The sequence below is a fragment of the Natator depressus genome, chromosome 5 (assembly GCF_965152275.1).
Source record: "Natator depressus isolate rNatDep1 chromosome 5, rNatDep2.hap1, whole genome shotgun sequence".
NCBI classification, from domain to species: Eukaryota; Metazoa; Chordata; order Testudines; family Cheloniidae; genus Natator; species Natator depressus.
In genome coordinates this window covers 99,846,138-99,963,975 of record NC_134238.1, presented here as the reverse complement: position 1 = coordinate 99,963,975, position 117,838 = coordinate 99,846,138, and the positions used below count along the sequence as shown (strand labels likewise).

The 117,838-nt window shown below is 42.5% G+C and overlaps 1 protein-coding gene and 2 long non-coding RNA genes across 4 annotated transcripts; 2 read left to right on the top strand and 1 right to left on the bottom strand.

The window, feature by feature from the left end:
- Positions 1-56,475: 56,475 nt before the first annotated feature.
- VLDLR (very low density lipoprotein receptor) lies at positions 56,476-78,593 on the bottom strand. 2 transcript variants are annotated; one of them, XM_074953301.1, is made up of 19 exons: positions 78,292-78,593; positions 71,105-71,224; positions 68,903-69,025; positions 67,646-67,768; positions 66,012-66,383; positions 65,725-65,847; positions 65,510-65,632; positions 64,887-65,006; positions 64,678-64,803; positions 63,871-64,042; positions 63,164-63,388; positions 62,753-62,871; positions 61,964-62,103; positions 61,436-61,577; positions 60,891-61,037; positions 59,342-59,431; positions 58,682-58,759; positions 57,951-58,123; positions 56,476-57,080 (listed from the first exon to the last, which is right to left on the bottom strand). In XM_074953301.1, exons 1-19 carry the CDS (start codon positions 78,368-78,370, stop codon positions 57,045-57,047), a joined length of 2,631 nt encoding a protein of 876 aa, XP_074809402.1. In that variant the 5' UTR covers positions 78,371-78,593; the 3' UTR covers positions 56,476-57,044. The 2 variants fall into 2 exon arrangements, with proteins under 2 accessions (XP_074809402.1, XP_074809403.1); XM_074953302.1 differs by lacking the exon at positions 59,342-59,431.
- LOC141987702 (uncharacterized) lies at positions 78,185-84,039 on the top strand. The gene is made up of 2 exons (XR_012639606.1): positions 78,185-78,809; positions 81,881-84,039. It is a non-coding gene; the product is annotated as an uncharacterized LOC141987702 (long non-coding RNA).
- Positions 84,040-85,828: 1,789 nt separating this feature from the next.
- LOC141987703 (uncharacterized) lies at positions 85,829-112,941 on the top strand. Its single transcript, XR_012639607.1, has 3 exons — positions 85,829-86,552; positions 87,139-87,348; positions 112,847-112,941. It is a non-coding gene; the product is annotated as an uncharacterized LOC141987703 (long non-coding RNA).
- The last annotated feature ends 4,897 nt before the right edge of the window (positions 112,942-117,838 follow it).

The following is a 117,838-nucleotide window of genomic DNA, read 5'->3' as shown; positions in this document are numbered from 1 at the left end:
GAGGGGGAGGAAAACTTTTTGAATGTCCCCTACAGGAGTTTCCTCTGAATTCTACCACCACTGAGGTGGAGTTTGCCCCACTTCCTCTGCTCCCTAGGCAGGGTTCATACTGTAGCCATACTGCCAGGACTTCCCCCACTGGGATATGCAGGGGGATTTATCCCCCCTCCGCTGTGGTGTTTATGCTCTACAAAAGTAGGTGGGCTAGATCCTCAGCGGGTGCAAATCATCAGAGACTCATTTGCTTCAAAAGAGCTGACATAATTTATACCTGGTGAGGATCTGGCCTGGTGCCTTAAAGGCAAGTATTCCTTCTTTTCACCTGACCGAGGAACTGCATCAACTTAAACACACAGTGTTAAATATCAGGAGCCAGGCAAATAGCATCAGGGAGGATAAGAATTAACATGGAGTTTTCATCCTTCATTATGCATTTCCTTGCCTTTGGCTTCTTTTAAATATTTTATTCAAATACGTTGAAATCAGAATAAAATCAAGAAAGTATACCAGCTGTCTGCAAAACGAGGGTCATGTGAGAATTCTTAGTAGAATACAAAGCTGCTAGGTACAATATTGGCACATGATATGTTGCTTCCTGGACACTGGGATAAAGGATGTCAAAATCAGGGTTCCAGATACCCTAAACATGCTGGAAATCTGCCACTGCTTGTAGTTCTAGGGGGAATAAATGGTATCAGAGAAAGTTGATTTAATATACATCAATATAATCAAGAATTACTTCAGGAGCCTGGGAGAGAAGTAAAGACAAGACAAGCCCAGATGATCTTCTCAGAGAACCTTCTGGTGCCAAGTACAGAGTGAAGAGAAGAGAAAACTGACACTAGAGAGCAACTGATGGATGTTCAGATGGTGCAAAGATGAGGGTTATGGATTCACACAGCACTGGAATGCATTTTGTGATGGGACATGATTGCTAGGACTAGACAGTCTCCACTTAAGCAGATGGGGTGCTATCCTTCAGGGTTCAAAACTGGTAGGGCATATTAGGTGGTCTTAAAACTAAGTAGGAAGGGAGGAGGGGGAAATCTTTTGCTTAACTCAAATGATCTGGCATGTACTGCCCACACAGAAAATGAAACAGAGGATGGAGTTGTTCTGAAACAGCAAATGAAGAATAACAGCAGCAGTAAGGTACCAACATGTGCAAGTTATTCACAAATATAAGAGGGATCTGGGGGAAAACAAGCCAGGCATACTAACAGTGTCAATAAATGATAAGGACGACTGTATAATCAATTAGGCATAACTGAAAAAGAGAAATTATTCTCCTAACTAGAATGTCACCATGCAATCTGCATCAGGAGATAGAAAGGGAAGAAAAGTATAATTATTATTTATTTGTAGAGATCATGGTATATTCAGCACTTTACAGAACATATTTATAAACATTCCCTGCCTTGAAGACCTTACCAGTCTGTGACACATGGCCAGAAAGGGTTCAGCAGCTTGCAGGCTAATTGATTCAGATTCAACTTTTAGAGACATGTCAGAAAAGTATGTAGATGGTAATTAGGGCCATTCCATGTTAGATAGGCTAGAACTTTGAAATGCAAACTTGTACTGTTAGAAAATTAGAGGTGATGCATAGGCCATGTCTACACTACCCACCGGATCGGCAGGTAGTGATCAATCTATCAGGGATCAATTTATTGCATCTAGTGTAGACGCGATAAATTAATCCCCGATCGCTCTGCTGTCGACTCCAGATCTCCACCACAGTGAGAGGCGGAAGTGGAGTCGACGGGGGAGTGGCGGCCGTCGATCCTGCACTGCGAGGATGCGAAGTAAGTGATTTTTAAGTCTATCTAAGATACGTCGACTTCAGCTACGCTATTCTCGTAGCTGAAGTTGCGTATCTTAGACTGATCCCCCCCCACCCCAGTGTAGACCAGGCCGAAGGCTAGGTCTACACTACGCACCTTTTAGCGACACAGCTGTGCCGTTACAGCCGTGCTGCTAAAAGTTGTGCAGTGTAGCCATTCTTTATTGGCAGGAGAGAGCTCTCCCACTGACAAAGTGCTGTTCACACTGGTGCTTTTCATTGGTAAAACTTTTGTCATTTGGGGGCATGGGGTTGGTGTTTTTTTCACACCCCTGAACAACAAAACTTTTACTGGGTATGTCTATACTATGAAATTAGGTCGCTTTTATAGAAGTCGATTTTTAGAAACCAATTTTATACAGTCGATTGCGTATGTCCATACTAAGCGCATTAAGTCAGCGGAGTGCGTCCTCACTACCATGGCTAGCATCGACTTACAGAGCGGTGCACTGTGGGTAGCTATCCCACAGTTCCCGCAGTCTCCGCTGCCCATTGGAATACCGGGTTAAGCTCCTAATGCCAGATGGGGCAAAAACATTGTCGCGGTGGTTTTGGATACATGTTGTCAGGCCTCCCTCCCTCCCTCTCTCCCTGAAAGCAACGGCAGACAAGCGTTTCACGCCTTTTTTCCTGGGTTACCCTTGCAGACGCCATACCACGGCAAGCATGGAGCCCGCTCAGCTCACCATCACCGTACATCTCCTGGGTGCTGCTGGCAGACGCGGTACTGCATTACTACACAGCAGCAGTTCCTTGCCTTCGCAGCAGATGGTGCAGTAGGACCGATAGCCGTTGTACGTCTCCTGGGTGCTCCTGGCAGACCTCAGTGAGGTCGATCAGGGGCTCTGGACAGACATGGCTATTCTCCTCTTAGAGCACCGAATGGGAGCCAGAGACTCCAGGTCATTCTCTTCTTTAAGTTTCATCTCATGGAGATTCAGTTGCAAAAGGCAACTTTATAATCCCAAAAGTAGAGAACAAAGCCACAAAAGAAACCTTCAATGATCCACTTCCTTCCTGATAGAGACCAACAGGTTACGAAGAAAAGGGAAACTTGGAACCAGTGACTGTGAACTCCTTGTATTCAGTATAGTCAGAAATATGTTTACAAAATACAGGAGTATTAGGTTACAGGAAAGCAGACTTTGAAGAATTAAAGAATTGTTGAATATGGAGCAACGGGAAGATGAATTGAAATCCATCTGTGTCAAAGGAGGCTGCAGGATACTATAAAATAATATAATTAGGCTCCAGCCCAAAAGATATTATCTATGTTTGAGACAGGTTGATATGACAAACAGATGGGCGAAGCACAAGGTGACAATGAAATAATTGTGATCACTCAGATAAGCAGCAGTCAGAGCTCACCAGCTGCCTAAACATTGAGTGTTTTGTAGACAACACAGCAGAGTGGGTTTTAAGGAGAAGGGAACAATTCAAGAAACAATGATATACTATAACAATCTGATCCAAATTTCTACTATCCCATTCCCAGAAATAGAGAATTTATCTCTGGTATCCTCTGAATGTTCTTTATGACCAAAATCTGGGAACCTTTTAAACATATATAGGCTCATTCAACCTATCCTTCTGAGTTTTATCTACTTCATTAGACCACCTTGCATTTGACAGTTGAAGACTGATGATTAAGAGTTCTTATGTTTTTAACCTTACATTTTATTAATTATTGGGACACTGATCATATACATGTGCCTGTGCACGTGAGTGTGTACGTATATGCCAATGGATGTGTAACACTTGGTTGAAAAACCAAAATACAGTAAAAGGTCACTAATGAACAGCTCTCAATTAACATCTGAGCTCACATGATTCTCAGTGCAGGGGCCAGAGTCCATACATGGTTTTCATTGTAAGACTTGTTTTCAAACTGGCAGAATTTTCCTTTCACTACTAATGCTGGGTTGTTGTTTTTTTTTGTTTTTTTTTAAACTTTCTCCATTCTTTCAACTTGCACCACGAAAATAGATCAGTCATTTTCACTTTTGTCCCTAGTCAGTATAATTTTCAGACTGTCCAGCTGTAGCAAAATTCTGCAATGTCTATGTTGCAAAGTGTGTTAGAGGGCTAGGTGCACCTCTGTCCCCTTTCTGGTCCCTCTGAGTGCACTCCTTCGGGTGTCAGGTCCTGTGCTTTTACCTCTCGCAGCGTGGAATTTCACAATGCTCTCACTCTTAGCCCTGGTCTACACTAGGAGTTGAGGTCGAATTTAGCAGCTTTAAATTGATTTAACCCTGCACCCGTCCACACGACGAAGCCCTTTTTTTCGACTTAAAGGGCTCTTAAAATTGATTTCCTTACTCCACCCCCAACAAGGGGATTAGCGCTGAAATCAGCTTTGCCAGGTCGAATTTGGGATACTGTGGATGCAATTAGACAGTATTGGCCTCCAGGAGCTATCCCAGAGTGCTCCATTGTGACCTCTCTGGACAGCGCTCTCAACTCAGATGCACTGGCCAGGTAGACAGGAAAAGGCCCGCGAACTTTTAAATTTCAATTTTCTGTTTGGCCAGCGTGGCAAGCTGCAGGTAAGTGCAGAGCTCATCAGCAGAGGTGAGCATGATGGAGTCCCAGAATCGCAAAAGAGCTCCAGCATGGACCGAATGGGAGGTACGGGATCTGATCGCTGTATGGAGAGAGGAATCCGTGCTATTAGAACTCCGTTCCAGTTTTTGAAATGCCAAAACATTTGTCAAAATCTCCCAGGGCATGAAGGACAGAGGCCATAACAGAGACCCGAAGCAGTGCCGCGTGAAACTTAAGGAGCTGAGGCAAGCCTACCAGAAAACCAGAGAGGCGAACGGCCGCTCCGGGTCAGAGCCCCAAACATGCTGCTTCTATGATGAGCTGCATGCCATTTTAGGAGGTTCAGCCACCACTACCCCAACTGTGTTGTTTGACTCCTTCAATGGAGATGGAGGCAACATGGAACCAGGTTTTGGGGATGAGGAAGATGATGATGATGAGGTTGTAGATAGCTCACAGCAAGCAAGCGGAGAAACCGGTTTTCCCGACAGCCAGGAAATGTTTCTCACCCTGGACCTGGAGCCAGTACCCCCCAAACCCACCCAAGGCTGCCTCCCAGACCCGGCAGGTGGAGGAGGGACCTTTGGTGAGTGTACCTTTTAAAATAGTATACATGGTTTAAAAGCAAGCATGTTTAATGATTAATTTACCCTGGCATTCGCAGCTCTCCTGGATGTACTCCCAAAGCCTTTGCAAAAGGTTTCTGGGGAGGGCAGCATTATTCCGTCCACCATGATAGGACACTTTACCACTCCAGGCCAGTAGCACGTACTCGGGAATCATTGTAGAACAAAGCATTGCAGTGTATGTTTGCTGGCGTTCAAACAACATCCATTCTATATCTCTCTGTGTTATCCTCAGGAGAGTGATATCATTCATGGTCACCAGGGTGCTTTTCTTAAGGGGACATTCAGAGGTGCCCGTTCCTGCTGGGCTGTTTGCCTGTGGCTGAACAGAAATGTTCCCCGCTGTTAGCCACGGGGAGGGGCTAGCCACACGGTGTGGGGAGGCAAAATGCGACCTTGGAACGAAAGCACATGTGCTATGTATGTAATGTTAACTGCAAGGTTTACCGTGAAAGAGTGTACCCATTGTTCTATAAAATGTGTCTTTTTAAATACCACTGTCCATTTTTTTTTCCTCCACCAGTTGCATGTGTTTCAAGGATCACAGCATCTTCTCCTTCCCAGAGGCTAGTGAAGATTAGAAAGAGAAAAAAAACGCACTCACGCTGAAATGTTCTCTGAGCTCATGCTATCCGCCCACACTGACAGAGCACAGACGAATGTGTGGAGGCAGGCAATGTCAGAGTGCAGGAAAGCACAAAATGACCAGGAGGAGAGGTGGCAGGCTGAAGAGAGGTCTGAAGCTGAAAGGTGGCAGCAGCGTGATGAGAGAAGACAGGATTCAATGCTGAGGCTGCTGGAGGATCAAACTAATATGCTCCAGCATATGGTTGAGCTGCAGGAAAGGCAGCTGGAGCACAGACTGCCGCTACAGCCCCTGTATAACCAACCACCCTCCTCCCCAAGTTCCATAGCCTCCTCACCCAGACGCCCAAGAACGCGGTGGGAGGGCCCTCCGGCCCTCCCACCCACTCCACCACAGAGGATTGCCCAAGCAACAGAAGGTTGGCATTCAATAAGTTTTAAACTTTTAAAGTGCTGTGTGGCCTTGTTCTTCCCTCCTCCACTACCCTTCCTGGGCTACCTTGGCAGTTATCCCCCTATTTGTGTGATGAATGAATAAAGAATGCATGAATGTGAAGCAACCATGACTTTATTGCCTCTGCAAGAGGTGATCGAAGGGAGGAGGAGAGGGTGGTTAGCTTACAGGGAAGTAGAGTGAACCAAGGCATGGGGGGTTTCATCAAGGAGAAACAAACAGAACTTTCACACTGTAGCCTGTCCAGTCATGAAACTGGTTTTCAAAGCTTCTCTGATGCGCACCACACCGTCCTGTGCTCTTCTAACTGCCCTGGTGTCTGGCTGCACGTAACCAGCGGCCAGGCGATTTGCCTCAACCTCCCACCCCGTCATAAACGTCTCCCCTTACTGTCACAGATACTGTGGAGCGCACAGCAAGCAGTAATAACAGTGGGAATACTGGTTTCACTGAGGTCTAACTGAGTCAGTAAACTGCACCAGCGTGCTTTTAGATGTCCAAATGCACATTCTACCACCATTCTGCGCTTGCTCAGCTTGTAGTTGAACAGCTCCTGACTACTGTCCAGGCTACCTGTGTATGGCTTCATGAGCCATGGCATTAAGGGGTAGGCTAGGTCCCCAAGGATAAGTACAGGCATTTCAACATCCCCAACGGTTATTTTCTGGTCTGGGAATAAAGTCCCTTCCTGCAGCTTTTGAAACAGACCAGAGTTCCTGAAGATGCGAGCATCATACCTTTCCCGGCCATCCCACATTGATGTTGGTGAAACGTCCCTTGTGATCCACCAGTGCTTGCAGCACTATTGAAAAGTACCCCTTGCGGTTTATGTATTCTCCGGCTTGGTGCTCCGGTGCCAAGATAGGGATATGGGTTCCGTCTATGGCCCCACCACCGTTAGGGAATCCCATTGCAGCAAACCCATCCACTATGACCTGCACATTTCCCAGGGTCACTACCCTTGATATCAGCAGATCTTTGATTGCATTGGCCCGCTCCAAATTGATTCCCGACTGACCGGTAGCTGTCTGGTGTTGCAAGCTTCCACAGAGCTATTGCCACTCGCTTCTCAACTGTGAGGGCTGCTCTCATCTTGGTATTCTTGTGCTTCAGGGCAGGGGAAAGCAACTCACAAAGTTCCATGAAAGTGCCCTTATGCATGCAAAAGTTTTACAGCCCAGACCTGCAACACTATGCGGTCCCACCAGTCTGTGCTTGTTTCCTGGGCCCAAAATTGGCATTCCACCACATGAACCTGCCCAATTAGCACCATGATGCCCACATTGCCAGGGCCCGTGCTTGGAGAGAAGTCTGTGTCCATGTCCTCACTCTTGTCACCGCGCTGACATTGCCTACTTGTCTGGTTTCGCTTTGCCAGGTTCTGGTGCTGCATATACTGCTGGATAATGCGCGTGGTGTTTAATGTGCTCCTAATTGCCAAAGTGATCTGAGCAGGCTCCATGCTTGCTGTGGTATGGCGTCTGCACAGAAAAAAGGTGCGGAAGGATTGTCTGCTGTTGCCCTGACGGAGGGAGGGGCGACTGACCACATGGCTTACAGGGTTGGCTTACAGGGAATTAAAATTAACAAAGGGGGTAGCTTTACATCAAGGAGAAACAAAAACAACTGTCACACAGAATGGCCCTCTCAAGGATTGAACTCAAAACCCTGGGTTTAGCAGGCCAATGCTCAACCCACTAAGCTATCCCTCCCTCTGGTATTTCAGGCAGGACTGAATCTCCATTAAAGTTTTCAAGGTGCCCCTGACAGACCTCACCAAAACAATTGTCAGCCGTTGATTTCATGGAGGGAGGGAGGAGCAAATGAATACAAAACAAATCTGGTCTATTTCTTGTTTTGATCCACTCCATCTATCTTTTACATCTTTGGCTGGCAGCAGACGGTGCAATAGGGCTGCTAGCCTTCCTCATCTCCTGCCTGCTCACCGAAAGATGGTGCAATAGGACTGCCTTCAGGACTAAAGAGAATCACCTGGTTGAGTCACTCCTAATTTAGTACCTGCGCCCATGTCTGCCCAGGCGCTCCTGACCGACCTTACCGAGGCGGCCAGGAGCACCTTGGACACAATGACGATGGTTTTCAGGCCTATTGCACCATCTGCCGCCACAAGGCAATCGGTTGCTGCTGCTGTGTAGCAATGCAGTACCGTGTTTGCCAGCACCCAGGAGACATATGGTGACAGTGAGCTGAGCGGGCTCTATGCTTGCGGTGGTATGGCGTCTGCACAGGTAACTCAGGAAAAAAGGCGTGAAATGATTGCCTGCCATTGCTTTCACAGAGGGAGGGCCTGACGACATGTACCCAGAACCACCCGCGACAATGTTTTTTGCCCCATCAGGCATTGGGATCTCAACCCAGAATTCCAATGGGCGGCAGAGACTGCAGGATAGCTACCCACAGTACAACACTCCGGAAGTCGATGCTAGCCTCGGTACTGTGGAAGCACTCTGCCGAGTTAATGCACTTAGAGCATTTTGTGTGGGGACACACACAATCAACTATATAAAAACGATTTCTAAAAAACCGACTTCTATAAATTCGACTTAATTTCATAGTCGAGACACACGCTTAGACTGGGCCCTGGGCTACAGTACCCTGTGCATCAGTTGTACTTACCCTGCAGGTCTGAGTGCAGGCTTCTGTGGCTTTTCCCTTAGGGAGCCTGCGGCCAGTGGTATCCAGTGATCAGACTGCCTACTTAAAAAAATAAAAACCAGCTTTATATTTTATCAGCAGGAACAAAGTAATTAGAAAAAAAATCTTTAAAGAACAAACCATCCACACACATCTGTCTTACCTAAAGCCTTACCATCCTTTGATGGTGCCCTGGGCAGGACTCGCTTCTCCAGACATCCCTAACAGTTTCCTGAATCTCCTTCTGGTTCTCCCTGAAGGGCTCTCTTGAGGATGTTCCAATTTAAAAGTGGCTATCGTTCTTTGTTCTTCTGTGGTTTTTGGCCTTTTCTGTTCCTGGCCTAAACCAGTTTTGTAGACTGATTTTTTTTTCCTGTCTCCAGCCAAAGCTAATAGTTCTGGCATTGTCTCCTAACAACCCTTACATGTTTGCTGAGAGGTGACTTATCTTGAACCATTTTTTTTTCCCCCCTGCCTGTTTTTCTAGACAGGCTCATATTGAACTAAACCAATATGTTCATATAGTAAACACACCAATAACAGGCCAACAAAAGTATTCAGAAATTGTCACAGAACAGCTCCAATTCCATCACACCAACACTACAGACAAATATTTGTTTATTTCAAATAAATCATAATTATTGGAATTTAATTAAAAGAAACGATTCTATTGACCTTAGATTTTTTTAAAACTATGCTTTTGTAAAAGCTAAGTTTTGATCTTAAATTGCTCTGGCAATGTCAGTTTAACCTAGGAATTTATTTACTTCCATTTCCTTTTTTCACAGCTACCTTTTCAGAAAGTGCAGTAAGAGCAAATAAATATCCATCCCACGAAGGCATGAACACTTACAGACTAAATGGTAATGATTCCTTGAGAGATGTGATAATCTATTGGTAACTGCAGAAGCTTAAAATGTATACTGTTTACTTGACTGCAGTCTAATTTATAAAAGCATAATTGAAGATACATATTCTTTTCTAACACGTCTCCCTCATAGCAACAACAGTACTTAGTACTTTCCAGGCTTGAGTCTCCTCTCATTTAAACTAGTGTAAACCATTATGCTATTATATGTTATAAAATTAGCATGGACTTCAGTGGAGTACAACAGTTTACATCAGTTGAGACTGTGGCCCAATATATTTACATTCCTTTTTTAAAATCAGAATTGAGGCTAGTTTGCATAACAGGTAAGATAAATAATTACAAACCAGATTCCTTTTATTTTTTTTTCCTCAGGCAAAATCCCATGGGAGTTTTGCCCAAGTGAAAATAGAGTAAAGACCCTCAGGATTTGATTCTCGTGTATCATTATTATGGGCCAAATCCTGCTCATTTCAGTCAGAGAGGTAGCCCAGTTGAAGCCATCGGGACTACTGTATTTGGATGGGCAATGCAAGCATGATCTGGCCCTGGAGGTGAAAGATGGTCCTATATATGTAGACAATACATAAAGAGAGGTTTTTGTTGGGACAAGATACCAGGGTGACTGGGTGCAGAAAAAGATAGATGGGTTAACTTGATAGTGGCTTTCTATGGCATAAAGTGTCAGTTCAGCGGAAGGTTTCCCTTTCTCCCTACACTCTACTGAGCACCAGCACAGCACGTCCATCTAGCTGGCAAGACATTGGAATTTTTATTTTTAATCAAATTGTACCTGGCCTCCTGCCGACAAGCCATGCCTGAGGGCTTTCTACAGGCTCTCCACTGAGAATCCTCAATGTCATAGTCCAGATATGTTTTATGAGGGAAAGGGCTCCTAATGAGATCCACAGAAAGGGGAATCTTCCTCTAAGCAATTTGGAAGTGTGTACGGGTTTGGGATTTGCTGATGGAAACTCAGCACTGTGCTGGATGGAAATGTTACACTTGTCAGTTTTCATAAGTAACACCCTGAAGGGAAGTTCTAACTATCAGGCCTGCTCACAGGATAGTTTATGCCCTATCTAATGAACTGAAAAAAATGGATTTGTTTCTGTATTTTAATTTGCAGTGTTGGCTGTAAAGTTAAATTATATTAATGGATTACTGTGTTTCTGAGAGCTGAAGTACTTTAGGTAATTAATCAACCTGGAGTTATACGCTGTGCACAGTGTGATGAGTGTAATATTTAGTATGTTGATGAGACCAGGCAGAGTCTCACTTCTTGCCTGAATGAATATTGTGAGATGTTTAAGGAGAGAGACTTCACAATTTCCCTGTCTGTGAGCAATGTGCTAAGTAGTGAGTATAAATACGGCTACATGTGAGATAGCTGTGTATTAGAATTCCCAGTGAAATACTGGAAATTTCATAGCTCAAAAAGTACAAGGCATAATATTGTCTCAAATGCACAACTGATTGACTACACCTGCGCATCATTCTTCAAAATCAAGAGCTCAAATAACCAAAATTTATCATCTAAAGACAAAAGCAGTATTATATGAAAAGGAGATCGGTATGGCTTTGTCTTACACAGTTGGTGTGCTTCAAAGATACTATGAATGCTACCAGCTGAAATGTGTATGATTTTACAAGTTAAAAAACCTCTTTACGCTTCACTAAAATCCAACCCACCACTTTGTACCAGTTCCTTAACTTGTTGTTTCGTTCTGTATCTTGTCCTATGAGCACAATTTACCACAGTTACGGCACCTTTCACCAACTGCATCAATTGCTCCCAAGATGCACAAAAACATGTGTATGGTTAAATATAACATCTGCATATATGTAAAACTTAAGCCACCCAACAGTCCAGAAAAATGAATCACAGTGTCTTGCAAAGTCAGAGTGCCATGTCAATTACTACAGGTACTATAGAATCAACATCCAAGATAAAATATTCTCAAAGGAGCATTCTGTCATGAGACACCATATGGTTCTGTCTCCCTCTTGCAGCACATAACCTAACTACATAACAACTCGTTCACCAAAGTACTGAAGAGATGTTGCTGGAATGGCAAGAGGAGAAGAAGTAGTGCTGGAGAAACTGGAAAACAAAAGACAGTCCTGGACCCTTCACAAAATGGTCCCTGTCACACTATCTAGAGTGGCTCATGACTGAGTACCTGCCCCAGGGCAGACTGTCAGAAAACAGGGCAGACACTTTCCTTGTTTTCTCTTTCATTAGGGTCCGTCTTCCCCTTTTCTATCTTGCCTTCTCCTAAGGGGGAAATGCCTTTTTATAGGGCCCTCCCCAAGGCACCAAAAGCAAACTCTTTGCCTTGTCTTGGCCATGGGCCTCCCATTGTCCTTCTCTTGCTCAGCCCCTTCCCCTAGGCTAGCCTTGACACCATAACTCATGCATTGGCATTCTCTCTGCAGATGCCCCTGTTGCCTGCGGGCCTAACATAATCATCCCTTCCCTGTTCTCTTCACAGGTTGGACTCTCTTGGGCTCTCTCTTCTTCCCATTCTCTGGGTGAGGCTTCTGTCCCCCATCCTGGTTGGGGCACTCCCTCCTCAAGGGTTGCTGTTGCCCACAGGTGTAACAGTCCTATTCCGGCCGACAGCCTCCTGGCCCTGGTACCTTGCAGGCCCTCTTGCTCTCTGCTGCTTCTAGTGGCCTCTTCCTGTGGGAGCTTGAATATATACAGCTGCTGCTCAGTTAGCTGTGCCAAATAGGCCTGTTGGTACTCCTGTGACTCCCACTGTCTCTGCTGGATTTTGAGTGCCTGCAGCAGCAGGGCCTGGAGCCACCCTTGCTGCTTGTCAGCCTCTTTCCACAGGGGCACCAACTCTGGAGTCCAGCCTGGGAAGGTTTATGAGCCCTCAGCAAAACATGCTTCCCCGTATTGCAGCTCCATGGTCTCTTTCCCTGCCTTTTGCAGTTTTTTCCACAGTCCCTCTAAGTCTTGCTACCGCCTGTTGTATTGGGGCACTCATCTCCACAGTCTTTCACTGTCCCCTTGTGTCAGGGTGATCGTATGCCTGCGTTCTCCACCACAATGTCACGGGGTGTGTCACTCACTGCTGGTCCGGCGACTCCTCTTGGTTACGCTGGGGATTAGCTTGAGGCCAACACCCTTCCATCCATGGTTTCCACGCCATTGCCCTGTCCCTGTTGTCTGCCTGCAGGCCCCTCTCGCAGCCTCAGGAACCGCAGCATCCTCTTCATGACTCAACCCTCTGGGTTCATCACCATCTGTGTTCCCCCCTTCCAGGGGTTAGTGTCTCAGTCTAATAATCATACCACTTTCCCAGTGGCGAGTGGGGCCGGGCCCAGCCCAGGAACCCTGTGGATAGCAGCCTCCTGCTGTGCGTCTAGTTCCTCTCACTGCTGTTATGATCTCCTGGGCTACTTCCCTATGTCCCCAGCACCTTCTTTGCCCTTGCCTTAGGGCACTCAGCTGGTCAATCACTGCAGCCCAATAGGAGCTCTCTCTTGCTCCCCCTCCCTGCCAGCAACTGACCTGTCCATGGTGCTAGCTTTCTTTCAGCCTACCAAGGACACAGTCCTCACCCCTTGGGCTCCCAGCAGCAACTGGCCTTAGTGCTTCCCTGCAGGTCCTTTTATGTAAGCCTGCTGGGCCCTGATTGGATGGTTGTTGCAGCCTCTCTCCTATTGGCTGCACCTCATGCAGTCTCTCTGGGCTGCTCAGAGGACTCACCTTCACTGCCCCCTGCTGAGGTTAACCCTTTCTGCACTTGTGTGGGACAAACACCACATCACAGGGCAATTAACCAGCCTTTGTATTGCAATGATTCTTGATGGCTCATCTGATTTTGATAGTCCTTCTGGATGGGTGGTGGGAAAGTGGGAAGGAGAAGGGAAGGAATGATTCTCGTGCCTGAGTTCACAAGTTCAGGGCAAATATTTTCAAAGTTATAAAGCAAAACTTACATATTTCCTTATAGCATGGAATACAGACATTACACATGTGATTAATGCATGCAGCAACTTACAAACATTTCAAAGCGTCTAAACATTAAATACATTCTTATAAGACTAATACCTGTTTTGAACAAAACTAACATATAGGGAACCTGGTCTGGTCTCCCGCTATGAGGGTGTCAGTTCTTAGCTAATGTCTGCAGCCTGGGCAAGAGCTGGCATCTGGCCTGCCAGCATCACAGTCCCCCCTGTATTTCAGGCTTTAAAAATACTATTTTATTTAACTAAGACATGTAGCATAAAGTCAATCACTGAAGGTACAGTAAGCATTCATCTGTAGATACTTCAAAAATAACAGCACATGCTACTCAGTGAGATTATTCATAGACAGTGAAATTCAGTCCTCCTTAGAGAGCACCACAAGGCCTATGAACCACGTAAAGTTCCACTTAAAGCCTCAGAGTAGGGTTTAAATGGAGTTTGACTGGTGCATAGGACTTGTGCTGGCTCTCTGCTCAGGGGATGAATTCCACACAGACAGTAAGGGAGTTTGTAATCCAAATTAATTAGTGAATTTGTATAGAGAAAATTGTTTGCTAGGAAGGGATCAGATTTTCAAAAGTGTTTAGGCACTTAAAGCCGCAGATAGGCATCTAGAGGGATTTTGAAAAGCACCTAAGGAGGTTAGGCACCTAAGACCCATTGATTTCAATGGGTGTGAGGCACCTAACTTGCTAATGCACTTTTGAAAGTTCCCTAGGTGCCTCCGTAGGCATCTTTGGGTGCCTAGATACCTTTGAAAATCTGGCTTACGGTGCTTATTAGAGAAGTGTGACAACAAGCTCCCTGGCATGAAAAGTACCCAGAGCTCTGGATAGGCACTGAGAAAAGAAAAGGAAAGAAAAGCTTGCAACCTCAAGTGACAACGAACAGACAAAGGATAGTGGATGGGGCACAAGAGGGACCAAAGTGAGAGAATGGTAGAGTTAGCACAAGACTTGTTAGCTGTGCTGTGATATTTGCTCAGATTTGTTCAGTGTTGTGCTAACACTTCTCTGGCCTAAGGACAAGAGTTTGCTGGCTTTTAGGAAGAAGTGTGTTTTAAGAAGGGACTGGAAGGTGGAAAGGAGGGAGCGTGTTATACCACGTGAAGGAAAGAGTTCTAAGCATGCTGGAGCTCATGAGATGAAGTGAAGTGTGGAGATGTGTTCCAGAGAAGTACATGAAGTGTGCATGTGGGCTAATCCAAATAAAAACTTCCCATAGTTCTAAGTTCAATTTTAGTTTGTTCATAGGAGGAAAATATCCAAGGAAAGAACTAGCAATTAACATAGTGTAGTGATCAGGCTTGCATTTTTACAAACCATTTATATTACTGTTCTTACTACTTAATTACTTCCCACATTCAAAACAAATGGGAAGGAAAGAAAGTGGGTAAAAGTACGTGATCAATGGGTTTGAGTATTTAATTTTTGTCATTTACTCATCAAACATTTGCCATTCTTGCCATTATTTAATTTTTTTAAAAGGCATCAGCCTCAGCTGCAAGATACAGATCTCAGTCTGGATTTTAACCTCCTCAGTGTTAAGGGGCATTCAGATTCATGGCTTTGTTTCAGCTCATTATAAAAGTGGGATACGAGTGTGACCTTTGGATCCACACACCAAACCTGTGGTTCGACGGTAAAGAGAGCATCATGGCCTCCATATTTGTTTTCACTCAGTGATTACTAGAGCAAAGCTGCTTAGTAAAAAGGTGTTTTCTAAACTGCCAGCCTTGCAAACTCATCCTCGGATCTGAAAGCCAAGCTGCTTTTCATAGAATCGTAGAATCATAGAACTGGAAGGGAGGTCATCTAGTCTAGTCCCCTGCAATACCAGTTTTCTCCCCCTTGCATATCATCACCAGTTTCTCCCCCTCTTGCACATCATCACCTGTAATAAAGGTTCTGCAGGTCAAATTATGCCCTCAGTAACACCCAGGACACCTTATTGGTTTAGGATTATGCCTAAAGGGGCAAATCCAGCCTCAGAATTAGGCTTAAACAATCATGGGTAATGCATGGGAGGGCAGGAGTGGGGGAGTTCGATCCTTTAAACCTTCTCACCTGGAAAAATATTGAAGTTTTGAGTATGTTATCCTATTACAAGTACAAAGACGCAAGATGTGTATTATATCACAGGAAGGCGTGATCAGAATTGCACTGGATTTGCTGTATCTGATATGATTGGGAGTCAGTGGTGCTAACAGTATCACTCTGTGCAAAGGTTCAGATTGCTAATGTGAACATCAGTCTGATTTTGGTTATTTTCATGCAGAGAGGATTCAGAAAATAAGAAGGAAAAGAATAATTTTCTCAGCAGTCATCCCATTGTCTAACTGCAGTTATCTGGATGACACCCTGCAAAGTTAGTAATTCTTCAGAAAAATGTTTCCAAATCATTTGCAGAACTGAGAAGGGAGGTGGGTCTGTTCTGGGCACTGTCAAGACAAATAATGAAGGTCATAAAAAAGATGGAAAAGCATGATTATTCCAACAGACTGTAACGGGTCAGGCTGGATAACCCCGCTGACCTCTTTGCCTCAACTACCTTAGGCTCTATGAAACAAAATCATACTTGTATTTAATTAGTGCTATAGAAGGCTCTCAGATATGCAGGTATCTCAGTTCTCCTGGGGATGCAGTGAAGGTTCAAAAAGTGAGATTGCTAAACTCAGTTCAGTTCCTGTATCAAACTTTAAACCTAGAGCTTCAGAGATGAAAGACCACTGCACACCTGGACACCTTTTTCTTTACAAAATGGCTAAACTACTGCAAACAGTGCAAGCTTGTTATCTGTAAGTCCTGTGGTGTGGTAAGCATACAATGTACAATGGAATTAGAATCACTGATCTAATTAATGTTATCCAAACTCCACTATACCCACCTAGCCAGATTCCCCAGCTGGAGTAGATCAGCATAGCTGATTAACTCTAATGGAGTTGCACTGGTTTACACCAACTGAGGCTATGATCCAGTCAATTTAGACCCCCACACTGCTACAGAAAGTCATACAAACTATGTAAATCGATTGCTTCACCCTCAGTGAGTCACGACTGCTTCCAGGTGGCTGAGAGCACGTAATCAGCTATTTAAGAGTGGACAGTAAGTCTACACAAATGTGGAGGGTAGGACATGACAAAAGAATACAATATCCCTTTGGCACTGCACAAAGCCTTTTTTTCTTTCCTTAACTTGCAGATACTCTGCAAGGAAGAACCTGCAATGGGAGAAAAACAGCATGTTGCCAACACCGCTGCTAGCTCTTCCTCTGTCTGTACCCGTGGGCCCCCCGCCAGCCAGACCAGCATCCTGACCCTGGAGGCTTCCATTCAGGCCCTGGTCTTGAATGAGGGATGGCCTACATGCTCCCATTGACGAAAGTCAGGTGGAGGAAACCACCCTGTGTGAGAGGTGTCTGTTGTTGGAGTGCTTCAGGAAGCAGGTAAGAGAGCTGAAAGAGGAGATGGCTCATCTGCGTAGCATCTGGCAGCACAAGGGCATCATAACAGAATGAATATCGAAACATCTGGGATGCACAGGATGCTAGCCAACTTCAGATAACAACCGTGGCATCAGAGGAGGAACCAACTGCTTTATGGGGAAGAAACTGGCTGTTGGCCACCTAGGTGCTCCACCTCTCACCCAGGCCCCCTGTTCTTTGCAGTCAAGAACTGATATGCTGTATGGGCAATTGGAGGTGAAGAGCAGATCCCAATGGCTCAGAAGGAGGAGCCACCTGTCCCCAAGGCTGGGAGGATCACGACCACCACAGCCAAGAGGAGAAGGCGTAGGGTGCTGGTGGTTGGGGTCTCCCTTGTTAGGGGGATGGAGGCATTCATCTGCTGACCTGACATAGTGTCCCAGAGGTACGCTGCCTGACTGCAGCCTCCATCTGAGATGTTACAGAAAGGTTGACAAGGCTCATCCATCCTCTGACCACTACCCCATGTTGCTCATCCATGTGGGCACTAATGATGGGTGGGCACAAATTGTGGGCACATATGACCCTCAACAGATCATCAGTGACTACAGGGCTCTGGGAGAAAGGATGAAGGAGTTGGGGGGTGCAGAATGTGTTCACGTACATCCTCCTACTTGAAGGTATCAGTCAGTGACATGTACATCTTGGCAATGAATTCATGGCTGCACAGATAGTGATGATGGAGGACTTCAGTTTCCCTGACCATGGGAAGCTGTTCCAGGAAGGAGGACTGCTGTGAAGAGATGGGGTCTACCAGACCAAGAAGGAGAAGAGCACCTTTGTGTACTGACTTACCAGCCTAGTGAGCAAGGCTTTTACTACCTACAAAGGGGGCATGTGACAAATGCCCACAGGTAAGCATAAAAAAGTTGACCTTAACAGACAACTAAATGTTGGGTGGGGACATGGAAAATTATAATAGGGTCATAGGAGCAATAAGAGGGAAATTAGTGGGAGGAATTGGCTCAGCATCTTAGATGTCTACGCACAAATGCAAGGAGTATGGAGCATAAACAACAAGAACTGGTAGTATTAGCACCAAAGCTAAATTATGACTTAATTGGTATCACAGAGACTTGGTGGGATAAATCTTATGACTGAAATATTGGTATAGAGGGGTATAGCTTGCTCAGCAAGGACAGACAAGGAAAAAAGGGAGGAGGTGTTGCATGATACGTCAAGAATATATACACTTGTTTGGAGGTCCAGAAGGAGGTGAGAGGCATACCATAGAAAGTCTCTGGGTAAAGATAAAAGAGGGGAGGAGGGAAATAGCATAATGTCATAGTGAGGGTCTACTACAGACAGCCAAACCAGGGAGAGGAGGTGGATGAGGCATTTCTAGAACAAATAACAGAAATATCTAAAACACAAAACTTGGTAGTAATGTGGGACTTTAACTATCCAGTCATCTGTTGGATGTTCTTGGAATGTATTGGGTACAACACTTTGTTTCAGAAAATAGCGGAAGTAACCAGGGGGACAGCCATTTTAGCTTTGATTCTGATGAACAGGGAGGAGTTGGTTGCAAAATCTGAAGGTGGAAGGCAATTTGAGTGAAAGTGATCATGAAATGATAGATTTCCTGATTCTAAGGAAAGGAAGCAGAATAAGGAAAATGGCCTTTAAAAAAGCAGACTTTAACAAACTCAGAGAACTGATAGGCAGTGGCATGCTGGCTATGTATGCAAAGAATGCACTGCATATCCTGTGTGCCATACCAGCTGTGCGCACCATATGTGAAAGGTCATGCCACATAGAGGATGCCATTTTGGACCACGTAAGGCATGCCTTACTAAAACTGTCACAGCACTCTATTGCTGATAGGTAAGGTCCCATGGGAGGAAAATCTAAAGGATAAAGGAGTTCAGGAGAGCTGGCATTTTCTCAAGGAGACAATATGGAAGGCACAACTGAAAACTATCCCACTGAGAAGGAAAGATAGGACAAATAGTTAGAGGCCAATATGGCTCCATCAGGAGCTCTTTAATGATCTGAAAATCAAAAAGGAATCCTACAAAAAGTGGAAACATGGATGAATTGTTAAGGAGGAATACAAATGAATAGCAGATGCATGCAGGAACAAAATCAGAAAGGTTAAGGCACAAAATGAGTTATACCTAGCAAGGGACATAAAAGGCAATAAGAAGACATTCTTCAAATACATTAGGAGCAAGCAAAAGATGAAGGAAAATGTAGGTCCTTTACTTTGCAGGAAAGGAGAGCAAATAACTGACGACATGAAGAAAGTTTAGGTGTTTAATGCCTATTTTGCTTCAGTCTTCCCTAAAAGAATTAATTGTGACTGAATGCTTAACATAATTAATATTAACAAGGAGGAAGGAACACAAGCCAAAATAGGGAAAGAACAGGTTAAAGAATAGTTAGATAAGTTAGATGTATTCAAGTCAGCAGGGCCTGATGGAAATTCAGGATACTTAAGGCACTAGCTGAAGCAATCTTGGAAACATTATTGATTATCTTCAAGAACTCATGGAGGACGGGTGAGGTCCCAGAGAACTGGAGAAGAGCAAACACAGTACTTGTCTTTAAAAAGGGGGAAAAGAGGACCTGAGGAGTTATAAATTAGTCAACCTAACTTCATTACCTGGAAAGATACTGGAATAAATTATTAAATAATAAATCTGCAAGTACCGAGAAGACAATAGGATGATAAGGAATAGCCTAGCATGGATTTGTCAAGAACAAATCATGCCAGACCAACCTAATTTCCTTCTTTGACAGGGTTATTTGTCTAGTAGATAGGGCGGAAGTAGTAGACATGATATATCTTGATTTCAGTAAGACTTTTGACACAATCCCAGACGACAGTCTCATAAGCAAATGAGAAATATGGTCTAGATCAGGGGTCGGCAACCTATGGCACGCATGCCAAACACGGCACGTGAACCAATTTTTAATGGCACCCTGCTGTCTGTTGGACCCGGGCAGAGAGCAGCGTGCCACTAAAAATCCTGCCCGGCCTGGCCCGCTCTTTTCCGCCCCCCACCCACCGCTCTCTACTTGCACGGCAGGCAAGCTTCCCCCTCCCCCCGCCTCTTCCCCCAGCGTGCTGGGTTCCTGCCCCTCCTTCTCTCCCTCCCTGCGGCCGATCAGTTGACGGCCCTTGCTACGAGCGGGAGAGGTAAAAATGGAGCTGCAGGGCACTCTCTGCTCTGGGGGCCTTGGGGAAGGGGGTGGAATCAGGGTATATCCCCTCCAGCCCCCTGCTGTGAGCCGCTCAGGGCAGGGGGCTGGGAGCACCTCCACAACCCGAGCCCACACCCCCAGCCCTCTGCCCTGACCCCTGAACCCTCCTCACACACCCCCAGCCGCCTGCCCTGACTCCTGCACTCCACACACATACCCAGCCCCCCCACACCCCATGCCCTGACTCTTGCCCCCACCGCATCCCCACTCCCACCCTGAGCACCAAATGGGAGCTCCTGCACACACACACCCACATTCCCACCTGCACCCCTTGCACCAAATGGGAGCTGCCCAGGTAAGTGCTCCACACTCAAACCTCCTGCCCCAACCCTGAGCCCCCTCCCTCATTCTAGCTCCTGGACAGACCCTGCACCCCAACCCCCAGCCTGCTCCTTCACCCCCAGCCCTGTTCTCAGTGCACTCCCACCCTCAGCTCAGTGCAGAGAGAGGAAGAGAATGGCTAGAACGAGGGAGAAGGTAGGTACCTACTCTATGTGGACAGGGCCGGGACCCCAGACCGGCAGTGGGCTGAGCGGGGCTGGCAGCCGGAACCCTGGCTGGCAGGAGCCGGTGGACGGAACCCCAGACTGACAGCGGGCTGAGCGGCAGCGGGCTGAGCCGCTCAGTCCACTGCCAGTCTGGGGTCCCGGCCACCGGCCCCTCTCAGCCCACTGCTGGTCTGGGGTTCTGGCTGCCGGTCCCTTGCCAGCCGCAGGCCCCACTCAGCCCGGTGCCAGCCTAGGTGAACGGAACCCCAGGCCGGCAACGGGCTGAGCGGGCCGGCGGCATAAGATCAGCATTTTAATTTAATTTTAAATGAAGCTTCTTAAACATTTTGAAAACCTTGTTTACATACGACAATAGTTTAGTTATATATTATGTAGACTTATAGAGAGAGACCTTCTAAAAAACGTTAAAATGTATTATTGGCACGTGAAACCTTAAATTAAAGTGAATAAGTGAAGACTCGGCACACCACTTCTAAAAGGTTGCCGACCCCTGGTCTAGATTAAATTATTATAAGATGGGTGCACAATTGATTGAAAAAACATACTCAAAGGTAGCCTGAAGGTGTCTACTATGAAGGAAATAGTAATGGTGGCGTGGAAGAGGTGAACCTCTCAATGACCCTCGGACGTATGCAGTGCCAGCAGATCAAGGAGCTGTGCACTAGCTTCGTGCCGATGTTCTCAGCCACCCCAGGATGGAACGAATGGGCATACCACTCCATTGACACAGGTAATGCTCACCCAATTAGAGCCCAACCTTAGCAGGTGTCTCCTCAAGCTAAAACTGCTATAGAACGGGAGATCCAGGATATGCTACAGATGGGTGTAATCCACCCCTCTGACAGTGCCTGGGCATCTTCAGTGGTTCTAGTTCCCAAACCAGATGGGAAGATATGCTTTCGCATGGACTACCATAAGCTAAATGCTGTAACTCGGCCAGCTATCCAATGCCACGCACAGATGAACTATTGGAGAAACTGGGGTGTGCCCAGTTCATCTCTACCTTAGACTTAACCAAGGGGTATTGGCAAGCTTTCACTTCTCGTTCTCCATCCACTCCAGGTGAAAAGGGAAACTCTACCATCAGCTTCTCCTCCACTAGCCAGAGTCCAAAGGAAACAGATTCCTCTCTCCTCCTGATACCTCATAGTGGGATGTATGTTTGGGGAGTATATTAGGGAGCACAAGCTTTATTCCCTATGTAGTTCCAGACTCTACACTTGCATGTCCATGCACAAATGCATCCCCCACCCCACAACGCAAGCACACACCCTTGTTTGGCTGGCTACTGACCTGCTTGAAAACATGGACTCCTTTCAGATATGATTATTCTCTTGAGCACATTCTTCTACCTGTACTGCAGCCCATCACACAAGATAATGCAATGTCACTGAACCAAATGACATCCACACCCAAGATGTTACAAAACCACCAGAATGGTACTCCCATTCCTAATTTTAAAGTGACAGCATCATATACTGTATATGGACTTTGCAACATGTGTCTCTGAACTTTCTGGGAATGAACAGACTTTTCATGGTGCACAGCTTTGTATTCATTGTTATAAGTTTATAAAATATACAATAACAAAGTTTTTAATATATAACTCTACATGAAAATCAAGTAGATTTTTTGACCACTACAGTGATTAGCTATTGACATTCATAGTTATACAAGTATACTGTATCCGGCAGAGCACCTTATAAAATAAAGAAATACCAGGGCAGTATAAATATTTGTTTATTTTTCTTGGCAGCCACAGACTATGGCCTTTAAACTGATTGATGGTTAACTGTAGAACTGTAAGACTAGGTTGCAGGATTATCTGAGGATAAACAATGTTCACACCTGTCATTGTATTTGTCTCATGCTGAATTACAGGTACTATTATAACCTTCTGAAGGTGGGTCATGTGGGCTACCTCTGGGAAAGTATGTTTGTGGTGTTCAGTGATCACTCAGTGGCTAAGGCGCTTGCGAGAGATCTCTTTATTTTATGTCCGGTTCCAACTGGCTCAGCATAACGACTTCACAGTGCCTTGTTCAGACTCTCTGTCGTTCCATTAAAGGCACAGCCCCTCACACCATAATATGCATGTCTGTGAATTTTGCAAGCCTATTTAGCATTTTAGCTCATTTCCATCTATATTTTCATGCTCTTTGGAGTAAAGTTATCAGTATTAACATCTTAAAAGACTTTGCAGCTGATGCACGCATAAAACAATATTTGAAGGGTTGCAAAAGCATTATAATTATTACTCATTCTGGATCAGGGCCCACAGGGATAGGTACTGTACAAAGTTGTCTTAAAATTAATATTTCTCTAACCAGAGATGAATCAATAAATTTGGGGGCAACTTCCACTTGTGGATCTCTGTAGGATTATAACCTATAGGAAACTGAATAGTTAAGAGGAATTCAGTACCTTCTGCCAGGTGATGACCAAAGTCATTACTATTTGCTGGCTGTTTGGTGATCTATGTGAAATTAGTTGGTGCCTCAGTCTGTGTTCTAGAGAGCTGGTCTCTATATTTAAAAAGGCACTAGTTGGTACTGTCAGTAGAGTTGACAAAGGCTGAGTGGTCATGGAGACCAAACAACCGTATTGCTAACGGGATGAAGCATAAGGGCATGTGGGTATATAAAGGACTTTAGGGTTACCAGGTCAGCAACTTTCACCCGCACAAAATCCACTTTAAAAAAAAAGTTGAATACAATCTCCCTAAATTATAAGTATAGCCTATAGACAGTGTCTGATAATGAGTTGCTTAATTAAAGATTGGATTCCCGGAAAGCAACTCTTATATCAGTCAAGCTAAAAATGAGAGAATATGGAGAAGAGGTTGCCTGAGAGAGAAAAGTGTTTCCCGACAGGAGATGACAATGGAGGGACATTATATGCTCATTACAGAGATAATTAATAACAATAAAAGTCTGCAAAATAACTTGGAACTTATAGACAAAAGTGAATTTAAAAACCAGAGGGTAATCAGAGTTTCAGTATTCCTAATAATTTCACCAAGCACAATCATTTTCATAAAGAAATAAATATTTTTAAAATTGCCCGGGGCCCACCCCCCAGTAATTTATCACATTTGCTACATTTTTTCTCCACTAGATTACCTGCCAGGCAGGACAATGGACGGCCACATGGCCACCAACATATCACTTGCATATGCATTGCCTGCAATATCCCTTTGTTCTGATCAAAAGACAAAGCAGAGATGTTAAACCATGCACTCTGCACTCTCACAGTCGCTCCAGGGGGCCAGATCCTTGCCTGATTTGCCTTAGCAGTGGTGTGTGGAACAGCCTTAAACCTGGCTTAGCCAGCTCCAGGAGGATTTCCTCTGAAAGGGTGTCTCTGGGTGCTGTGGAGACACTACAGTAGCTCTTAAACCTTCCCATCCCCCTCAGTTGTTGGCATGGGGAATGGCTAAGGGGATGGTGATGGTCGCAGGGGCATCCCGGTGAACCCCAGGCCAGTCCTAGCACCTGCTAGCAGCATGTGCAAAGTCTGCTCTAATTCATGCCCAGTGGAGAGTTGCCGTACAGCTGCAAAATGCAAAAGGCGCCTTTGGATCATCCAGCCCCTCAGCTGTGCTGAGATCTGCTCTTCTGTAGCTGAGGGTATGGCCCAGTGTTTCATCTCAGACTCGGGAGTGGATCAATAGCATTTATTTTGGCCCTCATCACCCTGTAATATCTGGGCATTGCTCATATACTAATCCTTCAAGGGAACTGAGGCCATTCAGCATGCAGAGAAATTTGCTCTCGGAACAGTCCAGAATTCTGGGGCTCCTTCCCTCCTGGCACCCACAGTTATGTTTTGCCTCCATTACTCTCCTGGCCAACTTACGAAAAAGGCTTTGGTGGATATTACAAATTCATCTGAAATTCCTCCAGCTGTGTTAAGTTAGTCATGGGGGATGTGTGTTATTAAAAAGTCACACTGCTGAAGCTAACTCTAACACAGCCAGCATCTCCCTTCCCCCTTGTTTGCATGTCTTTATAAGAATGTTTGTGTGATGATTTGTTAATCGCTTCTCTGATCATTTTACACAGCCAGCAGTATTCATAATTTGGAAATAATTACACTGGAAGAATGGATAGCTTGTGGCACCAGTAATGCGTATGAGACTTTCACTTCAACATTACCAATGAAAATCTGTCCCAGCCTGACGATGAAAAGAAAGCGTTACTATTGGTGGAGGAGGAATCCTGGCCCTGGAGAGGTTGGGCTGCAGTCATGTGAGGAAGTTCTCATACAAGTCTAAGCATTCCCTCTACTCCTTTCCTGTTGCTGGCTCTGTCTATTTTGCCCATGTGACGGTTAGTGTAGTGCAGGAAATGGACATGCCGGGAGGAAATGGGGTGGTGGGGGGAAATGCTGGTAAATAGCTATCTACATTCTATACTGCAAGAAATGAAAGCTGCCCCATTACAGATAGGATGAGGGGACCTGCAGGAGGCCCTTGCAGAGCTGAGAGAAGTATGTGGTGTTGTGTTGGGAAGCTGTCATGTGGCTGGGAACAAGGAGCAGTTGGCCTGCAGGAAGCTCCCAAGACAGATCAGAATTCAAAGAACAAATAAAATTTTCCTTCAAAATTGAATCTCATCACTGAAGGTGTAACAGGTGCAGGGAGTTTATCAAACCCTTGGAGGAACAGAGTGAAGTACGTGTCTGAGAGTAAAGCAGAGCCTGAAGAAGGGCTTGTCCATGTGCAGAATTGTGTTGGTTTAACTAAAGGTGTGTGTAGCCATTACTACTATGCTCTTCTCACTCATTTTGATGTATTAGGGCAGGATTTTGCTTGGAGTTGCTAGTCTTACAATCAGCTTAATGGAATACAACATAATCTTAGTTATCAATCGTAACAAGACTAGAAATGAATCTTGAAAGCAAGTAAAACCAGAGTCAAGTTACGTAATCCTGTCTCAGGGAGTATGATCAAAACACAATTGCAAGAGAATTGTGCCATTGCAGAACTAGCAATTAGATAAAATCTACAAAAGTGGGAGGCAATATTCCTACTCTGTGTAGATAAAACAATCACTTACCGCCTTGAAAGCATAGTCTATAAATAAAATACAGTAGAAAGTATAGATTCTAAAGCCAGAAGGGACCGTTGTGATCATCTAGTCTGACTTCCTGTATAAGACAGGTCCTAAAACTTCCCAAAATAATTCCAAGGGCAGATCTTTTAGAAAAACGTCCAATCTTGATTTAAAAATTGTCACTGATGAAGAATCCACCATGACCCTTGGTAAATTGTTCCATTGGTTAATTTCTCTCACAGTTAAAAATTTACACCTTATTTCCAGTTGGAATTTATCTAGCTTCAGCTTCCAGCCATTGAATCATGTTATACATTTGGCTGCTTGAAGAGCCCATTATTAAATATGTGTTCCCCATGTAGATACTTATAAACTAGTCAAGTCACCCGTTAACCTTCTCTTTCTTAAGATAAACAGATTGAGCTTCTTGAGTCTATCACCATAAGGTGTGTTTTCTAATCCTTTCATCATTCTCATGGCTCCTCTCTGAACCCTCTCCAATTTATCAACATCCTTCTTAAACTGTGAACACCAGACGTGGACCCATTCCAGCAGTTGTTGCACCAGTGCCAAATATAGAGGTAAAATAACCTCCCTGTTGCTTCTCAACATTCTCCTTTGTATGCATCCCCTAGAACCGAATTAGTCCTTTTGGCCACAGCATCACACTGGGATCTCATGTTCAGCTGATTATCCACCATAACCCCGAAATCTTTTTCAGAGTCACTGCTTCCCAGGACAGATTCCCTCATCATGTAAGTATGGCTTACATTCTTTGTTCCTAGATGCATACATTTATATTTAGCCATATTAAAGCACATATTGTTTGATTGCATCTAGCTACCAAGTGAACTAGATTGCTCTGTATCAGTGACCTGATATTATTTACCACTCTCCCAATTATTGTATCATCTGCAAACTTTATCAGTGATGATTTTATGTTTACTTCCAGGTCAATAATAAAAATTTTAAATAGCGTAGGGGCCAAGAACTGATCTCTGTGGGACCCGACTAGAAACACACCGATTCGATGATGATTCCCGGCTTACAATTACATTTCGAGACCTATCAGTTAACCAGCTTTTAATCCATTTAATGTGTGCCATGTTCATTTTATGTCTTTCTATTTTTTTAATCGAAATATCATGCAGTACCAAGTCAAATGCCTTACAGAAGTCTAAGTATATTACATCAACACTTTTTCCTTTGTCAACCAAACGTATAATCTCATCAAAAAAGTTAGTTTGACGGGATCTATTTTACATAAACCCATATTGATTTGCATTAATTATATTACCCTTCTTTAAATGTTTATTAATTGAGTCCACTATCAGCTGCTTCATTATGTTGCCTGGGATTGATGTCAGACTGACAGGCCTGTAATTATCCCGGGCCATCCAATTTACCCTTTTAAACAATGGCAGAACATTAGCTTTCATCTAGTCTTCTAGAATTCCCCAGTGTTCCAAAATTTATTGAAAATCAATTTTAATGGTCCAGCAAGCTTATCAGTCAGGTCTTTTAAAACTCTTGGATGCAAGTTATTTGGGCCTGCTGGTTTAAAAATGACTAACTTTACTAGCTGCTGTTTAACATCCTCCTGAGATATTAGTGAGGTCCTTTTGGTATTGAAACCAGATGTGAGGGATTCATACTGAAGCATAAAAACCAAAAGAAATCTTTATTTCAGTCAGAGAGATAACACACTATTTATTTGAGTATATCCAAATTATATTAATAGGGCAAAATATTCCTTCGGAGGTACAGAGTCCATGGGGTAAAAAATGCCTGTTGGAACACAGTCTGGCAAGAACACCCCTCCAAAGGAAGTTTAAGCCAAAAACCTAATAATCTGGCATGATAGCTAGTTGCTCAGTGCAGTCAGCATATCTAATTAGTATGGGTGAGTTTGAGCCTTTAAAGATTAGACACAACCTTGAGCTTGTGGTTGTGGCACCAGGAGGCACTGTGACTCAGAAATATACCCCTAAGTCACAATTTCTACACTTACAGTATTTCTCCTTGCTCCTGGTGTGGTAGGAACTTGTTGCAGGGTACACTGCTGGTGGCCAGTGAGTAGAGGATTGAGCCAAGGCTTTACCTATTCCCTGCCTCCTCCCTTCTCCCCTGCTCCATATAGGGAGTAAACAGGCACGTGACACCTGCCTTCTTCTGCCTTCCCAGAGCCAAGATCTTGGTAACCCACACAATGGCATAAGGCAAATTCTTACCTCCTTCTGCAGGCATGTAGTTCAAGTCACAATCTAGTCTGGAAAGCAAACAGAATACCATTATCAGGGAAAAATAAGTATCCCTGTGGTGGTTTCAGTGCTATTTGCAAGATTATAATCACAAAGACATTCAGTTGCACAATACAATCATGATATGAAATCTTAAAATCTTAAATTGAAAGTTCAAGATAAGTTCTATGGTTTAATTCCATGTGAAGATAAACCAAAATAAAATTAGCACCCTCCATTCCAACAATCTCTTCCTCTTCTGGAAATTCCCTATACTTAAAAATGACCACTCAGCCCAATTAAACCCAAGCCTCATTGCTTACAAGAGAGAAAAGCATTCAAATTAAGAGTACAAATTTTCTGAAAATATTGTTCTGTACCTAACCAAGACTTCATTGAGACCAAGAAAACGTGATGAAGTCTGGTATCTGTAACCTGGCTTATCCCTGATAGGTGACAATTTCTTATTTCTAGTAGACCAGAGCTGGAGCACCCAACAGGGAAAAAATGGTGGGTGCTGAGTATCCACCAGCAGCCCTCCATTTGCTTTCTCCCACCTTCCCAGTGCCTCCTGCCTGCCAGCATGCCCCGCAGATCAGCGCCTCTCCCTTCCTCCCAGCGCCTCCTGCCTGCCACTAACAGCCGTTTCGTGGCATGCAGGAGGCTGGGAGGGAGGAGCGAGGACACAATGTGCTCGGGGGGAAAGGGGTGGAACTGGACAGGAAGAGGTGGGGTGGGAAGAGGCAGGGCATTGGTGGGGCCTTGGAGAAGAGGTGGAGTGGGGGGCGGGGCCTGGGGCAGAGTTGGGGGTCGAGCACCCCCTGGCACTTTGGAAAGTCGGTGCCTGTGTAGTAGACAGTAATTCACAGGTCACGAGAATGTCAGTGGCATTGGTGTTGTAGAAGTTTTCATATTTGGCAGGCTCCATGTAAAAAACAATGTGGTGCCACTCATTATCACAGGATCTAATCCAAGCAGCCAGTGAAGCAAATAATATCTTCCTGTATCACTCATTCAAAAATATTAATCAGTCTCAGATGTTTCGTATACTGTACACCAGTATTTTCCAGCTCATCAATTCTTGAGATACTTTTCAATTTCTTATTCATTACAAGAATCCCTATGTGTTCCAAGGTTGGGCTAGAGTTCTCCAAACCTGCTACATAACCTCCATCTGTTACATCAAAACAATTGAAATATTGCTGTCTGTCTTTCAAAACCATAAAAGGACAACATAGGAACAGCCATGGATTACACCCACAGTCCATCTAGTCCAGTATTTTACCTCTGTCAGGGGCCAGCAACAGATAATGATGAGGAAGGTGCATGAAACCCAACAGTAGGATAAGAGATAATCTGTCCCCCATGAAAGTCTCATCCAAACTCCTAATAGTTAGCAACTTGTTGGGTGAGATTTTATGTCCTTTCCAAAACTTTATTTAGCATCAACTATTATAACTTTGGAGAACCTTGTTGTTCATATAAATGTCCAATCCTTCCTTGAATCCTGCTAAGTTTTTGGCCTCAGTGACATTCCATGGTAACGAGTTCCATAGTTTAACTAAAATTATATGAAAATATATTATTGTTGTGTTTCTTTCCATCTAGTAAATAGAAGCACTTGGTAGCACGTGTTAGACTCTAACTAAGTTTGCAAAAGAGATTCCATTACAGCCCCTCACCTTACATTATTCTGAAAATATTTCAAAACATTCCCCTTTTTGGGTTGAGATTTTCCGGTTTTGGTGGCTGCCAGAAGGTGACTATTTCTAAACAATTTGAGCAAAACCTCTTCTGCCATATATGAGTTTAGCAAGGGTGAAATAAGTACCATAAGTAAAATTCTATTTAAAAAGGACTAAGAAGCTGACATTTGAAACTTGCCTGGTCATCGGGTAATATCTGAAAAATGAATCATGTGCAGTAGAATATTTCCACCAAGTGGGCACCAGAGCCAGAGTTTGTCAACTTGGCTCCCATAGTTAACTTCTAAATAAAAGTGACTTTCAGAAATGTAGTGCACCCACAAATTCAGTTGAAGTCAATGGATGTGGCAGGTGGTCACCACTTTTGAAAATCAGGCCACCTGAATTTCAGTGTCCAAATATGGAGCTTAACTGTAGGCAGCCAAGTTTGAAACTGTTGGCTTTAAGCACAGATACACTGAGTATCTGTGCATAGTTGGTCAGGTGCACACTTGTTTCAGAGAACTTACCAGCTCTGTGGGTCAAACCAGTGAACTTGAAAATTGTACAAGTGGACATTTGTGGAGAAAGGAACTTAGAAGCACTGCATGTAAGTCTGTAAGGTGCACAAGTGGAATAGGCAAAGATCAAAGAATTTAGGAGTTTGGTAGCAAAGGTAATGGAGCTTGTAAACTGTGCAAGGTGATTACTTCCAGATTTTCTTTTCCCAGCCTCTCTGTTTCTCCTAAGGGACAACAAGGACGTTAATGCTGTGTAAAGGTGCAATATAAAGGTTCCAAGATCAAGAAAAACACAAGTATGGTTACTCTAGTAACATTAACTCTAGTAACATTAACATCAGTCACATTGCATTTATTTTTGATTCCCCATTTCTTTGTTAAATGTAAATATTTGTTATTACTATATACTATGACATATACAGGATGTACAAAGGAGAGGCATTAACATTTTGGAAGTAGCATTAAAGTAGCATTAACATTTGTGATGAGGAGAGATTAATAAGACTGGGACTTTTCAGTTTGGAAAAGAGATGACCAAGGTCATCTATAGATGATAGAGGTCTATAAAATCGTGACTGGTGTGGAGAAAGTGACTAAGGAAGAGTTGTTTACTCCTTCACATAATACAAGAACCAGGGGTCACCCAATGAAATTAATAGACAGAAGGTTTAAAACAAACAAAAGGAAGTGCTTCTTCATGGAATGGACAGTCAACCTGTGGAACTCATTGCCAGCGGACGTTGTGAAGGCCAAAACGACATCAGGGTTCAGAAAATAACTAGATAATGTAATGGAAGATAGGTCCATCAATGGCTATTAGCTAAGATGATCAGTGATGTAACCCCATGCTCTAAGTGTCCCTAGCTGCTGATTGTTAGAAACTGAGAGTGGACAAGAGGGGATGCCTGTTCTGTTCATTCCTTCTGATGCACCTGGCACTGGCCATTGTCAGAAGACAGAATTCTGGGCTAGATGGACCGCTGGTCTGAATCAGTATGACTGTTTTTATGTTCATATGTCCTCATTTTTTGAGTGCCTGATCCTCTAGTCTTAGCATTGCATTAACATAGTATTTTGCATTTAATTTTCTAGGTATTTCCTAGGCAAAAGGTGGAGGAAAACCAGAAAGGATACAATCATCATGGAACTAGTTTTTGGACTTTCCTTTTTCTGTGAATAGCACTGTCCTGTTTTGGATGAACGCCAAGGGTTACTTTATTGTGTGTTATTTTGTTGCCCTCTAGTGGCTGAATACAAGGAACAGTATTTTCATCTTCAAAGTGTATGTGCATCGTCATTTCAAACTCTCGTGGCTGCAGCCTGCAGAAGATAAAAGCCTTAATACTACTTTGCAAGTGTGACAGCTTCTAGGTTACTGCTAGTAAGTTGTTATTATTTTTATTATTTTTCTCCACTAGTTGTTTATAATACCATTTAGCCAGATAAAAAATAAGGTGTTTTTTTTTACCATTATGCTTTTTTATTTCACAATAAATCTGTGTGTGTGTGTGTGTGTGTATTCGTGTGTGTGTGTTGCGTATTCTGTGGAGCTGAAATGAAGATGGCGCGTTTGGTTTGTTTCCTACTTTTTTCAGCCAACATCCTCCACGTCAGCTATGCCAGAAGGAGCATATGAACACAAAAAGTTTCTTTTAGTGGGGTCAGTTTATCTTTAAAAAAATGTGATAAAGGTGAATAACTTTCGGCAGATATTTAAAAACTTGAAGATATACCCTGTCGTACTAATAATTCAAAGGAAGGTTGACTTTTGCAATGGCACCATTTGACTGTTCTGAATCCTTTATAAGAGGATTTTATTACCAGAAACTCAAGCACGGGATCCCCTATGCAGCAGAATGTCAATGAAACACAGTACGCTACTAATAGATTGCGAAACCCATTAAACCAGACCGCACCTTTTTTTCTTAAAGGCAGATGGAAATTTCCCTCCTATCGGAGGCATATTCAATCTCACAGAGCATGACTTTAAAGCTTCAATAGTCTCCTATTCTCATTCCATTGTTACAACACCTATCAAATCAAGCAGATTAAATTGTTACACAGTAAGTATGTGCTCCAGACCTTTACTGTATCATAAAAAGTTCCCTGTTGTACAAAGTTGCATTGTATCCCACACAGAACATTCAACTCAATACCTCATAATTAAACAAAATGGCAAACTTTTTTTTGAGAATTTAACTGACACATTTTAATAAGTGTATGGTGGTGTTGTAGCGGTGTTGGTCCCAGGATGTTTTAGAGACAAGGTGGGTGAGATAATATCTTTTATTGGGCCAATTTCTGTTGGTGAGAGAAACAAGCTTTCAAGCTTACACAAAGATATTACCTCACCCACCTTGTCTCTCACATTTTTAATAATTCACTTAATTAGCAAAGGCACGACTCAAGCAATTCTGTGTGTCCTGGAGATTCAATGTATGTAAAATGTGTCCCCTTGGACTTAATTTGTTATTAAACAGTGATTGTTCCTGTTGTTGTTAAGCAGTCATATTGAGATAGCACCTAGAAGCTTCAACAAAGTTGTGACCCCATTGTTCCAGGCACTATACAAACATACAAGAAATGACAGTCCCTGCCCCAAGGAGATATATGATTGACTTAGTCTCATATATGTTGTAACAAACACATATGCCCCATTGTGAAGGAATGCACCTCTGTATTTACACCCTACATACTATTGTAATAATCTTTCTACAGAATATGCCTTGTGAGGCATTGTTTGAAAATTAATAACTCATAGGTCAATAGAATCATGGTGAAATGCATGTAATAAGACTGTGTGTAAATTTATGAAATCTCCCATGTATGACGTTAAAGGCACATGCTCAAACTCACGTAGCCCCACTTAGGTAGAACTGGTCAAGCAAGCCTGTCTTAAACAAAGGAAAGTGTGTTTACCTCATTTTGCATATAAGCTATAAAAGAGTCCTCAGACAGTGAGAGGGAGCGAAGAAAGAAGACAAAGACAATTTCAGCAAACACAGGTGAAAAGCAACAGCATATCACCTTGTTCCTCTCAGACTACATGTATCCTTGCTCTCAGCTGGGAAGAACTTTATCTAGGAGTCACTCTCAGGAAACTGCATTTCAAAGGGTGACTGAACTATAAAAATAAGGGGCAAAAACACCCCAAGTTATCGCTCCCTGACCATCTCTTTTTTTCCACCTAAGATGACAAAAGAAACAGCCTATGGACTTTGGGTGCAGATCCTAGCCTGAAACTTGGTCAGCAATGATACTGGGAACCTGTGGTAAGAACTTCACTTTAAACCAAGTCTAGTTTGTTACGTTTAGTACTAGGAAGCATTTTATCTTAATTTTTCTTGTAACCATTTCTGATTTTAATACCTTAATACTTGTACTCACTTAAAATCTCTCTCTTTGTAGTTAAATACACTTTTGTTGTTCTTTAATCAAAATTAATCCAGTGCTGTGAACTGTGTAGGAACTACATTTAAGGTGGCAAGCTGTTATATATTGTTCCCTTACAAGGACAATGGACCTAAAAATATCTGACCTGTCCAGGAAAGGGCTGGACAGTACAGAACACACATTTGGGGGTGGGGGGATTCAGGACTGGGGGCATTTTGGAGTCACCCTGAAAGTAATAATCAAGGCTGGTGGGAGCCAGAGTGTAGCTGATGTTTGCTGATGGACTGTTGGCATCAGAGTTGCTGAACCAGAACTGTGGCCATACACAGATACTCAGGGTGTGACCTGGATGCTGGCAGGATGTGGGAGCTACAACAGCAAAGCACTGCGAGGCATCCAGTGTTGCAGGGCAGGGGTGACACATCCCCTCACTGGTCTGGATTGCAACCTGGAATGTCATACCCATATGTACAGTTTCTTACTATTTTTCTCTCATAATCAAGTCAAGTGTGTGTCATTCTACCCACCTATTCATGCAAGGCAAGTAATTTTTTGAGGATGAGTGAGGGAAGTAGTTTTTTTGTTATCTTGGCCATATGTGGTGAGTAGGTTTTGTCTCTGGGCTGAGAAATTTTTCTAACAATTTTGCAAGACTTTTGTCAAAAATACATCTGTCTATCCATGAATTTTGAAGCTGATTTTTCTCTGCGGTGGTGGCAGTGCTGGAAATATGGATACTGATCTTTAAACATCACAGTTAAGTACCTAGCTCAGTCATGAAGCCATGGGGAATGTGAATTTCCCTATATTCCATTACTTTAAAAAATGATACCATGTGGCTAGTTGTTTTTGTTTTTTGTCTCTCTCCATTGACTCCAGACAGGAGTGAGTTCAGGTTAGTTCTCTTCTCAAAAGTGGGATGGGAGCTTGAAATGGGGACAGATTAAGTTGCTACTAGGTGTTGGGAGAGATAAGACATGAGACTCCTGCCTTTTTATCATGGCAAACGTGTGGATTTTAGGGTTTTGAATTGTGACCTTACTTATGCTTAGGGCCCTACCAAATTCTCGGTCCATTTTGGCCAATTTCATGGTCATAGGATTTTAAAAATTTTAATTTTCATGATTTCAGCTATTTAAATCAAATTTCACAGTGTTGTAATTGAAGGGAGCCTGACCCAAAAAGGAGTTATAAGGTTATTGTGGGGCGGGGAATGCAGTACTGCTACCCTTACTTCTGCGTTGCTGCTGGTGTTGCCTTCAGAGCTGGGCAGCTGGAGAGCAGCGGCTGCTGGCTGGGAGCCCCGCTCTGAAGGCAGAACTGCCATCAGTAGCAGCGTAGAAGTAAGGAGGGCATGGTATAGTTTTGCCACCCTTACTTCTGTGCTGCTGCTGGCAGGGCACTGCCTTCAGAGCTGGGCGCCTGGCCAACAGTCGCTGCTCTCTGTCTGCCCAGCTCTGAAGGCAGTGCAGAAGTGAGGGTGACAGTACCACAACCCTCCTAAAATAACCTTGGGACCCCCTGTGCAACTCTCTCTTGGGTCAGGACCTCCAGTTGGAGAAACGCTGGTCTCCACTGTGAAATCTGTATAGCATAGAGTAAAAGCACACAAAAGACCAGATTTCACAGTGGGAGACCAGATTTCACAGTCCGTGACACGTTTTTCATGGCCGTGAATTTGGTAGGCTACATAAAAATCAAAGCAACACACACATACTTGTGTAATTTGGTATCTACATTTTAAAATGTGCCTTCTAAGATGACTGAAAATTGAATATTTTGAAATTATTAATTAAATGTTTTTCAGGCAGACCATGTGCTGTGACCTCTCCACCCCCTTTAGATTTTTCCTAGGTAGGTCTGATAAAAAATTATCCATTGAAACTTTTTTAAACAAAAAAGTCCTTTTTTTTACCATATGAAATTTTTCATGGAAAAATTTTGCTTACTTCAAAATTTTCCAGGTTTTCCAAGAAAAACCCAAACCTAACATTTTTCATTTAAAAAACCCTAAAATTTTTCAATGTTTCAAAAACCCAAAATGTATGTTTTCAGTAATTGTTTGTTTGTTCAAAACAAAGACACAAAATTTTTACTAAAAACCAAAAAATATTTCAGATTTTGAACAGCAACAAATATTCAGATTGCTCCTTTTTAAAAAATGAAAAATGTGGGTTTTTTCATGAAAATGTGCAGGAAATTTTTTTATATTGCTTCCTCCCCCCCAAATATACCTTGAAAATACCATTTTCTGACCGCCCCTACAGGAGGTGCTCCTCACTCTGTTCTGTCTAGGCACAACTCTGCAAAGACTGTATACACGAGAAAACTAGAAATGTGCCTCTTTATTTCTCTCAATTATTGGAGGCTATGCTTTGCAGTAATTTTCAGTATTAGTTTTTCAAAAAATATTTCCCCTTGAAATAATTATTTACTTACTAGATTGGAATATGGATGGCTTTGGAGCAATTGTGACATTGTATATCAGGCACCCAGGCCTTTATACACCATGCTAGGATACACTTCCCCCTTTTTGGACCTGATTCCATCTTGCCTTGTGCACCATTTATTGTCACTTACTCCTGTACAAAGCAAATGCAAAAGGTGAATTCTGGTTTGGTAGTGTTTTACCCACATTTTCCACTCTCTTTATTAAATGACTGCTCAAAATGCAAAACAGTGGAGAATCAGGCCCCCAATTCCGTATTTTGGCTGCATAAGTGAGTCTCCAAATTTAAAAACAACCAAACAAAACCCACTGAGTTATCTGGATTCCTGGGGAATGAGAATGCGCAGCCCCAGTACAGAGAGAATGAACACAGTGGCTTTGATCCTTGGGTCTAGCCAGGCTGTGCTTGGCATGTGACCCAACTGTGGGGAAAGGGTCAAAGCAAACATGACCTTTGTGCTCCACTGATGCCTGGGGGCCAGTTAATCCTCCAGCATAAATCAGGGCAGCTCTATCTAAACTGGTGATGCCCCAAAGGGCCATTATGTTGGCCAGGGATTGCCAAAGTGCAGCCGTGCTTTGGCCAAATGCTATCCTTAGCCACACAATCCTCTACATATGCCTCCAATTCTGTGGGACTTCTCAGCTGCCCTGTGAGAGCAGATTTATATCTCTTTTGCACAACTGGAGCAGAGCAAAGGGGATAGATATAAGCCAGGACCTGGCTCATTGTCTGCAAAGGGGCAGCTAATTGTAAACCTTCCATTTCCAGAATATGATTTAACCAAAAATATTATCAAAACAACTAAAAAGTCCATGGTTGTTTACTAGTTTCAGCAATTTTTGGCTATTTTAAGCAATTCATGCTTGACCTAACCTCTGATAGGAGGTTGCCTTCTGTTTCATAAATCATTAATTATCCCAGAATGTTCACTGCTGTTAATGATCTAAGAGGCCTGTTGAGAGGTGAAGTGACATTTGGGAAATTAAATATGAAAGAGCCATGAAGGCAATGCAAACACAAGAGCAAACAAATTTAAAAGGAAACCATTCCATTGTGCTTGTCTTAAAGATTAACAAAAAGAAAAAAGAAAAGGAGTACTTGTGGCACCTTAGAGACTAACCAGTTTATTTGAGCATGAGCTTTCGTGAGCTACAGCTCACTTCATCGGATGCATAGCATATCGTGGAAACTGCAGAAGACATTATATACACACAGAGACCATGAAACAAAACTTCCTCCCACCCCACTCTCCTGCTGGTAACAGCTTATCTAAAGTGATCATCAAGGAGGGCCATTTCCAGCACAACAATTAGTGCCCAAATCCTGCTTCACCTTAATGGAACTCTAATTGTCTGAGTAACTTAATGCTAGATTTGGCCCGTGACTGGCAAAGTGAAAGTTACGGCTTTCTTGAATCAGGAAGCCAGGCATGTACAGTATTCAATAGTGCAGCATTAGCCAGGGTCTAGCAAATTGCTGCTGGTTTTTAAATACTGTACCATCAAACAGTTTTCTGACAGCAGATTTTACTCTACTTGCCACTTTTAATATAGCAACAGATGGTGAGGTGGGTACAGTTCATCCAGCTTCAGTGCCAATGCCCTTTGTTAATAAGAAAAATGGTTCAGTAATGCAAACCATAATCATTTGATTTCACTAGCTGGTGAATGAGCTGATTAGCCCATCACACATTTCCTTTTTCCATCATCCCCTACACTTTTGCAAAGTTCCTTCTCTCTGTTGCCAGACTTGGACTCTCCATCTCTATTCCTTAAGGACAAGAGGTTTTTGCAAGGTGATCAGTTAGAGTCATGACCCCAGGAATACTATGTGCATCTTTATATTTTGGAAGGATTGTTAATGTTTTCCAAGGGCTGTATTGCTTTGCTGTTTTAAATTTTCCTCTCTCAGATAGCCCCGCAGAATAGAATATGAATACCCAGAGATCAGCAGCTTTACTGTTTTATGCCATTCTTGGCTGGCTGCTTTGGGAACTGCTCTGAAGCTGTAAGAGGTCAATCTATAATAAATCAAGTGGGTATGTATGAGTGACTTTCAGACAACACAAGGAAAGTCTGTGTTATTTTTGAGCCTCCTACTTATCCTGAGCATATTTAACAACTCATTCCTTGAAACTATTGACAATGGCCCTGATTCAGCAAAGCACCCAAGTCAATGGGACTTAAGCATGTGCTAAAGTAGTTTACTGAATAGCAGTGGACTTAAGCACATACTTAAGAACTTTGGTCCTGAAGTTTTATTTACAAGGTTAGAAGCCTAAAGTCAGCAGCCAGAATCAAGAGACTTCCCCATTTTAATTAATGACTGGCCACTCTACACAGGTCCTACACTTTGAAAATGATGATTAAAAACTAATTTAAAAAGCATAATCCTATGCTTTTTATGGCACTTTAAATATACAGAGAATACTAATATTCACTCATTGGGAAAAGATTTTCATTTGAGTTTAAAAGTAGAAGGCAGATTAAAAATCACATACTCAAAAATATTTCTTTCAGACACAAACCCAGTAACACATTCCATACAAGAAGATTTTGTTTTTCTGTAATCAAAAGATTCTCTTAAAAATAAGCTGCTATAGTATGAGGTAATAAAGCAATAGACTGTAGCTATTTGTAAGCTATAAAGTATTGAGATAGAACCACAGAAGTATAATTATGTTTAAGGAAATATATGCAACTTTTTGTACAGATGTTTTTAGATTACCAGAGAGCATTGTGCACCAGAAGTCCTCATTCACCAGAATTCTTGTAAATTTCAGTTTTCTCCAGTTCACCTCTTAGTTTAGAGACTAACCAATTTATCTGAGCATAAGCTGTAGCTCACGAAAGCTTATGCTCTGATAAATTGGTTAGTCTTTAAGGTGCCACAAGTACTCCTTTTCTTTTTGCGAATACAGACTAACACGGCTGTTACTCTGAAACCTCTTAGTTTGCATCTCAGAGTGGTGAAATGCCATTTCTGAGGAGCCAAGAGGCAAAAAAACTAATTTTAGAAGTTATAATGTAACTACAAAGTACAGAGTTTTGTTTTTTGCCATACAGCTTTCCAGAAAGCACCTATTTTAAACATGTATGATTAATAGAGAAGAAAACGTCCAGATGGTGCACATCAAATACACCACTGCTGGGGAGGAGCAGAGCTAAATGCTAAAAGAACTCATTTAACCCTTTCCCCGAAACCATTCAATGAGAGCAAAAAGTCATTTGTTAATACTATATATATAGTACTGCACAGTGTGTATACAGGCACAGGCATATGCAAACACACTATACTATACTGTATTATATAAGGAGAACAGATCATATATCCACATATATCTATACAGTTATCTATATATCTAAGGATCGTATATTCCACCTGAAGAGCTCAAAGTGCTTTACAGACTCTAATTAATGCTTACAATGCTCAATTATCTTCAATTTACAGATGTGGAAACTGAGGCACGGCAAAGTTAAGTGATTTGCCTAAGATTACATGGGAGTTCTGTGGCAGAATCAGGCGTAGAACACAAATCACAGGACCCACCCTCCTTTAACCATCAGAGCAATCTATTGCTCCTTCCCATTTTCGAGTCTAGAAACCCGAAATAATCTTAAATGACAGGTTTAAACTGAGAAAATCCAGACTGCCACTCCATCCTTAATATTTCTTTCCTCCAAAAGTATTGCAGCTCATAAAATAACACTCAATACTGAGAGGAATCTCTATGTTACAATGCAAAAGCTTGGGGAGAAATGAGTTAACAATTCTGTGGTGGCCTCTCCTCAGATTTTAATAGATTTTATGGAAACCAGATTTATTCTGCATTACAAGTTTCATTATGCACATTCTAAAGCTGTAAATAACGTACAGGACCTCCCCTTCCCATCTAGCTCCAGGTCACTTTGTGTCAACTGAGATGGAAGGATGCGGAACTGCTGGCACTGTACTGCGCACTCATGAAGAGGGTGGGAGCCCAGGCCTTGTTCTCAAGGGCCTGCCTCTCTGGAATTTTCTCTCCCTCAGTACACACCAAAGCACATCACCGGCAGGCAGCATGGAAACCTTCCAGAAGCTGATTTCCTTTTCTTAGTTATCATGTTGTTTTCATAGTCTGTGTTGCATAGTTTTGTGTGGCTACTTCAGCAGTTGAATGTCAGGGTTTTCCATGCCTTGCTCGTGCTCTAGCTTTTCCAGACAGTGGCTTTGGGTCACTGCCGATGAAGGTTGAATTTGTATGTGAGTTCTATGGTGGACATGAAAAGCATATCTACCTTACTTAAAAGTGTCACAAGTCTAAAGACCCCTGTGGTAGTGAATCAATTGACTCGGGCTCATGCTACAGGCGTAAACATAGATAGCAGTGTAGTTGTTCCTGCTCGGGCTGGAGCCCACTCTTTGAAACCTGTCGAGCAGAGTGGTTCTCAAAGCCCAAGCTCCAGCCTGAGCAGGAACGTCTATCCTGATATTTTTAGCCCCATAGCATGAGCCCCATGAGCTCAGGTCAGTTGCCTTGGGCTCTGAGACTCACCACACATTTTATATTTGCAGTGTGGACGTACCCTCAGAATTCATGGAGGGAGTTAGAGGTAAAAAGCAAGTCACTGGGAAGTCCTGGATACCGAGTCCCAGCGCTGGGATATAATAACCCAGGCCTTCTCAACTAGTGAATTTCTCTCCTCTTCCAAAAAAAAAAAAAAAGCATTGAACAGTCTCTATCTGCTCCCCTCTTCTGAACCCACACCATCTCATCCCAGAAGCAGACAGAACTAGCCCCCTCAAAACTTCAGGCCTGCCTAGGACCTGTCCTTTCTCCCCAAAAAGCAAATGAAACTGACCACCAGTCACCGTCTTCTGAATTTGCCAACAACAGAGACAGCCAGGTCCTTCTCCAAATCAAGCTTTGGAATGGCTAAAAAAGTCAATGTAAGACCCAATCGCTGCAAAAATTGGAGGGAATGATGGTATCTGTGTCGCCCAGAGACAATGACAGAGTAAATTTGTATCCTTATATGACTGCCAATCTTTTAAACCATCCAGGTGCCACAAAATACTTTGGGCCTCATTCTCATTTTCATAAAGGCCAGTTTACGCCACACTGGCAGTATAAAGGGCCTTAAAGTAGGTAAGGCCCCTTACAATGTTGAAGCGGTATAAAGTACACCGTAGTGTAAATAAGAATTAGGACATCTTTTTTTGATTGAATGTGACTGTGATTTGTAAAAAAGATACAAACGAAAAGAAAAAAGTTCTATTGCTTTAAGTCCAAACTGATTTATACAAACTATGATGAATTCAGCTCTTTATAGACCCGTTAACATGATTATAAAATTCTCAGTGACCTAGACTGTCTGCCTGACTTCCTTCCATTCTGGAATAATGATTTAAATGCACATTCCTTTTCTAAGCTGTCCCTACTGTACCCGCATAATGAAAAATGCAGCATATTGCAATAGCAAACAGTAGAAACATTCTTTGTGGAAATCACAAAATGTTAAATGAAAAAACTGTATTAATGTAACATCAGTGTTACACAGTTGAAACAAAGAGAAAGACTAGCCATGCCACAGCTAAAGGGCTAGAGGCACAAAGAAACGTAGATGCGGTGAGGCCGAGCATCATTGCATCTACCTTTTCGGTGCCTAGAAAATCACTGGGATTCACAAAGTCTGAGCTGGGTGCCGAGGCTCCCTATGCAACGAGTGGGGAGAGAGAGGTGCCTTAGAATGGGATTCACAAAAGCCAGTATGCAAGGAGGCTCCTCACCAATACTGGCCGAAGGGAGGTGCCTAGGCAAGGGACAGGTGCGAAGTTCTGCCGCTCTCTCAGAGACAGGTGCCTAAGTCCGGGTTGCACGGAGGGGCTTCGCTCCTTTTCGGTTTCTCAACGGCAAAGCTTCTCATGGCATTGGGCACTCACGCCGTTTCTTTGGGGTGGAAAAACACCAGAGGATGGGGTACTCAGCTGGGATGTGGGAGACCCCCTGATTTGAGTCCCCCTATGCCAGAGGAGGAGAAGAGATTTGAACAGAGCTCTGCCACCTCTCAGGTGAGTTCCCTAGTCACTGGGCTATAGGATAGTCTGATGTGGGGCTCCCTCAGTCTGTTCAAGCTGATGTGCTGTGGATATACAACCAAAAAATGCACTGGAACAGGGTCCTGGGTCTCCCACCTCCCAGGGGAGTGCTCTAACCATCAGGCTATAGAGTCACTCTCATGCTTGCTTTCTCTCTCTCTCTTGGGCCCAATGTAGAAGCTGTTCCACTGTGGATAAATAATGAAAGAATCATTGAGCCAGAAAGAGAGCAAGAGCATGAGATGATGTTGTCTTGTAGTTAGCACACTCAGCTGAGGGGTGGCAAATCCCTTCTCCCCCTCACGCAAAGGGGGGATTTGACATAGGTGTCTCCCACATCCCAGATGAGTGCTGTAATCACTGGGCTAAAAGTTATGAAAGTCCTCATCCTACTTCTCCCCTCTGAGCCCCCCTCCAGCCATTTTGTGTAAGCTCATCTATAGAGGCTTGATCCAGGAGGTGAGCTCTGAGCACTCTTATCAGATCAGGCCCTGCAGGCGAGCAAGAGGGAGGAATGCCTAACTTTCTCCCCCTGCCCCGGTTTGTGCACAAAGGCACCCAGACACCTAGTGTAGGGCTGCTGTGTGCATGCCTAAAGGTAGAAATTTAGGAGCCTAAGGAATTTCTACTGCAAAAATGTAGCTGTGAAGTGAGATTAGGAGACAACTAGATTTAGCAACAGCTGAGTGGGAGCTTTGTGAATTCTACTAGGGCCGGATTTAGGGAGTTATAGTGGCAGTGAGGCACCTAAGTCCTTTTGTGAATCTAGCCCAAAGTTCCTATCGATTGATGTTGCATGTATGGAGTATTTTCCTCTTCTTGTTAAATTTGGAATTTAGTATGCTAATTTCTTGTTTAAAATCTTTAGTACAAAGTGCCCAGGATAGGCTCAATATGACCAAGCTCATGACGAGGAGTTAGTAGCCTCAACTTTAAAATGTACTGATCAATAACATGAAAATAATTGTGTTATCTTAAAATTCTGTATTAAAGATTTTGCTGTTGCTGCTGCTGCTCTGTCTGTAAACAGTTTTTTATTTTTTTTTATTTTTTTTTGTGCTAAGCTGTATTGCTCACATTTTGACAATGGAAAAAGATGGAAACTATCCAGTCCAACACCACAAAACAGAGCATTCCCTCAGCTTGGGGGAACATTAGATTGAGGAGAAGGAGGCATTGCACTGTGGCAATCCCTAGCTGTTGGAAAGGCCCCCTGGGGACTACGGCAGCTGGTAAAAATTAACTGTAGCCCTAAAACTGCTCTCACAAAGTATCAAGATCTGGGAGCTGCCAAAGTGGCTTTGAGACACCTTTTGTCCCAATCCACTGAGCATTTCCACTGACCCCAATGTTTTTTATGCAAAGGCTCAAAGTCTGCATAACATTGAACAGGACAGCAAAAATTCACCGATTCATAGATTCATAGACATTTAGGTCAGAAGGGACCATTATGATCATCTAGTCTGACCTCCTGCACAATGCAGGCCACAGAATTTCACCCACCACTCCTGCAAAAAAAACCTCACACCTATATCTGTGCTATTGAAGTCCTCAAATCGTAGTTTAAAGACTTCAAGGAGCAGAGAATCCTCCAGCAAGTGACCTGTGCCCCATGCTACAGAGGAAGGCAAAAAACCTCCAGGGCCTCTTCCAATCTGCCCTGGAGGAAAATTCCTTCCCGACCCCAAATATAGCGATCAGCTAAACCCTGAGCAAATTGCAAAAGTGACTCTAAAATCCTGGGTCTGCTGTTTCTTTTTCTGGTTGTGTGCAAACATGGTGGGTGGATAAACAGAAATCTGAGACTGGCAGTGTTTGTTAGGTTAGCTAACTGCAGCTGAAGAGTCAGACAATGAAGAGCAGAATAAATTAAACATTGTTTATGCTCATATTCTAGCTACAGTAGCTCCCAGAAGCCCCTATCTGGACTAAGGTCTCACAGTGCTGGGTGCTGTACAAACATGCTGGTATAGGTTCCTAAATAAACTAATATTAAGATAAGCTCCATTTGTACCTAAAGTGCTTAACAATTTCCTTTTAAAGATTCTGGCAAGTCAACAAGAGGCCTCCATTTGGTATCATACAACTGTAGGTGCCTATAGCTTGCAGATTAGCCAGTGATAGTCAAAACTGGTACATAAATGCTAGTCTTTGTCAGTAGGTGGCTATTTTCACTTGGTACCTGAGGCAGTGAGAGCTGTGTATTTTGGGTACTGTTCTTTCTCTTTGAAGTGGAAGCAGTATATCAAATATTTTAAAAAGCAGTTCTCATGACACCATTATGGGCTATGTGTAAATAAACAGCTAAAAAGCTGTTCCTTCTCAACGCTCATTTAACATAAGTTACACAGGCGCTGGAGGCTGGTGAAAAGAAAAAGGGGTTAGGAATTACGAACTATTCCCCTATGGCTGATTATTCCATAAATGTCAACTATGCACTTCCTTTGAAGCATCCAGTACTAGCCACCCGTTCTCCTATTGTCAGACAAGATATTGGCTATCTTATGTTCATAGTTTTGCCAGTGTCACGTGGTGACAGGAATGTCGCATTAAGAATGCACCACATCCTATGCCTTGGGGGTCAGTTTGTCAGAACATGTCTTATTTACTCCATCTGTTCTTTAGCATAAGAAGATTGTGGTTTCTTTGACACTTGTTTAATTAAGAACAATCAGCCTCTTAGGAGAACATTCTGGGAACAAAGGTGCTCCAGGATCACAGTAAATCAGCACAATCTTAATGCCTAGACAGAAAGATTACCCAGTCTCTGGTTCTGAGAAAGAGGCCTGGTGGATCTCCATCTCTTCGTTAAAGGAGAGGAGGAAAAGTCAGACGCTTTTTTTTTACCTTTTCTAGGTATAGGAAAACTCCTAGAGAGAATGTCTGATTCCTCTGAGGTTTGAGCTACAGTGAACCTTCTTTAGGCTACAAGCTTCAGTTTAACCTGGAGACTGCAGCAGCCTTAAGGCTTGGCTACAGTTGCGAGTTACAGCGCAATAATGGAGCCCTGGGTGCACTAGCTCACGACCCGTCCACACTGGCAAGGCACGTAGAGCACTTTGACTCCACGGCTACAGCGCTGCTGGTACTCCACCTCGGCGAGTGGAATAACGTTTGGTGCATCCCTGCGGGAGCGCCGCAGCACCAGTGTGGACAAGGTGTTGCATTACTGCGCTCTGATTGACCTCTGGAAACGTCCCATAATCCCCTTAAGTCAAGTGGCCACTCTTGTCATTGTTTTGAACTTGCTGTAGGAATGCGGATATGCCCTTTCAAAGCTCCATTTCTGACAGCTGCCTGCTTATCTGCTCCGGGACAAAGGAACCATTACTGAGGAATGCTGCTTGCTTTGAGTGAGTGAGAGAGAGGCGGTGGGGGAGGGGGGGGAGGGAGGCCTGCCACTGAACTTACAAAACAGCATGCTGACATGCTCTCAGGCCCCCAAAAACCCACTCTTTCTCCCTCCACATACACACAACACCCTCCCTGTCACACTCCACTCCACCCCCCGCATTTGAAAAGCAAGTTGCAACCACTTGCATGCTGGGATAGCTATCACAATGCACTGCTCTTTGTAGCATTGTAAGAGCTGCTAATGTGGCCACGCCAGTGCACTTCCCGCTGAGAGTGTAAACACTCGGCAGCGTTTTCCCTGCTGCGGTCTCCGAAGGCTGGTTTAACTCCCAGCGCTCTACAACTGCAAGTGTAGCTACGCCCTTAGACAAGAATATACATCTAAATACAAAGGTTCTAACCAACCATTTCAGCTGAGCTAAGATCTTCTATTATCCACCTGACCCGCATATTCCTCTGCAGGGAGTGAGGTCTCCAGTGAATATACTCCTGTCGGTTGTGCGTGCGCTGCAAAGGTTTGAACAAGTTACTGCCTCTGGTGCAACACCAGGCCACGTTACAGAACTGGGTTTATTTCCAGACGACAGTGACGCTGCGAAGCACACGGGTGAGCACTTCCCTGAAGTCAGTGGGATTACTGTAACTGCTCCCCAAGGCGCATAAAGAGGGCAAGTATTGGAGACTTCTAAAGTACTGCTGCAAACAGTGCACCTACAGCACCTTTCTAAACAAAGAGAGCTCTTTACCAGCTAAGCAATGTGCTTTCTGGATTAATGAGAGAGGCATGAAAAACAGGAACGTCATCTGTAGACTTGCACTGCAAGAAATAAGTACAACACTAACTGTCACTCAAGGGAATGCGAAGGAGCTGCCACAGGCTAAACTGAACCAGTGACAGCCAGGAAAACAACTGAGAAGTGGGGGAATAAAACAACAACGTGGGAAAGCATGCTTTGGGCTTGGCTACCCCGCCCTGGATTGAGTGCCAGAACGGAGGCTAAACCAGTCCTGCAAAATTGCCATGAAAATTTGCCAGCCCAGTAACAGAGTCAGGTCATCCATTCCGATAATATTTTACACACTCGTGAAAAAAGGCAGTCGTTGCATTCAGTGAGTAGAACAGATTTTTGCAAAGCTGGATCAAACCCTTGTGGGCCCAATTTTGAAGTTCAGGTGACTGAATATGACGATCAAATCTCACCTTGAATGCTTAAATCAGCCCTTTGGAACTTGCAGGGGGAACTTAAGTTGCTAAGTGCCAGTGTGAGTGTGCATAGATATGGGCCTCCTACTTAGGCTGAGGTTTTCAATCCTCCTGAAGGGATATGGATGCCGTTCCCATTAAAATTAATGGGAATCAGCTGTCCAAATCCCCTAAATGGCTTTGAAAATCTCATCCACAGCATGTAAATGATGGCTGCTAAATCACAAGATAACTTTCTGTATTAGAAAAGAAACTTACTGAGGACATACAAGAACTCACCTGTCTTAATAATACATAAGCATGAAAACAGAGTAATGAGCAACAAATTTGCACTGTCTGTTCATGTTCATACAATTTGCAGTGATAGTTCGTGTATTCAAGGGATCGGAACTTGGCCTGCCTGCACTCTGCCTTTGATTGTTACAGTGTTCTCAACATAACCATACATTTTATAGGGCAGTTTCAACAAAAAATACTGTACACTGGAAAAAATGCTGTTCTGAATTTTAAATGAATCCTTTCTCAAGTTCCCTTCCAACTGTGGAAGTGTTAAAACTCATAAGATTAAACCTATCCACTGACAGTAGAGTAAAACATTTCCATTCCCACACCCCTGAAAGGTAAGCCCAACAAACCATGCACAGGGTAAAAAAACCCTCAGGTAGATATATTTTATTAAACCTTGTGAGCAATATTCCATGAAGACTCTTCTAATGAGGCCTTGGTTCTGTCAACCATTTGCCTTGCGCTATTGCTATACTTCCACAACATACATGCGACATCGATAAATACCATTGAGTTTAATTCAGACTTTTGGATTTAGGGTAACCTGGGTTCTGTGGGCCTTACTCCCCACCCCTTATAACTATACATTTTACACCCACTATGCACTGGTATAAATGACAACGAAAGATGCAAGGCAATGAAGAATCAGGCCTACTAGAAAATATGCTTTCTTAGCTACATCTGGGGTAAGTCTAAAGAAAACTATTAACCTCCATTGTTTGTCTTCATTGTGATAAAATTATCTTTAAACAACGATCCTTATTCCTAAGTGTGATAAACAGATGTTTTGGGGTTTGGGATGGGACCTCATGATTCACAGCACATGAGATGGAATGGTGTAACTGTCTGGTGCTATCATACTGCAAACACATTTCTGTCTGTCCCTCTAGGGATCGGGTTGTGGGAGGGGAAGAAGGCCAGATTGGTACTATCATTCTGCAAACACATTTCTGACAGCTACACCAACTCCCATCGCCCATCCCCAACCCCAGGTTCAGAAATAGCTGAAGTCCTCAGGATACATGGGAGGAATGGGGGGAAAGGCAATAAGTGTTATGTGCTTAAAGCATGATTCATTTTCAATGGAGAAGAGCTCTACAACACAAAAAATAAGTAGACAAATGTCTTTATGGCTTAGCGCACATGCAGAAAAACAAAACATGATTCCAGTAACAATACAGGCACAGACAGCACCTGCCACTATCCTGTGATTAAATGGGCTGTTCTTCAACCCTTGCTCTCCCACAACCCGAAACCTTGACCAGTTTCAACCTGAGGGATTGGCACTCCATAAACAGCCTTCCAGTGCAGTTAGCACCCCTGACAATGACTGGTAAAAGAAAAGAATGGCTGCATCCTTCCCCCATCCTCCAAAGCAAATGCTGATGTGGTCTTTCAGAGATTGATAGCTCCCAATAGCAGAGGTTTGTAAACAAGCTTGAATCATGAAGACAAAAGCATTGCACAATGACCACATTACAACTGGGCTGCCATCCTCCACAGCACAAACCCAACTCTGAGGTGATAACCCAGTGAAGGCACAATATGTGCAATGTCTCACGAACAATTGGCTAATGACCTTCAGCTGCCGGGAAGCAAAACCCCCACACTGCTATGTAGCCCCACAAATATGTGCCAATGTTCCCTCGTGCTTTTCATGTGCCCATTTGACAGCCCTGATTTCCTTTGCCCACTGAGAACCAGGACCGTGTGCACTTGGATGGAATCCAGCTGCCTATAGAGAGTTTGTAAGACAGACTTTCCTGTTCCCACATGGGACAGAAACATTCCCCTTTACCCTCACAAACATTATGGAGTGTGCAGCAAGTGCTGATTATACAACCGCATTTGCCACATTGGCATCCAGATGGGTGCACAGGCAGCCCAAATGACATTTCAACCTGCCAAATGCACACTCCACGAACAATCTGCAGTACTGAATTTGTAACTGAATTCCCTTTTTCCAGGGCCATTGATGTCAGGGTATGGTTTCATGAGTCAAGTTATTAACAGGAAAGCAAGGTACCCCAAAATAACAGTTGGCCCAAACATACCAGAAAGCACAATATCATTTCTGGGGAATAAGAAAAGGAGTACTTGTGGCACCTTAGAGACTAACCAATTTATTTGAGCATAAGCTTTCGTGAGCTACAGCTCACTTCATCGGATGCATCTGGGGAATAAAGTCCCTTCTTCCCCCTTCAAGTACAATTTAGATCTTCTCAGCATTCTCAGCAAACAATCTCAGCATTGTTTATATTCATGTATCTGTCTCTGTGGTCCACCAAGCCTTGTACAATGAACAAATAAGTAGCCTTTTTGGATCACACTCTCACTTGTCCCTTGTGATAAGCAAAGTATTGGGATATAGGTACCACAGATGGCCTCTGCACAGTTCAGATGTTATACCAATAAATTAAAAACCAGCAGGATCTTATTAAAAGGGAAAAAGGCAAAATGCCACATTTATTGTGAATACAGAAAGAATCATAGTAAGCAGTTAGTTATAGCTATAACATTCCATTCAATCTCACATTTATTCACACATTCATTCATACACACACACACACACACACACACACACACACACACACACACACACACATACGCAGGTTCTGCAAGGTTGTTATCATAGTTACCAGCCTTGGAGTTGCTCATGCCAAGCCACTGCCCAGGTAGCCTGGACATGAGGAGGGAGCAGGGCCTTGTCAGATGCTCATCGATATGCTCCTGGAAGTTGGTTTGCAGAATCAGACCCCAAAGTTCTCACTTTCTAGAGTCCATTTTTATAGGAATTTCTTCCTATGCCAGTCTATGGGAATTGCTTCATCATGCTGTTGCTGAATCAATCAGCAGATGGCACATTCCTGACGGCTCTGTGCTGCCAGATGTTATCTTGTTCTTTGGTTCTCCCATTCTTGAGGCTGTTGGGTGGATTCCAGTCTGCCTTCCGGGGGTCCTCTGGTTATTTCCACTTGACGCCTTCTTCAGCCGATGGACACTGGATTCTTAGGCTGGCCTCCCTGATCATTCAGTTATTATCCACACCAAGCATCCATCCACATACATCCTCTATCTCTATTTTAATCACAATTGTTAATACAACAAAAGGGCAGGGAGTCTCTGGGTACTGTTTCTGTTGTTACAGAGTATTGCTTTGAGTCTCTCTCTGTGTGAATTGCTTTGAGAACAGACTCTGTCTTAGAATGTACTAACGCAATTAGCAGCTTGCAAGTTTCACACATAGAGGGAGAGAAACAGTACCAAAAACCAAGAGACCTCTTAATTAGTAATACCCTGGAATTTAAACTATGGGGAATCAAACTCATTTGTGATTTTAATACAGAACTTCTTTAATATGATCCAACACAGAAACCTCATCCTCTCAAATCCAGCTGTTATTTCTGGACCTTTTCTTATAGCAACCACTGATGGGCAGTGTTAATCGCCACGCAAACCTGCACAACCACAAGCCTGGTGGTGCACTTTCCGATCCGAAAGTGGTTTGCAGTGGATGTAGTCTGGTGAGGCCAGCTTCCACAGAGCAATAGCCAAAGCTTCAATAGTTCCCTGGCCTCCCTAAATTGAGTGTTCTGGTGCTGGAGGTTTGGTGCAACCTCCTCACCCAGCTCCATGAATGTCTGTTTCTTCATTTGGAGGTTCTGAAGCCACTGTTAGTAATTCCAGATTTTCAAAATGATGTGATTCCACCACACTGTGCTTGTTCTCTTGCATCAGAAGCAATGATCCACCCAAGGTCATACTGTCATACCTGTGCCATGTGAGCAGAATGAATTTTCAGTGACCCTCAAGATCAGCCATTTTTGACATATCAGAAAATTCTGCTGAAATTCTATCCAGAATCTTCCAGTCCACTTCTTCCATACATAACCATTTATCCCGCAATAAGGAGAAGGAGAAAAACCAGATCATCATTCCATTGCTCCACGTCTTCCATCCAGTTTGGCAGGCAAGAAAGGTGATCAGGAACTGCCATTGGTAATGTGTGATGGTGAGGGACAGTACCAACATCACACAGCAAAGCAGTTCCCAGAGTCTCTCTTTGTGATGCACGGAACCCTGGGATACTGCCCCTGAAATGGTAGCGCTAACGTTGTGTAACAACAGGGCAGTGTGAATGCAGGTAAACACGCATACACAGCGCTATACCCACATTCCAGCACAACATAATGTGGATGCAGGGCACAGTTATGGGGAGCATGCAAGAGGCCCAATAACCATGTGTACATGTCTGTGTGGACACAGCTTCAGGCAAACACCTGATACAGAAAATTTGAGCATAAACTCAGTTTAGTAAAGTTATAAGCAACTGAAAACATCCTTATAACGGGAAGTGCCAGGGAACCTAAATTTTAGGTAGAACTGCCCCACGTCCAATAATTTAAGTCTTCTCTCCCTTCCCCACTAATTTCCCTTGTTTTGCTCTTTCCCAGCTCCACTCCTCCTACTGGAGTAACTAATGATTTAGGCTGCATTGTGTTTCAAAGGGGCATTAGATGGAAGAGAATGGAGTTCTATTATAAACACAAATAAATGTGAGTTATTCTACAAATATACGGAGGGATCTGAGAAAAAGAAAGGAAATTAGTAAAAAAAATCCTTTTACACATTTTACACTTTTTTAAAATTTATTTTCTATTTCAGGTCATTTTAGCAGGTTTTTTGCTTTGGCTTAATCAAGAGAAAAGTAGGAAGCAGCATGTTTGTTGCTGGCAAGCAGCTTGAATACTCTTAGACTGGGGAATTGGAGCAGAGGGATAGAAACCAGAATGGAGAAATTTGCATATTTATAGTATGCTGATAAAATAACCAATGATTATGCAAATATCTGCATTCTCATTGGCTTATAGTTGTTAACCAGCATGCAGGGATTTACAAACAGTACAGTCAGACACAGGAGCAGTGATTATGCAAATAATCATTCAGAACCAGAAAGCTCAGAATGTAAAGGGGGGAAAAAAATTGTCACATGTCACTAATTCTACAGTATCCCTGCCCTGAGTGGCTGAAACCAATCCACTTCAGTATAACAAGCCAAAATGAAATAGTAAGGAAGGGAAAGCAAATATTATTTGAGGAGGTGGTTACTAGATGGGGAGTAACTTCCTGTTGCTCAGGAAACATATGCTGGTAGTAGGGAAAAGGGAAGTCATGAGTTCTGACAACCAGAATGATGCTAAATTCTAGTATTGCAAAATAATTCTTGTGAAAGGGAATTCTCAACAAAGCTGTCTGTACTTCATGTTTTCCGCAATCCTTTCAATCACTGCTGCTAGCAAGAGCATAGAATAGACTTGCTGCCAGTATTTTTAATCAGTGTATCTAAGGCTGCACAGAGGAGGTCAGGATGAGACCGTTGACATCAACATTCTTGCTGTTGGTAGTAGCAGAGCTTCTCTGTGGTAGATTTTCAGGAGGCGGCCTGATGAAGACACAGCACTGAAGCATAGGATTCCAGATGAATGACTAATTTTTCAACCTAGTTATTTACTTCCCAGCCCTCTGAGTACCGAATTTTCATAATGACTACTGTTTTATCAGCTGTATAGAAGGTAGATTTGTCTGTTTTGACTAACTGGCATGGGATTGCAAGGGGTTTATATGAGCATGTTGTTTCTGCAAACTATTGTGAACAATCCTGGCCAATGGGCTCCCTGCATGTATCATTTAAGCTGCTTACCAGCTAAAAACCTGTTCAAGTGCAAGGTGAAATACTGCCAAATTGACATGAAAACAGAAATACCAAAAAAGCAAAGACTAGAAGGCTGTTGGCCTGCACAAAGGAAGCTGTTCAAAAGGAAGCAATACTTGGTTTTGTGTGAAAAATAATGTCATGCTGGTTTTTATAGTAGAGGAAGCCTGGCTACATTCAGGTCTTTTCCAAAACAATGTAAAGAGGAGACATTACAGCTAGATGGAAAGTGCAGAAAGAACCAAAATGGAGTTAAATAGTCCTTTACAGAGCTGGTTAGTCTAGTTTCTTGCCATCTGAATAGAGATGTTTAGTAAGACAAGAGGTTCCTATTGATTAAGGCCAAGCTCATGTTTCTGCTTATGTGGATCTACAACTTCAATGTTCAATATCCATAAACTGGGACAATTCCGTTTGTTAGCACTAGGGAGTTCTGTAGCTGCTGCTATGACATTTAGAGGTAACTCAGGCTTATCCAGACTGGAGTAGTTAATTCTTCCATTCTAATATTGCCCATGCCATTCTTCCCCCCAGATCAGAACTTTCTATTTAAGGTTAGTCAAGGGATTAGATATTTAACTCATTCTCATGATGGGCCCAGGCTTCCTGTGAGATAGGTGAAGTAGGTTTTGGGCTTTTTTTAAACATTCCCTCCCCCCCGAAACAAACCCAAGTGGACAAGGAACCTTACTCATTTACAAGTTTTATGCTTCCTTTGTTACTTCATCCTTGTGTAGTAGACAACTGTATTTGTTTGCTATTATCCAGTTGGGTAGTCCTACTTGTCGTCTAAATGACAAGAGCTGCCTGGTCCCAGCTCTTTCCTGTTGAGGTCTGCATTCTTTAAGCATTTAAACTGAATTAGCTGATATAGTATTCTTATTCTGAATCAAGAGCTAGTGTTGATAGTCATCTGGAAAGGTTAGATAGGAGGAAAGTGGGCCTTTCACTTGGCATAGTGAGATTTGAAGCAATGCATCAGTTGATTTGTGGTAAATTTAGGGGAATTATTTGTTACTAAGGTCAAGTCATACTTGGGGGTGTGAAAAATCTACCCCCAAGCAATACAATCTAGCAACCTTAACCCCTAGGCAGTGCTAGGTCAGTGGGAGAGCTGCTTCCACTGACATAACTCCACCTCTGTGAGAGATGGTAGCTAAGCTGATGGGCAAGTGCTCTCCTGGTGGCTTAGAGCATCTACAGCTGCTGGGCTACTGCAAGTTTGTAGTATAGAGCTGCCCTGAGAACAGTCATTCACCTTTGTTAACCTAACACTAGGCCAGTTTCTGGCATTTCAAAGTGAAGAAAGACACCCCTGCATAGGACTAGTGTTGAGCCCTGCAGGGTGACCGGCCTCCTACGGGGCCTGCTGCTGTAATGGCCGAGGTGGGTAGTGTAGAAGCAGGACTAAAGTAGTTTTATGCTTTAAAGAAAAACTTCAGATTCAATTACCATGGAGATTTGTGCCCAGCAAGTTACTAGATCATAATGCTCCATTTCAGAGCTAGTTACGAATTCATTTTAAATTTTGCTATGAGGATTAAGTGAAACTAGAGTTTTATAGACCAAGTAAGAGGTTTTTGCATAAAGACAGTCTAAAAAAAAAGGTATGGTCTCATTGGATGGAGCCATTTTAGCTTAAGACTGTTACAGGAAGTTTTCCATTCAGCTCTACTCTACATCTGAGTTAGATCAGACACAACAAGGTATGGCAGTAAGGTGCAAATCAGCTAGTAGTTTGCTCTTCTAGAGATTCTTTAAGGGTGCTGGCCCTAGTTCCATGCTGCATTTATATACGCATGCTGGTGCTAGACACCCCTTATGGGCAAGGTTTCCAAGCTTTGTCATCCAGCTACCTTTGCATGGAAGCCAGTTTTAAGGGATGCTATTCAGGGCCTTTTGGAGTTCAGGCTACTTAAGCAGAATTTCAGGTTGACTTTCAACAATTGCACATTACAGATTTGCCCATATTTCCAGCTGCTCTTCTTATGAGCGATTGATATGATCTACCCCCAAACAGCTAAAAATGATCTGCCACATGTCACTTTAGACTAAGTTTGTGCCACAATCTCTTGCTACAGACAAAAAGTGAAGTATTTGAAGCATTTGAATTGCTTTGTCCTGAATCAGAAGTTGTAAGAGGGCAAATTATGCAGAATTAATGGCTTTGCTTACAAAAAAAATTGTTCAGCAGTTTGAGCTTTTGTATCTATATGCAGTAAAGCTTCTACCTATCCTTACCCAAGCCAGGCTACCCAAGCAAATGTGACTTGGCACAAGTCTTGAGTTGTAGGGAGAAAAGCCAGGGAGTGAAATATGAACACATGAATGCAGGGGTGAGCAAAATGTGGCCTGCCAGGCTCCTTGGCTGCCCCCTTACAAATCACTGAGACAAAGTCCTGGGGCAAAGTGGGATGCTCAGTCAGGCTGCCTGCTCCTGGCATGTCTGTGTGCTGGGGGGGGTGGGGGAAGCAGGTCTCAGTATGCTACCCCCAGCCCCATCCTCACAGCTCCCATTGACTGGAAACTGGCCAACAGGAGCTGTGGGGGTGGTGCCTGCAGACACTAGTTGTGCACAGAGACCCACTGCCCCCCTCTCACCAAAGGGGTGTGCAGGTATATGCCAGTGCCAGCAGCTAGCTCCTTCTGGGAGTGGCATGGGGCCACAGCAGGCAGCCTCCCTGAGCAGCCCACTGTGCTCAATGCCTCCTGGCCAAAGCCTACACCTCATACCTCCTCCTGCACCCCAACCCCCTGCTCCAGGTCAGAACCCCTCTTGTACCTAAATTCCCTCCCAGACTCTGTACCCCATCCCCTGCCCCAGCCTGGAGCTCCCTTGTGCACCTAAACTCCCTCCATTAATATAGTGGGGCAAAATTCATGGAGTAGCCCCCCTGCAAAAATTGCCCACCCCTGCACTAGCTGCTATAAGCCAAGTTCGCTGCATGCCAAGAATTTAGATAGCATAAGGTATAGTGCCATCAGCAATGCTAAAACAGCAATGAAAGCCCTCAGTGTGATGGATTTAAGGTAACTAGATTTGACTTCCCCAGAAGTCAGTTCTACAGTTAGCAGCTCCATCTTGAACTGTACCCTTACATTGCAGCATTAGTAGAGTGCATAAATTGCAGAGATCTGGCAGGTGCCTTAGCTCTTTGGGATACTGCCAAAACAGATAAGGTTTCTAATTTTCCAGTATATTTTTAGACTAACTTTCCCAATTTGAGTTTTAGGGTAGAAAGAAGAATATTTCTTCTTGCTTTAGGCCAGAGGTGGGCATACTATGGCCTGCAGGACTGTCCTGTCTGGCCCGGCCCTTGAGCCCCCAGCCCCTCCCCTGCTGTCCCCATAGCCACACCAGCTCTGGTAGGGCTGTGAGCTCCTGCTGCTCTGAGCTGCATGGTAACAGGGCAGGGAGGTTGGATAAGGGGCAGGTCCTAAAGGGCAGTCAGGGACAAGTAGCAGGGTTGTTGGGTTCTGAGGGGGGCAGTGGCCAGGCTGGTTGGGGAGGCACAGCCTTCCCTACCCAGCCCTCCATACAGTTCTACACTCTGATATGGCCCTTGGGCCAAAAAAAAAAATAAAAAAAAGTTTGCCCACCCCTGCTTTAGGCTCAGAAGAAAGGGGCCAAGATTTAAGTGACTTATCTAGCTGAGACCAAGATACTGCTTTAATTCCAGTGTGTATAATAAGGTTCACTGAATATGATGAGTCACTTTGTTTTAATTTTATTTAACTTTACAGTGGTTTTTGATAAAGAGCATTCATCCTCTGTACAGCCCTAAGGTGGCACAGGCAGGAAAGATTCACAATTCACATACAAAATTACTTATGTTTACAAATTTTTGGCAATTTATCTGAATAACCCGTTTTCTCCTATTGCCATTGACCCAACCATTGAAAAAAGAGTTTACAATAATTTACATCTGAAATATTTCAAAGTGCTTAATAGTGATTGTTCAGGAATATTTACAAGTGGCCTATACAAATATGTACAGGTGGTACACTACAGCACAAGTTGTTCCTGGAATATGGCTTTCTATGGAAAGTGCTTTAAATAGTTGGTCAGTGGTAGTACTGACAAATTCAAGGGTTACAGATAAACAGTAACCATCAAAAGTGGATTTGTGGACATATTTACAGAGTTCTGGTAATTCATATAAGATATTTACACAAGCTTGCTCCACACATTCAGAAGGTTTCTTCATTTCTTCCATCTTGGAAGAATCTTCAGCTACTTGCCTGTTACCATCCCAAAGAGTGTAGAACACAAGTAGATCGCCAACTAGGGTATTCAAGCTAGATCATCATCTGTGCTTACAACAGATATCTGTATGGAAGGAGCAAATGTGTGTTAAAAGCAAGTCTTGGGTTGCAAGACAAGTCTACTCATACTGTGCAAGAGTCTGCTCACATCATTTGCAAGATCTGTCCTGTCTAGAGACAGACAATTTGTATCTTTGCAAGATTTAGTTTTAGGTTTATCTTTGGAAAAAGGCAAGCTAGAGCTACATTACAACATAAAACATTGCTTTAAGGTTGACATCTAAAGCATATTGCACTTTAGTTATATATAGCTTTAAGTCTAGTGTTGAGTGTGTTTTTGGTAGCTGAAGTGATGAATCCAGGCTTGCAGCTCTGCATGTTGCTAGAGCCACTAGACCTCCCAATCACCTACCCTCCCAAAATATGTAGGCCTCACTTCACCTGCCAATTAATATTGGTAAGAGGGACATTGTAGAGGGACCCCTGCTTATAGTAACTAACTTGTTGGTAAGCTATTCAAATGTATGGCAAACATCCCTGCTGCAGTCAGCTTTCTCAAGGCTCATTTGAGAGCAAGCCCAATGCCTTACAGCTCTATGTACCAAGTATCTCCCAGGAATTCTACATGCTGCCTGGCCATGCTGGCAATCCTGGTCTCAGCTGCCTAAAAAGTAGTATATCATAACTGCTGTGCATTAGTTTTTGCCATGTTCAGCCCAATGCTCTGGCTATGGGTCTTCCTTTGGTCTCCTACTGAAGTATAAGAAGGAGGCTGTCAGGTCTAAAGTGGAGATCATGCCTTCCAACTGTGTTACAGGAAGGTTGGCCAAGTTTGTCAGGAGTGAACCAAGTCAATCTTTGGCAATTTGCGACTAAAGAATATGATCTCCAGCTGCTATTTTGACTCATTTAGAAGCCACATATCTGTACTTACTGCAGGGTAAGTGTGTCCTACTGAACTGCTGTGTCTCCCAATATCAATAGTGAGGTCTTCTTCAGTGGTTTTCAAGTAGACAGGATTGTCAAAATTCATGCTTTTCATATTCTTGTGTTGCCAGTTACGCCACATGAAGTAGCCACCTGCTGCTGCCGCCAGTGCCAGTAATACTGCAATAAAGGAGACAAATAAATGAGTTGTTTGACATTCAGCTAGAATGATTTCTAGTGAGCTAAGCCAAACCAGTCCTGGGGTAGTCAAGTTTTAGTTCTTTCTATGGGTGCAAGCCATTGCCAGCCAGAAGCTAGTTTTCCCTCAACTGAATTTTTAGAACAGGCTTGTGTTGCTATATTTGTTCTAGTTGCACCCCTACCCTACTGTAAGGCATGTTACCATGCAATGACTGTTTTAGGACTGGCCAAATAGGATAGCAGCAGATTAAGTGATAATGCTCAAGACTAATGACTAAATCTTTACAAGTGCATGGTTCCCTTTTGTATGGGATGTCAAGAACAGGAAGTAGTTGTAGATGGGCTTAGTGTCTAGTTTAGAAACTCTTAAAACTGACAGTGCCCCTAGCATTGACACCACAGAATGTCATGTTCTGCTTTTGAAACCATCTATTTTGATGGATGTTCCCCCCCCAGATGGTCAATCCCTTGGAATGGCCTTGAGTTGTACCCAGCTACTCAAAGTCTTATCAAGAGACTGCACCCAAGTATACTTACCCAGAGGAAGAATAGCCCAGGCAGCTGAAGTGCCTTTGGCAGAACTGACTTCCGACACTGCACTGCTGAAATTATGTCCTGGAAGAGGAATACATACAATCTCATGTATTATTTACTCCTAGGCTGGCAGAATTTAGTCCAAGGCTAGCAGCTTCCTCAGACCATAGCTAAGAGTCCCCTTGTCTATACTCCTGGTTCAGTGAGTGAGAAGTAAAGAATGCATTCTAGAGCAGTACTACTTGAAGTGGTGGTCCATGGACTGGTGCTGGTCTGTGAGCCATCAGCTGCCAGTCTGTGCCCATGTTGGAAAAAATTGCTAGTCCCCCACATCAGATAGCTTGAGAAGCACTGTTCTAGAGATCGTAGCCCACTAAGTACTCTTCCACTTTCTGCAGTTGTATGAATTTGGATTTCCTAGGAAAAGAGTCTCACTGGTAACTTGCATGTCCAACATGAGATGCTGGACATCACAAGAGGACACATGCTAGAACTAGCTTTAACACAGTCTCACTTGCCATTTGAGTGATGTGAAGGCTGACCAACATGTTTCCTGATTGCATGCACAGGTTTAGCATGTTTGTGCTAGCTGTCTGAGACCAGTTTGTGTACCTGCTCAGTCATCATAATGCATGATTGAAAGTGAGTTATTGGGACCAATACCTCCAGGAACTGGTCCAACAGTTGGTGGTTTTTCTGTTGTGCTGGTATCTTTTGTCTCAATGTAAGCCACAGTAGTTCCAGCACCTGAAACTGGTTATAAATCAAGAACCCAGTTAATCCTGAAGTTCTGAAACAGCTTGCTATTAAGTGGTGGTTGTGAGTGCTTAGCAGATGGTAGAATGGTCATGCAGCTTTTAGATTTTACTAGACAAGATCTTGACAGGTTTACTCTGCTAGGAAGTTGGTCTCAGCTGCTAGGGTTTTTTTTGCACTCAAATCTGATGCATTGGGAAGTATGGTAGGACAGTTTTAGAAGCCAATAGCTTGCAGCGGAAGTTTAATACTCCTAGATTTTAGGATCCATCAATTTTCACTGAAAAGAAAGCTTTGAAACAGGTCAGCCAGATTTCTGGTGTTGCTGGTAGTTATCCAAAGCTGTAAAATGTAAGCTAGGTAGCCACTGTGTTTGACAGGCCATTTAGACGTTTTGCTCACTCCTCTGATTACTGCTGAAATCAAGAGTCATACAGGGATGAGTTTTTGGAGTGCTGATCATGAACTCTAGCAGAATGTCACACTAAGTAGCAATGTACACATTGTATACACAGTGTGCTTGAACTAGTTCAAGTTCCTCTGGCCATTTAAGGAGCGCCTACAGGAATTTTATTACTGTACAAGAGCTTTGCCTGCCATGTAACTGCAGTCAGAGGGCCATTCAATGAGTTAGACTAACTGGGCAGGAGATTGTTAACTCCTAACAGAGTACGAGCCTATTCAACTTTAGCACTTACCTGCTGTTTGAAGCATAAATGAATCCTCCAGTTAAAAATGCTAGGACCTCCCCCCAAAGTCTGTACCCATTAATGTTTGATTAGTTAGAGGAGTTACAAGTTAGGCTAGTGGTTCTCAACCAGAAGTACATGTACTCCCTGGAAGACCTCTGCATATTATATCTGTACCCTGTATATACTCTGTACCCCAGGGATATATCAACTCATCTAGATAGTTGCCTAGTTTTACAGGCCACAAAGAGCACTAGGGAAGTCAATACTAACTACAATTTTATACAGACAAGAAAAAAGCAATTTTGTAATAATGTGCAGTGATGCATGTCTTTTTACGTCTGATTTTGTAAGCAAGTAGTTTAAGTGAGGTGAAATATGCAGTATGCAAGAAGACTCTTGAAGGGGGTACAGTAGACTGGAAATGTGGAGAACCACTGAGTTAGGCAAGGTGTGGAAGGCTCTAAAAAGAGCCAGCTATCTAGTAGCTCAGTCAGCTCCCCCCACTCTGATGGAATGCACAAGGTCTGATCATAGTATATGGTGATGAATATGCAAAAGCCAGGCACAGACTTGCAGGTAATACAGTCACTGCAAGAGTTTGCATTTTGTTCGAATGCCACAGTTTAAGTCCCCAAATAAATACTAATCATGTAGCAACAGTGGAGCCTTAAATCCACTGTTAGAGCATTACTGTATGAGTCTTGATTGCACAAGAGTCCCTTATTAGGTACCCCTCTACAGTAATTTCAGTGTTGTCACTATACCTTTACACCTTAGGCCATCATCTTGTAGGTTGTATCCAGTAGGACATGTGCAGGTATACTTTGGAGAGTGCTCGTTTATCTGAGGAGCAGGCAGGCACAGATACTCACAGCCACCATTCTTCATGGTCTCATCACACCAGTTCTTGCCTGTTGACACAAGTCAAATTTAAAGCAGACCAGTGCTTTAGTCTTGCAGACAATTGTTTAGTGTTGTTACATGGCAGAGGATATACTGACTGTCCATACATGACAGGACAGTTTCTAGGCCGTGGAAATCAAGCCATGCAGCAGCACAATATACAGCTTTACTCTTTACAGGGGGCCTTGGAACAGAAGTAGCAGCCCTGGACAGCCCACCTGCACTACCACCTCTACTGTAGTGCTAGTTCTGCTTAGTGTGCTTTTTGGCCAATCAGATTGGAACTCTTCCACCTCACTCCCCTAGAGGGAGATTTTCTAGGCTTCAGTACCTACCTGATTTAATAGCAGCAAGGCAGAGGTTCATAGTATGAAAGTCTAACATTGCCACAGTTTACATCCGTTACCTGTGGGTTGAACAAGCTCGTGATACACAATGATATCCTGAGCATCGTTGAGGTTGTTCACTAGCGTAGCCAATTCAGATCCTGTAAATTTATTGGCACCATAGACTGCTTCATTCTCTCCATCAATCCAGTAGACACGGTCCTAGGAGATAAAGTTATTGCATCCTATTATGGTTGGGACCAGTTTGGTTTGTCCATTACCAGGGATGGTTTAGTTGTCCCCTGTGCATGGTAAATCCGATTTAGTGAGTGCAAGTATTCTGAAGTATTGACGCAGTTCAGCTAGATTAGGATGACTCACATTATTGCTGAGGCAACATGAAATTGTTAAACTTATAACTAGCCTTAGTGTGGAATATATTCAGTTTTGTATTTGCTACTCTATCTCTGCCTCAGTAGAGAGGCTACAGTAATCCCATTGCAGCAGCTTTTCTGCAGTCTTCCATTTATTAGTCTCTTGCTGTACCCTGCCATTCCAAAGGGAGCCTACAGTCAGTTCCCTACTGGATGCCTGAGACTTATTCTCACCTCAAATATTGTTAGAGCAAGAGGATGAGCAAGAAATTCGTGAGATTTTAACACAATCCTACGATCCTGGCCATTCAGATCCACACTGGACAGCATATGTAGCTTTGAATCAAGCCAGTAAAGGCGGCTTTTTATAAGATCTAGAAGGAAAGAAGTTGCATTTTAGTACATTGAATCTGATCACAAGCATGTGTTACCTGGAAAACCTCACCAGTGATATTGCCTTGGGGGGGGTGTGGGGATACTTAACTTTGGTTTAGTAAGTGCTGACGAATGCTATCTAGAGTGCATGTGCACTTGGCTTCCACTAGTAGAAGAAAAAGAGGTACTAATTTACATATTAGAAGGCAGCTGCACCACCACAGTACCACCTGGATTGATGTTCCCTGGGTGAAGAGTGTAGCCCTATGATTAGGGCAAGTGTTTATCAATATAATCCATGCATTGGGGCTACCTCATGAATGGTGTAGCATTTTATCTGACAGCATCTGCTATGGGTCAAGCTGTCATTAATGGGGAGGACACTTGAAACAACTGCCAATGCTTTGACCAAAGCTGGTCATTTTAGACCTGGAAGAAGTTTGAATGCATAGTGCCTAGAAGCCATGGCTGTGTCCTAGTGTGTCCAATGCCTTCTCATTGTTACCATGTTAATGTGAACTTCCACAAGTTTTCCAGGGAATCTTGACTTGCAAACTGAGATTCCTTCTTAAAGAGCTAGTGACTTCAGTATTTCTGAAAGACATTTTGGGCTCACAGGGAAGTTAATTTTGTAAGAACATGAAATACCTAGTGCAATTCCATTAGGCCACTGGATCTCTGTTGTCACCAGCTGCTGTCTACCAAGTCCATTCATTCCTGCCTTTTCTATTTTGGCTGGTTCACCCCAGTCAGACCAGTACATAAAGCTGTAAAGAGACAAGTCATTAGGCATCTGCAGTTTAGCTATATTGTAATATACTTTAACATGTAAGCAGCAATACTAGCTTGTATTTATTATAGCTACAGGAAGGCCTGGAATTAATCCACACACTATGGCTTGATAGAAGCCTGAGCACACTGGAGTATGCTTGGCTCAACTTGTCACCTTCAAAATGGTTATCAGCTTTCAGCTTACTGTTTTGTAGTTTGCTTACAAATCTAGGTTAGTATAGTACCAAGAGGACTTGGCATTAGTTGGTTGTACAGTGTAATGCTCACCCAGAGAGAGGATCCACGGCTATGGAGGCTGGCTCTCTTAGGTCTGTATTAAACAGGATCTTTCTTTTGGCACCATCAAGGCTAGCCACTGAGATACTCTTTAAAGCTGAATCAGTCCAGTAGATGTTCTTATAGACCCAGTCAACAGCAATTGCTGCAGGACTGTGTACATTGCTTATGATTTTTAAGTGTTTGCCCACCTTGTCACGACTATCAAGTGAGGCACTGGAAGAGGAAAAAAGGGATAAAATTTAGTTTCAACCACTGCACACTAGAGATGTGCCAGTTAAGCCAATAGCTGTCTAGAGGTATAATTACAGAATTCTTGTGTTCATGATTTGAAGTAGCTAGCCTCAAAATTGAAAGAGGTTTTTAACCTAGACTTAAGTTGTTTGCTGCCCTTTGATCAAAGTATAGTTCAAAAGGTCAGAACAGTTGGCCTCAGAATGTGCTCATACTTTGGCTGCAACTCCAACTTCAGTAGAGGTACATGCACAGCTTTGAGTAAGAGTATCCCACTGCATAGGTGTTTGACTTCAAGGCTATGGTTACTGAAGTTAGGAATTCTAGAGAGATTTGAGCTGTAGACAGGAGAGAATGCTTGTCCGACTTAAGTCAGAAAGTGACTGGCTAAAGACTAAAAACTAAGAGCTACAACTTCAGGAGGACAAACACTTAGGATGAAAGTTTGAAGCAGGTAGGTTTACCTGAAAATTGCTTTTTGGCTGAAGTCAGCCCAAAAGAGTTTATGCTCAGCAATGTCAGCATCTAGAGCTATAGTGTTTCTTAGCTGCTCTACTAGTTGGAGATATTCTTTCCTTTCCAGGCCAATCTTCCTGATGTCCCGACGATTAGTGAAAATCAGACATGGTTCTTTTCCTGAAAGGGGATTTAGAAATTACTTGCAGTTCTAGGTTGAACCAAGTCATTCTTAGTATACCAGTGTCATCCCAGAAATTTAGAAGCTTTGAGTACAGTGTTAGAACAGGAGTCTAGCGGCCACCACATGCAGAGATATTAGTAGATCTTACAAGCTTCAGCCTCCATTGGCTCCTATGCTTTTACACTAGCAGCACTAAGTGCTTAGAGGGACCTCTCCTGCAGTTTATAGCTCAACATGAAAGATTGCCAACTGTTTTTCCTTTGCCCCCAGTGTCTTCAATATTCAAGATTACTGAAGGATTAAAAAAAAAGAAAAAAAAAAAAAAGAGTACTGTGCTCAATTAAATGCCTCTGAAAGAGAGAATGATGGTACAAATGACTTGTTGCAGTGAGGTCTTCAGCCTCTGTGCTCTTATTAGCAGAGGTGGATTTAGCAAATCCTTGAACCCAATTTGTTAGGCAGAGTTTAATTGGCCCTTTAGTGTATTTGCTATGGGGAGCCATGTACTGTAGACCACCAGCCAGGTGCAGTAACTCTGGTGTACCTTTGTCAGCCTCTTCAGAGGTAACCTTTTCTTATATTTCTAATGCTTTTGGGCTCTTGATAAATTGAGTATGCTAGTTGTACTTACCTACTGCCTTGCACACTCCAGTAGCTAGATCCATTTGATAGCCATGACTACATTCACATTTGTAGCCTCCTTTTAAGTTAATACAGATTTGACTGCAGATCCCAGGATTCTGGCATTCATCAATATCTAAGACAGACTGTAAAGTTAGTCTTGAAACAAGAACAAGACAACTACCTCATTTAGGGGTCAAGATGGTAGTAGATACTTGCCTCCACATGTTTTCCTGTTTATCAGTTCAAACCCAGCTGGGCAGTCACATTCATACCCAATAACTAAGTCTCTGCAGATATGAGAGCATCCACCATTGTTCACCAGGCATTCATTCAAGTCTGGAATAGAGTTAGAGACCCAGAAACAGTTGTGGCAACTTAACTGCAATCTCAGGCAGTGCATGCCTGTCTAAGTTAGATTAGGCCAGAAATTCAAGGATGGCCAAGATTCCCTTTGCAGACACTTGAGAGTCCTATAGGGCATGTTGGTGCTCATGTGGACATGTAGCTAGTTCTGCAAGTACATCAAGTGATCCAATTGCAGATTTCAGCTAAGAGAAGCTCAGTGCTATTTGGAGCTAGAGTTTCTGTACTATGTTTTACAGTTATCTGCAGCCTGGTTCATGACTAAGCATAAAGCAGCACACTAGTCAATTCAGTTGTTAGAAGATGCAGGCAAGTCACTGTTCAGTTCTAACTAAAGCAAGATCCTTTAGTCTTTAACTAGAGTCTCCCAACCATGTAGAGTTACTTACTAAAGGCATTTGCACTCTGATTCTTGCAGACAAGACTCAGTTAATCTCAAGCCTGTGAGTGACATTCCAAGTAGTTGGCTCACTTACTGCATTCCTTGAGGGGTTCGTCACTCCAGTCCTGGCAGTCCTGCTGCTGATTACACACTTTGCTGATGTCTATGCATTCCCCACTTCTGCACTTGAATTTGCTAGGTCCAGAGCACTGATTGACTGTCAAGATAATGGGAGGGAAAGGACCATTAGATAAAAATCGAGAAAGCCCTGTTATAAACAAGAGTTTCATCATTTAGTTCTGTATTTACCATTTTTACAGTTGACTTCATCAGTTCCATCTAGACAGTCTCTTACACCATTGCATTGCCTGCTACCGTGGATACAATTCCCATCTTCACATTTGAACTGGTCTGGTCTACAAGTCCGGGAAGCTGAAGAGAGAAGTGCTGCTGAGTTAGAACCCTGAAGGTCTTGGAGACTAAGTTATAGAAGTCAAAGCCTTAAGGTGTTTTGGAAGAGCCAGTGACTGAACTAGGGAAGAGGTAATGAGTTGGAATTGGTCCCTTTTAACAGGGACTGTACAACAGTTACTTACGGCAGTTTGTTTCATCACTTCCATCCTTGCAGTCTGAGTCTCCATCACACCACCACTTCTTGTGAATACATTCTCCTGAGCCACATTGTACTTCACTAGGAAAACACTTCACAGGATGCGCAGGCTGGCGGCCACATTGCTCTAGAGATTCATCTGACTGGTCTGAACAGTCTGCATCATCATCACATACCCAGCTAATAGGGATACAGCTAGAACTTTTACATTGAAATTCATGTGCTCCACAAGTAGGTGGTGTGCAGTCCAGTTCATCACTACCATCACTGCAGTCATCTTGGCCATTACAGACAAAGTTTTTGGAGATGCATTGCCCGCTGGAGCAAGTGAACTCTGCTGGGCTACAAGTTATATTGCCTGGTAGAGAGAGGGAGTTCAATTAGTGTCAGGATTTTAGAACTATGTCTGCACCATCTACAGCAGGTTCTTAACTTCATTGACCTAACTCAAGTTATTCTACAAAGGGGTAGTGGTGAAGGTCACTTATGCAAGCATTTACTTCAGAAATTCCAGTCAGCCACTGCAGTCATTAAAACTATTGGCATTCTGTTAGGTTTGTGTCCCATATTTGGGAATTCTATTAATGTACGACTTTATAAGCCTTTAAGATTTAGATGCTATGCCCAGCTTCAGAGTAGAGACACTTACAGTATCAACTCAGAGGACTTTTGTTTTAGAAAGTGAGCCTCTGGCACTTGCAGATCCTCTGTGCATTTTGTTGGGTTTAAGAGGCATTCAGTGATGCCAGCATGACAAGTGGGTTGGTTCTTGAACATGTGACTGGAGGGCAGTGGGGAAGAGTGTAGGAGGAAGTTCTGCTCTGCACACTTCCTTTGAAAGTACAGTCTAAGGGAAAGCTAGATTTTAGTATTATCTTTGGTGACATCTATGTTAAGAAAATAAGCTGCTGTCTAAATCTAGGGATAGAGCCCTTTTAGTACATGTTTAGGGGGGGAATTTGTTAGTGTAGCAGCTAAAGCCATCTGCTAAGAGGCTTTACAGAACAGCAGATTTATGAAGTCCAAATGACAGGGGACTGCCACATGAGTATTACAGTACTGAGAGGATCACCACTAAGCAAATTACATTTAGTTTTGCTCTCCAGTGAACTGTATAATAGTTAGGATAGCTCAAGAAGTTTTTGCTTTGAGTCTTGAGAGCTATTGAAGCAATCATTGCTAATTCATTCCATTGCTTGGAGTGTACGCATTTGGAGAGAGAATGGGTTACTACTTAGCCACTGCAGAGAGAATCTGATAGTTTGAGTACCTAACTACAATTCAGATTTCACATTAGGGAGGCAGTGTCCTTGCTTAGAGGCACTTATTTTAGCCTTTTAAATTGGTCTGATATAGATCCATAGTAGCACTTACAAGTGTAGTGCTGACCATATAAACAGAACAAGTTTTAAAATCACTTATAGCAAGTTCAACTGAACAGGACTGGGAAGAGCAGAGAGTTTGATTGTATGATGTGACTACAATCAGACACTACAGTTAAGTTTACAGAAGTTCTAGTTCTAAGAGCACCAGATGGCTACCCTACACAGCTAGTTCACCTTCAGGCCAAGTACATTTGGGAAAAAAGCTACACAGGCTACCATTTGTTTCTTCCCTTACCACAGTTCTCTTCATCTTCACCACTGTCACAGTCATTTTCACCATCACATTTCCAGGACAGAGGGATACACTGAGTTGATTGAGGACCACAGCTGATTTCATTTACCCGGCATGTTCTCATGTCTATTGAGGAGTGGATTGGGGAGAGAGGTCAGTTTCAAGAGCTACTTAGGAGGTCTAGAGTTTAGGTTTTAAAGATTCTACTGAAAGCAGGTTAGGATTCAGACAAGTGCTTAAATCCAGATATTGCTTTTCTGTGAAAGTGTAAAGCTGCAGTAAGTGGACTACATTTCACTTGTCATGGACAATGACAACTGTAGAGTCAGTTCTAATACTTTGACCATTAGAAATGGTCATTCTGAGAAGAGCTTCAGGTCCTTCTAGGAGAGAAAGAACTGTTTTATCTGGGCTATGGAATTAGAGGTTACCATCAGCATAATTCATAAGGTATTTCTGATGTCTATCTGTATGGCACATGTAGTTATTTTAGAGTTACCGTTTCATTCTCAGGGGAGGTGCGATAGAGGGTAGCGTTAAGTTAGTTAAGAAGGCAGTTAAGTCTGCATGTGCAGTCGCATGCAAGTGTTTGAAATTTTTCCTCAGACTTTCCCTTCATTAATACTGTAGCAATGGGTACATGAACTGACTTTCAGGTGCAGCCAGGGCCATGTGGTACCCTTTAGAGTGCTGTATTCACAATCAAGAGGGCTAGAAACTGAGTCAAGGTTCTCTACTCTGGTTCCCATAATGAAATTAGAGTCTACAGAATGCATCAAGGGCAGGAGGACAAGGCAATTCGAGGACATGCTCAAAACATCTTCAGACATTCTATTACAGATAACCCTGTTATATTTCCACATAAAAGGAAATCTTGAGCAGCCTTAATAGCCCATAGGTCTGGCTAGGATTACAGAGAGGTAGTTTACAGGGGGCTTTATGCAGATACATTAATTGATCGGACACTGAAGTTTTTCCCCTGTTCCTGACGAGATATCTGTAACTCTGAAGACTAATTCTTTGAAGGGGCTTGCAAAGAGAGGCTAATACTGTACTAGCCTGAAGTCAAGGGTAACTTGGGGGGCAGGAGAAGAGCTCAAGTAGCAGGTATATGTAACTGATTGCTTGTAATAAGATGCTAGCTTTAAACCTAGAGTTATGACGACATGCTAAAAGATGGACAGTTTTTGGTTGAGAGATTTCAGTTTCCTGCTCAGATTATTTTAATTTGATTGTCAGCACAATGATAGGTTCACTCACGGCACAGTTCAGGGCTTTCATCAGATCCATCTTCACAGTCTGGGTCCCCGTCACACTGCCACCGGTTAGGGACACACTGACCACTGTTGCACACAAAGTCAGATTCAGCGCAGGTCGTCTTCACTGCAAAGAGAGAGTCCCAGTATGTTTAACTGCAAACTAGATCTTGCAAGTACAATTATATTTTAACAGCTAATCTCCTAGGATTATCAAGAACCTTAGTCTTTAGATGCAACAAGTGTTTTTTACTGCAAGCCTAATAGATGTTTAGGATACTTAACTCTTGTGTTATGGAGTGGACTTCTGGAGAATTGTACCAATACATACTTCAGCTATAAGTGGTGAGATATTATGGCTTTTACATCTTTCAAAGAACTGCCACTGAGCATTATCTTCACTCCTCCCCGCAAAGCTGCTTTATAAAGCACTAGTAGTTGGAGTATGTTGGATGCAAAGCAAGTGGTCTTTTCAAAGAGTCCAAGCTATTAAAGTAAGCTTGGGTACAAGCAGATGTCTTGCATTTGTAAGATTATCTTGCCAGTATTTGTGGCCAACAATTCATAAGTGTTGAGTTGATCAGTGGACATCTTAGATTTAAGTCCAAATTTTAGAGTCTAGATTAGGTTGAGATAGTAACAGGCAAGAATTCTAAGTTGCACACACGAGGGACTTCAATAAAGTCTGACTGAATTAGAGTAGTTTTCATCTCTGAATTACAGTTTAAAACAGTATATAAAAGTCACTTGCCAACCAAGCTACTAAGTACTTAGAAAGGAAAAGCTCTTTTGGTCTTTTTTGCACTTCAACTTTACTTTTAAGAGGACAGCCTCAGCCCTGCAAGAGAAGTCTAGTTTGTTAGTGAAGATGTTACCTTTGAATATCAGGTCTCATTTAAAGTTATGGGGAAGGTGAAGGGAGTTGCAGTCATTCATATTTGTTTCAAGTGAGAGATATGGTACTACTGACATTAAGAATAATCTGACCAAGATGTTTGCTGAAAAACAGTAGGTGTAGCAGGGATGTACAGCCACTGTAGGTTACATGTTTGCTGATGGTGAAATGAAATTTCATCTGATGTGGTGCTCTGAGACTTAAACTGTCAACTCTTGCATTTGAAGAGCTAAATCTGCAATAGATTAGAGTATTCCTCTTTTGCACAGGAAATTCAATTCAGCCCTGTAACAAATGCAAGTATTGTATATAGTGATTAGCCAACATATGATTAGACATGGTGGAAATTGGATACCAGGGGAATTTAATACTACCTGATTTGCTAGGGGAAGGAAATGGAGGCTGTAATCCATAACAATTACTTCACTGATTAATATTAATCTGCTATGATTTGTTATTTTAGAAGATAATCCAACTGAGTTAACAGGTTCTTGAAGGCAGAGTTGCACTGCAGTGGTAAACTGGTTTTAAGTAGAACTATGTAGCTAGTTCAGAGGGACACGGCAGGAGAAAGCAAGGAACACAGCATTCTAGCTAGTTCTCCCCCTTTTCAGCTCCATGGGTGTCAAGGGACTGGTGACCAAATGGTCTAGGACTGCACAGGCAGCAGCTGTAAGGAGCTCAGGACAGAAGGAAGCTGAGTAGTTCTTGTCAGTTTCCTTTTACAACCCTTTTCCTCTAATTAGATTGTCCTGGACAAAGCAAGAGCTATGGAACAGTACTGCAGTCAGAGCATATTTGGAAAGAGGGGTACCCCTAAAGGTACTTCATTGGGTGCCCCATGAGGCTACTTTGGGTATTGATATTTTAGCTGTCTAACCATCTAGGTAGGCAGTTCAGTTTTAGTCATATCAGAGACAGACAGCTTTAGTGTCAAATTTGAGCACATCTTAAGTGAGGTCTTTATGGCCATGGGAGGGGTCAATTAACTTTGACTAGACAGAACAGGTTGTTTTGAGGTTCAGCTAGAAGGGCACTATAGCTGCCTGGACTCAGTCCTGCAGAAGCCTGACTGCAAGCTTTAAAGCTACACCTGTGAGAGAATATACAATTCTTGAACACAACTGAGATGCCATTAGATTTGGATGTCCTATAAAACCTTGGTTTGAGCCTGTTGACTCTACTGCCTCCCTCACTCACCACTAGCCAGATATTGGTATTAGTGGAACTCTTCTCCTAAGCTATGCTTTGTTATGCCCCTCCAATGGGGTGCTTACTCAAGGAACACTTTGCAGTTGCACAAGGGCTTACCACAGGAGCTCTCATCACTGCCATCAGAACAGTCTTCATCTCCATCACACTTCCATAACAGGGTTATACAGCGTCCATTACTACACTGGAATTGAGATTCTTCACATTTTGCTCTTGCACCTGGGATTAAGAAAGTCAGTTTAGTCAAGCTACTATAGCTACATTTTACTGATGTGTCAGGTTAGCACTGGAAGCTTTTGATCAGGACAGTGGGACAAGAACTGAATCCCTTGTTTCACAAAGGCTGCAGATGTCAATAAGAATGCTTAGATGTTCATTAGCTTAGATCAGTGGTTCTCAACCAAGGGTACACATACCCCCAGAAGACCTGAGTACTCCCAGGGGCACATCAACTGTAGATATTTGCTTATTTTACAACAGGCTACATAAAAGCACTAGCAAAGTTGTACAAAGATTTCCACATAGACAATGACTTGTTTCTACTGCTCTATATACACGCTCTACACTGAAATGCAAGTACAATATTCATATTCCAATTGACTTTTTATAACTAAATGGTAAAAAAAGCAAGCAATCTGTCAGTAATAGTGTGCTGTGACACTTTTGTATTAAGTCTGATTTTGTAAGCAATAGCTTAAAGGAGGTAAACTTAGAAGTATGCAAGACAGCTACCTGAAAGTGGCACACTAGACTGAAGTTTGAGAGCCACTGGCTTTGATCACTAATAGTGCATCATCATTTGTGTCTGTTGCTGTAGTCATATTTCAGGCCAGTGAAGTGTCACAAGACTGGGTTATTGACACCACATTTGAACTAGGAATTTAGTGGAGAAGTTTCCTGACAGTTACCAAAAGGCCAGAGACTTAAAATGGTGCAGATGCTAAAGGACTGCAGTCATTGTCTTGCAAACTGCAAGACAATACTTGTTTCAGGGATTTTTAGACACAAGATACTTCTGTAGTAGAGCCTGTGTGTTTTACTCAGATGGAAGAAAGCCTCTTTTCATGTGCCTTTTCTACTCAGAAGCAAAATCAGTTAGCGTGTGGGAAAGATTGCCTGCTCTGACCTCAAATGCAAGAGTGTCTCACTCTATCACTGAACTACACAAGAGTTCATTTCTGACAGTTCTGGACGATATTTATTAATCAGACTGTTTGGTAGAGTCAAATTTAGTGGGTTGAAATCCACTAAGCCTAGGAAGTTTCGAGAAGGACTGGTCACATACAGTTATGTTCTCCATGCCAGTATCTCATGTTACCTCACTCTATGGCAGAAATAGACACTGTTTCCAACACAACACATTTGCCCTTGCAATGAGACTGACAGCTGTGGCAATTCATAGACAACCCCATGATGCTTTAGTGAAAGATATGTTACCAGTTTGAGAGGTGAGCTTCTTTACTAGATCCCGATAAGTCACATGAATGTTACATGATCACATCCTTACTATGTGGACAGCACCCCAGCATCAAGTTCAGTTTTAGCATGTGTTGATGACTAAGGAATAGGTGCAAGTCCTTCTCCCCCAAGGATACTCAATGGTTAGGGTGGGGAGGGGACATATGGTCTTAGTATTAAGTTACAGCACTCTTAAGTTTTAATCATTAAGAGTTCAAAATAAGTGTTGTGCCTCATGCAGACCTTGTCCGTACATGGGCAGCTGAGTTTTAGATTTTGTTTGTTTCCCTAATTTTTGGGTTGGTTTTAGTTAGAAGCTTGTAGCATTTGTCAATCCATTTGAAGGCAGTACTTCAAAAGTCAGAGTAAGACACCATTAGTTTTATTTTCTGCACTAGAATTGTTTGCCAAGTGTTTGATTTAGAGAAAGATGGGTACGAATGTTTACAGCTGTGTTATGGTATTTGTTATGATGGATATCTGTTAGATATGTACTCCATTTGCAAGCTGGAATCAGCTACAGCTTTCTGTACGTTTCATAAGTATGTTTTCCCAATACAACTTGTTCAAGTGAAGCTGAATGACCCTATTCCTCATAGGAGGTTCACATCATGCCATACAGACACTGATATCAAATCAGTATCAGCTTCAGTACAGCAGCTGTCTCTTGAGCAGTTGCACAAGCACAAGGTTTGTCTCGTGTGCTTACATGCATTACATTTATGTCTTAAAGTCTAGAGAAGTGACTATAGCATGATGCAAGACTCCTGCTTCCCTCTTGTTTGTTGCATCATTTGATGAGTTGCCTTGATGCCAAGAAAAAGTTAGAAGGCATCTATTTTTAGCTTTTTCAAAAAACCCTACACCATTTGTTGTTTGCAATCTACTTTAGTAAGCAGAAAATGCAAGCCAGCATACCAAGTCTCTTCAATTATACCATAAGAGCACAGTCAACTTGCTGACTTAGTAAGTCCACTGCGTAACAGTGGATGGCCATCAACTTGCCACCAGGTGGTCCCAGAAGTACTGGCAGAACAAATTGGGTGAGGGCAAGTGCAATCTCCCTGCAGAACTTCCAATGTTGTCAATACATGCTGTGCTGCCCAATGCTAGCCTACATTAAGAAGCCATTGTATTTCAAGTTTTGTATGCAAGTTGTCTTTCAGAGTTTCAACATCTGACAAGCAGATGAAACTAGATTAGTGTTTGACTAGATCTGTCAGGACATCTCATTTTATAGGAGTGTTACAGTAGTAAAATACCAATTAAACTGAACTGATTTAATAGGCAGATCTTTTGTTATGATTATCTACTCCAGCCTTGGATGTTGTGCAGAAGTTCAGCCATACAGTGTTCTTCACCATGAGAATGGTGGGTGATGAAGGATTTTTACTCACTTAGATTGCCCTGCCTGGAATTATGAGTTTTGCATAGTGTTGACTTCTAGACTGTGTGTTGCCTTAATTTATGATAGAATAAGTCAACTATCACTTTGGTCAGTCAAATGTGATCTTTAAAGCAAGTTTTCAGATGCTTAGGTGGAGTCCACTGCCAGTAGTCTTGTTTTGTTATGGATTGTAGGTACTTAATTATTGCATAGCATTCCTTACAGAGATTTCAGATTTTGAAAACTTGAAGTTTAAGCCTGGATCAGGCCATTCTTAGTTTGAGGAATATCTTATTTCTTCACTATTGCTTGTTTACATAGGATGTTTTGAGTCTCATTGATGTACAGTTTCCTTGCACTTATGCCTTGTTTACACTTTGGTTTGGCAGTGTAGCAATACTGGCAAGCCTTTAATGTAGAGAGGGGAAAAGAGGTCCTTTTGTTGATGTAGCTTGTTTTGCTAGGGAGAACTGGTATCAGCTGTACTGGCCAAAGGCTCTTATGTGGTTATTACCAAACCTAAGCTGTGCAGGCAAAAGCCCTAGTGATGTCAGACTTTCTTCCTGCATTGTAAAATAGCTATGCTGCCAAGACTTAGGCCTGGCCTAAACTCACATGAGACAGTGATTCAAAGATTAAGGATGCTCACTCCCAAAGAAGTTTAGAAAGATTGCAAGACAGTTTTAGAAGTGGAGTGACTAGTTAAATCTGGATAATAGGACATTCATTTCCTGCCAGAAGTATACAAACTATGAAGCTGCTTTCTAGCTACTGCAGTGTTAATCTTTAATTTTAGTTTGATATTTCTTATTTGATATTTCAGTCTTGAGTCTCAATATCATCTTAAGCGTTAATCACTGAGTAGAGAGGGAAATCAGACGCAAACATGCTATTGTTTGGGGCAGATGAAGATCATGACAGGTCTCTAATCTAGCATGAGAGTTCCAGAGTGTTTTGGGACCTGTCATTCCCATGCCAAAATGGGATCATTCAAGGAAAAAAAAAAAAGCTTAACAGCAAGTTTTAAATACCACATTCAGAAAGCATGCCTAGTTGCTGATGTAACAACTCGTGACATCTGCATTATTCTACATAAGTCTGCATTTCAGCATTTAACTCCAGAGGAAATTTAATCACTTGATATGTCAGTTTGGTAGTACTATTGTTTAAATGATGAACTTACAACCCTGAACTTAATCACTGCAGCAATAGTGATTAAGTTCATCATTTAAGCAATAGTACTACCAATCTGTAGTAGTAAGTTAGTAGTTAACCTTTACTATTTTTAGGAAATGTTTTGTTCCTAGAGACTTCCAGTATTAGGGCTCTGAACCAGCTACACTTCAAACTTAATCTAGTCATTTTGGTGTAGAACAAGAATAGGAATGGCCTACACCCCCAGAGGAGCAGTCAAGTTAAGCACCAGTGTCTGCATTTTGGTCTTTAGACAGAACTACTTGTTCTTAGCTCTGCCACTGTCCCAGTGTGACAATCCTTTTACCTTGGATTTCTTCCTCCACCCTGGATTTGTTGCATACTAGATACTGTTATCTAATGCAGAGAGTTTGCCTAGTACTTTGAGAATGGGTTCTGCAAAGTGCTACAAGTAGTTGGCTAGCAACTGTAACCTGGAAGCAGAAGTTGCCAATTATATTGGGACATAGGTATGAATGTGCAAGATCACATCTTTAGTGTTTTAAGTACTTAGATATTACAGATCAGACTCCAAACCTGGATGCATGAGCCCCTTTACCTTAAGGTTTCAGAGTAGCAGCCATGTTAGTCTGTATTTGCAAAAAGAAAAAAGGAGTACTTGTGGCACCTTAGAGACTAACCAATTTGCACCTAAGCTTTCGTGAGCTACACGAGTACTCCTTTTTTCTTCTAACCTTAAGGGTTATTCATACAGTATGTCTATATCGACCACATTCCCACAAGTGTGCATCCTTGTAGTAGGAAGCTCAAGGAGAAAGGTTACTGTTGATTTGTCTGTTCCTTACAAAGCAGGAAAGGAAGACTTACTTGCACCATGTACCTATTAGAAATCAGTCAAGTCAGACTCTTGGCAATGTCTAGTCCTATACCTCTTCTCAGAGTGCACGTATTACTAGTTCCACAAACAGTAAAGTAGCAGCATACGTTGTTCTGGGCAAATTGCTGCCTCTGTTCCTATTTAAGGGGCTGTATGACCAAGATGTTCAATTTTTCAGAGAGTTTGGAAAAGCAAAGCTTATTTCATCTGAGGCTGTGATATTGCTGTAATGGTCATATATAAAAGAACGTGCTGACACCACTTTGCAGTACATATCACAAAATGCTGTGGAGGAAGCTCAAGCAGGAGTCTAGTTTGTCTTCCCTGAGGGCTGTCAAGTACCACTCTGGAAGAAAAGAGTCTGTTCTTAGAAGTGACAGATATGAGGGCCAAATAACCTGATTACAGCAAGAACCAGAGTTGGGGACCTATCAAAGTAGGCTTTAAAAAAGTAATGGGTAATCCCCTTCAAGGCAGTTCTTATCAAATTGCTTCAGTTGGTTTCAGCCTAAGCCACTTCGGTTGCAGTTTTACATAGCTAAGCCCCTTTATTGTCTGCACAGTGGGCAAGCAAGATGACCCTGGGTGGGAAGCAGGTTCTAGAAACCGTTGCTGCAGTATTTAGGAGGCCCACATGGAGCAGAAGTCTTCCTCAGTTACAATATTGAGTACCCCCTGTGATGGTCAGGCACTCCCCTTTCTGTAGGGGAAACTGACCTCCCCCAAGTCCCCCCCCCACCCAATTGGGAGCCTGCTGTGAGCAGAGGGGCTCAGTGCTTTTGTTAAGGTCATGCTTTGTAACAGCAATATCACTGTTACACCACTCAAGATTAGTAATGAGCATTGTTTCTTTCCACTTTGTATATGGTGGAGGGAATATTATATGCTCTTCCCTTTATCCCTGGGAGCAGTTATAGCTACTTCATGTTTTCTCTCTGGCAAGGAGCTTGAGTGTTGTCCCAAGTGCTGATACTGACTAAGGAGATCAGCTTGGAGGTGTTGACTATGCCCATTTTCTGAAATAAGGAATAGCTACTGCCAGTGTCAGCAAGGCCTCTGATAAGAGTGACGAGTGGCATTTTCTGAAATGCTTTCTCCCCCCACTAACCCACCGTTTCCTGATCCTAAAAATCTCTCTCAAGTTAGCTAGTACATTTCCAGACAAATGCAGGTCAGGGGGAACCCTAATTGATGGTTGTTAGCATCTTGACTGGATATCTAGTTGGCTGACCAATCGCTAAGGTGTCATTTCAAATGTTTTCTTTTTTGGTTTAGGCAACTAGCATATGAGGTTTAGCAGCTATAGGCAGAAGAGTGGTTTTGTGTTTGTTTAAGAGAGAGGAGAGGCTCAACTACATAGCCTGAGTTTGTGACTTTAAACTCAAAGTTCACCCCCGCCCCCACAATGCCAGCCAAAAGAGCATTTACACAAAATTAGAAACTGCAGATGGCCTGAGCTGGGGCCAGTGTCACTAGCTACTAGAGTAGCACAGGAATGACCAGACACCACCTGGGAGATACCCATTCAGTATGTGGCTATATTAGCTAGTTCATAAGTGCACACACCGCTCTTCCCCAGCCCCCCATTATGCAATCCATTCAGCCTCTTTCCCCACACCCAATCATCTTACAGCTGGAGTAACCAGTAATTATCCAAGTATAATTGGCCCCAGTTATTGGGTGATGAGTACTATGAACCCTGTCATGCTTCTTGCAAGGATTGTAAATAGAGTAAAATCCTGTAATGGGCTCTTACAAGTCATTTCCTCAACGCCTATTGTTCAGCTAGCAAGCTAATCAAGCCACAGGGATTGGGGCCCACCTACCACTGATTCACCACAAGTGGGGCAGTCCCTGTTGGCTGGCCCAGGTTTGACAGGGAACCATTCCCCTCCCACGTAGAGGGAGAGGGAGGGATAATCCCCGCCCTAAACTAGTCCTCTGCCTAGGTCTTTAGGCCACAGGGCTCCGACTTTCCCCATGCCCCTGCACGCTCAGGAGCGACAAGATCCGTGTGCTTGTTACTCGGCTACTGAGTTATGGAGGAGGAGCAGCTCCTCCACCACTCCTCTTTCCCTGCGTGGGCCCCCCCACAGCGAGTCACGAGCCTGCCTGAGAGCGCTCGCGCGCTCTGCTCTCCTCCCCTGGGACCCTCTGGAGGCAGCAGCCCAGTAACCTACATGCGGGTGGACTGAAGGCGTGATTCCCCAGCACGCGCCGCGGGTGGGGAAGGGAACTAAATCCCCATTGTCCCCGAAGAGGTGCCTCACGTGAAAACGGGCTCAGTATCAATTCAACAGCATGGTCCCCCCCTTCCTTCTCCCTCCCCCACCCGCAGGGCCAAGGCACACCAGGGAGGGAAAAGGGACACCCAATAAAAGCGCCCCGAGCCCCACCATCGCTACTCACCGCGCACAGCGCCGCGCTCGCCCAGCAGCCAGCAGAGCGCCGCCAGGAGCCAGAGCCCCCGGAGCGAGGACGTGCCCATCGTGTGCACCAGCTGCTGCGCGCACAAGTTAGCAGCCTCCGCGGAGGTGGGGCGACGGGAGCTTCCCGGTTTTCGGCACCTTGCCCGGCCGCCTGCAGGGAAGGCAGCTCCGGCAGGAGAGAGGGGGAGCAGCGAGCTAGAGACATGCACAAGGGGGAGGGTGTCCCCACGACGCTCTTATACGAACCGCCCAGCTCCTGTGTGCGGCGGCGGCGGCCGCCGGTGACTCACGGGGGCCCCCGCCGGCCGCTGGTTGGCTCTCGAGCGCCTCCAATCCCCGCCGCCTGCCCTAATTTCCTGATCCACGCAACCTGCCCAACGCAGCTGTGCGCGCTCCTCCATCCCGCCGGGCGCTGCTGCTGGGCCAGGCAGGGGCACGGCCCCACAGGTGAAGCTGGTGCGAGCTGCTGGCATCACCTGTGCGCGAGCGGCTGCCGCAGTAAGTAGTGACTTCCCGCCAAGGGGCTTCCTGGGGGGCGGGGGGAAAGCGTGGGGGGCACCTGTGCTTCTGCACCTTAACATAGACTTGATGGGAAGTGATTGACGGGGAATGTATGTACGCCCCTTGGGTTATTTGGATATGCCTGTGCCTTGCCCTCTGTGACAGGGAAGGATGTAGAGTTATGATGGTTAATGTCTGTTATGTTATTATTAATAATAAGCATCAGTGGAGATCGCTCATCCAGGTTTCTAGTGGGTATATTTAAAAGCTTGCATATAAACATGTACTCACTCTAGTGAAAACTGAACATTTTCTGAAAATACAATTCCCTTTGATTTTTTGTTGCATGCATGTAGTTTATCCTCTGCAACAGAAAGCCACCCAAAATAACATATTTCAGAGGAAAGTTGCTTCTTCTGCGTTCTCTCATCCACCATTCTAGTTTGCCTATTAATAACAGTGCATGTTGAAATTTACTTTGCAAACTGATTTTTCTCAAAATAACTATCTTTTAGACTTCTATTCATGCATGCATGTATGCATACATACATGTGGTTTTCCTTCTATAATAGAATATGACTTAAAATAACACAGCACTACTATTGAGGAAGAAAATTGCTACTTCTGCATTCTCTCATCAAGGATTATATTTAATTGCTAATTATACAAAATTATATGTTGAGGTCCTAGAATTAAAGACTTAACCTTTTATTTAAGGGGAAGATTTGGTAGTTTTATTCTTCTTTTGTAGACTTTCTAACATTCAATTATAAGTTTTTATGAAAGAAAAGAGATCTGTATAAAACACATTTGTTTTTTATGGTACTTTTAGGATTTATAATTAAGTGTTGGTGCTTCTCTGTTTTCTCATCCACATATTTTAGTAGAGCTGTTATTTTATGTTAATATTATATACCAGGCTATTAATTCCTTGGTGTAGGCAGAAAGCTTCTCAAGCTGCTAAATCCTAAAAACAATGGAAAGAGGTGGTTGCTATTTCAGTCTTTTGACATTAAATGCCATGCTAAATCTTTCTTAGCCTACATTTAAAAAATACATGTTTTTAGAGCTGTGCCTGTGAGTCCATTGATGGAACAGTATCTCTTAGTTTCTAGACTTCTTGGATATTGTAACATTTCTCTGTATGCTGTTTTCAGAGTGATGCTCTTCTTGGATCTTATCAAGTTATGCCATCTTACATGATCCCATGAAAGACATATTGTACTACCACATTGGAATGGACCCTGTTCTTTCAACTGATGTAGTGAATATACCTCCAGGCCCCAAATGGGCAGTAGTCACTGGGCTCGGTACTTGCTATAAGAGACCATATTTAATTTCATATATCTGGAATGAATCGAGGGATCGCATCTTTAATACTAATGTCTGTATGAGGAATGAACATATATTTTCTACCACCCCACACCCATGCTACTGTAACCCCGATGACCAGGGTTGGCAGGCAGGATTGAACCTAGGACCTCTGGAGCTTAGTGCATGAGCCTCTACCGCATGAGCTAAAAGCCAGCTGGCTATTAGCTAAGGCTGCAGAGCAGACTTATTTTCTCTCTCTCTTTCTCTCTAAGTGGTCTCGGTGCCGCTAAATGGGACAGACCACCACACCCAGAAGGTGTGTGGGTTACACTACCTCATGCCTTTTGGGGTTCTGTGCTCCCAACACGGCTCATATGCTGCATCAACAGATGCTACAAAACAGTCTAATCTCTTGGATACATATACATTTTATCTGGGGTTTTCATAAGACTGTACTGGCAAATTCATACCATTTCAAATAAGAAAAAGAGTGTATGTGTGGGAGGCGGGGATTAGGGTTTTCAGGAGGGCTGATTAGTCACTGACAATTTAAGTGGCTATAGTAAAAACATTGCTGCTTCCTGTAGATTTTAAGTATGCAATATTTCCTTGGGTTATATGCATGGTCTGCTTTATTAAAATTGAACAACCATGTAAATATTTTATTCTCTTTATAGACACATCTTATATACTATACACTCAGTGCAGCGACACAATGTTAGACCCTGATCCTGCAAAGACTGAAGAATGTGCATAATTTTATTTATGTGAGTAATCCCTTTGAAGCCAATAGGCCTGCTCATGTGTATGAATTTAAACAGACTTAGAGTCCAAAATGTATCTTCAGTTTAAGCACACAAACAGACAAACAAAACAACAGTAGTTCACCTAGACTAAAACACAGAAAATAATTACAATAATATTAGTCTAGATCATCCCCTTCTGTGCTGATACCCACAGGAAGGAATCTTGGAGAGAGAAAATCTTCATGAGGACATCCTAATGGAGACCCCTCCATCACCTGAACATCATCCTGTTGGGGTTTGCGCTTTATAAAGAAGGTGGTGTGGCCTGCCCCCAAAATTGGGTTCCTTGGAGATCCATGGGAGTCCAGGGCCATCTGCATGGAGTTCTTGCACCTTTGCACCAGCTCTGGTCTCTGTTGACCTCGTTTCATGTGGAAGTGGGGAGATCGACAAGCAAAGGGTCCCCTGTGCATGCAGAACTAGGGGTTATGATCTGAGCCATCTGTCTTCTGCATTAAAATATTAATGTTATATGTAAACCATAAAATATACAGAATGTGTGGAGTGCTGAACTGCTATTTCTTGTAGCATCTGGACATTAACCTTGCGTGGTTTCTGAGATCTCACAAGTTTAGACACCTGGGGAAATGAATTCTAATCCTGGTTCAACCACGGATGCCTTCTGTTTTATTGGATAGGTCACAACTTGAGTGTAGTTACGCCCAGGTATTAATTTGACTCTATGTTTTAGATTCCTCGTTTTTTAAACTGGATCTGAAGATACTTACCTTGCTCATATGGCTGTTGTGATGATTAATTAGTTAATGTGTGCAAAGTCCTTTAAAATCTGAAATGGTATATAGTGTAAAATATGAAATAATAATTAGTACTATAATTTATATATTACTTATTTTTATTATTAGTGAACTCTCCAGGGGAAATTCTGTTTTACATATGTTTTCAGCCTTATAACTGATGGATATTTGGGTTTTTGTCTTGAATGTTTAGTGAAATACTATTGGAGAAGCTGTAAGAGATGGAAGTTCCAAGAAGCAAGATGAACCTATCATCCACAGTCCTTGTCTTGGAAAGTGACTCAGGGAAAAACAAATGGCATCACCAGGGTCGTAGCCTTACCATTAACTTTGCCATCTGGATTTCTGGTGGACCCAGGGCTGAAGAGGCTTTCAGATCACCTCAGACCTGACAATGAGGTTTTTAACAATTTACCTGAACAAAAGTTTAAGACTGTTACTCTTAGAATGTCTGTTTTGGAGGATAAAGTCTCAGCATTAGAGGCTTGATTTCGTATTTACTGAAGTTACAAAAGAAAATAAAGAAGTAAAGAACAGGATGGACCTTTTGGAGTACAAGCAATGCACAAGAAATCTTAGTAGGGTTGGTGTTCCTGAGTTCTTTTGGCTTGAAAGATCCCATAATATCCTTTTCCAAAAAAGGGGTACCGGCAGCACTGGGATTGACTCCCCCTGAGACCTTTCTTCTAGAATCAGTGAGTTTTTTGCTTCTCTTATACCACTGACAGCTTGCTATGAGGATAATTCTCATTACACAGTCTGCGCTTAACACAAGAAGTAGGATTTTGAAAGCCTCCAGGACCTTGGGTGAAGCAAGGTGTCAAGGAAAAAAAGCAAGGTTATATCCATAGCATGCCGCTAATCTAGTAAAGAAAACAAATGTCTTTGTGGCTGTGAAGAAAATCTGCACAGCATGGGATAGCACTTTGCCTTATTGTCACTTGCAAAACTGAGGGGTCCCCATGGTTGCAACAAATGTTTATTTGGACCTGAAGCTGATATTAATCATTTCATAGATCAGTGTATGGCTGAATTAACAGAGTAGGTGAAAGAGGCAGATTCAGTTGCTGTCCATTGAAGATTTAGGGCCATATTCTACTCGGACTTACCCAATGAAATACCATTGACCAGTGGAATTTCACAGCGCATGAGTCAGAACAGAATTTGTCCCTTTAGAATAATTACGTATGTGTGCAACAACTACTGAAGTCAGTGGAATGTATATGTGTATCTGAGGGATGAATTTGCCCCTTAGACCTTTTGCTCTGAAAAATATCTGACTTGCTTTAAAAGCTTCCCCCTTCGGATTGTTTGGAAGTTTCTATAGTTGTTGAAGCATGCAGCATGATTCACACACTCATACTGCCCTAATTTGCTTTCTAGAATCTTTTAATATACAAATAATTAATCATGCGCAGTACACATTCAGCACCTTTCATGTAAGGTTTTCAAAATACTTTACAAACAGTAAATTAAGCCTCACAAAATCTTTGTGGGCCACATGTTATCTTCATTTTACAGATGGAGAAGCTGAGGCAGAGAGAATTGTAAAAGGACATTTTGACCCCACGGAATTCAATGGGAATTTTGTCATTGACTTCAGTGGAGCCAGGATTTCACCCTTTTGTGCATAAATCAGATTGTCATGGTTTCCTCTGTCTAGTCAAAAGAACAAGGAGTACTTGTGGCACCTTGGAGACTAACAAATTTATTTGCCCAAATAAATTTGTTAGTCTCTAAAGTGCCACAAGTACTCCTCATTCTGTTTGCTGATACAGACTAACACGGCTACCACTCTAAAATCTGTCTAGTCAGTTACTTAGGTAGTTTCCACTGTTTGGCTCTCTCTGGTCACTGCTTGAGAGAACCACACAAACATTTTTTTTTTTTTTTAAAAACAGGAAAATATGAAGAAACCACAATAATTGGAAGGGGGACTCCGGGGAAAGTGTAGAACCTGAAAATATTTTTAATTCATATTTTTTTAGCTTAGTAAATTTCAAGTGGATGCTGTGTGTGTCTGTCTCTCATCTCTTGTCCCCCCCCCCGCCCCCCTCACACACACAGCTCTCGAACCAGTGGAAAAGAAGGGACTTTATGTCTCAAATTTTTAAAAGTTCATGGCTGTCTGTGTGCAGATTAGGTCTATGCAAAAGTGCATGGACACACTTTGGAAAATCTGAGACCAGATACCCAAATTGTGTGTATTATAATGTGTTTTATTCCCCTGCAAGAATGTAAGACTTATTTTGTTGTTGAAAAATTATTAATTTAAAATGTTAAAAGGTCAAAGACTAGGCTACTGTGATAGTAGAATACAGGGAGCATGTTGGAGAATAGAGAGAAATGTGGCTGAGAAGTTAGGAAGAGTCCATAAAGTTCCTTATAGATCAGGATGTTGGATCACATTAAAGAAGTTCTGTATTAAAATCACAGAGTTTGATTCCCCATAGTTTAAATTCCAGGGTATTACTAATTAAGAGGTCTCTTGGTTTTTGGTACTGTTTCTCTCCTTCTATGTGTGAAACTTGCAAGCTGCTAATTGCATTAGTACATTCTAAGACAGAGTCTGTTCTCAAAGCAAATCACACAGAGAGAGACTCAAAGCAATACTCTGTAACAACAGAAACAGCGCCCAGAGACTCCCCACCCTTTTGTTGTATTCATCTTGCTTTGTTAACAATTGTGATTAAAATAGAGATAGAGGATGTATGTGGATGGATGCTTGGTGTGGATAATAACTGAATGATCAGGGAGGTGCCAGCCTAAGAATCCAGTGTCCATCAGCCGAAGAAGGTGTCAAGTGGAAACAACCAGAGGACCCCCGGAGGGCAGACTGGAATCCACCCAACAGCCTCAAGAATGGGAGAACCAAAGAACAAGATAACATCTAGCAGCACGGAGCCGTCAGGAATGTGCCATCTGCTGATTGATTCAGCAACAGCATGATGAAGCAATTCCCATAGACTGGCATAGGAAGAAATTCCTATAAAAATGGACTCTAGAAAGTGAGAACTTTGGGGTCTGATTCTGCAAACCAACTTCCAGGAGCATCAGATGAGCATCTGACAAGGCCCTGCTCCCTCCTCATGTCCAGGCCACCTGGCCAGTGGCTTGGCCTGAGCAACTCTAAGGCTGGTAACTATGAGAACAACTTTGCAGAACCTGTGTGTGTGTGTGTGTATGAATGAATGTGTGAATAAATATGAGATTGAATGGAATGTTATAGCTATAACTAACTGCTTACTATGATTCTTTCTGTATTCACAATAAATGTGGTATTTTGCCTTTTTCCCTTTAATAAGATCCTGCTGGTTTTTATTTTATTGGTGTAACAAGGAGAGAGATGTGATATTTCATGCTGAAATGGACAGAGAGCCACTGAAGATTTATGTGAAGAGAGTGGTATGTTCCAGTTAATATGAATGGGTGAGCAGATGAGTTGCAACAGTTACATTAGTTAAGATGCAGAAAATTCTGAATAGCCTGCTGCATCCATGTGAGGCCACAAATGCAGTGGAAAATCATGTTTCTGCTGTGCAGGAGGGCTAAGCAGCAGAGAACCAAGACAGGTGGACTGTGCCCCGTTCTATATGTTCTAGAGCACAGAGGTTTTTGGTGAGTCCATGCATGGTACCAGAGAGTGGTAGAATGTGGTCAAATGGGGTTGTTGCCAGTGGAATTGTGCACAGTCTAGATGTACTGGGCCAACCTGCCATATGAAGAAACAGTGAACTGTGCTTGCTGTGTCCCTCTCCCCCTGCAATAGTGACTGTGGCTTGGTCATGTCATTTACTGCATATTTGAGATAGGTATTTCAATCTCTGAGTCCCAGGACATTTCTGCCATGTTCATAAGGTCACATCCAGTTTACCTGGGCTACACATTCTTTTCCAGTATTTTGCTCAATGAAAGTAAATGAAGGTCTACTCTAAGCCCTGGTCTACACTAGGAGTTTAGGTCGAATTTAGCATCGTTAAATCAATGTAAACCTGCAACCGTCCACACGATGAAGCCCTTTTTTTTTTGACTTAAAGGGCTCTTAAAATCGATTTCCTTACTCCACCCCTGACAAGTGGATTAGTGCTTAAATCGGCCTTGCCGGGTTGAATTTGGAGTACTGTGGACACAATTAGACGGTATTGGCCTCCGGGAGCTATCCCAGAGTGCTCCATTGTGACCGCTCTGGACAGCACTCTGAACTCAGATGCACTGGCCAGGTAGACAGGAAAAGGCCCACGAACTTTTGAATTTCAATTTCCTGTTTGGCCAGCGTGGCAAGCTGCAGGTAACCATGCAGAGCTCATTAACAGAGGTGAGCATGATGGAGTCCCAGAATCGCAAAACAGCTCCAGCATGGATTGAACGGGAGGTACGGGATCTGGTCGCTGTATGGGGAGAGGAATCTGTGCTATCAGAGCTCCGTTCCAGTTTTCGAAATGCCAAAACATTTGTCAAAATCATCCAGGGCATGAAGGACAGAGGCCATAACAGGGACCTGAAGCAGTGCTGCATGAAACTTAAGGAGCTGAGGCAAGCCTACCAGAAAACCAGAGAGGCGAACGGCCGCTCCAGGTCAGAGCCCCAACCATGCCGCTTCTATGATGAGCTGCATGCCATTTTAGGGGGTTCAGCCACCACTACCCGAGCCGGGTTGTTTGACTCCTTCAATGGAGATGGAGGCAACATGGAAGCAGGTTTTGGGGATGAGGATGATGAGGTTGTAGATAGCTCACAGCAAGCAAGCGGAGAAACCGGTTTTCCCGACAGCCAGGAACTGTTTCTCACCCTGGACCTGGAGTCAGTACCCCCTGAACCCACCCAAGGCTGCCTCCCGGACCCGGCAGGCTGAGAAGGGACCTCTGGTGAGTGTACCTTTTAAAATAGCATACATGGTTTAAAAGCAAGCATGTTTAATGATTAATTTGCCCTTGCATTCGCGGCTTTCCTGGATGTACTCCCAAAGCCTTTGCAAAAGGTTTCTGGGGAGGGCAGCCTTATTCCGTCCACCATGATAGGACACTTTACCACTCCAGGCCAGTAGCACATACTCGGGAATCATTGTACAACAAAGCATTGCAGTGTATGTTTGCTGGCGTTCAAACAATATCCGTTCTTTATCTCTCTGTGTTATCCTCAGGAGAGTGATATCATTCATGGTCACCTGGTTGAAATAGGGTGCTTTTCTTCAGGGGACACTCAGAGGTGCCCGTTCCTGCTGGGCTGTTTGCCTGTGGCTGAACAGAAATGTTCCCCACTGTTAGCCATGGGGAGGGGGCAAGGGTGAGGGGTTAGCCACGCGGTGGGGGGAGGCAAAATGCGACCTTGTAACGAAAGCACATGTGCTATGTATGTAATGTTAACAGCAAGGTTTACCGTGAAAGAGTGTACCCATTGTTCTATAAAATGTGTCTTTTTAAATACCACTGTCCCTTTTTTTTTCTCCACCAGCTGCATGTGTTTCAATGATCACAGGATCTTCTCCTTCCCAGAGGCTAGTGAAGATTAGAAAGAGAAAAAAACGCACTCGTGATGAAATGTTCTCTGAGCTCATGCTGTCCGCCCACACTGACAGAGCACAGACGAATGCGTGGAGGCAGACAATGTCAGAGTGCAGGAAAGCAAAAAATGACCGGGAGGAGAGGTGGCGGGCTGAAGAGAGTAAGTGGCAGGCTGAAGACAGAGCTGAAGCTCAAATGTGGTGGCAGCGTGATGAGAGAAGGCAGGATTCAATGTTGAGGCTGCTGGAGGATCAAACCAATATGCTCCAGCATATGGTTGAGCTGCAGCAAAGGCAGCTGGAGCACAGACTGCCGCTACAGCCCCTGTGTAACCAACCACCCTCCTCCCCAAGTTCCATAGCCTCCTCACCCAGACGCCCAAGAACGTGGTGGGGGGGCCTCCGGCCACCCAGCCACTCCACCACAGAGGATTGCCCAAAAAACAGAAGGCTGGCATTCAATAAGTTTTAAAGTTGTCAACTTTTAAAGTGCTGTGTGGCATTGTCCTTCCCTCCTCCACCACCCCTCCTGGGCTACCTTGGTAGTCATCCCCCTATTTATGTGATGAATGAAGAAAGAATGCATGAATGTGAAGCAACAATGACTTTATTGCCTCTGCAAGCGGTGATTGAAGGGAGGAGGGGAGGGTGGTTAGCTTACAGGGAAGTAGAGTGAACCAAGGGGCGGGGGGTTTCATCAAGGAGAAACAAACAGAACTTTCACACCGTAGCCTGTCCAGTCATGAAACTGGTTTTCAAAGCTTCTCTGATGCACACCGTGCCCTCCTGTGCTCTTCTAACCGCCCTGGTGTCTGGCTGCGCATAACCAGCAGCCAGGCGATTTGCCTCAACCTCCCACCCCGCCATAAACATCTCCCCCTTACTCTCACAGATATTGTGGAGCGCACAGCAAGCAGTAATAACAGTGGGAATATTGGTTTCGCAGAGGTCTAACCGAGTCAGTAAACTGCGCCAGCGCGCTTTTAGACGTCCAAATGCACATTCTACCACCATTCTGCACTTGCTCAGCTTGTAGTTGAACAGCTCCTGACTACTGTCCAGGCTACCTGTGTATGGCTTCATGAGCCATGGCATTAAGGGGTAGGCTGGGTCCCCAAGGATAATTATACGCATTTCAACATCCCCAACGGTTATTTTCTGGTCTGGGAATAAAGTCCCTTCCTGCAGCTTTTGAAACAGACCAGAGTTCCTGAAGATGTGAGCATCATGTACCTTTCCCGGCCATCCCACGTTGATTTTGGTGAAACGTCCCTTGTGATCCACCAGAGCTTGCAGCACTATTGAAAAGTACCCTTTGCGGTTTATGTACTCGCTGGCTTGGTGCTCCGGTGCCAAGATAGGGATATGGGTTCCGTCTATGGCCCCACTGCAGTTAGGGAATCCCATTGCAGCAAAGCCATCCACTATGACCTGCACATTTTCCAGGGTCACTACCCTTGATATCAGCAGATCTTTGATTGCATGGGCTACTTGCATCACAGCAGCCCCCACAGTAGATTTGCCCACTCCAAATTGATTCCCAACTGACCGGTAGCTGTCTGGCGTTGCAAACTTCCACAGGGCTATTGCCACTCGCTTCTCAACTGTGAGGGCTGCTCTCATCTTGGTATTCATGCACTTCAGGGCAGGGGAAAGCAAGTCACAAAGTTCCATGAAAGTGCCCTTACGCATGTGAAAGTTTCGCAGCCACTGGGAATCATCCCAGACCTGCAACACTATGTGGTCCCACCAGTCTGTGCTTGTTTCCCGAGCCCAGAATCAGCGTTCCACCGCATGAACCTGCCCCATTAGCACCATGATGCCTGCATTGGCAGGGCCCATTGTTTCAGAGAAGTCTGTGTCCATGTCCTCATCACTCACGTCACCGCGCTGACGTCGCCTACTCGTCCAGTATTGCTTTGCCAGGTTCTGATGCTGCATATACTGCTGGATAATGCGTGTGGTGTTTAATGTGCTCCTAATTGCCAAAGTGAGCTGAGCGGGCTCCATGCTTGCCGTGGTATGGTGTCCGCACAGAAAAAAGGCGCGGAACAATAGTCTGCCATTGCTCTGTTAGAGGGAGGGGCGACTGACGACATGGCTTACAGGGTGGCTTACAGGGAATTAAAATGAACAAAGGGCAGGGCTTTACATCAAGGAGTATTTCAGGCAGGACTTCACGGGGGGTTCCAATAAGAAATGGTGCACCTAAGTAATTGTTCTTATTGGAACAAGCAGGTTTGTCTGGCCTCTGATTGATACAAGGCTAGATTTACCTCGCTGTACCTTCTCTATGAGTGACTGCAGTGTGACCTAGAGGAATGAGTCCCCTAGACGGGGGGCGGGGAAGCAAATGACTACAAATCAAATCTAGTCTATTTCTTGTCTATTTCTTGTTTTGATCAACTCCATCTATCTTTTACATCTTTGCCTGGCAGCAGACGGTGCAGGACTGCAAGCCATCCACATCTCATGGCTGCTCGGCAGAAGATGGTACAATAGGACTGCTAGCCATCCGAATCACCTGCTTGCTCACCATAAGATGGTTCAATAAGGCTGACTGCAGGACTAAAGAGAATGACCTGGTCGAGTCACTCCTAATTTAGTCCCTGTGCCCATGTCTGCCCAGGCGCTCCTGATTGACCTCACAGAGGCAACCAGGAGCACCTCGGACACGATGATGACGGCTACCAGTCCTATTGTACCGTCTGCTGCCACAAGGCAATGGGTTGCTGCTGCTGTGTAGCAATGCCGTACCGCGTCTGCCAGCACCCAGGAGACATACGGTGACCATGAGCTGAGCGGGCTCCATGCTTGCCGTGGTATGGCATCTGGCCAGGTAACTCAGGAAAAAAGGCGCGAAACGATTGTCTGCCGTTGCTTTCACAGCGGAAGGGAGGGAGAGTCTGATTACATGTACCCAGAACCACCCGCGATAATGTTTTTTACCCCATCAGGCACTGGGATCTCAACCCAGAATTCCAATGGGCAGTGGAGACTGCGGGAACTGTGGGATAGCTACCCACAGTGCAACACTCCGGAAGTCGACGCTTGCCTCAGTACGGTGGAAGCACTCCGCCAAGTTAATGCACTTAATGCACTTCGAGCATTTTCTGTGGGGACACACACAATCGAATATATAAAAACGATTTCTAAAATAATGACTTCTATAAATTCGACCTAATTTCATAGTATAGATATACCCTAAAAGAATTTGGCAGAGGAATCATCAAGCTATTGTCTGATGTAGGTGATGATTTGAAAGAAACAGTAGGAAGATTTACATACCTGGGTAATGAAGTTGAATAGCATTTCTTTTAACTTTTAAATTACATTAAAATTGATCAGCGCTGATACTCTTTTTTTATGGGTGTTATACTGAAGTGCTGTTATGCTTTGCTTACAAAGGAATTCGTCTGGGTAGGATGAAATAACCTCATAAAATTCAATTCCTTTATCTGTTTTCATATACATAATAAAAATCACCCAGCTATTTATTTAAACTAACCACATAGCTCCCAAATTTCATGTTTCTGATGTATAAAATAAGCTTGTATAAGGTTTGGGATGTTTTGAACTATGCATATATGCTGTAGATATAAATATAATTTCTTAGAATGTTGCAATATTTTTCTCTCTCTGAGTTTTCGTGGAGAAGGGTATCTTGTGGCACTTGTTAATATTACTTGTTTAACTGCGTATACAGCACCTTGAGGCAAGTGGATAAATCTAATTTGTACATTATGAGTAATGCTTTAAGTTCTACAGATATACATGCAGTTACAATAGTTTGTGTTCTAAACAGACAAGTACTATGTCTTCATGTGAAAGGATGTTCTTGTAGTGGAGAAGGATGGTCTTACATTTAAGATACTTGACAAGGGTTCAGGAGATCTAGGTTCACTTCATGGCTCTGCCAAAGACTTTCTGCATATTCTTGGGCAAGTTACTTAATTTTTCTATGCTTCAGTTCCCTGTCCAGGCAGGGTAATAATATTTCCCTACTTTATATTAATGAGTATTAAATGTTCAAATACTTCAGTGATGGGTGTTGTACAAATAGCTATATAGGCAGCATATAGACCATAATTAGATTTGGTCTAATTAAAAACATATTATTTGACACATTTCGAACTTTATATTATTCATAAATAATTCACAAACCAATCCTAACATTACACAAACAAATTTCAGCTAAAATGAGGTTTCTTTTCTTTTTCTTTTCCTAAAATGAGGTTGCCTTTCTTAAACCTGTTGAAGTGCAAGTTTCTAGTGCCCCCAGACTTTGGAACAAAGACTTGAAATCTGCCTGTGGATTGCTTTGATGTTGGAATTTGCCTTTTGCTGTTTCCATAAAAATCAACCCAAATTTGGCCAAGTTATAATCAGTGTGCTTTGATGGATTTAAATCACTGGTTTTAATCATGATTTATATCAGCAAACAGGAATGTTTTATTTAAATAATCAATTTTAATCTTGTTTTGCATTTGTACTTCTTAGCTATTTCTGTAAAGAAAGGTTGATTCTTATGGGTTGGTAACCATTAAAACATGTTGATTTGGAACTAAATACAGGCTTTACACTAAATTTTGGTACTATATCTGTACGCATTTCTTTAAGCTGTTATGTGGCTTAACTTACATTTATTCAGATTCTTAATATTTAGGTTTTTTGTTATGATAGAAAATGGTGAATGATGCATTTGTGATCCACTAGATTAATTTTTTACTCATGATTTGTGTCAAGCTCTGTTTGGATGGAAATTGGAATTAAATTAAAAATGCAAAAAAAACCCCATTTATATTTTTTCATTAAATAAAACTACCTTAAATGTTTATAAGTTTATAAAAACATGTTTTACATGTAAAACTGATTACTTAAAAAAAAAAAGTATTATATACTGGCCATGAACCAAGCTCTTAGGTGCTACGATAATAATAATAATAATCTGTGGTTATAGAATTAACCTAATAGTTTCTGGGTACCACGTTATTCAAGATTTAGAACTAGTAGATCTCCTCCTTTCTCACTTTGTTTTTATTCAGAGACTGGAAGAGGAAAACCAGGTTTTCTCTTTTTTTTCCCCAACTCCCAATCAGTTTCTTAACTTTGAGTTAAAAAGTCATTGAACTGACCTAGCTGAATAAATTGAAACAAAGAAAATATTCTCTCTGTACCTTTTGAAAAAGCAGCTGTAGTCAAAAGTTGGTTTAGCGCTTCAACAGCTCTGGTTCCAGGTGCTTAGCCAGTGGCTTCCGCCAGTTGAATGGTTTGAATTTCATTAAAACTTTTGCAGCAGACATGTATTGGTTAATGTTATTTTTAATTTAATTTAAAGTATTGTAATAGAGCATAGTAAGTGTGGGCCTTAAAATTTGTCCTAATTTTAAATAGGTTTATTTTAAAAAAGAAAAGTGTATTTAAATAAAAAAAATCCAATTTAAGAAACTCTGATTTTTTTAAAAAATAATTGATTTTTATTCACCTGGTTAATAATACAAAACTAGGGAGGTAGTAATTCTCTTTTGTGTCACCCTGATGGAGCCACACATGAAATACTGGATGCGGTTCTGGGCTTCACAATTTAGGGATGGTATAAAAAGACTAGAGATGATACAAAGCTGGTAACAGGTAATGAATGAAGACGAAGAGATATGGCATGAAGAGAAACAGAAGTAACCATGTTAAAGAGAAGACCCAGAGGATTTATGATCACAGAGTATACATACGTTCAAGGGAATGGTATAATGAAGAAAGGAAATTATTCACACTCTTGGAAGATGGAAGGACAAGGTGCAATGACGTGAAGCTAAAGAAGGAAAATGATAGTCATTAGGAAAGGGTTCTTAACTATCAGAGCAATTGGGCAGTGAAATAGACAGTTGAGTAACCATCACTGCAGATATGATGTTAATGAGAATAATATAGTTGAGTATTCTTGCAAAGTGCAGTTGGTCAGGCTAGATGGTCTGTGTGGCCTTTTCCATCTGTCTATGATTTTGTGAACTTACAAATGTCACTCCCCAGCCCAGGCTCAGTACATCATCCTCATCACCTCTCATATGCTCCCTCAACTACCATTCATCTTTTTGTAACAGAAAATCATCTTGGAATCACTCCTGCTCTCAGGAGCAGAATTCCCAGTGACTTCAGTTGGAGGATCAAGCCCTTTGCATTTTCCATTTACATACATTTTTCTTTGTTTTAGATAGATAATTTGCCCAGTAGTAATCAGAAATGACTTCATAATAACAGGTTTCAGAATAGCAGCCGTGTTAGTCTGTATCCGCAAAAAGAACAGGAGGACTTGTGGCACCTTAGAGACTAACAAATTTATTTGAGCATAAGCTTTCGTGGGCTATCGGATGAAGTGGGCTGTAGCCCACGAAACCTTATGCGCAAATAAATTTGTTAGTCTCTAAGGTGCCACAAGTACTCCTGTTCTTTTTTCATAATAACAGCTATTCTGTCCTCTGGATTTTCCAGTATGTCCTGTCTTCTCTCTCTCTCTGCCTTTTGGTAAGATCTCTGGGGGCAGGGACCATCTTTATCTCTCTGTCTTGTGCAGCACCAGGTGCATTGTTAGTGCTTATCTAATAACTCTAATAGAAGTTGGGGGTGAGGGTTGCCAAAGAATGCTCAATATCCTTTCACTCGGAGATACATAAAAATTGGAACTTGTTACATTATTCCACTGATAGGTGTCTGAAATGCAGCTTTATGTAATAAAATAGATTATATATAGAGAAGGTATTAAAGATGTAGCAAACTAATATTTAATTTGGGCACTGCATATGTTACTATAACAGAGGATTTCTGTATGATTTTTAATTTTATATAGTTTAAAGATCCCAAAGTAATGTTAATGCTCAGCACATCTTGGGACAGAGATAAGATTTTGCAAAAACAACTGTTCCTCGGAACAGCACACAGAGACTCCCACCCTTCTCACGTTCTTTACCTTCCTTGTTATGTAATATGGTAAGGGGGTTAAGCAATTTCGTTACACCCTATAAGAGTTGTTAAAGTCAGAAGAGATATATGTTGAAATAAAGTTCGAAAATGCATGTGAATGGATGTTGTGTGTAAATAGAAGATGAACGGTTAGGAGTGCCAGCCTAAGAGTTACCACTTCAGTATCGACTGGCCGAAGAATGCGCTAAGTGGAGATAACCGGATGACCCCCGGAGGGCAGACTGGAATCCACCCAACAGCCTCAAGGATGGGAGAACTAAAGAACAATATAACATCTGGCAGCATGGAGCCATCAGGGAGGTGCCATCTGCTGATTGATTCAGCAACAGCATGATAAAGCCACCTCCATAGACTGGCATAGGAATAAAACTCCTATAAAAACAGACCCTAAAGACTAAGGACTTTGAGTCTGGTTCTACAACCACCCTCCAGGAGCATCAGATGCGCATCTGACAAAGACTCGGCTGCACCCTCACGTCCAGGTTACCTGGCCAGTAACTTGGCATGAGCAACCGCTAGGCGGGTAACTATAACAACTTTGCACAACTTGTGTGTGTATGTGTGTGGGAGTGAATGGGATGTAGTACTGGCCACCGACAGTACTAGGAGTTGTAAGCCGGTATGACATCGTGCATCAACTGTGGGAAAGGGACTGAGAGACTTTTTCCATTGGACCATATGAACTGGAACCATAAACTCACTGAACATTAAATCTCACCAAATGAGGGTAAATCCATCATCATCGTATCCACTCATTATACTCCACGCCTGAACATAGCCATTATATGAACAACATACCCCCATATCTCAATGCCTGTACTTTGACCCATTAACCTTTTACCCCCCAATCGGGGAGATTGAAGATTACGTATTCCTTATGCAACCCATTCCTAAACCGAATTTCGGACCCCATGATAATCTATACCTTATTCCCTGATAACCAGAAACTTCTATGCTTAAACTCTGTACCGTTTTCTTTTTACTTCAACATCATCTCAATAAAATATGACTCTTTACTTGCTTTGCCTCTTTTGGTATTTTGTGTGAGAACATGGGATAGAATGTTTATGATTACATGTTTACTGTGCCTCTTTTTGTATTCACAGTAAACACGGCATTTTGTCTTATCCCCTTCTAAAAGATCATGTTGGGTTTTATTTTATTGGTAAAACACATACAAAGACCACTTGTGGCATAATAATATCCCAAGGAAGAATATCAGTTATTTCAGAGAAAATACCAATATTTGTTGTTCCATAACTGCTATAAAGTATAACATTTATGTAAGTTTCTCTACTTATTTTTCATTACAACAAGAAATGCAGCTGTAATTTGTGTTCTTACTTTTATTAATGACATTTTTGTTATGTAGGCATTACTGTAATTTACTAATGGGAAATAGCCAGTAAATGCAACAAACAGAGAATGTACAGTACAATAAATAACATTTTATATTTCTGAAATGCCAGAATGTTTTACAAAATATTACCTGAACTACTGAGATTGCTCTTCTTTTAATTGCCAGACAGCCTCAGCAAACTGTCATTGTTAATTGAAGCTATTCTCTGAAATAAATCCTTACAACTGAATTTTGATAGTCTGCAAGATGCATTAGAATTATGCTTACACAACTCTGGAATATTTCAAAAGTTTCAGTTTTTAGAGTGCTGTTTGCCTAATGTCCATAACTTATTACAAAATAATTGCTTTCCTATTTCTCATTAGGCCGAGTCCATTCTCACAGTCCGGTACACAGTGCTCTCCAAGCTGTCATGCAAGAGGGGCATTGCACATGCAGACAACGGCCCCCATATTATCACTGGGCAGTGCAGGGAAAGTGAGATATTAGTTACCTTCGTCTTGTTGTGGATGGTAGTGATTCTCGTATGTGTGATTTACTTAATTGAATAACAGGTCATGATGTTTTCATAATATTTTTCCTCGTCTGACTTATTTATTTTTTAATTTTAATGTGAATCGATTGATGGTAAAAGGTGGCAGATTGACAGCCCTGATGGAAGCTGTCTACTTCACTACAGATTAGGTACATCACAGGTAGTGACACTGCATATTTCCCCCACATTGTACTACTTACATGATCTGTAAGGACCACCTCCAGGGGTAAAGGGTAGTGCAATACTACTCAGTCCTCTGGCTCCCTGCTGAGAAGGATGGCAGTTAGTGTCCGTTGGATGCTGGTGTTTTTTATTAATCTTATGTGGAGACATTTTGGTGGTGCTCGTGACCACACTGTACCTCACCAGTGTTAGTTAATTAAGCCTCACAAGCCTCCTGTGGTCCAGAGCAGCATGTCTAGATAGGGAACTGAGGAGCAGACACGTGACTGCAGGTGTGTTGGTTCTGAGGGAACAGGGTATTAGTGCTAGCCTGGGGTGAAGGGTGGCCACTTTCTGCTGCATCACTGCCTCTCAAACTGCCCAGCATTATCTTATGTGTTCCCCTCTCCCCTCACATTCTGGAAACCTCTTTAGGGTGAAGTTGGGGCAGCTGCTGGCAGGGGCTCCTTAGGGAGCAGGCCTGGGAAGCAGAGTGAAGAAATGGTCCTTTCTACAAGTGCCCCAGGTCGCTATGGACACCCTGAAATTTGTGATGCTTCCCTGCCAATCTCAGGGTATCTATGGGTTTTGAGGACCAAGCCTCATGTCTGCTTTGTGAGAGGATGAGGTGGTAAGCTCCACCCACTGATGGGACAATATGAAGGAAACTGAGAGTTAATCCCTTATGTAAATTTTTTCTGGCCCTAGTTTACAGCCTTGTTAAGAAACCATGCTATAGACAGCCAACAGCATGATTTTTGCTGCTGGTACGTTTGTTAACAACAAACATAAAAACAAAAAACACACAAACCCCCAAACTGGTCAACATTTTCAAACCTAGGTGCTTGAAGTTAAGCTTCAAACTTCATATTTAGAATTCTAAATAGACGTGTCCTGCGGCTCACAATGAAGGCTAAATAGGTTTAGGAGCCTAACTCCGGTTTGACAAATGTGTCCATATTCCCTATCCACCATGACAGTAACTCTGCTAGCGACAACTCGACAAATCAGAATTGATTGTCAAATACTATTTTTCCAGACTCACGCTTGGTAACTGAATATAGCTAGCAAGCATGGTTCTGCTCCCAGATTGGACAAGGCTTAAATGGCTGAAGGCTTTCTTCTCTGGGAAGCTTTAGTTATTTGCCAAAGGCATTATGTTCAACTCCAAGTTAGAAACTGGGGAAATAATCAAGTTGTCATTTTGTTAGCCGATTACAATTTTACAATAAACTTAAAAGGGGGTTAGCAATGGCTTCAGATCGTTATTTTAACAAAAAACTTGTAAGTATCAGTAAATTGAATCTTTGTGTAGGAGTAAAGCCAAAGTGCTGGTTAGTAAAATTCTCTTCAAATGATATAATATCAACTGTGCTGTATTATCAGGAGATGAATCAGCTAGACTGACTCCTTAATTTTTAAAGGGAACACTGCTAGTTTATAATATCTTTTTCTTCATTGCTTGCAGGACTTCTTAGTGACTACGTTCTCCATACTAATTTTGTTGTTTGCATTTGGAAAACATTATTTCCTGTGTTTTCAATGGAGCTGAAAAATAAATAAGCAAATGAGTATATTGTATTATTTATTTTTATTTGCTTATTTATTTGTTGTCTCTGTAGTGGCAAAGTACAAAACATATAGGTTCAAAAGTGAAACTCAGGTCTCTGTGCAAAAATAAACATTCTTATAAACAATGCAAATTTGCACACAAATTATCTCTTTGCATCAGACATTTTTATGAAGGTATTTAAATACCCTTTTGTCACCTTCTCCTGGTATGGTCTTTTTGAGGGGGTCTCTACTTCTCCTGACTGGTCCTCCTTAGTTTGCTCTTGGTCAGGGCAGTTCTTGGACACTCACCTTTAATTAAGTCTAGCAGTCTGCTTCATTCTCTTGGCTGTGTTCATGGTGGGAGCCTGAAGCAAGGATGTCACCCCTTTGCTGACCCAGACCTTTCTACCTCCCCTTCTGTCTCTGTTCTCCCCTTTATAGCAGCGTTTGTTTCTTCTATTGGCTGCAGCAGTTGGTGCCTGCCTCCAGGGCTGGATTAACGCAGGGGCTTTAGGAGCTGCCTGCATACTGTGGCCCCACGCTACTCCTGGAGGTGGCCGGCTGCTGGTAAGTCCCTGCGGCCCCTGGCGGGAACTGGCCAATGGGAACTGCAGGGCAGTGCTTGGGGGCGCGGGCAGCGCATGGAGGCACGCTGTCCTCCTGCCCTTAGGGGTGCGCAGAGACATGTCAGCAGCCGGCCACTTCTGGGAGCAGCGTGGGGCTATGGCTGGCAGGCAGGCAGCCTGCCTGAGCCCTGCTGCGCTGCCAGCCAGGAGCCACCTGTGGTAAGCACCTCCCGGATGGAGCCTACACCTTGCACTCCCCTCCTGCACCCCAACCCACTGCCACAGGTCAGAATCCCCTCCTGTACCCAGACTCCCTCCCTGACCCCGCACTCCTCATCCTCTCCTACACCCCAACACTTTGCCCCAGCCTGGAGTCCCCTCCTGCACCCAAACTCCCTCCCAGAAAGAAACTAATATAACAGTTATTCTAAGGTAAGAAGTAGGATATTTTGAATTAACTTAACTATATTCTACATGTTTTAAGACTGAAATGTAACCACAGAACAGCTTTATGTTAATTAAAAGGCAAATTTAGTTTAGTGTTAATCGCCTTGATGCCATAATTGTGATCATTTTGTTTTAAATTAGAAAAAAAGACTTGCATACAGGGGCCCCAAAAAATCTAATAGCCTTGGGCCCACAGGAGAGGTAATCCGGCCCTGCCTGCCTCCATGACTGGTGTCAGGGTTCCTTCCCCACTCTGAACTCTAGGGTACATGAAAGACCCCCTAAGATTATTTTTACCAGCTTAGGTTAAAAACTTTCCCAAGGCACAAACTTTGCCTTGTCTTTGAACAGTATGCTGCCACCACCAAGTGATTTATACAAAGAACAGGGAAAGAACCACTTGGAGTTCCTATTTCCCCAAAATATCCCCCCCAAGCCCTTACACCCCCTTTCCTGGGGAGGCTCGAGAATAAACAAGATGAGCACAGACCAGCCTTGGATTTTTAACACCCAAAAAACCCAATGAGATTCTTAAAAAACAGAACTTTATTAGAAGAACAAAAAAAGATAAGAGAACAACTCTGTAAGATCAGAATGCAAGATAATCTTACAGGCAGTCAGATTCAAAACATAGAGAATCCCTCTAGGCAAAACCTTAAGTTACAAAAAGACACAAAAACAGGAATACACATTTCCTCCAGCACAGCGAATTTCACAAGCCAAAACAAAGAAAACCTAACGCATTTTCTAGCTAGATTACTTACTAACTTTACAGGAGTTGGAGGGCTTCCATCCTTGATCTGTTCCTGGCAAAGGTATCACACAGACAGACAAAAGCCTTCCCCCCCCTCAAGATTTTAAAGTATCTTGTCCCCTCATTGGTCATTTTGGGCCAGATGCCAGCCAGGTTACCTGAGCTTCTTAACCCTTTACAGGTACAAGGATTTTGCCTCTGGCCAGGAGGGATTTTATAGCACTGTATACAGAAAGGTGGTTACCCTTCCCTTTATATGTATGACAACTGGCAACTCCGGCAGCTGCGTGGGGGTGTGATCAAGCTGCTTGCTTCTGAACAGGAGAGATTCTCCTTCCCACTCTATCTGTGCTCAGTATGGGGTTTGTAGACCCCCTTACACCTTTTACATGATTTTGTTACAAAGGCCCCAGTTCAGCAAGCTGCATGTGCCTAACTTTAAAGACGTGAGTGGTCCTACTGAAGTCACTGTCACTACTCACACAATTAATAGGCATGCACTGAAGTGCCTTGCTGAAGTGGGACCTAAGAAAGGAAAACAAAAGTTTGTAGGCCTCGTGGAAGAAGTGTGTTTTAAGTAAGAGTTAAATGAGGAGAGGAACCAGAGACTCATAGACTTTGAGGCCAGAGGGGACCATCACGATCATCTAATCAGACCTCCTGCACATCGCAGACCACAGAACCTCACCCACCACTCTTGTAGTAGGCCCATAACCTCTAGCTGAGTTACTGAAGTCCTCAAATCATGATTTAAAGACTTCAGGTTACAGAGAATCCAGCATTTACTCTAGTTCAAACCAGCAAGTGACCATGGCCCCACATGGCAGAGGAAGCCGAAAACCCCCAAGGGTCTCTGCCAAATCTCACCTAGGGGAAAATTCCTTCCCAACCTCAAATATGGTGATCAGTTAGACACTGAACATGTGGGCAAGACCCACAAGCCAGATACCTGGGAAAGATTTCTCTGTAGTAATTCGGAGCCCTCCCCATCTAGTGTTCCATATCCGGCCATTGGAGAGATTCGCTAATAGAAGTTGCAGGTGGACCACATGCCATTGTAGGTAACCCCATCCCTCCATAAACTTATCAACCTCAGTCTTGAAACAAGTTATTTTCCCCTGCCGACCCCTTGCCAACTGCCTGCTGCTCCCCTTGGAAAGCAATCCCAGAATTTCACTCCTCTGATGGTTAGAAACCTTCATCTCATTTCAAGCCTAAACTTGGTGATAGTCAGTTTATATCCATTTCTCCTGGTGCCAAGACTGGCCCTTAACTTAAATAACTCCTCTCTCTCCCTGGGTCCTTACACTCAATATTAGAATCAGACATGGAGATTACATGAGCATCTCCCAATCACCTCCCCTGAATTCCTAGTTTAAACTCTTTTAATCAGCTGAGCCAACCTCCATCCCAGAAGTCTATTCCCCTCCCTAGTCAGGTGGAATCCATCCCATGAGAACAGTCCTCTGTCCATGAATACATCCTAGTGGTCAAACATCCCAAAGCCTTCCTTATTGCACCACTGCCCGAGCCATCTGTGGATCATCATAGTCTTGTTTCGCTTTTGCTCTCCTCCAATAGGGACAGATAGAATCCCACTGAAAATCACCTGAACCTCGATTTTTTCAAGTATCTTCCCCAACCTGGTATAGTCCTCCTTGATGCATCCCTGCAAGAATCTAGCACTATTATTTGTTCCCACATGAAGGACAATCAGTGGATTCTTTCCTGCTCCTATTAAGATCCTCTGCAGCCTCAGTCTATATTCTGTATCTTAGCTCCTGGCAGACAACACATCCTTCTGTTCTCTGGATCAGCTCTGGTGACAGGCCTATCCATTCTTCTTAGTAGGTAGTCCCCAGTCTTGTAGGCCTGTCTCTTGCAGTTCTTTGTGCTATTCTCTGACCTTCCACCTTCTTCTTATCTTCCGTTCTCACTTGCAATCTTCTGAGAGTCATTCTCTATCCTCCTGAGGCTCCGAACTCTGTCAATTTCCATTGTCTCTTGCCCGTCTCTTCCCTTCTTCCTTGCTCTCCCATCTTTTGTTATTGCCTGCCTCTCCCCTTCATATTCCAACTCAGTGAACCTGTTCCTCAGCTGTGTTTCTTCTTCTTCTTCACGGGCCCATCTTTTCCTCTGTCTTGTTCTCATAGTCACATGCTTCCACGAGCACTTTCTTCATCCAGCCATTTCTTGTCCAGCATAGATCTGCAAGTCTTGAGTTTTCTCTTCAATCTCTTCTCTCCTTCCCTCCATCATCCACTAAAATCCCCTTTGAAACTCAACCGTAGTTTCTAGCTGCCTCTTTAAACCCTGGATCTTCTCTTTCATCAGATCTGTCAGGCAGCACTTCATATAAATGAAGCCCCTTTCAGGTATTCTCTCCAGAATAATGTAAATCCCACAGCTTCCACCTCCAGTCATTTTCATTGTCTCTTCCATTCTTCAGGAATCCGTAGCTGTCATAGCCTTCCTTCTTAAACACCTATCAAGAAGAAAACAAAAAACAAACAACCCCCCCGCCACACACACACACACACACACAACATAACCTGTCCCCTAAACTCCCACTCAAACTCCCCTTTTTCAGCTGTTTGATGGCTTGTGCTCCTGTGCCACTGGCTAGACAGCTACTGTCTTTATAGGTGTGCTGCCTAGGGAAGCTCCACTCCCTAATTAAGGTTCAACTGTGACCAAAGGCTCTACTTCTCTTACAAGAGGCTGCTCCACCAGACTTTACAAATGAAAACAAACCAGCAAGCAACAAACACACTCAAGAACTCACTCACTGTCTCTAAGGAACAGATCTGGTTAGGAGAGGGATCTTTGTGGAATGGAAGAATACACAAAAAGGAGAATTGGAGAAGGAACTAAAAAGACTGGTTAGTCATGCAGCGTGGGCAGAGTGGAGAGAGCAAAAGGAAGGTGAAGTGATGGAGCAGATAGATAGATATGCAGGAGCTGAAGTGGAGGGCTTTGGCATTAAGGATAAGGCACAGAAAATAAGGGGAGCCAGTGAAGGGTGCTAAAGAGGGACTGGACATTGACAGAGAGGTGAGCAAGGTAGATTATTTTCACAGCAGCATTTAGACAGGGGTAAGGCAAAGGTGTGAGCAAGGTGAGAGGCAGTGAGGTCAGAGATGAGGAGTTTGCAGTAGTCAAAGCCCAAGATGATCAGGGCTTGAGCAAGGATTTTAGGGCAGACTTTGGAGATATTGGAGGGAAAAAATAGGTAGGATTTAGCAACAGTATCGCTGGAGATGGGCAAATGTCTAAACTTCTTTAGTCATGAAAACAGACTGGAAATTTTGCAAGTACAGATTTTCTCCTGAAAGTTTCTGAGTTTGAAAGGTTCACAAGAATAGCTTGGTCCACAACAATAACTTCTTTCATTGTGGTTCAGAATTTCTGCTTCCTTTATGCCTGAAATCAGGAAGCACAGAAACACACAAAATATTTAAAAAAGCTACTGAAACTTTTTGACATCTCCATTCATTCATTTCATCAATTCATTTGGGGGGTATTGTTACAAATTAGGGTGAAGATTCACATTTTAGTAGCACCAATTTGCCCCCTTTGCATGAATCATTCTCAAATGTAGATTATAGGACAGATTCTAAGGTCTTCGCTCCATTTTTAGTCAACTCCCGTGGCAGTTTTACCAGAGTGAGGAATGAGTAGAAACTGATGTTGACTCCAGAACTTGTCCTTACATTTGGACTCTTGACTCATTGCAGCCTGAGTTGAGCTCTTTGGGACACAGACTTTATTCTCCCATGTGTGGACACATTGTGGGCTCTGCTGGAACTAACAGTATATGATAGATACAATTTTGTTGTATTAGTTGTATAAGCATAAGGTACAACCTTGACAGGATGCACTGGATGTAGTTGGTAAATTTAAATTGCAGTTCTATTCATGGTTAAACAAGCCTGCTCCTGCTTAAAGCTCTTATCTTTGTGTATGGAATATTTTCAAGGACACTTAACAGAGTTCAAATCTTCAGTCTCAGCTGTTGTGTGAGGCAGAAGAAATACAACGATTATACACAGATTCCTCTTATGCATTAAAGTGCATTTCCTTCTCTGAAAAGTGACTATGCAAAAAAGTGTCACATTTTAACTCAACAGATCTACTCCCTCTGGGTGAAATACACTGCATCATGCAGACAAAATGCACATGGGGCAGACGGGCGTGAAATCTACCACCCACACTCAATCTGGGGCCAGGGTGCAGTGTTTCTGTGATCGCAATCTGTCTTATGGGTTGGAATAGCAGCATCTGTCCATCCATGCTGTGTGTGTGCACATGGTATTAGTCCCCTCTCCAGACTTGCTCCACAGCTGGAAGAGAGAGTGAGCTGAATTCTATTAATTGTTAACAGGTTTCAATTACAGGGCAAAATTCTCCACTCCATTACACCCGGGCAATTCTAGCAGCAGCCAGTGAAGTCATATGATAGTTGTTGTTGTAGGCGACTCATCAGCTGCTACATCACCATTTTGGGGGAGCTGAGTGGGACCTACATAGTCATAGCTATACTGCCCACATCCTACTTCACCACAAATCTCCTGCGGCACAGGACACCCCCAGGTGAGGTGCAGAACTCTTCAGAAGTTCCCCAAATCCTTCCCTCCACAAGCTGTGGAACTGCCCCAGTTCCAAGGGGTTCAAGGTCCTTGTGAAGACAGGATTTTCTGTTAGAGTTTTAGAGCTTGCTCAAACGAGAGTGTCCAAAACTGCACGTGCAGCTACTTGGCTGCACAGTTTTAAAGGCTAGATTTGGAGGTCTCTAAAATGTAGTCCAATATGTTCTCATTTTTTTTTCCAGAAGGAATCCCGAGTCTTTACTTTGGATGGCTAGTTGTGGTAGGGGCGGTGAGTTAGGTCCTGGATGTATATACATGCCTGCCTAAAGTTTTGCTTACCAAATTCATCCCCAAGACAGTAGATTCCACAGTTACTGTGAATATTTTTATACTAAGAAGGAAATATTTCTGTCAGCACTTGACATTTTAAAAACGTGTGTTGTATTTACATTTCCTTTGTTAGATAATTGGATGTAACAGTGTAGCATTCTCTTTCAACCTGAATTCCACAGACTGCTGTTGTTATCAGTAATAGAATTGCACTGGAATGTATGTGATAGGAGAACAATAGCTCCATTATGACCTACTAACATGCTAATCTAGTTTGAGTTTAAAAAAAAAACCCCAAACTTGTATAGTAAATGAAGCACAGTGAAATGGCTGAATTGGAGTTGAATTAGTTTCTGTAATACCAGAAACTGTGATCTGTGACCTCTTTCTTTTACAAAGTAATTGAATTCCAGTAGTATTTATGACAGGTTTCAGAGTAGCAGCCATGTTAGTCTGTATTCGCAAAAAGAAAAGGAGTACTTGTGGCACCTTAGAGACTAACCAATTTATTTGAGCATAAGCTTTCGTGAGCTACAGCTCACTTCATATGCATCCGATGAAGTGAGCTGTAGCTCACGAAAGCTTATGCTCAAATAAATTGGTTAGTCTCTAAGGTGCCACAAGTACTCCTTTTTTTTTTACGAATAGTATTTATATTGCCATTTCTAATTAGCATAGAGTGTCAGTATTTTATTCATTTTTTTTTTACTTGCATTGCTTAGCTTTCACTTTTAAACTAGCCAGTTAAAGAATATTCCCCACCCCCAACATTGAGGACAAGTCTTATGACATATTAGTAACACCCTATTTATGTTAAGGAAATTTGGTGTAACTACAATGGTCAGTGCCCTCCCATCACTGGGACATCAGAACACATCACAGTCCTTAATGTATTTTTCTTCTCCTCTGAAGTAGGGAAATACTATTATCCACTTATGGGGAACTGAAGCACCAAGAGGCTGACTTGGCCAAGGGCATACAGGAAGTCTGTGGTAGAGCAAGGCATTGAACTTGGGCCTCCTATGTCCTAGGCTAGTACCCTAACCACTTGACTATCCTTTCTCTGTCAATGATGAAGCCAAAATGGCACCCAGCAGAGTTTACATCAATCCAGTTTATTCTGGTATGTTACCAGATGAACTACACTTCCACAAATCCTGGTTTGTGCAAATGCAGCGCATTTACATTAGGGATTTGCACAGGTGTAACTATAGTATTGATGTACTTGCACTGATGTGAATTTCCTTAACATAGACAAGGCCTAAGAGTGCCTCTTAGTAAAAAATGCAATGGTACTGTGTGAACCTTGGAAGCAATATAAAGGATATGACGTAACATACATACATCCTCAGTCTATTGACTTCAGCAGGTCTTGGATTAGGTCCACACTGTCTTAAGGCTTGATTCTTCTCTCATTGAAGTCATTGCCCCTTTACAGCCAAATTTTCAAAGGTATTTAGGTGCCTAAAGATGCAGATAGATGTGTAGTAGGATTTTCAAAAGTGTCTTAGCTCCCACTGAAATCAGTGTAGGCTCGTAAGTCACTTAGGCACTTTAAAAAATGTACCCCGTATCTGTTTTAGTGAAAACTTGATACCTTTTCTTGCTAATTTAATGTATCAGCTGCTGCTAGCTCATATGTTATTTCCACTGTCATAGAGAAAAAGATATTGATTGTTTCCTTTCCTCTACTGGATCCCGGGTAACTGAGCTGTCTCTTTCACTGCAGGGAAACCAGATTTACTCATTAATTTCAGATGCTTAATTAAATCAGTTAAAGGTTTCTAATTTCATTGTGTCCATTCAAATGCTTAAATACATTTATTGTGCCAGTAGAATTGGTCCAGCTGTTTAAGGATACATTAGTACTGGCATCTCTTAAAATAAAGAGGTTTTGGTTAGTGTATCTGGTTTATGAGTCACACTTTCTAACTCAATTTAAAATAATTGGCATCACATTAAAAAAGTAAGCATCTTTTAATATTGTATAGATTCTGTATACTATATGTATAGTGTAGTTTCATAAATCAGGTGGAAAAGTTGTTGAATTTTATAAGGGTACATTGGATATGTGTCTGTTAAATATACTTTGCACTCAAGAACAAAGATATCATGCATGGGAGTTGCCAGATAGACACGACTTAACAAGAACACCTGTTTAGTTGTAAGATATTGTATTCATAGACAGATGCTACATTGGTGTATCTGTTTTCAGGTTTGTACCCAACCTATAAAAACAATGGGCCTAGTTTGTCACTGCCTTGCATCTTCTGTCTTCATTTAATACCTGTGCACAGTAGGTGTAAAATGTTTGGCACCCATGTTGCTCTCAGCTTGCACAAGTACAAATGACTGCATAGGCAGTGAAGAATAAAGCCTTATCAGTAGTGCTGGGAGCTAGAGAGACAGGGAAGTTAAATTCCAATCATACATAAAGAAATACAAGTAATAAAAATACCATTAGAGTCTTGAAGGCCAAGAAACTCTAAATTGAGAATTAAGTTTTAAAAATATATACTAGAATGTATGGTAATACATGTTTAAGGTTTTTCTAATCTTCCATGCACTCCATAAGGGAGTCACAGACTGTCAAAGATTCAAATAAATCCTGTCAAATAACTCCAGAATTACCCATCTCTACTTTTCCAAAATATGCTCACAGGAGAATATGAGTTATCACTCAGAACATCTAAAAAAACTAAACGTAGAGTCGACCAATCCATTTTTGACATATGAGAGTCTAAAAAAAGGTTAGAAGCATTTCACGTTCTCTACAATTCCTAACTCCCATATCTCATGAATGCCTTTTCTGATAACCCTCAAACTTTCCCCCCAAAATTCCTTTGGCAGAAGACCAAGTATGAGAAATATCAGTCAGCTGGATTTTGTTCTGAAGAAAAGGGAGTGTGTGTCAATTTCAGTTACAGCTTTATCTGTGAGCTACTTCTGTGGCATCAAAAATACCTAGAGGCTTCTGTTTAAGTCTGTTCCCTAGTTCATGGGTATGCTAAGTGATATGCAAATCAGACACCATATACTGTTACAGTTACTATTACAATTTACAGAACAGGACTTAGTTCAATAAAAATATCCCTTGAGAAGTAGGAGATTTTTGTAGATTTTAGCTATAATTTATCTGTAAATAGGCTACCGATTAAAATGGAAATAAAAAGTACCTATTAAAGCTGATGTTGATGTCAGTGAGAACAGAAATGGACCATAGTTCTGTATAAACTCAAGAAGAATGAAATTTGCAACACATAGTAGCATCAGAGTAGTGTCCCAAATTCCATATCAGCTTCAGTGCCCCAGATTCCACATCAGGTTCTTTTTCTAACTAGGTTTGAGTTTCTACTGTGATTCTCAATCCAATGTCATGTATATTTATAATACATGGAAGCAAAAAGGCATGATTAGTCATGGGTATATGGATATTGATTTGTCTCAAGTAGCAAATTGGATTGACTCTGACAACCCATGACATGACCACATACATAAAAATACATGGGGCCTGATTTTCATTTACATTAAGGGTAGGTCTACACTGGAAAGAAAAATCCATGGCGCCATGTCTCAGAGCCTGGGTCAATTGACTTGGGCTGATGTGGCTCAGGCTGCGGGGCTAAAAATAGCAATGTAGATGTTTCTGCTCAGGCTGGAGTGCAAGCTTTGAGACTCAGTGTATGGATTTTTCTTTGTGGTGTAGACATACACTGAGGCCCCGTTACATCACTGTGGCAGTGTAAAGTGTGTGTACATTACATTTAAAGTAGGGCTGTCAATTGATTAAAAAAATTAATTGCGATTAATTGTGCTGTTAATCAATAATAGAATATCATTTATTTAAATATTTTGGAGGTTTTCTACATTTTCAAGTATATTGATTTCAATTACAACACAGAATACAAAGTGTACAGTACTCACTTTAAATTTATTTTTATTACAAATATTTCCACTGTAAAAAACAAAAGAAATAGTATTTTTCAATTCACCTAATACAAGTATTGTAGTGCAATCTCTTTGTCATGAAAGTTGAACTTACAAATGTAGTCTTATGTACAAAAAAACCCCTGCATTCAAAAATAAAACGTCAAACTTTAGAGCCTACAAGTTCACTCAGTCCTACTTCTTGTTCAGCCAATTGCTCAGACAAACAAGTTTGGTTACAATTTGCAGGAAATAATGCTGCCCACTTCTTGTGTACAATGTCACCTGAAAGTGAGAACAGGCACTGTTGTAGCCGGCATTGCAAGATATTTATGTGCCAGATGTGCTAAAGATTCATATGTCCCTTCATGCTTCAACCACCATTCCAGAGGACATGCGTCCATGCTGATGACGGGTTCTGCTCGATAACGATCCAAAGCAGAGCGGCCGATGCATATTCATTTTCATCATCTGATTCAGATGCCAGCAGCACAAAGTTTTTTTTGTTTTTTGGTGGTTCAGCTTCTATAGTTTCTGTACCTGAGTGTTGCTCTTTTAAGACTTCTGAAAGCATGCTCCACACCTCATCCCTCTCAGATCTTGGATGGAACTTCAGATTCTTAAATCTTGGTTGAGTGCTGTAGCTATTTTTAGAAATCTCACATTGGTATCTTTTTTGCTTTTTTTCTAATCTTCTGTGAAAGTGTTCTTAAAATGAACATGTGCTGGGTCATCATCCGAGATTGCTATAACATGAAATATATGGCAGAATGTGGGTAAAACAGAGCTGGGGACATACAATTCTCCCTCCAGGAGTTCAGTCACAAATTTAATTAACACATTCTTTTTTTAGTGAGCATCATCAGCATGGAAGCATGTCCTCTGGAATGGTGGCCGAAGCATGAAGGGGCATATGAATGTTTAGCATATCTGGCATGTACATACCTTGCAACGCTGGCTACAAAAGTGTCATGCGAATGCCTGTTCTCACTTTCAGATGACACTGTAAATAAGAAGCAGGCAGCATTATCTCTGGTAAATGTAAACAAACTTGTTTGTCTTAGCAATTGGCTGAACATGAAGTAGGACTAAGTAGACTTGTAAAATTTTAGAGCCTACATTGTTTTGTTTTTGAGTGCAGTTATGTAACAAAAAAAAAATCTACATTTGTAAGTTACACTTTCACTATAAAGAGATTGCACTACAGTGCTTGTATGAGGTGAATTGAAAAATACTATTTCTTTTATCATTTTTACAGTGCAAATATTTGCAATAAAAATAATAATAATATAAAATTAGCACTGTACACTTTGTATTCGAAAATGTAGAAAACATCCAAAATATTTAATAAATTTCTATTGGTATTCTATTGTTTAACAATATATATTGTACATATAACTCCAAATACCACATTCTGATGTGATGACTGGTAGGCAGGAAAAGGCATCGGTGACTAAACTCAGAGATCAGATTGACAGAGCCAGAAGAGTACTCAGAAGTCACCTACTACAGGACAGGCCCAACAAAAAAAATAACAGAACGCCACTAGCCATCACCTTCAGCCCCCAACTAAAACCTCTCCAACGCATCATCAAGGATCTACAACCTATCCTGAAGGACGACCTATCACTCTCACAGATCTTGGGAGACAGGCCAGTCCTTGCTTACAGACAGCCCCCCAACCTGAAGCAAATACTCACCAGCAACCACACACCACACAACAGAACCACTAACCCAGGAACCTATCCTTGCAACAAAGCCCGTTGCCAACTGTGTCCACATATCTATTCAGGGGACACCATCATAGGGCTTAATCACATCAGCCACACTATCAGAGGCTCGTTCACCTGCACATCTACCAGTGTGATATATGCCATCGTGTGCCAGCAATGCCCCTCTGCCATGTACATTGGTCAAACTGGACAGTCTCTGTGTAAAAGAATAAATGGACACAAATCAGACGTCAAGAATTATAACATTCAAAAACCAGTTGGAGAACACTTCAATCTCTCTGGTCACTCGATTACAGACCTAAAAGTGGCAATACTTCAACAAAAAAACTTCAAAAACAGACTCCAACGAGAGACTGCTGAATTGGAATTAATTTGCAAACTGGATACAATTAACTTAGGCTTGAATAGAGACTGGGAGTGGATGGGTCATTACACAAAGTAAAACTATTTCCCCATGTTTATCCCCCCACTCCCACCCCACACTGTTCCTCAGACATTCTTGTCAACTGCTGGAAATGGCCCATCTTGATTATCACTACAAAAGGTTTCCACCCTCCCCCGCCCGGCTCTCCTGCTGGTAATAGATCACCTTAAGTGATCACTCTGGTTACAGTGTGTATGGTAACCCATTGTTTCATGTTCTCTATGTACATAAATCACCCCACTGTATTTTCCACTGAATGCATCCGATGAAGTGAGCTGTAGCTCACGAAAGCTTATGCTCAAATAAATTTGTCTCTAAGGTGCCACAAGTACTCCTTTTCTTTAAACTCAGAGAATGCGCAAAAAAATTTTAGCTTACCAAAAGCTTTGAAAAATAACTATTTAGAATATGCACACGAGATATAATCTTACTAGCATACGTGTAGGCATGTCATTCATAGTGTGGTTTTCAAAATCCAATGTAAAGTTTGAAATATAAGAACAGATGGTTTGATGTTCCACATTAGATTATTGGTTCAAATCTCGTGTCCAGCATTCAGCAATACTCAATGTCTGATGCTTTTGAGAAAGGTAACCACACTGGTTTACCACAATGCATCTGGTTAATTGTGCAATATGTGTATATAGGAGGAAAAATTCCTTCCTGAGCCACATGCTCAGTTTATTCCGTGAAGCAAAAATTTTTATCACACTTTTCATCATTTTAGCTTGCATGAACAATTTAGAGATTGTAATTTGGTGTTATCTCTCTGTAGAGCTTAATTCCCTGGAAGAAGAAGAGTAAGCTAAATAAAAACTGTAACTAGTTTTATCACTATTCTTTAGTATCCGTGTAGAAATAGAAAAAACAAACACTAAATAAGGGGCCTAATTCAAGTTGAGTTAAAGTCAATGGGAGTCTTTCCATTGAAACACCGTATTAAATGTTCCACCAGGAGGCATTAAATGGTCCACCATCTCTGGAACAGACAATTAGATTGAGCTAGATAACTAAAATAATTAATAATATTTTAATAGACAAATGTAAAATACATTATTTTTATATTTAAGGCCTGGTCTCCTCCCACCACCACCTTCACTACCACTCTCAAACAGGAAAAATACAGAGAATTTTCTCCTGTCTGTTGTTTTTAATTCATGATCCCTTTTTTCTCCTTTGTTACAAGCCGATTCCATATTAGTTTTTAACTGTTAAACAGGGCTAGGAATATTTAATAAAGAGAATTTATTGAATAGATCATTTTTTCCCCAGTTGCGGATGGTTTGAGTAATAAAAATATACCAGGACTAGGAAACACTACAAAAATGTATAATGATAATTAAATCTAGGCAACAAAAGAGTGAAAACAAATTCTGGTGTCCTTACGTTGGCTTTGTACCTGCACTGTGGGGACCATCTTGCTAGATGGAGCCCACAGTTAGTCAGGTGGTTGGCTTAGTGGCCTAAGCATCAAGTATGAAATACTTGCATTTAAAGAAACCCCAGATTTGAATGTTCCATAATCTTTCATTTTCCCAAGGTGATAAATTGAGTATCACAAAAAAGTTTACTTAGTTGAGTCTTTTGGACAAGACTTTGTGAAACGGGTTTTTGCCTGCTGTCTTTGGACATTAAAGACTCCAGGGTATTTTAGTAAAAGCAGTAGCTTATCCTGATGTCCTTGCTTGAGAATTTCCCTTTCAATATGTTGTCTGTTCATCTTAGTGGGCGCTGGATGTCCATCCAGCTACCTTTCTCCATCCCAAAGGTGACTCCATTTTAGTGATGCAGTGTTTCCTCCATGTATACAAAGGGCGAAATTCTGGCAGGATGGCTACCTAAAAATCCACATACTTTGGGGAAGAATTAGGGTAAAAGTTTCCATCCCATTTATGACTCCCATCAAAAACCTACAGAGAGGCTGCTCTAAAGATCATCTGCCACAGGAACTAAGGAAGGGCATATCTGGCAGGGTTCTAGGATTTAGAGAGTGTTGTCCACATGTTGGGGTATGTGCTTCCCCTGGCCTGGCAATAGAACCAATGCATACTGCCACACAAGTGGGATGATTCCTTCTCAGGGCAGGAATAATCTGGATGTGAGGACCTATCTGCCCAGAATACATTCACACCTTATGGCTACTTTTGCAGTATATGGTGGCATTGATACATTAGGCTGAAACTTGGTTCACGGTTTGTAAAATGCTTGTTATTTTTAGGGTAGAGGATACTATGTACATTTAAGATACTATCAGTACTGTTTATTACCTGTAACTTGAATTCTCTGAATTTTTTCTTACACAGATCCGCTATCTTCACCATGTCTCAAAGATCCAGAAGCTGTTAAAGCAGTTGAAAAGAGGGTTGCAAAAGAGGGTTGCAAAAGAGGGTTGCAAATTTTTACATATTTGCCACGGTCATGCTGTTCCATCATACTGTTCCATCAGTATGATGGGGGGCTACTAACGGACTCAGCCTCAGAATCTATCCCCTGCACCTGCCTAGTAGTAGGGAGTTGTGAAAGCCCCTGAAGAAAGGGAGAGGGAGAGTGTAACCATGCAGGAGAGAAATTCAGAGCTCTCATTGCAAGTGAGTAATAATAGTTTCTGTCACAAGCTACACTGAACACAGTGCATGACAAAGCAAGATAAAATATCAGTGCATGTTATGAATGCATGTGACTCTCTAGGCAACCCTTTCCTGAAGGATACCATCCCTGGTTCATTCAATGATGTAAAATTATAATTACTCATGTCCCAGGCTCACTGAATAGCCAGTGTATATACCATCCACCTAGCAGACTTCGGTGCCATTATGGCCTATGAAGTGAAAGCTAGTAACAAAATCAAAGTTTTTACAGCATGGCTAAAATCTTGGCGCTAAATCCAGCCCAGGCCTATGCAAATTGAAAGCAAATGTATATTACTTAAATGGAATTCTCCGATAGCAGTGCACATGGTGTTTGAGTGAATATAGGTTTGTTCACTCTGCAGAAACATTGATGCATGGACTTAAAGACATAAGGTGAAATCCTGGCCCCCATGGAAATCAATGGGAGCTTTGCCATCACTTCAGTAGGGCCAGAATTTCACTTCTGGTCACATGGAAAAGGGGAATAATTACCCTAAAAATGACCAGCAGCCACACCAACCACATGCAAGTTGCCATGAAAGAAGCTGCAGGAACTAGCATCGTACTGAGTAATGTGATGACTCTGAGCCAGCCCAACTCATGTGATTTTGGCCTATGATAACAGGATTTCTTTTGCACTGAACACAGCTAATAGAAAAGCAAAGTATATGTTGCTGCCTGCACCAAACAGGCTTTGTGGGATGTTGCCAGGATTTAGTGAATAGCTGAGAAAGTTGCATATTCAGTAAGTGACTTCATATTTAGAGGGGTACTTGGTGCTCTCATCTCCCTCATTTAGGCCCAATTCAGCAAAGCGCTTAAGCACAGACTTAACTTTTACCTTTGTTGAATAGGGATGAGATTACTCAAGTGCTTGAAGTCATGCATATGCCTTAATTTACTTAGATTATAAAGTCTTTGGGGCAGTGGCTGTATTTTTGTTCTGTGTTTGTACAGCACCTAGCACAATGGGGTCCTGCTCCATGACTAGGGCTCCTAGGCACGAGGGTAATAAAATAATAAATAATAATAAAAATAATAATTAATAGGTGCTGAATCAAGGCCCTGTGCAGCGCTAGCTGAAGCGTTCCACAGGGATAGAATCCTCAGGCAACCAGCCCCCACAGCAAGGGATAGGAGAGTCATCAGGATTGCCATAATTGAAATTAACTGTGTGTTGTTTCAATTAATTGTTCCAATTAGTCTCTCTGTTTCTTTTCAGTTATGCCTTCCTACAAAAATGTCACCTGGGATGCTGCTGGAAATTGAAAATGCTCTAACGGCCAGGCGCTCTTCAATTAAAACTCTTACTATTTCTAATTAGCTCCCTGCCATGTTTTCATTGTAACACTGAGAAGTTTTATAGGTGGAATGGATGGGGAGTTGTCATCATTACAAGAATGGCATTGCATTTAGAAATTCCATTATTACAGTGGCAAAAATGAAAAATTAATAGAAAAAAGAACTAAACTGGTATATTTTTAGCTGGTGAAACTTTCTGGTTCTCTTATATTACCTCAGCACCATGGTATGATATTTGGGTTGCAAACGATGCAGGAGAACTTTAAACCCTTGGTCTCTCCACCCACCCCGGCAAACAACCAGCCAAACCAACCAAGTCCAAAAACTCTTTTCAGTAGGCCAGATCCTTATATAAATGCAAATGAATAACAGTATTACAACATGTGCATCCTGGGGACGAGTGCGTGGCTTTGCAGACAGTGTAGACAGGTGAGCTTCCTCAACCATGGGATGCTCTTCTGGGAAGGAGAACAGCTCAGAAGAGATGGTATCCACCTCACCACAAAAGAGAAGAGCATCTTCACATACCGACTCACCAACCTAGTGAGGAGTGTTTCAAACCAGGATCAAAAGGGGCAGATGACAAAAGTCCACAGGTAAGCATAAAAAAGATGACCTTAACAGAGTGCTAAATATTGGGGAGAACATGGAAAATTACAGTAGGGTCGTAGGAGCAACAAGAGAGAAATCAGTGGAGGAATCGCCTCAACCTTTTAGATGTCTATGCATCTTTGGAGGACACTTTGCATACACTTTGGAGGACAACATAAGAATTCAAAATGACCTTGAAACATCAGCTAATTGGTCTGAAATCAATATGATGAAATTAAATAAAGACAAGTGCAAAGTACTAAGGAAAGAAAAATCATATGCCCAGCTACCACATGGGGAATAACTGGCTAGGTGTTAGTATTGCTGAAAAGGATCTGGTGGTTATAGTGGATCACAAACTGAATATGAGCCAACAATGTGATTCAGTTCTCTAACAGGTTAATATCATTCTGTGGTGTATTAACAGGAGTGTCATATGTAAGATCTGGGAGGTAATTGTCCAGCACTGGTTGGCATTGGTGAGGCCTCAGCTGAAGTACTGTCACCGATTCTGGGTGCCACACTTCAGGAAAGATGTGGGTACTGGAGAGAGTCCAGAGGAGAGGAACAAAAATGATAACAGTTTAGAGAACCTGATCTCTGAGTAAAGGTTAAATAAAATGGGCAAGTTTAGTCTTGAGAAAAGAAGACAGAGGGGAAATGAAAATAATTGTCAAATATGTTAAAGGCTGTTATATAGAGGACTGTGATCAATGGTTCTCCATGTCCACTGTATGTAAGACAAGAAACAATGGACTTCATCTGCACCAAGGGAGATTTAGGTTAGATATTAGGAAAAACTTTCTAAAGATAAGGGTAGTTAAACTCTGGAATAAGTTGACAAGGGAGTTGTGGAATCCCCATCATTGAAGGTTTATAAGGACAAGTTGAATAAACATCTCTTAGGGATGGTCTAAGTTTATTTGGTCCTGCCTCAGTGCAGTGATTGGACTAGATGACCTCTTGCGGTCCCTCCCAGCCCTACATTTGTATGATTCTATTATTATCCTTTTAAGAATTAAACTAAAATTTGTACTGACACTGTTCATTCACCACATGAGCTATTAAAAATGTATACACATGCACGAAAGTTAGGGGCTGATCCTGAGAGGAACTGAACATCTGCAGCTCCCCCTGACTTCAAAGAGGGGTCACATGGCTTTGAATTCAGGGCATGGTCATGTGGATTACACACCCTTAGAGTGAAGTGTACAACTCCAGGCAGCAGAATTCTGTAGGGCCAGCCAGCTAACTTCTCTCTGAGCAAGGACAGAGCGTCACCTCCATTTAGCTCAAGGCCAGTGGGCTGCCTGCAAGTTGTGGCGAGGGGTAGGGATTGTGATCTCATTCTGCTCAGTAGCTGCTTTTATGACTCAGTGCAGGGCGGTATGCTCAGTAATGCTATCATGCAGATCTTCGGGAATGATAGGAGAGGGAGCCTTTGTTACCCCTTCTTCTCATTCTCTGACTGGTCATTGATGGCAACAGCAGCCACAACATATTGAAGCCCTAACCAAAGAACAACATTGGCTAAATATCCTTTATTTAATTAAAATAGAGAAAGTTTCCCTCACATCCATTGCTTATGCTGTTGTATCATAGCAACACTGCTTATGGTATTTATATAAACCCCAGTTAATCAACCTTCAGTTAGCCAAAATTCCTGGTGAATGAAGGATGAGACATGCTTCTCTATCCTAAACCTTATTTTCCTAAAGGTTTCTCACGCCTCTGAAACCCTTAGGAAAAACAGGGTTACACTGTGTTTGAAATAAACAGTTTTTGCAGTTGATCAAACATCTGATCTTTGCTTCGATGTTTAATGAGCCTCAAGCACTGTTTATTGCTCTATCTGTTTCAGTGCTGTTAATGTGATCCATGGAATAGCGTCAATCACTGATGAAACAGGAGCATCGAAATGACCATCTTCGTGTGTTAGCACAGTAAATAAGACTTTTTTGATCTTATTCATATTTCCAACACACTGCCAAAATATTTTGGGAGTTTTTTCATCCATTGAGGTGAAAAAATCCTATAGGCAAAAGTGCTCCAAAGGTTGAATGCTATAATGGGAATTTCCTGAGAGGAGGAGCTATACTATTGGTGAAGGTATTTGTAAAAGGGATACCTTGCTGCCCATGAGATATGTAGACGATAACCCCACCACTCACTGGTCCAACATATACACACATCATTTACAATTTTCTTGTCTTTGGGGAAAAGCCTGCTCCAGGAAAAGGCAGTATTTGACAAATAATATCCACTACCTGCACTCAAAAACATTGTCAACACCCCCTCTATTTGCCTACTCCTAGAAATACAGTACAGTGGTCCCATCAATAATGAGTGATAAGGATAACAAAACGAAAACCCTACCAGTAGAGAGAACCAAATCTTCACTCAACTACCATATTTGCAATGTCTCCCATTTTCCCGCCATGTTGGCAAGCAGACGTTACAAAAAAAAAAAAGCTGGACATGAGGAGTCTTATGTCACCAGATCAAGTTGTTCCCTTGCCATTTCTTTTCCTTCCCTCACAATTCCTCAATGGATCCCATTGCCAGTGTTACTCCCACTCTGTTCAGAGGTCCCTCAACTGACCCTGCTTTCCGTTTCCTCTGTAGCATTCTATCCATATCCTAAAGCTCTGATGGCTTCCATTACTCTAGGCTTCCATTGTTTCCTTCCTTCCTCGGCCTGAAATTCCTTCAGTTCCCACTTCATCTGAAGCTTCCATCCCTAACTGAACCTATTGTACGAAATGGGACTTG

Excerpts from the sequence above, each read along its gene's own strand:
- VLDLR (XM_074953301.1), bottom strand. The coding sequence starts at position 78,370 with ATGGGCACGTCCTCGCTCCGGGGGCTCTGGCTCCTGGCGGCGCTCTGC. Across the intron at positions 65,633-65,724 it reads TGAAGTCAACTGTAAAAATG|TCAATCAGTGCTCTGGACCT; the intron begins GTAAATACAGAA and ends TTATCTTGACAG. Across the intron at positions 63,389-63,870 it reads AGCCAAAAAGCAATTTTCAG|TGCCTCACTTGATAGTCGTG; the intron begins GTAAACCTACCT and ends TTCCTCTTCCAG.